At 35.2% G+C, this 116406-nt stretch overlaps 3 protein-coding genes across 3 annotated transcripts; 2 read left to right on the top strand and 1 right to left on the bottom strand.

Moving 5' to 3' along the window:
* The first annotated feature begins 4659 nt into the window (after positions 1-4659).
* LOC123553156 (uncharacterized) lies at positions 4660-7515 on the top strand. The gene has a single exon (XM_045342901.2). The coding sequence runs from the start codon at positions 5342-5344 to the stop codon at positions 6644-6646; it is 1305 nt and encodes a 434-aa protein (XP_045198836.2). The 5' UTR covers positions 4660-5341; the 3' UTR covers positions 6647-7515.
* A 3884-nt stretch (positions 7516-11399) lies between these two features.
* LOC123552616 (zinc finger protein aebp2-like) lies at positions 11400-65735 on the bottom strand. Its single transcript, XM_053540191.1, has 6 exons — positions 65376-65735; positions 49997-50110; positions 48587-49176; positions 26614-26738; positions 23754-23821; positions 11400-23155 (listed from the first exon to the last, which is right to left on the bottom strand). The coding sequence occupies exons 1-6, from the start codon at positions 65699-65701 to the stop codon at positions 23008-23010; spliced, it is 1371 nt and encodes a 456-aa protein (XP_053396166.1). The 5' UTR covers positions 65702-65735; the 3' UTR covers positions 11400-23007.
* On the top strand, positions 65708-96784 carry LOC123543432 (uncharacterized). Its single transcript, XM_045329500.2, has 20 exons — positions 65708-65843; positions 68503-68795; positions 69143-69211; positions 69849-69923; positions 72873-72990; positions 73529-73644; positions 74241-74451; positions 75344-75422; positions 76870-77045; positions 80237-80313; positions 82241-82383; positions 82821-82917; positions 84150-84357; positions 87162-87276; positions 88324-88477; positions 88642-88786; positions 91570-91721; positions 93142-93298; positions 95375-95515; positions 96003-96784. The coding sequence occupies exons 2-20, from the start codon at positions 68542-68544 to the stop codon at positions 96423-96425; spliced, it is 2910 nt and encodes a 969-aa protein (XP_045185435.2). The 5' UTR covers positions 65708-65843; positions 68503-68541; the 3' UTR covers positions 96426-96784.
* Positions 96785-116406: the final 19622 nt, after the last annotated feature.

The following is a 116406-nucleotide window of genomic DNA, read 5'->3' as shown; positions in this document are numbered from 1 at the left end:
CCGTGTCAGAAGCATCAAACTCAAAGACTATAATCTTATTTTGCCCAAATCGTAACTTTTATAAATTACCATCAAGGCACCCGTAGACTAAAAGTAAAATAATATCCTTTGTGTTTGATGCTTCTGTCATGGTATAAAGGTAAAACCGCACCGGAAAAGTACGACCTTAGATAAAATACGATCTCGACTCCGAACTCCTATGTTCATGTAGTCAGTACTTGCGGACTACAGGTTTCTTGCTAAAGCCAGGATTACTGGTTGGGTTACTACTGGCTGGGTTAACTTACTGCCGTAACGTAACTTATGTTGTACAACAAACAAAAGTTTTCGTATCTTCAGAATCAAAAGTAAGATCTAAATATGGTTTGCCACAGAGCAATGACGAGTTTCGTTGCTTATTTCTTTTTTTTAATATAAAATCATTACTTTCTAAACTATTTCTTTTCGGTCAGTTTACTAGTACTTTTTCACAAAGTCAACTGTATATTCTTTCTTTCCCAATTCCTAGTTTAAAGCACATGAATATGAATGTCTGATAGGCAGTCATCTTTTTTTGTTTGTTTCCTTCAGATTTTAGGCCTAAAATAAGTCAGGAAACACACTGAATAAATAATTCTTTTTACATCATTTGTTATAAATGTATCTGTTTGCAAGTAAATTACTATTATATGACTACAAGCACAGTATCTGTAACCTATTTACATGGAAGAGCTTTTACAGCATACAGAGAAGTCTCAAATTTACAGGGAAAGGAGCAAAATTGTCAAAAATCAAGAAATTTATTTGTAAACATTTCACTCGAGCCCAAAACCTTCTATAAAACATTTTTATATTTATAGTAGCCCGGCTATAAAGACAATGTTGGTAAAAAATAGTGTTTGCGGCATAGCACTGGCACATGTATTTCCCGAAGTGTAAATCAAAAATCCATTTACCGATGAAGAGTAACATTTCTGCTAATGATGGAGGGACTGCTTTTGGTTCTAAGAATAATACTGGTATTCATATTTCTACTAAAAAAATATTGTGAAGAAGAAAATGGGACATCTTTAATTACCTGCTGAGGTTTTAAAAAGTGTTGCTGTATTATGCTGTCCATACATGTTACATTAACTATGCTGTATTGTTGTACAAGAGGAAATTGGGATATTACTTACAGTTGTTCTCATACTGAGGTATTGTAAGCTGCAACACTTTCTCATCCATAAGGGAATCGCCTTATTTGATGGATATACTAAATATATAATAACGGTCTACTTATTTAAATACAGCAGCCATTTTGAAATTCAAGATGACCGCCATACTGATGGCCTAAAAATAGAAATTTTAAAAGGTAACACACACGTTTTCATAAAAACAAATTTTCAAAATATAGGAAAAATTCGACAATTCTACAATTCGCCACGGACTAAAATATGAAATAAGTTAAATGCATGCTAATTCCTCCTTTAATTAAATCATTTTGATGGATGCCCGGGCAAACCGAAGGCCTTACATGTACAGACTTACGTATTTACTGGTTACCAAGTCGCAAGTCAGTGTGTGCTGCATTGATACAAGGTTCAAATGTGGTATAGTTTGCTGCAAATATGATATGACAGTGTAAACATAGACAATTTATGTTAGTCTAAGATAGCATGTTTACCCTTTTACTGCTCAGGATGTAATTATTGGTTCATATATTTTGTCCGTCATTCAGCCAACTTCATACCAGCAGTCCAAGAAATGGAGGTTATTTGACGGGAACACTCATTCCATGAACCATTAGCAACTTCGCAACGCAATGCTTTTGGTAACTGTTTACGTTGCTGAGACTGATAATTGTGATGTTGTATGTTAGTGGCCGCTTATTATCAAATGATTACAAATTGTATATATGTTTTACATCAAATGTTGTCAATTTCTGTATACAGAATACTGAATTGAATGTTGAAATTGTAATTATTACCTTGAAACTATTCATTTGAAAACGAAACACACTTATTTGTAAACCCTCCGGAATATTAAAATGTATGAGCAAAAAATGGCTAGTTTTAATTAGAAAATGGAATACATTGATTACTGTTTCATCAAATAATGTATAAACTTTGTTCTGAATTGAAAAAAGTTCGGTGTAATAAAAATGAAAAACTAAACGGTTGTGTAAAATACTGTTCTTTATCAAGATATCTGGCAATCTATAAGCAAAAGGGCGACGCCATACCAATGACCTAAAATGGAGTCAATACTTCCTATATTTAGTATTGAAATGTCTTTTCATAAAAATGTTTTTTGGAAGAGTACAGCAAAAATTTCAGCAGACTGCCCATTCAGAACATACTTTTTATCCCATACTATTAGTCCCGAGACCATGGTAGACAGCCCATCTATGAGAACAGTAGTAGACCTATTGCGTCTTAAACTTATTATTATTTACACTACATATGTTGATTCTAGAGCAAAAGAGAAGAACCAACACCTACCAATGTTAGTGACACTAGAAAAAGGAAGAAAATGTCAACATTCGGTGCATTTCTTGGTCTACGTAAAAAAAGTACTTATTGCGAATCACCAGAATTTCAAATGTTAGCCTAAACGATTTGACAGATTAATCCACAATAATACTGTATGTTATGTCAGAAATAATGGCTTATTACAAACTGGTTTTCTGTTCAGACATTGTTTGTGTCAAATGTTTTAAACTCTTACAAGTATTATATATATATAATCACTCTGAAAGAAACTTGATGCACCAGTTCAAAGAATTGACATGAAATCAGAATGAGGCTGTTAACCGAAGCATGCACGAAGCATGCAATGTAATCCCCTTGACTTTATATGTAAAAATGAACGGTTAAAAGATGTATTGTATTACAAAACAATGTAATCATGCGCTAACAGCAAATAGAGACCTAGGACGTTTTGTTGCTAAATCCAAAGCTTTTTGGAGATTTACAAAAGCCGGTCATATAATAGTGGACCAGCATCAAATAGCGAGGTTTTATTAGTTTGTTTAGGTCTCTGCATCGATATATTGCAAGACTGAAAATTCAATTCATGTGTATCTGTATTTTTGGCCAGATTTATAAAAACATTTGCCACATAGTACAAATAAGATTATCAAGCTCGGCAGAAACAGACAGAAAGCGAAAATATCTATCGAAGCTAGCAGCTAGTTTCATGCCTTCAGGGGTTTATTCTTCTTACTTCTGACTGCAAACTTAATGATTTCCTTGTATATTGTAACCTTATGAGTTATTATTTCCTTGATAATACGAAGGGATTCTGTATAATAAATTTTTTTTATAAGACTAATGAAAATTTTCCATTGTATCCAGTAGCCTATTCATGCTATTACATACGTTTTAAGACCTATTACATAACACTTAATAAGACAAAATGTCACTTAAAGGTCTCCGTCTAATAAATGTTCAACTACAGGGGAAAATGCTAAACAGAACGTGACCTTGCTTATTCTTTTATTTTATTACGTAATCAATTCATATATTTGCCTAAGCGAATACTATTAAAGTTCGATTTGTGTAATGTAAGGAAATAAAATCAGCTGAACTATTTGTTCAGTTTGTTTCATGGCTGTTAGCTTAACGTGTATAAAGTATCATTAATTTTGTTGATACCGGGAGCTGGCTACCGCTACTCAATACTAGAAGATATGAATGATCTTGTTCAAACATTTACCTTATTCAGATGAAAGTTTCATATCGCCTCTATGACTGATGATAAAATAGTAGGTTTGTACGGATATGGCTGAGGATATGCTTCGGGTTTTGATTATTATTATCTTTTAGGAGTTCGCAATCTGTTTAGTTTCATTGTGGGGCATTATTACATTCGTAAAAGGGGGTTTTGAAATTGATTAATCGGTAAAATGTGAAGTTCGTTACTTCCATCTATATTTAAATGTCTGATCATTTTATAAGACTTTGATTCGGTTTGATTTCCTTTAATTTAATAGGTTTAATCTCTAATAATAACAACGGAGAAAAACTTTGAATAAATGCATGTTATTACTACGCCACTGCCATTTTTACCTGTGTAAGTTAGTAGTTCTGTCAAGTTGTCAATCAGTATCAGGACATATATCAATAAGAAAGTGTTTTCTTTGAAAGTACAAAATGTAGTTGGCAATTTCCCCCGAATGTACCACAACAGATGCACGGCTAACTTCTGAACAATTTTGACAGCTTGTGACGATAAGTGCGTCGCCCAACACCAGTGCCAAATATGACCCAGACCGTTAACCTCATCAAAGGCCCTGATGATGGGTCGGGTGGGTGGGGGAGATATAAACTTGCAAATCCTAATGAAAATCACTGTGGGGACAGAAACAACTAAGAAAATGTCTGCGAGGTAAAGTCTGTCACAACACCTCCTTTTGACTCCTGGTTGAAGGTTGTATATATGTTTGTGTGTATTTATTTCAGTATTGTCGCGGCGGTATGCTAAGCATCGATTCTTGAATTCGGTCCAGTACTATCTAATTCTTGGAGTAGTTGCCAGCTCCCACACACAACTAGATACGGAGGACGGAAGACCTCGGATACCTCTGTCTTCTGTGAACTTGTGATCCCCCGTGCCTCGCCGACGATTGAACCGACGACCCCGTTTGATAGCTTGATCCTCTGCCCACCGAGCTAACCGGTCCTGGTTAAGATATGTGTTTTAGTAAATGAAGATTTACACGCACTTGGATATTTGACAACAAATTACAGTATGGTTTTGAACGTTTCATAATCATTGCTGCTCTTAAATCAATCGTGTTTTGGCGACTATAGTAAGCAACAAAAATAATTTTAAAAACTCGTCGGGGCCTCTTGGCTTTTGTTTTGTATGTTTTATGTCGAGGAATTTATTTATCATCGTTCAAATATCGGCAACATTGTCCTGAGTATCTGCGACTGGACCCACACCGTAGCTAGTTCACGCGATTAATAAACTTCTCTTTGTCTTAGAAGCCAACTGCAGGGATAAGACTTTTATAAACATTCTTTGCCGAGAGATATAAAATAATTTAGAAAGTGTTCAGATAAAATATCAGTGAAGACCGTTCGGATAAAAGGTTGAAACAGAAGTGTTCGGAGTAAACAAGGTGGATCTTTAAATACAAAATTTTTACCCGTTCTGAAATTAAACGTGAAGGAAAGAATTATTCGCTCTAGTATAAAACATGTTTAATACAGAAGAAATGAATGGACGGCTTAAGTTTTAACTTCAGCAACTGAAATGTTTTTGTTACAGTAGGAAGTCTATGTTCTCCCAAACGAAGGCTTTAAAAGAGTTCGTGTTGATGGTACTTATTTAAACCTCATATTATCCATACTTAATCAACTAATAGATACAAATGTCAAGGTTACACAAGAAAGGACCGCCAAAACACTTAGAGAGGACACTATTTATTAACCATAAGGAAGATATGATGTTAGATGACAAACTTCATGATCTTAATTTAAAGTCCAGACTGAGAATCATGGAAATGGACCGGGAACGTATTAAAGTCAGAAATGAGTGGAGAAACAGTCGGAAGAAACAGATAACAATAAATGAAGCAATGTCCGGTGGTCTGTTACCTCCCGCGGATTTTTCTGTGCCTGGCAGGTCGCCAAACCCTGCGAGGAATATGTCAATGTTTCCACCTGCGCAAATTGGTCCTAAAAGACAAACACTGTCTGTAAATATGGCGTCAAACAATAGACTCACAACGTCAGCACCGCCTCAAAGAATATTTGGTGCGACAAATACGGAATCTCCGCCGTTATCACGGAGTTCGTCAGTTATTCAGCCAAAAGTGCACACAAGAGTATCTTCGACGAATCAGTTTGCTAAACAACCAGTTATACCGGAAGGAGATGAAAATGGAAGGGACTCAATGAGTCGACGTGGTTCAGAAGGGTCAGTAGGGATGTATGTTCTTGACGAATTTCAAAAAATGTCGGACGTGGTACCCGGAATTTTGCGCACGCTCGCCAAGAAGAAAGAACAACAACATGAAGCAGACGAACGTGCGAGATTGCGCGACATGAGACATGATATAAATGTTGATCAAGCTATGGAAAATTTACTTGATTATGAACCAGATATGAATAAAGTTAGAAAAACAGTGAGTTCAGTGAAAAAACTGAGACACAGAATGGCTATCAGCAAAAAACTGGAAACTTCCAAACCGCAGAAATCGCTGGATCAAATGATTCGGGATAAAACGGACAACACTGGTGAATATAACGAATACACTGACGGAACATGCGCCTTGATGAAGAGACGCTTGGAAAAGAAAAGGCGGGAATCAGCACCGTTTGCAATGGACCCTTCATTCATGCAACGACGACAGTCAATAACGAATGGTAATTTCGACGGATCTCCGGCGTCAAGGCGTGGCTCATTGGCTCAAGAACCGTTTATGAGGCGTGGGTCAACGTTTCCTGGAACAATGACACGTAGTTCTACAACACTTAGTTTACGGTCAATAAATGATTCAGACGAAGAATCTGCTTTTATTGATGAAGATGTGTTAGTGAAACGGCAAAGGGTCATGGGTGAGCTTGAAAAATATCGGTCTTTGAAAAATCGTGTCGATCAGTTTTTAATTGCCAAAGCGGAGACTTATGGGCCTAGGGATACTGTCATAGAGGAAATCATACCAATTCAGTGACCTTTACCGTATATATCTTGCAATATCTAATTTTAACTAACAATGCCAGATGGAAACGTGTCTGTAACAGAATAATTTAAAGATACCTATATTGTAATTGAACACACATTATGTTATTGTTACATGCAGATAGAAAATACATTGCTGAAAGTCTTGCCAAAATATTCACAACTCTAATTCAGGTGTATGACTTTGTATGCTGTCGTAAATAACGTATGCCTTTTGTACTATTTGACAATTTCAGTTTTGTTTTAAATTCTATCTGGGATATACTTATCCATCTCCCACATTTTATTAAAATGTCGAATTAACTTAAAATGTCGTCTTACACTCAAGTAAGCCTATACTGAGCTTTTCATTCATCGCACAGAGATATCTATTTGTTTCTTTCTATGGTAACTATGTTAATGACCAAAAGGCCCCATTTCACACAATACATTTTTAACTATCATGCATCATTTTGGCATTTACAAAACATGAGGGCACGAATGTCCTTTATCACTCGTCGGAGTGGGCAAGATGAAACAGGTTCGAACTTGATATAAATATCATGAAGTCTAACATTCTCACTAGGTTTCATGTTTCTGGTCCTGGTTTTTTCTTAGGCTTGACCTAGTGACCTATTTTTACTTCCAACTAGACCTTGATTGCATCAAGACATACATTTTGACAAAGTTTCTTTATGGTAGGTAGAAAATGTGTTTTCATTTAATCAAGTGATCCTATTTTTTGGATGCAATATACTAGTAACCTAATTTAAAACTGACCTAGATTTCATTGACATACATTCTGACCAAGTTTCATGTACATGAGTTAGAAACTGTGACCACTATGTTAACGTTTTCTTATGATTTTACCTACTAATCAACTTTGAGGTCTCGGGTGATAAAATTTCGTATGTGTCAAGACATAGAAAACATTAGGCCTCTACATTGTTAATAAAGTTTTGTCTGTAATTTAACCAAGTGACTTAATTTGTACGCCTAGGTGACACAGTTTCAAACTTTTCTTAGATCGTATTAAAACAAAAAATCTTGAAATGTTTCAAGAAACTCATGAACAGAGTGTTAACAATGATTTTCTAGAATTTGACCAGGTGACCTAGCTGTTGAACAAAACTAAACCGTTGTTTGATCTTGACCGATGTTTCATTAGGACAATCTTGCTAGTTTTTTTTAAAGATAAACTTGAAAACGTTGCTCTTAATTTATTTACCAGGTTTCTGCTCAGATTAGCTCAAAGGCAAGCCTCCTTGTCAGAAATCTCGAGGCACAGGCAGTTGTTGGATCTATATTCTTCTTTCTAGTTCATCTGAACTTTGTTGAACTACTAGTATTAGTATAGGCGAATGGTCCCTCGTCCGTCGTCAACTTTTTAATTATAACATCTTTATCTCTGAAACTACCGGTCATAATTACACCAAACTTGGTCTGTAGTATGCTAGCAAGGGCCTCTCTCAAGCTTGTTCGAAAGAGGGCACTTGGTCCCTTTAATAGGCCGCTAGAGATATAAAGAGAAATACCTTTAAACGACTTCTTCTTATGAACCGTTTGATGGATCTCCATCAAACTTGGTCTGTAGAATCATTATAAGGTCCTGTCCAAAATTTGTAAATATAGGGGCACTTGGCCTCTTTTTTATAACTTTTCATGAGGTGTTAGTGGGATCTTCATCAAACTTGGCCTGTAGTATTCTTATAGTCCTCATATAAATTTCTTCAAATAAGGGCACTTTAGCTGAAACAAAAATACCTTTAAATAACTTCTCATGAGTCGCATGATTTATCTTTCTTCAATCTGGTCAGTAGCATCATTTATAAGGTCCTTTACAAGTTTGTTCAAATGCACAGTCGACCCTTTTTAGGGACGATTAAACCTAAAAACAGAAAGAAAAAACTTAAAACAAGTTCTTCTTCTCAGGAATTGCAAGACGGTTCTTAATCAAACTTGGTATGCAGCATCATTATAGTGTCCTCTCCCGTTTTTTTATTTTCAAATAGGGGCACTTCACCCCTCTTAGATGCCGCTAGAGCTAAATACAGAAGTACATTTAAAGAACTTTTAAGAGTTAGGTCCACGTTTTGGAGAAAAAAGTTTGAACATCACCAATCTCACCATTTTTAAAAAGCTGTTACATGTCTTCGTTTTGATGCATTTGCAACAATGTACCATTGTTTAAACTTAACATAACTAGGTAAAACATTGTTTACATTTCTTTACAAATGGCATTCATTTTTAAAGGGGGACAACTCCTTTAGAATATTTAAATATCCAGTCCTATGGAACAGAACAGTTAAACATGTATTGGACAGATAAGTTGTTTGTCAAGATGTTGTTCGTTTACTAATAAGTTCTGTTGTTTTGTGATAAACTGCTAAACCTTAATGAAGCGCTTGATGGATCTTGGTTTATAGCATCATTATACGGTCCATCTCATTTTTTTTTCAAACCCGGACTACTAGAGCTAAAATTAGAATTAAACAACTTCTTATCATGAACCATTTGTTTTATCATCATCGAATAGAGCTTAGAACAAAGGCTGTGTGTAAATCACATGTGCCCCCCTCCCCACCCCGATGGCCAGTCGGAGGCAAGTGGATATATTGTATTCTGTGACCTTTACTTTTAACCGCACAACCTCATCGGGGGTCATCTACTGACAGGCAAACATCGCAAGACGGTTGATTGCATTTTTTTAATAATTCAGTTAAAATTGTTTTCAGTCTGGGTCATTGTGATCTTGACCTTTGACATACTTAACCTCAAAACTATAGGAATCATCTACTGACCACAGGCAATCATCTTATGAAGTTTGAAGGCAGTAGGCTCAATGGTTCTTAACTTATTTAACAGAAACAATTTTCGGACTTGAGGTCATGATCTTGGCCTTTGCTCTACAGACCACCAAAGCAATCAGTGCCATCTAATGACCACAGGCAACCATCCTATGAAGTTTGACAACTGTAAGCCAAAGCCTTCTTTATTTATTGAGCCGAGACCGTTTTCAGTCTCATGGTCATTGTTACCGTCAACAAAAATAATAGAGGTCATCAGTTGACCACATGCTATCATCCTATGAAGTTTATTGAGCAGATTTTTTTTCCCAGTCTCAATGTCACTGTGACCTTGACCTTATACCAACTGGCCCTTAAAACAGTAGTGTCATCTGCTGACCACAGACAAACATCCTATGAAGTGTGACCATTGTGAGACAAAGCCATGCTCTAGTCATGAGCAAATATATATGTATACCATCTTCTTCGAAGAGGGGAATAAATATCTTTAAATGACTTTTTTTCAGATAAACCATTTGTCTGATCTTCATTACACTTGGCTATAGCATCCTTGTGAGGTTCTCTCTCAAATTTGTTCAAATGAGGGTATTTGACGTGTTTTGTTTTTTTCATATGGAAGACAATTGGTACCATTCATGATCAGCATGTCATACATATACTAGCATTCAAGGTCCAATAGTAAGGGTCAGGTGAGAGACTCGAGGCCATTATGACCTTCTAGGTTTTGTTATAAGCAAGAAATATCACCAGAATTTTTATTCATGTTGTTGCTTAATCATTGATCACTACTTGGGAAACGTGCATAGTTGATGTCAGGAAGACAAGCATGTGAATGTCAGTGAGAGAGATTTTAAAATAGATTTCATAGACGTGCTGTAATAGCTACTTGTGAGTCCATTGGGATAAGTTGAACTTGCCTTAGCAGTCACCTGTATCAAATAGCAACTTGCCTTAAGCAACCAGTAAGAACACTTCGCAAATGTACGATTTGTTCCAATTTAAACTTGTCTTTAGCAGTCACCTGCTGCAAGCAGCAGGATTGTGTAGCTTCCTTTGCATGCTGATTAATACAGGTTTGACTGTATGTTAAGTCTGAGAATCACACTTTAGTTACCTAAACATCTGAAGTAACCACTCGAACATACCCACCCAGAAATGAATGTCTGGTTGGTTGGGGCTTAGCTGAGGGTACCTGTAGGTTCCATCAACCTGCAGCAAGTCAGCTGAATGGCTTCCTGACAATTCAACCTAAGCGGTGCTCAAACCCACAGAGGTAAAGGGCAAGTGATTTGAAGTCAGTGAGCTTAACCATTCTAGCACAGATCCACCTTAAAGGCACTGACCTCCAGATTTGGCTAAAAACAATCTTTCTTTCAAATTGAAGTTTGGTCATATTATGAACATTAGAATATGAGTTTTTGTTTCTAAAATGTTTTACAATTTCAATTCAACAAAAAAAGATGACCCCATCGGGAATTGAACCCTGGACCATCACGGCAAAAAATACAACAGCGCTATAGCAGCATTAGTGAATTATGACATCAAAATATAGATATTAAGAATAGAGACAGTTTACCTGGAGTAAAGTGTTACAAACGCTTTTCGATTTTCATTGTAAGAAGTAGTAAAAACAGCAAATTCTCATGTGTTTCAGTAACATATAGTTTGTCAGTAGTTAAGTTTTAAAGCATTGTTAAGAAATATAGCATTTATTCCCAGATATCTAAAAAAAAATAAAAAAAATTTTGTTGTTGAACGATTTGGAAGCCTGTCCCTTTAAACATACAATGACATCACAGCAATATTGCTGAACAGGTAAATCAGTGAAAGGACCTGCATAAGCTGTGACTGCCAAATTAATTTCTTTCAGCTTTCACAGGGCTTATTGTATCCAACATATATCATACAGTTGTACTACCTGTGATACAAAAACTTCAAAAACAAAACAAGCAGAAAACATTTGGTCCAAGTTGCATTTATTTTTTGTAAGTTTGTACAAAACTATCTAAAGAATTGTTCTAACTAACACAGAAATACTTTCAACCACTTATTCAGTAAACATACATAGATCCCTATCATAATTCAAACAGTGTGGAGAACACTATATCCACTGAATGATGTCTTAATTACCTATAGAAGATATTTAAGTCATTTAGCCATTGTGTTCAAATTTTAAGTTTTAGAAATTGGTTAGCTACTGTAAATTGGGCAATTTTTGCACTACTATAAATTGGGCACCTTTTGCACTACAATGCAATTTTATTTAGTGATTTCTTGGTTAGGAACCTTTTTCATAGTGTTAAGAATTCCTGAAGTGTTTGTGTTATTTTACATATTCTAATATGCTCGTTTCTGTTAGAACACGCTTACATTAAAATGACATCACGTTAACAGGTGATGATGTCAATGTTTTTGTTGCGACCAAGTAAAGCACTAAAATATTTTATCTTCTGTTTTAGATAAAGGCATTACTGGAGTTGAAATAATGTAAAGCCAAACTGTGTTTTACTTAAATTAATACTCAAAAAATCAGTTGTATGCTACCAGAATAATTCACTCTGACTACACCCCCATGAAATTATTCTGTGGATGTATAACCTCTTTTTCATGTATTAATAATGTTAAAACATGATTTTTCTACACATTATTTCTTAAATGAAGATTAATTTCACAAATGTTCTGAATTACTAAGTGCCATTATTTGAAAAAATCTGCAAAAATGTATCTATCACGTATTTGACCCTATCTAAATTATATTAGCTAGACAAATGAAAAATAAATATGGTTTCGTCAAAATATTATATATAATGTGCCAACAATTAAATATAAAGTTCAACAAGGGAAAGACTTACAGCATAAATGAATCATTTATACTGCAATAATATAACTCATAATACTTTTAAACAGATCTGAAACAAAACTATATGACTTAAGAAATGTTCTGCTAAGAATGCAAAATAATTTATAAATATTTAAAAAGCACGTGGCATCAAAAACTTCAAGACCAGAGTACAATGGTAAATATATCTATTTGAAAAGTTTCCTAATATTGAAATTACAAAAGATCAAATTTAGCACTATATAGGAGAAAACAAGGTCCAACTGAAACATGGAAGAGTGGGCATTCTTGTAAACTGAGTATTTTCCATTCCTGACTTAGTTGCATTACCCACCGTGTACTCCACACTCTGTACCCCTTCTACATCAGAGAATTAAAGGACCAGAAATGATAAAGGATATGCATTAAACACTACTTAAGTGATCAGGCACTTCTGAATACTAGCAGATGTCAAAGAGAGACTGTGATTTCAATATGTCTAAGGTGGAATTTCAGTATGTCAAAATTGTGATTTATTGCAATTTAAATAAGTCTAAATTGATATTTGAATATGTCTAAGTGGCAATTTCAATAAGTGCATGGATTAGATCTATTGTAGTAAATCTCTCTACATATTTAAAAGGGTCTACTGACCTTGCTCCATAGATGTAAACAAGTAGTTAGCTTCATGTAAATCTATAAGTTCAAAGTTTTTGAAAGTTCATATTGAACCTGCATTGCAAAAATGTGTGAAAATTGTAATTTTCTGATGTTCAAAATTCTAACACCTCCTAAGCATATTGAAATGAACTATGAAAAGCAACAAGTATGTGTACCATATAAATATGAAACCACAATGCCTCTCAATGTTCTGTAGCCATACAAATATTTCCACTGTCATTATTTTTATCAACTAACTACATTTCAGACCATTTTTCACTTGACATTCATTCACAACATATTAAAAAAAGAATTATTTGAAAGGTGCATGCCCTTAATGTCCATTACAATCCTGTACAGATGAACACCTGTATTAAGCAGCAACTTGCTTGCAGCCAGATTTGTATTTGTGCTTGACATCTGCTAACAAATTGATTTTCTCAGTTTTGAAAAGCTTGCTGCTAATCTAGAGGCATGTTCCTTTTAAAAACACTTCATCATGTTCATGTATACAATTTATCTTTGGCAGCTTACAATGTCATGGCAACTGCAAATATTGTAAAATGTATGAAATACTACAAAGTTTCCTTCATATGTGAGCAAGTTAGCATTATACAATACATGTATAGTGTATCTGAGGTAATTTCATGATAACAATCTTCTATCGCTAAACCTGTGAGATAACAAACACAGTTGCTCATTTTTCCAACGCATCTGTTACGAAAGAACTTTTTATTCATGCTTGATAACTAAAATGACTTCCCAAATGTACAACATGTACTCTCAGCAAAAGAATTTTAACCATTAATAGTTCTAACAGAATGGCAAGGATTAAATATTTTGAACAATTTCATTCATACTCGTAAATATAAACCTGCCGTTATTTTTCAGGGTTTGAAATAATCTGAAAATTTAATTCATAAATTCAAGAAGCTGAAAATTCAGTTCTCTCATTGTTTAATGAAACTTACTTTTGTAAAAGTTTGCTCAAAGAATGGATGTCCTGTTAAAGCACTAATTTGATCAAAAGGTTCTCTTGTTCCTAAATTGTGTTCCTATTTGGCTATCGATATATGTGCATACATGCATCATCTCACACACAGCGTGTTTCACTTTTCTTTCAACTGTAAATTTCATATATACACACAAAATAAAATACACAAAAAAAATGGATTAAATTATCACACCTAATGTACAATGTATATGTAAAATATTTATAACATTTACAATAATAATAAGGAGCCATGCTATGAGAAAACCAACATAGTGGGTTTGCGACCAGCATGGATCCAGACCAGCCTGCGCATCTGCGCAGTCTGGTCAGGATCCATGTTGTTCGCTAACAGTTTCATTAATTCCAATAGACTTTAAAAGCGAACAGCATGGATCCTGACCAGACTGCATGGATGCGCAGGCTGGTCTGGATCCATGTTGGTCGCAAAGCCACTATGTTTGTTTTCTCATGGCGCGGCTCATATGTATAACTGAATTACAACAGTTTGTCAATCACTATTCATTGCCTCAGCACAAAACTATTAAATCTGCCTTTTTTTACATAGTTACATTAGTTTTGCAGTGAGACAATGAATTTTAACGAAGAGAATATAAATACTGTTCAAAATTCACACATACTTAACAAAATTTAACACATTAATAAACAGGCATCTATTAACAGCTATCAATAAAATAGTTAGTTTTTACAACTAGACTTGTTTCTATTATAAATATGTATATGTAAACAAGCACAAACTCAAACTTTTTACGCCAAGTAACATTTTTAATTTCAAAATACAATATGAATCCTGGAAACTCCAAGTTTATAACTATGTCTGTAAAAATAAACCATCTGTCAACGATGCTTTAAACAGAAACTACATGTATATAATTGCTCAGGTTTCACTTGAAAACTTGGCACTTAAATTACTAATAACCTTTACACCTCAAAAGTTCTATACTAACAAACTCTTTAACCCTTACCCTGCTAAATTTGTATAATGAACTTGTCCGTCTTTCAATTTGGACAGTACCATTAACTGTTCAAAGGGGAGCTTGCCAAAAAAGATACTGACTGAATGGCAAACAGTGCAGACCATGATCAGCCTGCACAGATGTGCAGGCTGATCTTGGTCTGCACTGGTCGCAAAGGCAGAATCACTTGCCACCAGCAGGCTAAGGGTTAAAGGTCAGACCTATTACTCAAGTTTCAAAGCTATTTAATGATTAGTGACCCTGTAAACTTGACCTACTTCGAACACATAAAAACTGTAGTGCAACAGTCAACCAATCAGCTTGTGGTAAAGGAGGGGAAGATAACTCTTCAATCAAGAAATCAGCAAAAAATCCACTGGAAGTCAGATTCATACAGCAGTTTAAATGTTACTCAGATGCGCTGCAATAATACAGTAATAGTCAGAAATACCCTGTATGCTTTTTAAAATGCCAGTGTTCAATATACCTTATGTAATATACACAAACATGTCCGTAAAAAGATAGGACCCAACATGCAGCTGAGATCACAGATTTAACTGAATTTGACCTCCTGGCCAAAAATGGTACCATTCAGGACGACCAACATACCAGACCAGATAATCAATGCTCATCTTTCATTTTATTGTTTTATCTTCAGATATTCATTTCAAAACATAAAAATCCTCATCAAAAGTGTTTACCTCCACTAAATACATAAATAAATAATTACTGTGTATGTAGCGCTACATTTACAATCAAATGTTGTGCAGTAGAAGTCGTTTGTGAAAAAAACTTTTAGTCTTTAGTGGTAGCACACATTTATGCTATGTTTAACTATACATGTTTTAAGTGTGCACTATTTTAAAACTAATGCATAGTACTGTTAATACAAATAAACAGATATTTTTAATGTTTACATTAAACTAAACATAGCAATTGTCCTTCACTTCAAATATGAAATTTGGACCAAGTATACCTTTAAAATAACAGGAAAAATAAACTTATTTTCTTGGAACTATGTAAAAGCCAAAGTTACTAAACTCTGCTCTGACTTTGTATATTCCAGCAAGTATGCACAATTGCATTTTTTTTTTTGCTTTTTACATTTTTTTTTCATCAAATGATGGAGTCTGGTTTTTCTCTTCGACGAGAAATATGCTGATTTGTTATTTTTCAAAGATACACAAAAGTAACTCCTGTGATTAACCTACCACACCCACTCACAAATTACCCAAACATTTTCTTTGACCAAGTGCATCAGTTTGCTACATCTGAAAGCGCTATCTCAAGAAAATTCAATCATTTAAACAGCATCTATAAACTTGGGGAAAAATTACAAAGTTTTTCTCAAACTTGAAAGTAAACGACCTAGTGTTGTTAAAATTTAAGTAATCTTGTGACCAAGTTTGAGCAAAAGTAAAATGTGATAATTGAGAATACATCTACTTAATCAGTTCCTAATGTATCAAAGCATGTATTACCATCATCTGAAAATCATCTGACCAAGTTTGGATAAAATCTGGTGAAGGGAATATTGGCAATAACTTATGGACGGACAGAAAGCAAATCCTGTATCAAACCATTTCAGTTTCTGCACCTTAATGATACAGTGTCAACCACTGAATATTTTCAATTACACAAATTTTGTACTTTACTCAATATCTGTGTTTACATGACTAACGGTATACAACTGTATGTTAAAATTACTTTACAGTGACATAGCCTTAATTACTACTTTTTATCACATTTACAAAACTAGTTTTTATAAACTTAACTAGAGCATTTCATGTAATTTCAAAGTCTTGTGCTAAAAAAAAATCCAGGTAAATATTCATGAGTAAACAAAATAGTATCAGGCAACTAGGCAAGAACACTTTTGACATACTATCACATTTTAAACCTTTGGGATGTTTAAACGGGTAAAAGTAGTACTCTGCTATTTAAAGGTTTCATGTCATAAATTATATAAACTTTTACTCTAGAGTAATTTCTTAAAAGTTACATCTATCATCCCTATTATGCCATCACTTATATATAACCCATATGCAACAAATAATTGATCTGGCCAAGATAGTTTATAGAATTACAGCTACAATTTAATAGCTCAGTGCAAAAAGGTACTACCTGCCATCTTTGTATATCAGGAGATAGCTCTTTTTGGCTTTACTTCTTAAAGCTATTGCACCATGCTCATTGCAGTCACAAAGTTCTCATTCATTTTGCAGTAATCCATATTGGCTTTCTTGTAAAGAAACCTTTCAAGTTTTTCAAGCTGCAAGTCCAGTGATATCAAAGTACTAGTGAGTTATACAGGCAAAATTGCGACTCCAACTGGGTTTGAACTCGAGACCTCGGATGCAAGGGATATCATGTAAATACAGTTCTGAACACTGGCATTGTTTGTCTCTTATTTGTTCAGACTGTAATAATGGTACAAAACAACTTCCCATCTTTTATGATTTTAAATATCATATATGATAAATAAAGCAGCATTTAGCAGTTATTAAAGAGGCCGTGTTAAAGACTTGTTAATTTAAGCTGATCATTGCATGATAATTTTGATCATGTGGATAAATATATAAATATGATGCTGCCCTGAGTTTCTGATGGCACTTTGATACGAAGATTAAAAGCCATACTGATCTATGTACTTGCACTGGAGCAGATAGACTAGTTTGGCTCTTAACCCTCAATATTGTTTTCATGAAGACAACCTTTTCCTGATTGGATAAATAAATATAATCTCTGAAGGAACAAATGATGGACAAAAAAGAGCTTGTATTCTAAGAAACATAGTTACAGTTAAATCAATAGCAATAATACACAATACAAAATCTTACATACTGGCAGGTATCGTCACACAGAGACAACCTGTTGCACACATAATTATACACACAGAGAGTAATAATATATTCATTACAAAACTTTGCATTAAGCATATGTTCTTCTGAGGTAATAGATTAGCAAAATAAATAACAGGTAATTTACAATGGGACTTTGAGAAAGTGGGAACAAATGCTGCAAGCTTTAATTAAAAGTGGTTTTTGTTAAGCATGTTCGAGATGGCGGAGAATTAAACAAATACAAGCAAGCAAGATATGCTGTAAATTTCTGCCAGATTTTATCAAATTCTAAAGTGAGCTGTAGCTTCAAAGGTTAGAAAATACAAAGTCATTTTCACACTGACAAGGAAGGGGGTAAAATGCACATATCTTAAGACCTAAATATGTGGATCTGTGGCAAAAATCAGCAGCACTTTTAACACTCTTCTACACCTTGCAAAAACACAACATGAATGAAATGATGTAATTAACTTATTCTTAGAATACAAACTCTTATTAAATTTATGGCCTGAGTGCTTTCTAGTAGATCTGAAGGGAATATGTAACTTGATTAAAAAGTGTAAATTACGTTTCATAGTCCAACTGAATGAATTTCTGAAGAAAACTGACAGTTAAGTTAATAAAATAAATAGCAATATTTATAAGCGGAGGTAGTATTAAACGGACAAAGTTGAGGTTTAACCCTTACCCTGCTAAATTTCTAAAATGAACTTTCAATTTGGACAGTACCATTAATTGTTAAAAGGAGTGCTTACCAAAAAGATACTGACTGAATGGTGAACAGTGCAGATCTTGATCAGACTACACGGATATGCAGGCTGATCAGGATCTACACTGGTCGCAAAGGCATAATCAGTCGTGTCCAGCATGATAAGGGTTAGAGCCAATCGGCTGTACATTTCAATTAAAATTTTGGTTGACAATGACAAAACAAGATGCACAAATGACTAGTAGCTTGGCTATGAAACATAAATCGAAGACTGACTGTGTTTTTTTTTGTACAGTTCATTTCTACAAGAAGGCACCCAGTAATGACTGGAGAAATTTCACACTGGCCCCTGATAAATGTAAAATCTATTCGATTTCCTAACATTTTATTTCTGCCATTATACAACCAATGTCATAAATATCCATTATATTCTCTAACTTCCCTGTAAAGACAAAGAAATTTATTTCTGTCAAATCCAAAAATAACATTCAAGGAAACCTGTCTGCCCTATATGATACATTGAGCAGTTTGGTGTGGCCCTAAAAATATTGACAATATTGTTTTGTTCAACAAGCATGGCTTCTTACCTTGCCTGCCATCAGATATACAACAGACTATTAGAAATCAATATTTTCTTAATTAATCTCTTATACATTATTAAAACTGTAGTCCTATATTACATCACATTTTACTGTGTGAGTAACACACTAGACAGCTTTCTTACCTACAATACAAGTGTTTTATACATACTTTTTATCTATAATCATTATCAAATGAAGGAGCTTTCAAAAAACTTAAAACACATAAATCTGGATGCATGTTCTTTCTGAGTGTTTTTATTACCTATTATTTACATTTTGATTAAAAAACTCTTGTTTTCCGCATCTATTATCTGTTAACTTGGTATATATGTACTCTTGATTGTGCAGTATTTCTGCTTAATTTTATTGTCAAGGAAGGAAAAATTGAATTTAACTTAAAACTTCAAAATACTATGCACTGTATCTATGTAAATCAGCATTATACATCACTATCAGAGAGAAAAAATATACAAATGTTTTGCTACATTTTTAGAAGTTTTAATACATTTCTGTACTTTTGTATTTTATAAAATGGACTTAGTTTGCAAATGACAAAGGTCACCTTTTCAAATCACTAAGGTAACCTCTGCCCAATAAGTTACCAACAAATAGAATAATACATACCTAAAAATTTCAGAAATTCTCAGCATAATGACAGCATTCATGTATATACATGATCTTCTAAGATTTTGAAATAGCTGCACAGGTATTAAAACTTTGGCACTATTGTTTTAAAATGCACTACCATGATACAAGGTAGCCACGCTCAATTTTTGTTAAAAAGTGGTTAACAAACATATTTTTTAGATAACATTTCTCGTTTGTTGTTTTCTTTTGCATGTTTACAGTAGTGATGGGCAAATCGGTTAGATTTGCCAACCGATTAATCGGCATAATCGGACAAGCCAACCAATTCGATTAATCGGATAATCGGTTATTTTAATTGCATATCTATAAGTTCACATTATAGTGTATGTTTTATATCATTACTTAAGAAATGAACCACACAGAGATTAAATATCCTATTTCTATAGTATCTCTTCATTAACACGAGTAAGTCAACAGCGTAAAAGTAAAATATTTATGAAGATTTATGAAATAGTAAACTTCGAATCAGGTACTCGCCTTAATTATTCCATTTCACCAGGGTGCAGACAGAAAGTATTAATCCAATGATATTGTGTTATTAAATTAAAAATTATTGGAGTTCAGCAAAAAAAAAAAAAAAAAAAAAAAAAGATTGCATAATTATGTGGACTGTATGTATATAGACTGTATGTATACAGTATAGTAACAAAAAACAAAGTCCCATAACTATGCAGAAGATTTATCTAAAAGAACGTAACATGTACCATGCACAACTAGGGTTGGTACTGATCATTTGTGTGAAGTTTCACTTAATTGTGTGCAAGGGTTCGGAAGATTAGGCGCGCACAAGATTGCATATCGTGGCCTCAACGCGAAACTAGTCTATCTGCTTCTATTTCTATATACACATAGACTAGTTTTGCGTTGAGGCGACGATATGTAGACTGTATGTACATAGTATGTTAACAAGAAACAAAGTCCCATAACTGTGCAATTTTTGTTGTTGAAAGAACCTAACATGCCCCATGCACAACTACTGTTGTTACTGATCACTTGTGTGAAGTTTCATTAAATTGTGTCAAGGGGATGAGGAGAGATGGTGCACACAAGATTGTGTCTATAGTAACAAAAAACAAAGTCCCGTAATTCTGCAAATTTTTTTTTCTAAAAGAACCTGATATGCCCCATGCACAACTACTGTTGTTACTGATCACTTGTGTGAAGTTTCATTAAATTGTGTCAAGGGGATGATGAGAGATGGTGCGCACAAGATTGTGTATATGTATATAGTATAGTAACAAAAAACAAAGTCCCGTAACTCTGCAATTTTTTTTTCTGAAAGAACCTAACATGCCCCATGCACAACTACTGTTGTTACTGATCACTTGTGTGAAGTTTCATTAAATTGTGTCAAGGGGATGAGGAGAGATGGTGCGCACAAGATTGTGTCTACGGACAGACAACCTAAAACCAGTATACCCCACTCACAACTTTGTTGTCGGGGGGTACAAAAAGATCAGAAACAACTAAATTATCCATTTAGGGTGCCATGTAATTAATCTGTCAGGGAAAAGTGAAGTCGGCGATCGCGATCATGAATGCCACGCCGACGATTATCCGATTGTCGGCCCATCACTAGATTACAGAGATTTGTTTTCTTCAGATCTTCCATTGAGGAAACATTAATGCAATATTTCCATGAGTGGCTTCAATCTATTTTTTAAAGCAACACATTTTCTTCTTGTCTTACATTGTTTTAGTAAAAAAAAATATTCACCCATTTTTTCGTTTAGTACCAGTAAAATATATATTGGTATTTTTTACTGAGAAATACTAGATGTATTTCACACTAATGTTTCAATAATAAACTCAAAAACGTATTCTAAACAAAAATTAGGCCAAAAAAGAATAATTTTGCTCCTGTAAGGTCAAGTTTTCTATATCACATAAACAGTCTACTTTAGATGATATAATTGAATAACAATTTAACAAAGTAAAGGGAGATAACTCTTATTAAACAAAATAGTGTCTAGTCTAACATTCAGGAAATCATTGGGTATACAGCTCCAAATTGATAAAACTATGCTTGTAAAACTAACAATTTTTCACCAGAAGATGGCTTCATTAAACATTAACATTAAGCTAATTTGACCCTGATGATAACAGAAAAGTGCTGTACCATTTTGTAATAAAAATATATAAAAGGCAAGTCCTCTGAAATACTAAACTTAACTGAACTTTCTTATACATCCTCATTTTCTAACCAAAAAACCTCCAACAGAAATACAGAAGTTTATTCAGTTATAAGTCTAAAGAAACATTGACATATCCAATATACGTACTGCACATCTAAATAAAGCCATTATCAAACTTTAAAAGAAACAAGGGAGATGTAATTATTTCTAAATTATATTTATCAGTCGGTCAATGGTATGAAACTTTCCTGGCAATAATTTTGCAGGAACAAATGCTAACTAGCAGGAATAAATAGGAGATAAAATTTCTGCTGTGGGATTCAACCTCACAGTACCTCAGACAACAGGTTCAAAAACTTACGACGTAACCTTTCATACTATCACAAGTCACAAATTACGAGATAAAGACGTAGAAACTGGTCATGTGACTTTTTCAGCTGTATGGATGATATGACTGCCGTGTGATAAATGATCATAAATATTTTATGTGGTGTTTTGGCAGTTGTTTGATTGAACATATACACTGTTTTTAGGAAAGACTTAACAATCACATACACATTTTGATGTGTACAATGAAATAAACTTGATGTGTCACATGAAATGAATTTTCTATAAAACACATATTTCCTATTTAGTACAATCAAACAGCGTGGGCAAGTTTTTCCCCAATGCCACATTGTTGCTATATATAGATCTTGTCATGTGACCTTACAACTGTGCCACTGTGACTAATTCATTTCCACGGTTAATTTGTTGTTATAAATAAATCTGGTTATGTGATATCCAGCAGTTGAACGACAAAGTTTTATTCCATGGTCATGCTGTTTCTATAAATACATTGCTCATACGATCTCATACCGATTGTGGGATGACGAACCATTTTCCATGGTTACACTGTTACTATATATAGACCAGATCATTGTCATCTTCAGCTGCATTTGAATGACAAACCACTTCCTATAGCCATATATTCACTATAAACAGAAATACTCAAATGATCTCCAGGTGCACTGAAATGACAACCATTTTCCACCGTCACATTGTTACTATAAATAGACCTAGTCATGTGATTTTCAGATGCACTGAAATGACAAACCATTTACCATAGTCACATTTATACTATAAATAGACGGAGTCATGTGACCTTCACTGCATTTTAATTGATGATCAATGATTGAAGGTTGAAGATTGTTATCAGCTATTAATCATTTCCTTCGATGTTTTCTGTAGCGATGTTCGTGATACAATGACGGGTGAAGATTAACGAGACTGTCTCGAGGTAGGCAGTTCATGGGAATGCTGCGGGTTTGTAAGAATTGGACCTGAGACTCGGACACCCACTCATCTGGTATACTGAAATTGAACATATTGTTTAGTTTGATACATTTTAATTTCTTGCTGAACTGTGAAGCAAACTAGCGAACTAACTTCAAGCATAGAGGTGTATTACTATAACAGTACTCTTATAAAGTTAGTGCATATTACAATAGAAATAAATATCCTTTACAACAGTTAACAGTTTTCCTTGGTACTAAACTTGGGAGAAAGTCAATTTGTATAAATGCAAAAGTCTGGTAAAATTTCTACCTCTTTCCCCCAATCCCACTCATACATAAAATGTCACACTTTAAAATATCAACTCTCAACACCAAGTCTAGTCAACAACCTATGAATTTATATATAATATGACTTAGAAAATTACTTCAGAGTTTCACACTTTGTATGCGGGCTACTTAAATTTAGACCGACAACCTCTGAATCTTTGTGGTCTTGGGGACCTACCAGTTCTAAGGATTTATTGGTCCCACTGACAATCTAAAGTCCATAGGTCAGTGGACCACTGTTACTGTCAATACCTGCACAGTGTAAATAGTATCTGAAAAAGCTATATTGTGTTCCTTTTTGCAAGTAGGTTGTCAGATATCTGTCAGACTGTACAAGAGATACTCACATATTTTGTGGTGTCCAGTGAAGGAGGAATTGAGCTTTCCCTGAATCATCCTTCCTTCTTGCAATCACCTGTAACAATAAGAAATTTCTGTCATTTAACAATTCAAGGGAACCAGCTCTTGTAGTCTTAAGCAAATCACCTTAAATTTTAGCTTGCCTCCCTTGGTATGTGTTCAGTCGGTACAAAGGAATTCTTTGAATACTGATAACTACATAATAAAGCATTTTATTGTAAACTGTTAAATAGTACAATCTCGTAACTTGATAAATTATATATAATTTTCCAAACCGCATCTTAACAAACTCCTTTTAAACTTTTATGGTTTTCCTATAATTAATATAGATCCAAGTTGTTGATAATGTTTTAATGACTGAGCACTACATCTGCACTTACTTCTCAACAAATATGGTTTCCTTTGTGAAGAGAAATTTACAACATTTATGCCATAAAATAGCAGTTCTAAGTAAGTTACTGCAGGTATCTGGTATTTCGCAAACAGAATGTCAAACATAACTTATAGGACGAATAGAACTGTAGATTGTTACAGATTTCTGTAATGTGACATAAATGTCACCTACAGAACTGTAACTGTTAACTTAAGAATGTCTTCTGAAGAACTGGAATGATACAAAAATATATTTTACAGAACTATGGAATGTGACCGAAATATAGCTTACAGAACTATGGAATGTGACAGACATATAACATATAGAACTATGAAATGTGACAATGATATTACTTAAAGAACTATTGAATGTGACAGAACTATGGAATGTGACAGACATGTAACTTACAGAACTATGTACAGTGACAGAGATGTAACTTACAGAACTATGGAATGTGACAGACATATAACATATAGAACTATGAAATGTGACAATGATATTACTTAAAGAATTATTGAATGTGACAGAACTATGGAATGTGACAGACTATAACTTACAGAACTATGTACTGTGACAGAGATGTAACTTACAGAACTATTGAATGTGACAGAGATGTAACTAACAGAAATATGGAATATGACAGAGTTGTAACTTACAGAACTATAAAATGTGACAGAGATGTAACTTACAGAACTATGGAAAGTGACAGAGATGTAAGTTACTGAACTATAAAAAGTAACTTACAGAGCCATGGAATGTGGCAGAGATGAAACTTACAAAAACTATAGAATGTGACAAAGATGTAACTCACAGAACTGTGGAATGTGACAGGGATGTAACTTACAGAGCTATGGAAAGTGACAGAGATGTAACTTGACAGAGATGTAACTTACAGAACTATGGATTGTGACACAGGGGTCACGCTGTCGATCGCCACTTGAGCCATTTACGACAAAAAATTAAATGTGGCTCCGAAATTTTCTAATTGGCAAAAATGGCCCAAAGCTATGTCTGTCTGCAAAACTAAGAATATGGCCAGTTTTACAAACCAAAAGGTGTGAAAAATCGATAATCTGTGTAGACACAACATCCGTTATTGAAAGGGAGGGAGCCAATTTGCAAAATCTTATTTGATCAGGCAGTTAATTGGCGATAATTAGATTATTGAATAGCAAACTGGATAATTATAATCATCATTTTGTGCACTTGATACGATTTTATGAGCAGTCGGCCGTTAGACAAATTTTCTATGATTGCCGAGGGTTAGTTTGGGCAAAAACAAATAAAAATCCTTTAGACAAGCAGAAATTGTAAGTATTGAATAGCTATGATATAGAAAAGCAATAAAACGTATGTATTTTATCAAATATTTAATTCTTACTTACGTTTTCCGAATTTGTCACCAGTTTTCGCGACCGTGATTTTCGGATATTTCTGTCATTTCTGATGAGATTTTTTAGGGGAATCTTAATAAAAAGCCAATAAAAAGTCTACATTTAAGAAAACTATGACAACTGTTGCAAAAGGAGTTCTTATTTTGAAGTATTTTTTCGAGAATAAAACATGCGAAGGCATCGAACCCCACCCACTTATAGGCAATACATGTCAAAATGAAAACACTTTTTTTTTTTTTTAAACATTTTTTTTTATTTTTTGAATTTTTATTAATAAATGATTATTAAAATTATTTTAAATGCAATTTTAAAATAAAAAATGATTTTAAATGCTTTTTAAAGTTAACAAAATCATTACTAATATTTTTGGTATAACTAGGAATATAAGTAGTACAAGACTAATTATCTTCGCTTGTGCTCATAACTTTTACTAGAAAAAGCAGTGGTCAGAAAAAAAAATCCATGTGTCCCTTTTGGCCTCATAACTTACTCGAAAAGGGCAGTGGTCAGAGATGAAACAAATCCCAGTGGAATGTGACAGTGATGTAACTTACAGAACTATGGAATGTGACAGAGCTGTAACTTACAGAATTATGGAATGTGACAGAGATTAACTCACAGAACTATGGAATGTGACAGGGATGTAACTTACAGAGCTATGGAATGTGACAGGGATGTAACTTACAGAACTATGGAATGTGACAGAGATTTAACTTACTGAGCTATGGAAAGTGACAGAGATGTAACTTACAGAGCTATGGAATGTGACAGAGATGTAACTTACAGAGCTATGGAATGTGACAGAGATTAACTCATAGAACTATGGAATGTGACAGAGATGTAACTTACATAGCTATGGAATGTGACAGAGATGTAACTTACAGAGCTATGGAATGTGACAGAGATGTAACTTACAGAACCACAGAATGTGACAGAGCTGTAACTTACAGAACTATGGAATGTGACAGAGATGTAACTTACAGAAGTATGGAATGTGACAGAGATGTAACTTACAGAACTATGGAATGTGACAGAGATGTAACTTACAGAACTATGGAATGTGACAGAGATGTAACTTACAGAACTATGGAATGTGACAGAGTTGTTACTGCCATTGAGATCAAGCTGAGTCCTTTCTGTTATGACGTTGAGCTGTTGCTGTAGCCTGTCCATTATCCCTGTGTCAAAATAGTCTTCTGTCTTCACTGAAAATACAAAACTCCATACTCAGGGCTATGATAAATATATGTTTGCTATTGTAATTAGAATAAATTATACTCTAGTGCTGATAAAATACCCATTTGAAGATGTTAATAATTATGCAATTTACATAAATACACCAGCTGCTACAAGTATCAAATTGGAAGTTTTACCATCCCTACAATAGTATGGTTTAATCAGACTGTGCATTGTGTGATATACATCTGTTGTATATATACATTATTACAAATTAACATCTTATACAAAAACTAAAGGAATAGGCAAATATATATATATATTATTTCAAAAAGATATTTCAAGATTTCACTTTTTTTAAAATGAAAAAGCAGAGTGTTTTTCTTTTTGTTGGAACTTTCTACAAAATAGTACTTTTTTCAGCTTAAATGATTGAGGTATGGTTAATGACTTGTGGCCTCTAACCTTTACCCTGCTAAATTTCTAAAATGGACTGGTCTATCATTCAGTTTGGGAAGTACCATTTAATATTTGAAGCGATGTTCACTGAAAATTTACAGACTGAGTAGCGAACAGTGCAGACCATGATCAGACTGCAGGCTGATCTTGGTCTGCACTGGTCGCAAAGGCAATATCACTTGCCGCCAGCAGGCTAAATACCATTCAATGACAGCAAACCAGACATCCTTGCTAAAGTATACATGATGTGTATTTAAGAAAAGTGAACAGAATCAAAGATAACAAAGAAATGCCTATTTTCTAAGTTAAAAAGGGCCATACTTTAAACAAAATGCAAGTCAGAGTTCTGATTCACAAGCTTCTTCCTTACCTAATAATAATGAACAAGTGTACAAACTTTCACAGCTATAGCTCTTGTAGTATGCAAGTTAACAAGAAATTTCAATTTTCTGACTATATCAAGGGCTATAATTCTGACAAAAAGCAAATCAGAGTTTGTACAAATAGGACCTCAATTCTAAAAACAGATGGAGGCTGGAGTTATGGTTCTTAGCCAACATACTCAATTTATGATGATAAAAAGTGCTCAAAGTTTTAAAGCTGTTATTCTTATTATACGTATTCAAGCAAAGTGGACATAAACCAAAATGCTAACCAAGCAAGTACCAAAAGGGCCACAACACTGACAAAATGCAAGAGTAATGGTTCTTGATTAAAATACTGACCTCATGATAAACAACTCTGCAAAGTTTCAAAGCTATCTGCTCTTACAAGTATTCAAGAAAACTGGACCTAAACAAAACTTTTTACTAAGAAACTCAAATAAAGGTCCATTATAATTTTGATAAATGCATGAGATATGAGTCTTGGTCTACTTACTAAATTAGGGATAACATGGTGTAATAGCCATATTTCTTATCTTGTAACTGGATGGTAATATTCAAATGAAATTTGGTCACTTTAAAGACATTTAAAATTTAAAACATTTCACTGAGAGATTTTTCGAATTTTATTATTTTTTTGGGGAGATAATCAGTATTGAAGTTAACATTGATGCCTATGGGAAATATATAATTTCTTTGATTATGAGAATCTGAGCTTGAATTTCGAGAAAATTTTGCGGTAGAAAGTTGCATTATATGATTCTGATACAAATATCAAAAGGAAATCTAAAATTCCCCATAGGGAAAAGGAGAACATTATTTTTTTTTTCTTTCTAGTTTTCAGGGGAGATAACTCATGAAAAACCAAAATTATCAGGGGAGGTAATCTAAAGGAAATTTTGAGAACTTCAGTCACTATATAACTTGTCAATATGCACCTCATTTTTATCGTTTGACATTTTCAAGGCTTACATTATCAAGTTGTATGTACGCTTTTGGTAAAATTGAGGCCTATTACGGGTAGTTATCCTTAATTATTAAGAGTGAAAAGTTCCGACGTTTATATATACCGGTAGCTCTTATAGTTTTTGACTCAAAATCTTAACAACTACGTGCTAACGATCAAGTGACAACAACAGCTTGTAGATTTATTTTTTTCAAAAATCAGATAAGCCAATGCTCATAGATTTTTTTTCAAAATATCTGATGAGCTAAAAATCCACTGCATCATCAAGTAAAAAAGCAAAGCAATATTCCACACATATTCTGATTTGAATTCCAGGATCCCCAGGCTAGGGAGATTTTTCAGAGATAATGGGAGCCATGATGTGAGCAAAATGAGTTAAACCACTTGAGGCCTAGTCTGCTGTTCCAGTATACATGAAGCCCACTGAAAGGAAGCTAATTTCATAACGGTAATTCTTTATATTCCAGATGTTGTACAAGCTGCAGAAACAGTCCCTAGGGCAGGAAATGAACATTTTGTTTCTCAGAGATATATTTCACAGTTTTCAGATTTTTCTTCTTAGCAAGGCAAGCTGGAACCTCCTTAAAGGTATACAGAAGATCCTTTCTTGTGATATGATTGTTTTAAATGAGCCGTGCCATGAGAAAACCAACATAGTGGGTTTGCGACCAGCATGGATCCAGACCAGCCTGCGCATCCGCGCAGTCTGGTCAGGCTCCATGCTGTTCGCTTTTAAAGCCTATTGGAATTGGAGAAACTGCTAGCGAACAGCATGGATCCTGACCAGACTGCGCGGATGCGCAGGCTGGTCTGGATCCTTGCTGGTCGCAAACCCACTATGTTGGTTTTCTCATGGCACGGCTCAAATACATCTTAAAAATCCACATAAAATGTTTACATAGTCAACGATACTATAGGTTTTTGACTTTGAAGTGTAACTTTTACCTTAGATGTCTAATGACTTTCTTTGACCTTTTGCAAAATAGCATCATCTGAAATTGCTTGAAAGATGTTTTTAACTCTTAGAATACTCGCAGCAATTGTATCTGCCTTTGCAACCAGTGCAGATCAAGATCAGCCTGCACATCTGCATGATCTGCACTGTTTGCTGTTCAGTCTGTCAGTAAATCTTCAGTGAATACCCGTATGAACTATAAATGTCCAAATTGAAAGATGGACAAGTTCATTATAGAAATTTAGCAGGGTCAAGGGTTAAATACCTCTTTGGTCAGTTCTTTCTTAGCAATAGTTGCAGATTTGCAATGATTATGTCAATTAGACACTTTCAACACATAGAGTTAAAGATATCCAATGTCCGTCTTACACTATAATAATTTATCTTTAGATATTAACTCCATTATGTAGAAAATTCTCATCAAATGTATTTATCTTTATTTAATAATATAAGTTAAATGAATAGGTAATGAAATGATAGTCTATCGTTAAAAAGACTTCCAGTTAATCTAATGGCTGTACACATATATACTGTGTTTAGCCAACATATAATAAGTGTGTTACTTTTTAAACCTAATGCATAATATTGTTAATCGCATAAAGCTATTAAATTTTATGTTTACATTAAATGTTTATAGTACGTGTTCATATGTTCATAAATGAAATTTGGGTGTATAGTACTGTAGTACACCTTTAATTACATAGATATTATTATTATTTATATCTGACAAACCAACATGGCATATGACACGAGGAATGGATCAGGCAAGCATGTTAAGTGAATGAGCCTGACAGAAATTGGTGGTGTTTGGCCTGTATGCTGCCACAAATAACTCAAGCCAAACTTAGGAGTGCCAGTGATTAAATGACTTCAGTGCTAAAAGTGGATAACTGAATAAACATAAAGAATTAGTTATCTACCTTTTGCACCGAGAGTATTGACTTATATGATAAAAGTGTTCACTCTCTGCAACCTTTCCAAACTTTGTCAAGGTACCTTGACCAGAATTCTAAAACAAATCTAACAAATGTTTGGCCTGACATGTCAGATAAAGATCTGACATATATACAACAGAAAATGATAATGGAGGGAGAGAGGTATGTGTTATAACAGTATAATATTATCACAATCTCTGCAACTTTTCAAAAGTTGCTGATGCATTTTTTTCCTGATAAAATGTCTGCAACTTTTCAAATTTTGCCAAAAACTTATGCAGACTGTTTTTCTTTGAAACTTAAAGACAGAGTGGTAAAACATTAACTGAAAGATGTGACTAAATCCCTCTACATGCCGCAGAGTGCTCAGGTATGGGGTGTGGGTTGCTGGTATTTTATATTACATGCATGGACAGGCAGGTCATCACTTTAGACATTCCAGAAATAGTGGGGTATTTGATGGGGGAAATTCTTAGATACTCCTGCGGGCTTTTTTTTTCATACAGGCACAACCTGTGGGATATTCTCACTCACTGAAAGAGTTGAAAATGGTTAGGCTTGAAATTACAGTGATATAAACATCAAATAAGATCAAACACTGACAATTTAAATACAGAACAGTAATAAAAGACAATGTCATTCTTGCCAAAGTAAGCATAAAATAAAAATCTGAAACATTTTTTCATAATTTTAAATTAATGTTTTTTTTGTTTTTTTTTTTTATCATTTCCACAAAGTCATGATGACAAAATAGTTATTTCTTTGAAACAATAGATAATCGTGTTGGCTATACAAAAGGAAGATATCTGACAAGCTATCAATACATTGACCTTTCATTTCATAGATGGGGGGCATCTCAACATTATTATTTTACGCATGTATACCTATAAGGTGTATAGTAATCCAGTTCAAAGCTAGTTTATGAATAAAAATTTTCTATGGTGTCTGTTACAGTGAACTTGCCTATTCCGAACCAGTCTGAAAATTGACTCATTTCCAAGTTTTTAAGCAGACGTCGCGCATACGTCAAGAAAAACCGTAAGCTATGTTTTGGTTTATATCTAATACTTAAATACAATTAATTGCTGTAAATGTTCAAGTTATTCTTACATACTGTAATACATATTACAACATTGTCCAAATGCTATATTTTTTCTTATGTGAGAATTTGACGAATGTAAAAAAATGTCAGATTCAAAGAGCGCTTGCGTTCTAGTTTTTTAATGAAATGAACGGAAGGGAGATTAAAAAGAAGAAATTTTATGCTCTTCAGTCATATATCCCACATTAAAAACAATCTGTCCATTGAGATGGCCTAAAGAGGAAATATAGATGGCATACATTGTCCTATTCCGAATCACACATTTTCAGTTCAGTTCTGCTGCAAGTTGTTTAAAGATTGCGAAAAAATATCGATTCAATGTGTCCAAAATAATTTATGTTATTGTTTTTTACCATGGCCAGATGTTAAAGAAAAATGCGGAGGTATTATTATACAATGGTGACTATTTATTCACATAAAGGACAAGACGCCAATGTCTGTTTTAAACAGAAATTTTAATAATGCCAAAGAAGGATGTCATGCCTATCGTTTTAGTTATTTAATTGGCCTTAAATGCGATTATTCCTATTCCTGACAATAAAATAATTTCAGTTTTCGATTCAAATGGTAGTTTTATGTTGTTGTGGATAGTATAGAAAACCACATTTCAGGTCATTGTTGGTGATTCGGAATAGCAAGTATGACCCGTGTTTACGCACAGTACCAGTCTGATCAATTACAGAAATCCGTTACAATGTTTTGTTTTCGAATTTCTTTTCACATTATTTTAATTGTGACATATTTGTCCAGCATTTAAAATGAAATTTATATTTAAAATATAAACTTGACGAAGTAAATGATAAAAAATTAAAAACTGGCTCGGAATGGGCAAGTTCGCTGTATTAACATACACAGTCACGAAAGTAACATGAAATGAATACATTTTAACAAGAAGAAAACACTAGTGTAACAAAACAAGAGCTGTCCATAAGACAGCGTGCTCCACTATTCGGCGATTTGACAGTAAAATGAATATATGTCTCAATAAGAGACCTCTACGTTAAAAGGAAGATACACCAAGGGGCATAATTCTGTCAAGAACACAAATCAGAGTTATTGGCAATATTACCACACATGCAGATGATGATGGTAAGGATATATTTTGAGTTTCAGGTCATTATCTTACATAGTACCAAAGTTATGTCCAGAAAACGAAGCTTGTTAAAAAATTTAAGTATGAAAGGGGCATAATTTGGTCAAAAATACAAATCAGAGTTATGGGGATTGTTACCTAACACGCATATGATGATGATAAAGACACATTTTAAGTTTCAAGTCTTTATCTTATATTGCATTAAAGTTATATCCAGAAAGTGAAGATTGCAAAAAAAGTACAAAAGGGGCATAATTCTGTCAAAAATACAATAAGAGTTATGGGGTTTGTACCCACACATGCAGATGATGATTATAAAGAAATATTTTTAATTTCAAGTCATTATCTTTTAAAGTATCAAAGATAATTATGTCTAAAAGCTTCTGAAAAAATTTAACATGAAAATAATTCCAAGCATAACAACTTTGTGACCTTGACCTTGGGTATAATGGGCCCAGCCCCTGCACACACTTTGTTTGTATGCTGGACAATGTTTATGTGAACTTACAGTAAGATATAAGCAATAGTAACAAAGATCTGACAGAAAAACAAAGGTTGCCAAAAAACTTTAACCTTAAAAATAACCTAAGTATAACACCTTGGTGACCCTGACCTTGGGTATAATGGGCTCAGCCCCTACATATACTTTGTTTGTATACTGGACAATGTTTATGTGAAGTTACAGTAAGATATAAGCAATAGTAAACAAGACCTGTCACTGATAGTGACAAATGCCCCCGCAGCGCCTTGACCTTTGACCTGGTGACCTTTGACCTGGTGACCCCGAAGTCAGTAGGGGTTGTGTACTCAATAAGTACTATCAGCATGTGAAGTTTGAAGGTCCTGGGTGCAGTGGTTCACGAGTAAAGTGCCTTTATGCAAAAAGTTAATGTGACAAACGAACGGACGGACAGTTGTAAACTAATATGCCTCCCTTCGGGGGCATAAAAAGATGTGACAGAAAAACAAAGGTTGCCGTAAAACTTAAACCAAGAATGGTCACACCTACGCCAGGGCGAGTAGAATAGCCCCCCTATACTCAGAATAGTGGAGCTAAAAACAGCAATTTAACAGATTTTTTTCATTTGTTATGTGATCATCGCAAATGCATGTAAAAAATAACTGTAATTTTAAGGCTAGAAAAACTTTAAATGTTCTATATTATGTACAAAAACAAAGCTCTTTGTTTAAGTCTTCTAATTAATGAATTCAGCATGGATAATTGTGGCTTTTGTGGTTATTCTTGTTGTTTTTTAGTTTTTTATTCGAGTCACGCCATGAGAAAACCATCATAGTGCGTTTGCGACACAGTTTCTCTAATTGCAATTGGCTTTGAAAGCGAACAGCATGGATCCTGACCAGACTGTGCGGATGCGCAGGCTGGTCTGATCCATGCTGGTCGCAAACGCACTATGTTGGTTTTCTCATGCAGGGCCTCCGCTGCCGATAGCCAATGTCGCCATTTGCGATAATTTTAAGAATTTGGCGCTAAATTTTGCGAACTGGCGAAAATAAGTGAGCATAGTTTTTTTCTCGCATTTGTTTTTCCGTTAGTGATATAAGCGGCCCAGAATTGGTTCCCGAAAACGTGTTTACCTAGACGCTGGTAGTGAATAAAATCGATAACCAGTGTAGGCTGTGTATTGACAATCGACTATTGAAGTTGGTTGACACTTTGAGAAGATAATTCGAAATAAGTGTGATTGAAGATAATCAGTAATCAAAACATCTGCCAGTTTGTATGTTTGACCTCTGCCGAGAATCACCAAAATTAACGCCGATTACGGTAAGATTTTAACGATGGATCCGAAAATATAAACACATTGGCCTCAAATTTGATCCCGGACCTGGTTAATTTCTTTGAAATTGAAATGTTCAGAAACTGGAAGATATCACTTGCTACCGTGGCTTCTTAAAAATCATTAGAAGAGTGTTCAACTCGACCTTTAGAATAGAAAAAAATCCGAATTTTCCTTTCCGAAATAAATGAGTCCTGAAATATGGTATTCTGACATGATAGATATGAATTTCTTAAATTAGAGAATGATTTGTGTCATTTTTTATCCAACTACAATTGAATTACTTCTACAATAACTAATACCCTTCAAAAGTTGTTATTATTCCTATGAAATTATTTACAATATTTATTTCTCTATGCACACTATGACAGCCAACTAAAAGAAATAAAAGTGGCTCAAACTTTGGCTCAAAAATGGCTCAAAAGTGCTCCAACTTTTCAAATTGGCGAAAGTTGGCGACAAGTATGAAAAACCCAGAGAGGCCCTGCAATGGCTCAGCTCATTCTTTTTTTTGGTGCAACCACATGATATACTTATCATTAAAAGTTAAATACTTGTTGCAAGTTTTATAGAATTGCACTAAGTCTTGTTTGTTGATCATATATATAGAACAATAAATTATGTGAGTGTTTGTACTCAAGTTTAGTCAGGCACACAGCATTCAATAATGTACTTAATACACCGCTTTTATTCGAAAATTTCTGTATCCACTTCTGATGAAATATTGTTAATTGTTGTGATTGACTGATTACGTCTGATCAATCACCTTGCTGTCCCTCCAATTGCAATCAATTAAATCAACCAGTCAGGCACTAAGAAAGATACAAAGTTAATTATAATATTGTACTGCATGATTTATATCACTTTTCTTTTGAGTCCAAAAAATACAAAGCCAGTTTGGAGACAAACCTCAAAACACCAGTTTCAAACTGGCTGATCCTATCCTCAATACTGGAGTCATGATTGACCAATGAAATGGCTCCATTCTTAATACTCTGGCATTAACTTTTATTCAGAACGCTTGCAACTTTTTACTTGCTTAAATATTAAACACAATTAGAAAACTTGGTCTTATTTAACAATCACTGCATGGCAGTGTCGCCGTGACGACGCTGGTCTGTTCCAGGTCTCAGCCCAGTCTATAATGCCAATATTTTTTTATAGGTACTAAATTCAAGTTCTAAACAATACTCGAGCTCCTTTTTACAGTTTGAGCTTTTAAGGAAGTTTTTGTCAAAAGTGAATTATTAGTTTGGTTTCTCATAGGCCCATTTTCGGGATAAAACCACAGTCCCAATCAATACCCACTGCATACTGTGCTGAATAACCTATATTTTGCAGACATCACTTTGTCTTTGTTACATTTGTTAATGGTTATAGCATCTTAAATTAGACCGCATTGATTTCCCATAAAGCTTTGTGTGGAGGACATTACTACAGAAAATGTACTAAGAAAAAGGATGTAAAACTTAATCAAATATACTGTACTCGAGATTCGCTACAGTACCGACACAGAACTTAATGATATTTTGCCTAACAAATGCACAATGATATTTTCCTGACAAAGACACTAGTATTAAGTACAATCCCGTAAATAGATCAATACAATGAACATTCTATAATCTATTAACTTTCTCAGAAGTGTAATATATATCTAGGGTCTCCTATGGGTTCTGAAGCCTTTGATAGTTGTATCTCAGCCACATATGAAATTCAAGCCAATCGCAATCGGTGTAAAATTTGTCACCAGTTTTTCCTGGTTCATAATTATCGATGCCAGGTTAACTTGAGAATATCATAATTTCCACAACTAAAGTATATTTTGTCATTTAAGCCATCTTTCTTACAAGCATGATATAAGAAGATAAGTGAAACTTGTGATATAATACAGAACTTTTTTTTATACTACTGGGAAATCATCAATATTCAAGGTGGACTGATTTTCCATGGATTTTGTGGTCGAGTCCATCTAAGAAATTTTACTCCAACACAAAAAATAAATTCCCAGATATTTTATGTTCAAAGTTGAAGTCCATGAATTCATATTCCAAAAACCAAGAAATTCTGTGTCCATGTAATCAAATAATTTTACAGTATAATTTATTCTTTTAACTGTGTATTTCACAAAAAAAAAAATATATCACAAAATCACCGCTTGTTTTTACATACATAAAACTTTAAAAATTAAAATTTCGAAAAATTTAGCGTTATAAATCTGGACTTCTTTTAGAATCTGTCTCTGTCTGATCCTTTTGTGGCCGGAGTAAAAAATTACTTTTGTTAAATAATGGTACTGTAACTCATCAGGTATAGTTCAGTTTTGAGGCCAGCAATGTTTTTCTACTTTTAATAATGGAACGGTCTGTTACAGCGGTAATGTTATTTGGTACGATAGTGGTTCTTACCTAAATAAAGCTTAATTGGTAAATCATGCCATTTTTCGTAATCGGCAGACGAGTCTATAAATTGAAGTGAATTCTCAAACGTCAAAACCAAACTATAATAGTATTATACTGTGTGTTTTGTTTTTCATTCTAAAGATCATTGCGATGTGAATAATCTATAGGAGCACTTCCATGTATCTATAGACCCTATAACACAAAATTATTATGGATTTTCCCAGCAATTAGTGTCAATGCAACATTGATCAGTTCCTGTCATTTGAATAATACATTCTGCAATTCTGTCATTGGAAAGTAGACAAGAGTGATAATTTTAGTCACATCTTTTCTCAGAGCAACAGATAAACTATGTGTTTGCATAAACACAACTAAATTTGCAAAATACCCAAATCAAATAATAATAATGCATATCAAAATTGCACAGGGAAAATCCATAAAATGCAATTTTTCATTTGATGTGTGCACATCGACAATTACTGTATACACTAAGTGTCTATATCAAAGATTTGAGAAAAGCGCATGTCTCCCATAACTGCCTAATCATCTGAATACTGGTAGTGAGTCAACCATGCACCAATACATTGTATCATTGGCATCTGTGTACAGTGTGATTTTCGGTAATTCAAGGGCCATAATTCTGAAGTGCCTGGGGCAATTTGGCTCTTAATAGAACATGGCCAAGGACTTATTGGTAAACACATTTTGTTAAAGTATGGTGAAGATTGGATGAGAACTGTTCGACTTAGAGCGCGGACAAGAGTAAAAAGGCCAATTTTTGGTAATTCAAGGGCCATAATTCTGAAGTGCCTGAGGCGATCTGGCTCGTTATCAAACTTGGCCGAAGACTTATTGGTAAACACATTTTGTTAAAGTTTGGTGAAGATTGATGAGAACTGTTTGACTTAGTGCAGACAAGATTTGTGACAGACACACACACAGACAGCAGTAAATCAATATATGAGAAATCAGAAAACCAATTTAGTGCATTTGTGACCAGCATGGATCCAGACCAGCCTGCGCATCCATGCAGTCTGGTCAGGATCCATGCTGTTCTCTTTTTTAAAGCTTATTGCAATTAAAGAAAGCGTTAGCGAACAGCACGGATCCTGAGCAGACTGCGCAGATGTGCAGACTGGTCTGGATCCATGCTGGTCGCAAATGCACTACGTTGGTTTTCTCATGGTACGGCTCATATCTCCCACACCACTATGTGGTGGGAGACATAATTATTTTGTGCTTAGATCTAAGGTTTGACACAGGAAGTTGATCGATTTATAAAAATCCTAAAATCATCAGAATTCTTTGTGATTAAGATAATTCATGTTTTCTTAAAAGCAAATGAAAAAGTATAACTCCGTGAAACAATTTCTAAATCTAAAATTATAATTACGCTTTAAATCATGGAGGAATACTGAATTTTTATTGAAATGAAGATGACATATTGAAGACTCCTATCAATACACAGCCTTAAATTTGGGATGGGGGCGGGGATTTATATACTTTTACACCTCATATCAACTAATTTTTGTTGAAAAATGCAATGACTAATATAGACTGGGCAGAAAGAATAACATTAACATTCTTTGGCAGACTACTTTGTACAAGTTAATACTTTTCTACAACTGAACAGTCAACACAATTTTCACCATGTCCTTGAATTTTAACAATTTGAACTAAAATGCAAGTATATGCAAATGTAAATAGCAAAAAGCAAATTTAGGTAAATATCACATAGTTACGTGGTTTGAAATACCCAGTCCATTTTACCCAACTTACGCAAATTTAAACCAGATTGGGTATTAGGTAATGCATACTAATCTATTGTTTTGTTGCCTTATTAAAACTTGAACGACATAATAATCTTAACCCTTACCCTGCTAAATTTCTATAATGAACTTGTCTATCATTCAATTTGGACAGTACCATTAACTGTTAAAAAGGCTTGGACAGTACCATTAACTGTTAAAAGGGGTGCATACCAGAAAGATACTGACTGAATGGCGAACAGTGCAGATCTTTATCAGGCTGCACAGATGTGCATGCTGATCATGATCTACACTGTTCGCAAAGGCAGAATCAAATGTGTCCATTATGAGACGGGTTAATCTGCTTTTTGCTTAAGTCAAATTCCGTCTTTTACAATACAGGCACTAAAATTTAGCTGATTCCTGCAACATTTATAGCAGAACTTAACCTAAATCATGCTGATCTTCTGATATATTGGCTCATCCATTTAATCTTTACTAAATTTTAAAAGTACTTTAGGCTATACAAACTTAATGGGTAGCAAGTCAGAAACTTTATACCCAGATAACAATGTCTCAAAAATAAGTCGAACATAACCAGATTTATCCTATTAAACAAGAAGCCTAAATACCGTATGTAATAATTATATATGGTTGCATGTACACTGTTTGTATGTCACATTACAGCAGCACAGAACAGAATAGGCAAATGGACGTCTTCAAGGATGCACAGTACTTTTGAAATACATCATTCTCAAAGTGTGATTTTATTCTTTTAATCATTTGTTTGTTATTCAGTATCACTCTGACAGCACTCTCGTGATATAATTTGTTTGCATCTGAATGACAAACAATGACCTTGCGTACAGGTTAAAGCTGAACATTTCAAGACAGTCTATCAGCAGATTGATTAAAACAAAAAACAAGACAACTAAGTGATTATAAAATGCTTCAATGCAAACATTATCATTACTGGAGAGTCTACGGCTTTGTGTTAATCTAGACGGAAATAAACTGGAAGGTATTCAAAGTGAGGATTCAAATCAAGGGCTAAATTTCACCATAGGGCTTCTAATGTCAAACTTCAGGAGCTAGAGGCCACAAAAGATCATGACACATTTATTTTTTTCTGCAAGAAACATTTCAGAATAAATATCAAACTAATACCTGCTAAAAAAAACAACAATGGAAACCCAGTTTTCAATGCCATCTGTTTGTTTGCCATTTTTCAGCAGTGTTTCAGCCAGGTAACTGTGCACGGGTAACCTAACCAGAGTTCCTGGATTCTGTACCAGTACCAACCTATTCTCTGCAAGTAACGTTGGAATCAGAGTTCACACAGGACAAAATGACTTTGGAAAAAGTACAGTCTAACCTGTACTAACGGTCACCTCTGATCAGCAGTCACATCTGTTCAGCAGTCATTTTGAGACTCCCCCGACGTCACTTTATTCAGCGGCCACCTCCAATCAGTGGCCACCAGAATTGCCTTCTGACCGCCATATTTGACCCCTTTCAACTGCCATGCTTCTTCCCAAAATTAATTTTTAGGCGAGAATCACGTGATTACTTAGCTTCACCCGACTTCACTACCAAAACAATAAAATGACATGTGCTTCTCAATTCAAACTGATAACCAAAGGTGTGATCCTATTTTTGTTGCGATCAAATGGCCAATAATCATCAGCAATTAGCGTGTCACTTCGTGTCAATTTTGTTGTTCACAGTTTGATCTCGGTTAAAGATAATACTCAATCTTTTATTTAATAGTATCATAATATTTGTGATTTTTTTTTATATTTCTTTCATCAAAATACTATTAAATTCATATGAAATTAATTTTTATTAAAAGAAATATAAACCACTCGATTATTTACGGAACGTATCGGCAGTCTTCGATTTTAGCTTAGATTATAGGTGTGGAGCGTAGCTTCCCTTTACCAAAATGGCGAAAAACGTAAACAAACTTGTTTTGGTTTGAAGTTGGAAAATCGTTTTGTAAAAAACATGCACCGAGAGTGATTCTGAGACCATCTATTCACAAGTGCCATTTTTGGAAAATTAGGTTACGAAAAAGAAATTTAAGAGTCATACTGAACACTGTCAAGTCTAAAATAAATATATCTGCGCCCACTGATCAGGGTCCACTGGTTAACGACCAATTGCTGTTCCCCTGCTGAGATGCTTAAAAGGTTCACTGTACTATATCTTAAGGTCATAAATTTTTTGTTCAACATAAATATAAGACAAATTTGAAGGTGTAGACTAACAACATTTGTTTGAAACTATTGTTCTGATCTAGTAACACATGGATGCGCAATCATCTTATGACACATCTAGTGCAATGATTGTACAGTTATGATCAGACAGCCAGTGTACCTTACCTGTACAACTACATGAGAAAACCTAGTCAATTCTAAAGGTCATAATTGTGAGCTATGGTCAATAATCAATAAGCTATTATGTCTAAATTCTAACCAAGATGTAATGCTACAGAATTAACATATTTCACGTGAAATCAATGACTTAAGGGTCCATTTAAAGTATACAGCAATATGTACAAAAACATGTTCATGTCGTCGATTTTTAACTTTACTTGCTGCAGTTGATAATTGAAACTAGCTAACAAACTAGTCTCAAAATTTCTAAATAAAATTCCCAAGACATAACAAATGTGAAAATGTTGTCATTAATTTGAAGTTTAATTAAAATGTAAATAGCTTCTATCTAAAGACATTGGTCCCAAAATTTTGTTATGACATAAAATACATTATTTCTATTTGAAAACTGTTCTTATTTAAATAAAAAAATTTCTTGTGATTAAACTGTTCATCAGTAATTTGCAAATAAAAACAAAATTCTTGATAACGTGCCATAATTTGAAATTAAAATACATAAATCTGTGAAACGTAGTCATCTAATATCTTCAAAGGTTGTCAAATTTACATTGTAGAAAATACTGAATACGTTTATGTACCCACTTTGATACCTGTGCAGTTCAGACAATATGTGAAAGTAGACTTTCACTAGTCAGTACATTACATTTTCTTCAGGATAACTATGCTTTTTCTATTTTTCAAAGTTCAAAGAATTATGGCATGTGTCATGACAGCATGAAACTATCAGAACATGTGTAATCAGTTGTCAACTAATTATGGTTTTTTTCTCTAAAGACCTCCAAAAGGACCTTTTCCACTCGAAAAATGCAAGTTTATTTCCACATCAAAAATCATAATGCCAATAATGCATTTGATGATTGAGAAGAACTAGTTAATAGACATTAGCCATGATTACCATTTAAACAGTTTGTTTTCATTTACATAATTAGAAGTTCTAATATGATATTAACTTTTCCCAATGAGTAAAACCCCGCTAGTTTTTCCATATTTATCCTACGATCCCATTCAGAACAAAAAATCATGTAATGAAACATTCTTAGATGATCTACATGAAAGTTCAAGCTTCTAATTAGTAGACAGATGTTGTTCATGACACCGATTTTTCAAAGTTTTCATGATAATCATGTAAAACACACTATGACCATTAATAGGCATGATTTATGAACAGTTTATGAATGATCATGAACTATTTAAGACTAGATTTGTTCTAACACATGAATTTCATCTTTACTGGGAAATTTACATGGCTGTCCAATTGCTAAACCCTACAGTCTTCATATATTGATGCAGTTTTATGATAAGTTCCTTTTTCAAGAGTAACTTTGCCTGATCTAAGCCAGGTGTATGAAAAATCTGACAAATGTAACATTAAATTATTTCCATGTGAAGTGTGAAAGCCATTTGTTATACAGCCATGACATTAAAGCCAAGATGTGGTTTTGTGGTTTTACCTTTACTTTCTTGCCCTAGTGATAAATTAAACTTAATGAAGGAGTGCCCCATCAAATTTTCTATCTGTTAAGAAGCTGCAATGTAGAACAGTGTCATAAAAAATTCTGAATGTCCCAAGTATAAAATGTCAAATATTTAGGCTACTGACTCAAAAGACATTTTAATTTCTTTATATTACAAGTAACAATATTTTCATATAGATTCTTTGTAAAGAAATCTTGCCTATCTTGTATTATCCTAAAGTCTGTTTCACGAAAGTGCACTAGTGCAATAATGGAAGGCACTGTCGTGACCCTAGCCTAATTAAAAATCTCAATAGCCTGATTGACACCTTATACCCTAGGCCATCTAAATAGGCCATTTAAAGGTATGTAAAATTGAAAATAAGATTACTTCATAAAATCTATGAAAACATTAAATGAGCCGTGCCATGAGAAAACCAACATAGTGGGTTTGTGACCAGCATGGATCCAGACCAGCCTGCGCATCCGCGCAGTCTGGTCAGGATCCATGCTGTTCGCTATTAGCTTTTCGCAATTGGATAGACTATGAGCGAACAGCATGGATCCTGACCAGACTGCGCGATGCGCAGGCTGGTCTGGATCCATGCTGGTCGCACACCCACTATGTTGGTTTTCCCATGGCGCAGCACAAATGAACATGTTTGTGCGTATAAACACTAAGGTATGTTAGCAAAAATAGTACATGTCTAATAAGTTGTAACTTAGCACTATATAAATGTGTACCATCTTTTTAAAACTGTTTAAGTTTTTTTTAACAATTGACTGTTTTACATGACATGTAATTGTGAATGAAGCTCTACAAACTGCCAGTTAGTTTATTTATTTTAGTTTAATTCAATTAACTGAGATTTCAGAACCTAAAAATAAACTATTTCAGTGTAAAATACAACATGTCTTACTCTGATAACATAATGCAAAGATTGTCAGACTTTTATCTGCTATGGCCTGCTGTGTTCCATCTGATACATAAAAAGTTTAAATGCTTGATAATAATTGGAGAAAAAAAACAGCATACATTAGGAAAGTTCTTTTGAAAGGTTAATCCTTTGAAAGGCAAATCAACCAACTGTGACCCTTGACACCTGACATAGCATGCCCATCCTTAACCTTATGTCAACCTGTAACCACATCTCAAATATTGGGAAAGAAATTTATGTCATTATACAACATTGAAATGAAAAATTCTGTGCTTTTTTTATAACCTATCTGATAATTAATCAATGCAAACAGGTTTGCCAAAACTGTGCAAGTTTTAGTGTTTATAATCACTGTTTTATGTTTCAGTCCAGTCTGGTCACACAAGCAGCTATATTTCCAGATTTAAGTAGTGAAGGATCACCACCTGAACCCCCAGTTACTCCACCAAGGACAGTCATCTATTGGACAGATGAATTATGTGGTCAACCTTAATTTGGTCAAGTAATGGCTTTGTTGGAAACCATAAGGGGGCCTGATCATTTACATTTATTCATGTTCACTAAGTCAGCTTAATGCATCTGAAGGCATGTTAAATTTTTTTATTTTTGTATCCTGACTGCCTTACCAAGAATCTTAAGTAATATACTGTATATATAAGAAGAACTGCATAAGATTTCATCATCTCAGCACAAAAACTGTCACAATATGTGCCAGTCGCAGGAAATTACTTTTTATATCGAGTAGATTAGTTGTCAATTTCTTATTTTTGATTAAGGGCTTGCACACTGGGGGCATAAAAAACTTAGATCAGACTGACCAACTTTCAATTCAGTTCGAAGTGGAATATATTTCATTTGCCTAGCTCAAATTTAGGTATTTTAATGATGCATTTTGTTAGATGCCTTTAAAGTCACAACGAAACAATTTCTGATGGCGGAGGGAACCACTGGTGTCTCTCTGACATGGCATTACGTCAAGCACTGTGGGCACCCTAGCAGAACCTTCAACCTTCTGTAAACCATCTGGATGACATCATTTCCAGAACAGCATAATGACCCGAGCAGGGCTTGAACCAAAGGCGTTGAGGGGCAAGTCATTTAAAGTATGCAACTTTAATAGCTTGACCAAGGAGGTCCACTTTATAGCATTTAAACCACTTCAGAACAACACTAAACATGCTCCTGTTTGAAATGCTGCATTATGTATGCTAAAAAGAATTTCTTAAGTTTTCCCTCTATTTTTACCTGACTCATGTTTATAATATGCAATTTAATCAAAACCAGAGCATAAAAAAGATCATGCAGTTATAACTGGAGCAAAGAAAAAAAACCTGCTACTGTCTCAGTTCAATGAATTTTATATGAAAGCGGAGTAATTAAATGTAAATGTCGACCTGGTTTGTCTAGACATTTAAATAAATTTCTCTTTTCCAAACCTGGAAACATGTTGTTTAGGATGTCTTAAATCATTTAAAGTAAACTTTAACTCATATACAACATGGAAATTAATGACAAAGCATTTAAACATATATTATGCAATTTCTAAATTAATTTTTTTTTAACTAATTTATTTTGTAGATTTGTTAGCCTTCTTCAATAAATGATCTGTACAGATACATAGAAGTAACTGTTCTACACTTTATTCAATCAATCTTTGATGCACAATTTACCAAGATAAATAAAAGGAAGATAATAAACAAATTAAAATTCTTGCAAATCTTTTGCTTGATTTTAGTCAGTATAAAGGGTTATGCAGACTTTTCTTTGATTTCTTTTTTCAAAGTATGTTTAATATTGAAAATCTATCAAATAGTCGAGCTGTTGGTATCTAATGTTGCTCAAATGCTTTATACAGAATTCAATCAAGGCCATTAATACCCCAAGATGTTAATTCGATAAGGGGAAGGTGAAATGTTGTGATCATGACATTTGACCTTCAAATGCGATCTTGATCTTGACCTTGACCCTTGTGAGTGAAATGGGAGATGCAATCTGCATTACCTCTTGGTGAGGTTAACAACTGACACTAGATTTATGAAAATGCTTCTCACTGGTTAAACAGAATATAGAAACCAAACAAATTTGCGCTATTTGATTTTTAACCTTTTATTTTGACCTTGACCTTGGACCTAGTGACCTGAGTTGTGCACTCTGCATGTTGTCTCGATGTGATAAATATTTGATTCTACGTTTATATAAATTTTCCTAATGGTTTAGAAGATAAACAGTGGAAACGAAGTGAAGCTATCTGACCTTTGAACTCCAAGTGTGACCTTGAGCTTGGACATAGAGATCTGGGCATTGCGTTCTGCACATCATATTGATGATGCCAGTTTAATGAATATCTTCCTGATGGTTAAGAAAATATCGGCACAACGGGATGACAGAATGACCAATAGACGGGCATGTGTGACTCCAACATAGCCTACATATACTTTACATTTGGATGTATTAGCTTCCAAAAGCTTCAAACAAATCCATGAAAACCATCAGACAGTAAAATTTATCTGTGAAATCTGACTGACCACCTTTAAAGAAAACGTAATGTTATATCTATATTTGTCTTTGGGATTTATTTCTAGCTCTTAACACTTAAGTAGAGATCCTGAATACATGACATTAATTATCTTTAAACATAATTTCTCATTTAAACTTTGATCTGCAAAATGATCTTTTCGATGAGATAATGTATTAAATATCTTCAATCATGACTTTTTTCAAAGGGGGTACTCAATTGGGGTATTATTATTACTATAAACACAGAGCAGTCATCATTTCATTTACTATAATTATTTCAAAATATTTAGGGACTGACAACAGGTTTTAGACAAACTCATAGGCTGGGATATTTATCCATTAGCCATTTATTGATAGTTCGCTTTAAAGAATATTTTCTAAAGCCTCAACTCTTGTTAATTTTCTAGACAACATTGATTTGCTAATTCCTAACTCTAAGTCAGTCGTGACAGACTGCAAAGATTTTGTTTTCCATTTTCTTCAGTTTTTTAAATACATATGCACTTGGCTGACACTGAAGTTAACAAGTTTTATCACTAAAAAAGGAAAGAAAAACAAGTGTACTGTACCCACCATTAACCCAGTCAGGCTAATGACTACATAATCAGTAAACAGGAGTGCCAGACTGTCACAAAATACGCCCGTCATCGAACTTGACCTAATTCAAGGGCCATAATCCAAGAATGCCTCGGACGGTTTGGGTGGTCATCAAACTTGGCCGAGATATTATGCAAGTTTGGTGAAGATTGGATAAAAACTGTTCGATAGAGAGCGGACAAGGCTAAATTCAGTTTTCCCAGTAATTCAAGGGCCATAAAACAAGAGTGACTGGGGCGATTTGGCTGGTTATCAAACTTTGCCGAGATATTATGCCCATAAACATTGTCAGCAAGTTTGATGAAGATCCATGAAAACTGTTCTACTTAGAGAGCGGATAAGGCTAAATTTGCAGTTCTTTTTTGTAATTCAAGGGCCATAATCCAGGACTGCCTATGGCGATTTTGATGCTTATTGAACTTGGCCGAGATAATATGCCCATTAACACTGTCTGCAAGTTTGGTGAAGATCAGATGAAAACTGTTCGACTTAAGAGATAGCTTTGATAGCTGGATGCCTGCCGCCATGGGTGTTCGCATAATATGCCCCGCTCTTTCAAAGACGGGCGTATAAAAATATCTTTATATTTACTTTTTAACATTTAACATCTTGATAAAATTCCATCTCAGCTTTGATCTAATATTTACATTTAGGAAAAGAAAAAGGGATATAATTATTTTGGTTGTTTTCTGTAGTTTTTGGTACAGTCTGAATACAGACTAAAACAGTGACCCTTTGTTTTTCTGCTGACCACAGCTGGAACCTGCAGAAGCTAGGAAGGATATTAATTTTTCTTTAATCTTTTTCCAAGCCTGTAGCAACAGATATAAACTTTTGATGACCACTGCCTGTATCTAAATGCAGCCATAAAACAGTTTATATTGAGCAGGAAATGTTTGAAGTAATGTAAACATATGTTTGGGCATGTCTGGTAACATATCTAAGGTGAAACTGCCAAGTGTTCTGGGGGGAAAAAAATGTTTCTGACAGATCTGTAATATTCTTATATACCGGTATGATATATTGTATTATTTGTACAGTTTTAATCTGTAAATTCATAACAGTCTCATCCCATGAAATGGTGGTTTTAATTTTTTTTTTAATAACTTAACATATTTTTTTCTGGTTTGTGTTACATGAAGTTATAAAGCATCAAGGTCAACCATAACTAGTATCACTTGAACAGCTTTTATAACAAGCCGTAACGTATATAATTGAGAATGGAAAAAAATGAAGAAAATAATAAGACTGCAGCCTGTATTGCAATTGACATTCTGAAGTAATAGGTATCACTTGCAGCTATAAAATCAGATATGTTTGTGATGTAATTTACACTATTCTGTAATCTGACCTAAGATCTTAAACAGTAGCAGTAATGAAGTATTTAATGTCAGGTTTTGTTCTTCTAGTTTGGTATCAACTTTCTAACATTGTCTGGCATCTTTCCAGCTTTAATAGTGCATAAAAGGTAGAGTTGGGAGTCAAAGAAATTCATCTTTCGTAATAATTACAAGGGCTGGATTAGTCTGTGTTCAGATCCTATGTTTTGTTCACAGGAGATAACTCCTGAGGCTATTCAAATTTTGTATAATTATGTACCTTTTCTTCTCAAAACATAGATAATCAAAGCCAAGACTGATGAAGTCAGAATATATACAAGAATTATTTTTTCTAAAAAAAAAAGATTATCTAGTCAGTAGCCAGACTAGGGCTGGATAGACTGAAGGACTCACTTTCTTTAAGGCAAACAGCTTTGTTTAGCTAACCTTACAACTGTTCCTGGATTCTGTACCAGTAGTAACCTGTTCTCCATAATTAACTACAATTTCACCAAAAGTAACTACCAAGTTTCTCCATATAAATCAGAGGTGAAGGACAAAAAATTCTGACACAATGTCTTTAATCAGATTGCCACGGACAACATAGCCTCGCAAGGAGATCAAACTCATGACCCCATGGTCTGTAAATCTGTTGTACTCTCCCAATTGAGCTCAGTGGGCAAGCTTCCTTGAATGAAAAAGTTCCACCCACGTAAGGCTTGAACAAACTTCAACCAACAGCCGTGCAGGGTGTGTAGCAAATTTTGAACAACCTGCTGATCTTTATTAAGAGTCATCTATACAAAAGCTTACCTCTGATTGCAGGTCGTTTCTGCTTCAATCGTTTACGCTTGAATAATTTAGTGGGTGTGTCTTCCCTGCCGTGTTTTGAGTGTTTCTGATTGGGCGACTGCTCTTGAGCATTGAAATGACTATTGACGTGTCTTTCAAGGCCTCCCTGAGTCGTGAATCGCGCCCCACATCCGGCAACGATGCAACGAAATGGTTTATCACCACTATGAAAGAGTATATGGCGTTCCAGCCAGGATTTCGAACTAGACGGCGTATCATAAACTTTACAACCTGTCCACAAACATACAACTTTTTCTTTCTCCTTTTGAGATTGCACATGACATGCACGTATATGCTCCATAATTTCACCATTGTTCACAACAAAATTACAACCTTTCCACTGACATTCAATTGGACCAGAAGTTTCTTTGGATGGAGTTGTGTCCCCTTTTCCAGCGGGGCTGCCTATGGGACTACAGCCAGGACTAGGAGCCAAAGCGCCCATTGATACTGGAGTACATGATCTTGAACTGTCAGGCGTGACTGGTACAAGACCGTTTGTGCCGGTGACTAGGGGAAATAAATCTGTGATTTCTTTTGCGTGAGGTACACTGCAATAAAAACAGAAGTTTAAATGAAACCACAACATTGTCATTTTAAAGACCTATTTCACTCACAATTTTTAAGCCACTCTTTTCTCTATATTGAGAAGAAAGTAAACTTAATAAATCAATGTATAAATTTACTTGATTTGTAAGTGTATATGTATTTTTCACAACAGCTGTCAGAAGAGACAGGGTGCTCAACTATTTTGATGCTATCAAATATATCTGAGTGATCAATACGGATTACCCCTTTCGTGCAGCAAAATTTTAACTTGAAATTCTATACAAAAAGGGGGGACATAATTCATGAAAAACCTGTGCCAAAGTTACAGACTTTGATATGATGTGGGTGAGGATGTGGAATAAGACAGTATCTTAAGTCTTAGAAATAACATTAATAGAATGAAAGAGCAAGGCAACTTTAAACTGAAATTCAAAATCAAAGTAAAAAGGAAAAATGATTCATCAAATATTGCAAGGCTTGTGTCATATGTGGATGAGGATGAGAAATAATTGTTTCTTAATACCATGATGCAGACATGGACTCCGGGATGAGGTACTGCTCTCCATGGAGCCTTACTCGAGTCTATACGAGGGTATACGTGCTGTATTTACACCCTGAGCAAAATCTACACCAATGCAAATGCATGATTTTGTTAAGGCAAACATTCTGACCAGGTTTGTGGGTTGGCAATTTCTAAAAAGTCGAAGACAAACTGGTATTTCATACATTTGACCTGAAGTGTAAATTAATGTTCCTGCTAAGACATGAAATACTTTATGTGTATATCACATTACATACATGAGACATCAGTTTATGGTTTACCTGTTGGTTGATTTGTGCTTCACTTTGCAGCAGTTCTGGTTGATTTTGGCTACTTCTAGTGAATCTGGAGTGTCCGGCGTCCCCGGAGTTAAGGGACCACTGTCTGGCGGCTCTCTGAAATAAAGTTGAAGAAAAATTAGACACACATTCATATCTGAAAATAATTATGAACAATTACTTTATAGTAGCTACATAAAGTTAACATAAGTGTGTGCATAAACAGTACTGTGAGTCAGGTTTAAAACAGCACACACCTAATACTTCTACCACAAACAAACAAAACTGGAAGTTTTTTTAAACAAATGAGTGTTCAGCATGACATATATTAACTGTGAGTATAGCTACAAACACTGTTTATACATTTTAGTTAATATTTGAAGTAACTATTAGAACAAACTTTTTTAGTGAAAGATGCACAAAAGATATCTTTAACAAGATGTGTTTGTAAAACACTCATGCCCACCATGATAGCCTCCTGTGATCACTATGACCTTTGTCCTTTGACCAATTGACCCCCAAAACTATAGAAGCTATTTACTGACCACAGGCAACCATTCTATGAAGTTTTTACACCTGAGGCCAAAGCATTCTTCAGTTATTGGTTGGAAACGGTTTTCAATCTTAAGGTCACTGTGATCTTGAACTATGACCTACTGACCCCTAAAACAATATGGGTCATCTAATGACTACAGGCATTAATCCTGTGAAGTTTGACGCCTGTAGACCAAAGTGTTCTTCAGTTATCCAACTGGATCCGTTTTCAGGCTCAAGGTCACTGTGACCTTGACCTTTGGCCTACTAACATCAAGAGGGGTCATGTACTGACCACAGGCTTTTATCCTATAAAGTTTGACGCTTGTAAGTCTAAGCATTCTTTATATAGTTATCAATTCGGAACCGTTTTCAAACTCAAGGTCACTGCAACCTAAAATCTGTACAAAATTTAATGACCTTTGATAAAAAAATTACTGAGTAACAATCTGGACTTTTTGCACATTCTCCCAGTAAAGTTTCGAAAGAAATATTAACCATCTACAACATTTTAGAATGCACATTCAACAGACTATCTGTTTACTTCTTGTTATAAACATTCATAGCTTTTTATGCTGGTAAATATTATAAATATGTGAATGTATAATATTATAATGGAGCACAGCTGGTAATCTTCAAACTAATCAAAATTAAATTGTCATCATCCTCATTATCATCACCACCACAACCATCACCAGTCATCATCAAATTTCCATTAATATCTTCCAGGGTATGCGAATTAATCACCATTTATGCATAATTAAAAGTCTAACAGAGAAATGTCAAAAAGATGAGGCTGTCAACCAAAAGAGCATTTTAATATTAAACTACTTATGTCATAATTCATGCAAAAGAAATGCATTAAATGCATGACATTTACTGTGCTCTACAACATAAAAGATTATTTACATGCAATGATTTACATATTATAAATAACCTGACCTATAAACCTACATCAAGGATTTGTTTACATTTTAAGATAAGAGAGAGAAAAAAAAAAGACCATGAAAACAGATGCAATCCAATAACCCACTGACTGAATATAGCAACAGAAAATGAAAACTGTCAAGGGCAAGAAAGAAACACAAAGAAAAAAGGGAGTTGATGAACTCTGTCAAAAGAGAGACTTGTGATGAATACCTCGGGGAAACAAAGACTGTATGTTCAGGGTGAATCAATATCTCAGTGCTTGTGTGCATTTGTAATAATATCAAGTTACTGCGGAATTATTAAATTCTCAGGTTTTCTAATACTTCAAGTGATGAACTCGGCATTCATTTCATTTTCAACTTTCCATTGTGAGATATCAACAACATTTTTGCTTAGATTTTAAGTTCAAAAGAAAACCAATAAAATGTATTAATAACCCCATTTTAACATTCATATAAAAGTCTTCTCTTGTAGATTTCTGATATTAACCCTTATCATGCTGGACATGACTGTTTCTGCCTTTGCAACCAGTGTAGATCATGATCAGCCTGCACATCCATGCAGTCTGATCATGATCTGCATTGTTCGCCATTCATTCAGTCTCTTTGTGCTAAGCACCCCTTTTAACATTTAATGCTGCTGTCCAAACTGAAAGATAGACAAGTTCATTATAGAAATTTAACAGGGTATGGATCAACCATAAAAACTGGAGGCTGACTGGATTCAAATCCTGCTGGAAACTCAAACTGACCACCTCGAGCTTAGACAAGCAAGTTGTCTGTTATTGGATATCTCAAGGTAAAACACTCAATCCCTTGGAATTGGAGATAAAAGATTAAACTGAGCCGTGCCATGGGAAAACCAACATAGTGGCTTTGCAACCTGCATGGATCCAGACCAGCCTGCGCATCCGCGCAGTCTGGTCAGGATCCATGCTGTTCGCTTTTATAGCCTACTGCAATTAGAGAAACCTTTAGTGACCAGCATGGATCCTGACCAGACTGCGCGGATGCGCAGGCTGGTCTGGATCCATGCTGGTCACAAAGCCACTATGTTGGTTTTCTCATGGCACGGCTCAACTGTGTTGTCTTTTCCAAGCAAACAGACACTAAAGGTGCTTCAAATCTTTTCAATTAAGATATTATAAAATAAATGTTACACAATAACACAAAGCCTGATAAATATCTGCCCCTACTCCAAGCCCCACCCCTGCATCCAGACAGAGTACTTATAATCATTAAACACCAGAGTGCATAATATGAACTTTAACAAGACACAATAAACTTTATATCTAGTGTTATTTTTTTTAAACAATAAATCTATTTAAATTCAACAGGTAACATTTCAGAAAACAAGAGTGGCAGACTGTCACAAAATACGCCCGTCACTGACGAAAAAATAGCAGATTTCAAGTAATTCAAGGGATATAACCCAAGAGTGCCTGGGGCGATTTGGGTGGTTATCAAACTTGGCCGAGATATTATGCCCACAAACATTGTCACCAAGTTTGGTGAAGATCAGACGAAAACTGTTCGACTTAAGACAGCGGACATGCTTTTGGACGCCGCCCGCCTGCTGCGGGTGTTCACATAATACGCCCCCCTCTTTCAGAGACGGGTGTATAAAAATTAGAAGCCTGAGATCACTCACAACTTGCTCTAATAATAGCTACTGCTCAGTCAGGGTGAGCTAAAAAACACAAATCTCTGATCACAGATAAATATATCTGTTAATTTTAAGCTTTAAAGGAAAAGTGGGATCTCTAGTATTTGCAGACTACTCTAATTCTTTGTTCTTTACAAAATACAACATTCATACTTACATACAATAATGAGTAAAGATTAATTGATTTTGTTGTGAAAATGACTAATTAACTATTTAACCTTTAGCATGCTAGATAAATTGTCGTCTGCTGGAAATTTCGTCTGCTAAAATTGTAAAGTTCATTCAATTTGCTCCAAAATTGGAAGAAATATTGTCAGAGTAGCAAACAGCTTGGAACATGATCAGACGCCGATTTAATCGGCGTCTGATCTGGTTCCAAGCTGTTTGCAAAGGCTGTTAAATTCGCCTGCAGCAGGCTAAGGGTTAAATAAGCAATGAACAAAACAAGAGTATACTTGTACAGTGTGATGTGGTGTAAAAGAGACAAACCCTCTAGAGCTTGAGACAGAAGTCTCCCAGATTTGCCTAGACCCGATCAATAGCCTCTCAGCAAAAACAGTCTCTCTTATAGTTGCAGTGCCCCTTTAACATGTCTGGCACATTTTATAGTACTTTTGCACAATAATTGTCATGCAAAATATTTTATGCTAAATAAGTAGAATTCATTCAATGACCTACAGTAATATAAACCCCCATTTAAAGAAATATTTTTTCTACGTCTTACAAAGAAAGATTTTTTAATGAGTCAATATTGTCCGTATCTACTACTGTACTGCTGGAAAACGTCTTTTAAACAACACCATTTTAATGATTTATAAATTACAACATTGTTGCGGTAATATATGAAATTTGGCACATATTAAATCATTTTTAATGAACGTAAAAAATGAAATCTGAAAAAAAAATGTAAGTAACTTGAGCATGATTATTATTCATAACAAGATGACTTTACTTCCATGAAACCCTATAAAGTACATATAATGGACAGACTATCCCTGTTATGTGTAAGGAGGTCATAAACCTTTGTATATTGTCACTGGTGTCACAGACCTTAATATACCAACTTTGTCCACCTACATTATTACATTAACATAAATTATAAAGTATGACTTTAATAAAAGCAGATTATTTTATTTCCTCAAATTATGAAGACATAACATTATGCATGTAATAATCAGCTATATGATACTCCTGCATAAATCAATGTTTAATAAGGTGCATTCTACTGAATTTTAGCATGAATTTTTTTAATTAGTTGATGTCCAAAGTGCCATTTTTCACTGACACAATGGTCTCGTCTTGCAATTAAAACAAAAGCATGTCAAAAGAGTGGCTGTTCAGAAAGATGAGACATAAACTTTGACCCCCAAAAGTGTGACCTTGACCTTTCAGATAGGTGTCTTGAGTTATGCAGGTCACATATGCTGCCTCACTGAGGAGAAATTTTTGACTAAGTCTTATAATGAATAAATGTATTGCTGTTACAGTCATTACAAAATCTGGCAATGATCATTGACCCTGAAGTGTGACATGGACAAGGCCTGATATGATAATCACCAAGTGGAATCTTAACTTTTAAATAGGGTCACAGTGATGCAAAATTTTCTTTCAAATTAAAAGTACTACTCCATGCAAATTACCAAGTGTGATCTTAACCTATGAGATTAGGTCACAATGATGTGACAACCAGGACAAGATGTTAATGACATTTCACCCAACTGTGTGACCTTGACCTCTGAGATAGGGACCTGAGTCTACTATAGTACACTCCATCACATTCAGGTGAATATTTTCGCCAAATAGAAAAAGACACCTTTGAGAGACATGTAGGCCAGGGTATACTGCACTAAGTCTCAAAATGCATGTCAAGGTTATACTGTAAAATCATTTAATTTCGTGGACATGAAATTTCGTGGTTTTGTTCAAAACGGCAATTTCGTGGGAATATGAATTTGTGGATTTCAACTTTTGAACATAAAATGAATGGGAATTTTACTTGTTTGTTGGGATTAGATATCCTGGATGGACTCAACCACGAAAATTTGTCCCCCACGAATATTAATGATTTCACAGTAGTCTAAACAAAATCAAGACAGCCCACAACTTGTGCACTTAGCTATTTTGACAAATATGTTGAGCTCATGGTAAGCAAGCTCATAATAATTAGTCAAGACAAACATTCTAATTGTTAATAAACAAAATGCTGAGAACCGTTAGCTTTTCCACAATCAACCAGTGAATCTCTTCTATGAAATTTAAATGGAAAAATAGGAAAACAATCATGGTGATTTACCGATAGAGCTTATAAGTGACAATAAACATTAGTAAAACTACATTCAGAGAAGTTAAATGGAATGGAAACAGTTAAGGTTTCCATTGTTTTTCAACCAACCAAAAGATCGCACTCTTAAATCAATAGCAGTCATCAGGCACACTTTACCTATCAGTTTTCAAAATGCTGTATAGACAATAACAGTCTCACTGATTCCAGTGACCTACTGGCCTATATTTGGGTCAGTGACAATGCAGAAATGTAATGAAGCAAAGAAAACCAATATATGCCTGCCAAGCTTGTCTCAAATACAGTGCTCCTGCATATTTAAAGTAGCAGCAACTAAAACCTTGAATATTGAGAGACATACACATTTTATAAATTGCCACAAGAGTACTTATGCCCCCCTTCGAAGAAGGTGGGGTATATTTTTTTGCAGATGTCAGTCAGTATGTCGGTCGGTCCGTAGACCATTCAGTTTCCGTATGATAACTCAGAGTGCTTGGGCCTAGGATCATGAAAGTTGATAATAAGGTTGGTCATAACCAGCAGATGACCCCTATTGATTTTGAGGTCAGTAGGTCAAAGGTCAAGGTCACAGTGACATGAAACAATTAAACCGTTTCCGGATGATAACTTGAGAACCACGGGGCCTAGGATCACGAAAGTTGATAGGAAGGTTGGTCATGACTAGCAGATGATCCCTATTGATTTTGAGGTCAGCAGGTCAAAGGTCACAGTGACCGGGAACAGTTAAATCGTTTCTGGACGATAACTTGAGAACCCTTGGGCCTAGGATCATAAAACTTCATAGGGAGGTTGATCATGACCTGCAGTTGACCCATATCGATTTTGAGGCCATTAGGTCAGAGGTCAAGGTCACAGTGACCCGGAACAGTTAAACGGTTTCCAGACAATAACTTGAGAATACTTGGGCCTAGGATCACGAAACTTGACAGGGTGGTTGATGATGACTAGCAGATGAAGCGTATTGGTTTTGAGGTCAGTAGGTCAAAGTCACAGTGTCTGAAACAGTTAAACTGTTTCTGGAAGATAACTTGAGAACGCTTGGGCATAGGATCATGTAGGTTAATAATAAGGGAGGTTTATCATGACCAGCAGATGACCCATATTGATTTTGAGGTAAGTAGGTCAAAGGTCAAGGTCACAGTGACCTGGACAATTAAACCATTTATGGACAATACGGCCTAGGATCAAGAAACTTAACAGGGAGGTTGATCATGACCAGCAGATGACCTTTATTGATTTTGAGGTCAGTAGGTCAAAGGCCAAGGTCACATTGACCCAGAAAAGTAGAACTTGTTTTGCCAAATAACTAGAGAATGCTTTGGTCTAAGATCACATTTGATACGGAGTTTACTTATGACTGGTAAATGACCCACAATTATTGATTTGAGTACAGTACGTGAGTAGCCAGTGCACAGGGACCAAATAATGTCTGTTCCTTGTGCAATTACTGAATGCATCAAGGGGGGCATTTCGTGTTTGACGAGCTCTTGTTTACTATACAGTCACTGACAGAATGTCAAAAAGGAACACTTCAGTGACATATAAAAAGGTCCTGACTGGACCAAACTTTTTTACACTTCTTGCTCAACTAATATAACAAAATTCAACAAATATCTATCAAATTTCACACAGTTTCACAAACTACTACTGAAAATAAATAATTATACAGAGACATAGCTGCTGGGAACTAGTGGTTACCTGGCACAGTCAGAAGAGGTTTTAAATACCAGTCAGTGGGGTGTTACCTGGCATAGTCAGTGGTATGTTATCTGACACAGTCAATGGTATCTTACCTGGCACAGTCAGTGGTGTGTTACCTCGCACAGTCAGTGATACGTTACCTGGCACAGTTGGTGGTGTGTTACCTGACAGTCAATGGTATGTTACCATGGAACAGTCAATGGTATGTTACCTGGCGCAGTCAGTGGTGTGTTACCTGGCACAGTCAGTGGTGTGTTACCTTCCACAGTCAGTGGTGTGTTACCTGGCACAGTCAGTGGTGTGTTACCTGGCATAGTCAGTGGTGTGTTATCTTGCATAGTCAGTGGTAAGTTAACTGGCACAGTCAGTGGTATGTTACCTGGCATAGTCAGTGGTATGTTAACTTACCTGGCACAGTCAGTATTATGTTACCTGGCAAAGTCAGTGGTGTGTTACCTGGCACAGTCAGCGGAATGTTACCTGGCACAGTCAGCGGTATGTTACCTGGCATAGTCAGCGGTATGTTACCTGGCACAGTCAACGGTATGTTGCCTGGCACAGTCAGTGGTATGTTGCCTGGCACAGTCAGCGGTATATTACCTGGCATAGTCAGCGGTATGTTACCTGGCATGTTACCTGGCACAGTCAGTGGTATATTACCTGGCATAGTCAGTGGTATGTTACCTGGCACAGTCAGCGGTATGTTGCCTAGCACAGTCAGCGGTATATTACCTGGCATAGTCAGCGGTATGTTACCTGGCATAGTCAGCGGTATGTTGCCTGGCACAGTCAGCGGTATGTTGCCTAGCACAGTCAGCAGTATATTACCTGGCATAGTCAGCGGTATGTTACCTGGCACAGTCAGTGGTATGTTACCTGGCATAGTCAGCGGAATGTTTTCTGGCACAGTCAGCGGTATGATACCTGGCACAGTCAGCGGTGTAACTTAGCAGTCTGTGGTGTGATACCCAGCAGTACATAGCTACTGGTCACAACTTTCTGTTATATTAGCTTCTTTTACATTTAACCTCATTTCCAGAATAATTTAAGAAATACAATTTGAAGCTTTTGAGTTGACTCAGATATTTCAGTATAAACTATTTACTTTGAAGTAATGTATATCCAGGTTATTCTTTACTAAAGGACAAATGTATACATTCTTAATAATGAGCCAATAAACATTGTCAAAAATGCACGTTCATGCTCTTTATAAGGTGGAGGAACACAACAAACAAATGATATACAAGACAGTTTCAAAAGGTAAAATGATACACTCCTAATAAAGGGCCTTTGTTAAAAGTCATAACAGGTCATCATTATCATCTCAAATGAACTCCCCCCCAAGGAATGGATGGTATAGACTACTCTGTTGTAACAGTCTTGAATTTAAATAAAGGGTTGGAGCTTAAAGGCCCCGACCTCCAGATTTGGCTAAAAATAATATTTCTCATAAATTGAAGTTTGGGCATATTATGAACATTAGAATATGAGTTTTTGTTTCTAAAATATTTTAAAAATTCCAGATCAAGAAAAAAAGATGACCGCGTAGGGAATCGAACCTCGGACCACTGTGGAAATAAAGCAATTTTCCTGTTGTCGTAACCAATAGCACTATAGCGGAATTAGTGAATTATTACTTCAAAATATAGATATTTATAACGCTATTCAATTTTCATCATAAAAAGTAGTAAAAACAGCAAATTCTCATGTGTTTCCGTTACATATAGTTTGTCAGTAATTAAGTTTTAAAGCCTTCTTTAGAATGTAGCATTTATTTCCAGATATCTAAAAAATAATTTTTTGTTGTTGTCGAATGATCTGGATGCCAGTCCCTTTAAAGTGGGAAAGGGGGGGGAGGGGAAAGAAGGATCACCATGCACAATTCTGAACTTGTCCTTTGTTGAAGTTTTATGGTATGGGAATGTTTAAAAATATTTATCAGTCTTTTAAATTCATATTGGTCTTCTCCTACAGGGAGATTATGCCTTTTAATATAGGCAAACAGAGAGCCAGTTTATACCATTAAATATGTTATCATGTCTGTCTAGACTAAGAATTGAAGAATGTGCATTCAATTACTTTTATCCAATTGTAAATATAGTAAAAAGTAAGTAACATGTGGCAGTTGCAAGAATATTACTTCCCCCTCACAATGCCTGTTTAGGCAGGTACATGAAACTTGGCACTTGCAGGTTAAAGGGACTAGAGACTCTAAATCTCAAATTTTTGTAAAAGTCACTTACGAAGTTACTTTTCGCGACATAACAATTTTTCTAATGTTTACAAAAAAGTCACTTAAAAGAAAATAAGCACAGAAGAGAAAAATGTACAAAACACCTGTGTCAAAATCAATGAAGTTTCCTAAAGGTTTTACAGAAATTTACTTCAATCTTATTATTTCTGAAAGTGGGAATATATATGCATTTAATACCACATTCTGTTGTAAAAAAGAAATGTGTTGTTTTTTTTTCCACCAAAACTAAGAGCAAGTACCTTCTCACAGATTTTATCAAGAGTAACAATGTAACAAATCGAAACCATACATTCATCACATGTGTTTAAGAGTGTATTGATCAATGTCAGCCTTTTTTCTCAATTCTGAGCTTATAGGAGGTGAAATCTTGATATAACATACAATGTGCACTCTCTTTATTCAAGCGAAAAAAACTATTCTCACACTGGTCTACAGAATGTAAATTGTTACACACTGTTTCTTAATTCTTATCCTTTCCTTATTTAATATTTCAAAGAAACAGAAAAATAATCAATGGTATTAAGTATGTTACCAGCCAGCAAATGCTACAATATATGATTATAAAGCAAAGTCGTGCCTCTAACAGTCCTTAAATTGTTTTGTTTCAAAGTCTAATATTTCTACACAATTGCTGCATTGTCAGAAAAAAATAGACAGTAAACCCTTTTCTCTTCCCACCAATATTTTGTCAAATCTGGGAGGAAAAAACATGACTCTAAGTCCCAATGGCATATAATGTGTCTTCTTCCCAGTATTATACTAAAATTCTCTGTTTTACCTTTTCAGCCAATACTCTGTGATTTTTTTACCTGTGCGTCCTAGATGCATAATCATTTCCAGGGAGGCACGTTTTTAAATAATGTGCATAGGACGCATTTAATTCATAACAAAAAAGCCTGATGATGTTTGTTTTCTCTGTTTCCTACCAAGAATCTGTATACTTGCTTCAGACATTTTTACCCTTGCACCAGATAGTAATTTTATAACGTCGCTTCTGATTGCAGTGTTTTTTAAGGCCGTTTTTGGGGCCGAAATTCGGCAGCTCTAATTGATTACTGCGGTAAATCACTATATTGTGTACAGATTAACAAACACCACAGTTACAAAATGCCTAAAAAGAAAAAACAAGAGATGAGCTATTGGGACTTGTTGTCTGTCGTCATCGTTGAGTCTGGACTCATTGATTTGTAGCCCTGAGTGAGTCCTGGGACTCACACATGGAAATTTGTAAAAAAAATCATTGATTTTTTGTATATATATAAAATATTAATAAAAATATCACCTTTTTCACAATTCCAAATTTAGAAATTTTATAATTTCCATACATTAGAAAGGCCCCCTATCCCATTCCAAAACCAGTGGATAAATACTGCCCAAGTATGTATGCTACTGTATAACAGATTTTATGTTCTGTTGATTTAAGTTTGAATCACAAAAGCAGCTGTGATCATAGCACAGTGATTTTACAGCTTTATAGCAAATAATATTGGCTGCTTATTCATCACAGTTTTCCTGGGCTGGAAATAGTACTCAAGTGGGTGATATATTATTGGGAAATGTGCGACTTTTTTGTATGTAAAAACATAGTGACATTTCATTGCAGTTTATAGCTCATTTTAACCACTTGGTTACATGTAATTACTTAAATTGCATTTTGGGTAATTCACCTTATAGTATGAACATGGTTTATAGAACTCCCATCCTAGTGACTAGTAACAAAATAATGAAGTTTCTGATTTTATCTAAAACATAATTATGAACCTGATCTGAATTATTTTTTTTCAAATAAATATCTAATAAAATTAGTATAACTGCACAATTATTACAATAGGACAGTTACTGTATTTCTGGCAATGGTATCTAATTCCTCTTTCAATCTAAGCCCTTGGTAACAGAATACCACCATAACAATTTTTTATTCTTAGCCAGTTTCTTTTGAACTCCTTCAGAAAACAATAATATGTCATTATTAGATTGAGGCGGTCACACATTAAACCGGAATTCACCTAAAAACCGGAATACACCGGAATACACTTTCCATAACCGGAATACACCTGTATTTTTTAAGTTAAAGGTATTTTTGAAGGGTTTTTGATATAATTCAATCATATATATCATAAATAATTAACATACGAAAGGAAAATAAAATACGTTTACGCAAAATGATTTTATACGAGAATGAAGTTCGGCGACCGCGCGGGAAATTTCCATAACCGAAATACACCCGTATTTTATTAATAAATGGTATTTTTGTAGGGTTTATTGCAGAAATCATTCGTGTATAATATAAATAATAAGTTTACAAAAGGAAAATAAAATACTTTAACGCAAAACGATTTTATACGAGATTTGGATTTGGCGAGCGCACGGGAAGTTTCCATAACATAAATGCCCTCGTCCTTTTTTAAAAATTAAATAGTATTCTCTTAAATAAACACTTTTTATCATTTTTTGTAAGTTATAGAACCATGTTCAATCAGATTAAATATGAATGAATATTTGAGAGAAGTTTATTAAAAGTTAATTCTGTATACGAGATTATAACTTTACGATCTTACGGAAATGTTTTAAGCTTACGTCGCTATGACTAGATACCGGAATGTTGATTATTAAAATTTATTTAATTGTTTCTTCAAATAATAAGAAAATAATTTAAGACAAAAAAAATATCAATATTCGATTTTAAATGAATCATAAACAAAATACGGGTCCCGACATAAACCGCGCGGATCGGAAAGGGCTTAACATGATAGGAAAGGGCATGTCACATGTTTATTATTGAAACTTATTTGTTTCTTCATATTTCATTTAACAAATAAAAAAGAAAATAAACTATGAATGATAAAATAGCAACATTTGATTTTTAAATGAATTATAGACAAAATACGAGTGGCATAAACCGCGCTGATCGGAAAGGACATAACAATGTTTTAATATTTTATTTTTAACATGATCGGAAAGGGCATGTCACATGTTTATAATTGGAAATTATTTAATTATTTCTTCATATTTCGCATTTCGTTTAACAAATAAAAAAGAAAATTAATTAAGAAAAAATATCAATATTCAATTTTTAATTGAATTATACACAAAACACATGCCACTGATCGGAAAGAACCGGCCGTATGTTTATTATTGGAACTAACTGAATTATTTCTTCATGTTTAATTTGATAATTTAAGAAGAAAATAAATTACGAAAAATCAGTTTTCAAAAAAATTATATTATGTTTAATATATAAATATAAAAACGTTTACTGCGCTTATTTCCAAAGCAAAATTAAGATCCTTTGAATACATGCAGCGTAACAAACACGTGCCTCTGATTAGTCCTGATAGAGTTTGATTGGATTATCACACCTATTGATTATATCAATTAATCAGTATATTTGTAAGCACACATATGTGACATGTGACAAATAATGTCTGACAAGATAAGTGCAGTTAAATATGATAAGCTTTTGTTTAATTTCATACTTGTTATAATTGCAAATTGAAAAATTGAAGAAAAACAGGTACACTCAGTATAATTTTTTATTTTTCATGTACTTTAACGTATCAATACTAATCCAATGTTTTGCTAAAACACCGATGTATTGTAGATTTAAACATTTTCATTCCTCCTTCCAGGATGCACTAAGTCTCGATCATAATATCTCGGGTATCGTAGTCGTTTTCCTGTATCAACATAGTCTTCCTTTAAATACTTTGACAGTGTTTCATTTACAGAATTCCTTATTTTGTTAAAATCAGTTTTATTAATTCCAGTCCACTCCGGAAATTTTGGAAAAGTGTTTTTACGTCGTAACTTTACCAAAATTCAGAAATTACATCGTGAAAAACGTCAACAAACTTATTATTTGGACTGACTGGAATTTACCCGGGAATCGTAAAGATACAAAACATCAAGCCGGTAATTTTCCATTCCACGAGCACATGCGACCTATCGTAATATCTAATTTACATCGCTCTACGTTACTTTTGTTAATCAATACGTACAAAAAAAAACGCGCGTAGTGTATTCATTTTTTAATATTATCGCTTCAAGTTTTCAACACCGCTTAAGAAGTAATACAGTTTGAATTCTATAACGATTTTAATAAGATATCGACAGTAATGTAGGGAAAATTCTATAAAAACGGTCGAATTTTCACATAATTATTTGTAAAACTTCAAACAGCGCGATCTTAATTACTTATTTCTTTCTAAAAGTAAATAATTTTAAATGATACATACTATGGCCATAAAATTCAGACTTTTGACCAGAAAGTACAAAGAACAGAATAAAATAATCTCAAATAATGAAAAAGCGGCAGCAATTTAAATAAGTGGAGTAAAACGATTTTTGGCAAACAGATTTCTGTTAGTGTACGTGACCTCGTGAACGTAAATAGAAATGTGGTTTTAAATAAAGCAATACGATGTCGTTGCGTATTTAAATGCATCTTTGTACATGTATATTTTTGTAAATTAATTATTTATTTTAGATATGATTGATTTCTATCATAAACCCTAAAAATACATTTATTAAAGAAATACGGGTGTACATTAGAGAATTTTAGGGCATGGAAATTCATTTACGAATACGCAAATTTCCAGTGCCTTCGCCGATTTTCAATCATGTACAAAACGTAATGCGCAAAAGTATTTTAATTTCATTTTGAAAATTAATTATTTATGATATATATTTTTGAATTCAGTCATAAACCACTTCAAAAATAGCATTTGTTGAAGAAATATGGGTGTATTTCGGTTATGGTAATTTCCCGCGCGGTCGCCGAATTTCAATCTCTTATAAAATCGTTTTGCATGAACGTATTGTATTTTCCTTTGGTATGTTGATTATTTATGATATATATGATTGAATTATATCAAAAAACCTTCAAAAATATCTTTAATTAAAAAAATACAGGTGTATTCCGGTTATAGAAAGTGTATTCCGGTGTATTCCGGTTTTTAGGTGGATTCCGGTTTAATGTGTGACCCGATTGAGGGGTATGCAATTAAAATATAGAAGTCACTACAATTACAGAAGATTCCCATAATTATTCTTTTGCATGCCAGGTGTAAAGCTTATACACATGATTATTGTCCTAATAAGAGAATTTTCAGTTGGCAGATTAGGAGCTTGAACTAACAACCTGTTCTGTAGTAACTAGTATGAAAGTGTTACCACTAAACCTCTGCTCTTATTTAAATCAAAGTTTGAAAAAAAATCCTCAAAAGTATTGATAAAAAGTAAGGTTTTATATTGTATTAGAATAACCTTGCTTATCGTGTTAATAATCCAGTGCTATTTTCACAGATAGATACTTAATGTTAGCATCATAAGGTAGGTGTAAAATCTGCTAACACAAAGGTCAAATAAATATACTAAGTTATATTTGTTCAAGTATGGAAAATTCTAATTTTAATGCCCAGTACTGCCCACTGGGCTGGACAATATAATAAAAACCAGGCTTTATATCTAACTCCAATTTATCCCTGCAATTACTATTTCCTGCACAAACCAGTGCCTGAATATTATTATATGTATTTATATTTTATATACATACCTTCTGCAAGCTATCTTGATCATTACAGAAAATAAACTCCCTTCAAAGGATCAAACCTATAGTGGTTCCAAGTGTAAAACTCGCCCTAACATATCGAAAGTTCCAATGAATTAAAGTAGATTCTATGAATTTTCGTAACTACTCATTTCACTTATAAAATCAATTGATCAATACTCATGAAAAGACTGTGCACTCTATGACACTAACATCAATGTGTTATATCAAAACACATCAGATTCTTTATTACACATTACACCTAATTTACCTCACTAAACTATCATTAGATTCTTTAGATTTTTCCTCAAGCATGATATGTGATAAATGTGTACAAAATCTAACTTGAGACGCCCCCTTGTTTCTAAACAATAGATTTTTGGCTTTGTGAAACATGTGCAGATTTTGCAAAATTGCAAAGAAAGGCAAAAAAATGCAGATGACTTACCCAGACTTGCTGTCCCCTGAATCATGCCTTGATGACCGACGACGTCTCTTGATAGTTTCTGGTCCGGAGGAATGCCGTTCCCGGCGAGATCTTAGAGTAGGGACCGACGGACGGGGAAAACAGTTGTTATTGTTCGCCTTTACGGTCCCATTTATCCGTAACAGTTTGTCAAATAATTGAGACCTGCAAGTATTTCTAGTTTCCATCTTTTCTTCACAGTAACAGCCATGATTTAATCCATTCCTTTTGCACGATAACGCTAATTTTGTGACATTTTTCTCACCCATATCTTTCCTTTCCATCAGAGCGCACCCAACAGCCGCCATGTTACACCATCCCGTGACGTCATCAACTTTGCGGGAGATTCCTGTGATGACGTTTACTCAGAGAAATGGGAATTCCCACCACAAGCGAAATACTGTAATTTATTGAATATGCATTATCAGTTCTTTTATTTGGTGCATCAAGGTAATGCTTGTTTATGCGATGGTTTTAATTAAATTGTTTTGTTCTCGTGGAGAAACATTTACCTTTAACAAGAAACATGCGCGAGAAAACGCACGTAGGCTAGACATTCCTGGTTTAGCTTACCCCACCCACAGACACACTAACTTACTCACTCTACTCTAGTTTAGTATAATTTTGAATGATACCTTGTATACCAATTACCGCTTTGACACTTACCATGTAGTGCTTTACAAATTAAATCACACTACCTATGACCAATTTGCTAAGTTTTTCAGACAACTGTTTAAATTATTAAAGTCAGCGGCTCAGGGGTGGCAAATTCAATTGTCCTTATTGCCCAGGTTGTCCCAAAGCTTGTACGGACAAGTGAAATTTGACCAGAATTTACTATATAACTATCAAACTATCAATTGGACAAGTACAAAATAGCAATTGACAAAAACGGACAAGCAAATCTAAATCAGATTTCGCCACCCCTGCGGCTAAAGGTTTAGGTAGCCAGCTCTGTATAATACATATTGTATATGAACATGAAAGTCAAGGTAGCGGCACAAGGTAGCCAGCTCTTTAATAAACTGTATTATAAAGGATCATTATATTAGTTACTTGTGATTAAATATTTACTCTGATCATTTGTTGATAACATAACAAAATGTTGGCCGATATGATATGAGTGCGTAAATACGGCGAAATAAACAGGTAAATCACAAATAGTAAATATTCTAACATGACTCAATTTGATTCCCAGTTAAACAAAGAAGTAAATAAAGCTCTGTATATTCTGCGATAAATAACGGTTGACGCGTGGACCGGTAAGAGAGCATTATGACGTCAAATTGCCACATGACATCCAATACATTACTCCTTGCGTAAATGAAGTCCAGCATTATTAATATCTATTAAAATATGTCAGTGAGCATGTCAGAATTAAAACAATCTAGGCCTTATTGTGATTTATCGTCTTATTTACAACGGTTCACCATTCAGATGCTTCTCGGGGCTAACGCCCTCGTGGTTCAATTCCTACATACCTGAACTCTGAACCGTGGTAAATTAGATGATAAACCACTCGAATGCCTTGATTATTTGTTAAATAAATCACAAGAAATGTAAATTATTTCACTAATATAATGATCCTTTATAATAAAGTTTATTTAAGAGCCGGCTACCTTGACTTACATGTTCATATACTGTGTATATATATATAGAGCTGGCCACTGGCACCAGAACAGAAAGAAAATGCCTCTGTACATGTTACACCTTACCCCCAGGTATTCTATAAGAACCATGGTCATGAACGGGAAAATATACTTACCCAGTTCGGTAAATGTGTACTATTGACATTGAACAAGAGGTAATTTATCATTCATTGTGTACCAGTCACATTTTTTCAATATTTCTTACTTGAGAGAAACAACACATAGTTTATAGTTTTTCAACATTTCACAAAAAACTTTGTTGAACTTCTCTAGTGAAGTTCCTGTCTAGATTACAAAACCATTCTGATTGGCTGATGTGCAAATGTATACTTTGTATGTCAGTCGTTGTCTAACTAACGTGTACACCAATATGTGTATATGCAGCATAAATGTGCAATATGAATTAAGTAAACAGTACAGATGTATACAAATCATTAATGTATGACTTCAAATTCAAAATCATATATAAGATTAATTTCATTCATCATTTCGAGTTTTATTGCAAAACTGTGAATATTTTGCATTCTGTTTTTGTTTGTTTACTTTTCTCCTAACATGTGCACACTGCTGTGACCTTTAGACCGGATGTTAATTAGGGAAGTTCATGCAAGTTTTTTCTGTAACGTGTACGAAAGCATAGAATATGTGGAGTATCTCTGCAATATGAAATATTGAGACAAAGTGACTGGTACACGATGTAAGATAAATTACCACTTGTTCAATATGCTGGGTACCCATTCACCGAACTGCGCGTTTTAGGTGAGAAATGTACGATTGAAATGGGTTAGTGCACTTTCCGGTTCATGACCATGGGTCTTATAGAATACCTAGGGGTAGGGTATAATGTGTACAGAGGTATTTTCTTTCTGGTCTGGTGCCAGTGGAGCTGGCTACCTAGACTGGCTGGAACCGGCTACCTAGCCACTGCTAAATTGGTACTGTTTTTGGTACTATTTTACCAGGAGTATAAATTTTTATTGCCCAAAAATACCTTCACTGACATGATCAATAATACATTTTGTTTGACTTGTGAAGAGTCATATGATGTTTTACTGATTAGTATGTATATTTACCCTTACCCTGCTAAATTTTTGTTATGAACTTATCCATCTTCCAATCTGGACAGTACAATTAGCTGTTTAAAGGGGTGCTTACCAAAAAGATACTGGCTGAATAGCAAACAGTGCAGACCATGATCAGACTGCACAGATGTGCAGGCTGATCATGATCTACACAGTTCGCAAAGGCAAAACCAATCATATCCAGCATGGTAAAGGTTAGAAAAGGCAAGCACATGTGACTTTAAATTGTAATATAATGTGTACCTGCAATGAATTTCTCAATTTAGTCTTTTGAAACGGTGACTTAAAGATGTTTGTCTGATAATACCTAGGTCAACTTCTAAATTATATAATGTATGGTTTTCTAATGTAAGGATACTTCTGCATGATCATTTTCAGCATGACTTGACCACATGATATAATCAGAACCTGCAAAACATGGCAGAAAGTGGCACGGAGCTTGTACAGCGTACTGGGTACCATTATGATTACGGTGTTGATGACCTTGATGACATAAGTTACAGCAGTGGAAGTGACACTGATAGTGATTATGGAGCTGATAGGGAGGACAATGACGAGTTCCCAGATGATCGTGTCCCTATCACTGATCCTGGACCCTTCAAATACAACAAGAAAATGATCATTGTGTCATTACCATGTGCGGTGATGGTTATGACTTTAGTTGGTGAAATGTAAGATCCAGTTTTTATTGTTACTAGTGGTGATGTAAATTAGTCAACATTTCTGTGTCAGTTAATTAGCGAAACAGAGAGATGCCATGTTTTTGGACAAATTTCTCACTAAAGAATGCACATAGTAACATTTCTTCTTCAATTCTAAGTTGAAACTTGTAAATAGGGCCAAACAACAAGTACCTGTATTAAGGGAAACCTTAGAAAAATCAAGATGATTAAGTGGTTAATTTATCATATCTAGCAACAGACTGTTGTCCAAGTTAGTTCAGACATGAAGCTATTCTTGTTCTGAAGTCTGGTACATATTAAATGGATGTTGTATTTTGTGTGTTTTCTCTCCATAGATTCCTGATGGCAGCTAGCTTTGGGGCAGGGGTAATTGTAATCTTGGATCCTAAAGGTGAAAAGAAAAGGTAAAATTTAGAAATACCGGGTAGTCACACTTGATGAAAGAAACATGGAAAATATAATGCATCCGTAATGATAAGATATCCTTATTTGTTGGAAGAAGTTTCGTTTATCATTTTAAAGTTGAGTGGGACATGGGCAACAAGAACAGGATAACATGACATGAGTGGAATTTGACTATAATTAACCTTGCTAAATTTCTGAAATGGACTGGTCTGTCATTCAGTTTGGGCAGTACTATTCATTATTCAGTGGGGTTTTCACTGAAAATTTACTGACTGATTAGCGAACAGTGCAGACCATGATCAGCTTGTATGGATGTGCAGGTTGATCTTGGTCTGCACTGGTTGCAAAGGCAGAATCAGTTGCCGCCAGCAGGCTAAAGATTAATTGAGTACCACTGAAAAACCAATGTTAGAGTCTCACAACCAGCAAGGACCAAGTTCAGTGCACATCCATACTGATTCTTTATCAATTTTGACACTTGTAATCTTTTATGCAACTGATAAGCAAACAGTGAAGAACTAGATCAGACTACAGGCTGATCTGGATCCATACTAGTTGCAAACCCTGATGTCTTTTTTGCACTGAGGCGCTCGTTTCTGCTTGCTGTATTTCATATGAATCTCTCTTTTCTTCCAGGTGTCTGATACTGTTCACTCTGCTGTTTGTGTTTTGTCATGCCTTTACAATCTACTCAATTATTCCATTACTATGGTAAGTTAAATTATAATGTTCTAGCAGTCAGAGAGAATTAAAATCTGCAATTTTCATAGTTTTGCTATATCTAAGATTTTTGGTTTAATTTATAAAATGCAAGTTTGTATTGGTAACACTGTGTGTTTTTTAGCTTGACTATTCAAAGAATAGTCTAGCTATTCTGCTCACCCTGGCATCACACCTTGGTTAAAGTTTTGCATGCAAGTAAATATGGATGACATTTAAAGGCATTTTAATAGCTTTGAAACTTATTTTTTCTTTTTTTAGGTCAATTACCAACCTCACTGGGTCAAGTCCCATAAATCTGACATGTAGTTTGGCCAAATTATGCCCCCTTTTGGACTTAGGAAATCCTGATTAAAGTTTTACATGCAAGTTACTATCTCCAAAACTAATGCAGATATTGAATTAAAACTTCACGTGTCTTGGGGGTCATAAAACTAGGTGATAGCATCAAGAGCCATAACTCTGCATTTTAGCCAAATTATGCCCCCTTTTGGACTTAGAAAATTCTGGTTAAAGTTCTGCGTGCAAGTACATATGGCTATTACTTAAAGGCATATAGCTCTGAAACTTATTTTTTCTTTTTCTAGGTCAATTATCAACCTCACTGGGTCAAGTCCCATAACTCTGACATGTATTTTGGGCAAATTATGTCCCCTTTTGGACTTAGAAAATCCTGGTTAAAGTTTTACATGCAAGTTACTATTTCAAAATCAAATGCAAATATTGAGTTGAAACTTCACATGTGTCTTCGGGGTTATAAAACTAAGTTATAGCATCAAGTCCCATAACTCTGACCTTCATTTTGGCCAAATTATGCCCCCTTTTGAACTTGAAAAATCCTGGTTAAAGTTTTACATGCATGTTACTATTTCAAAATCAAATGCAAATATTGAATTGAAACTTTACGTGTATCTTGGGTGTTATAAAATTAAGTTATAGCATCAAGTCCCATAACTCTGACATGCATTTTGGCCAAATTATGTCCCCTGTGAACATAAAACTTCTGGTTAAAGTTTTGCATGCAAGTTTCTATCTCCAAAACTAATGCAGATACTGGATTGAAACTCTCTATATATTCTAACATTTTAATAGAGTAATATTCCTGCTTCTGGGACAACCATTTGAATAGCTGAGCATTTACTGTCATACGGACAGATCTTGTTATCCAGAGTCTTGAATGTTAGATTATTTCATACATGTTAAAGTTTTGTTTAAATGATGATAGTATGAATTTGTCTGTCTGTGTAGATAAATTTTACGTGATGTTATTGTAAATTCTAACACGATCTGCAGCAATTGGTATATAAACATATAGCAAAATCGCCTGTACATGAATCTACGATAAAATATGGTTGGCTGTTACATTTCACCCCCTATGATTGTGAAATAAGAGATTCTTCTTCAGTTCCATTACATACAAATTATTTCAAGGCCAAACGGTTGAAAACAACATCTCAAAAACGTAAATATGATCAAATGTCATATTGACTTATTTGTAGGACCGTAAAACACGTTTTGATCTCTACAAGCGTATTCAATTAGCTTAATTAAGATTCAGCGGTGACGTCATAAATGTATGACATAAAGTATGACGTCATAATGATGTGACTTCATATAAAGTTAAGCTAGTAACTTGTAACACAGGGTCAACTCGCCTTATTTGACGATTCTCCTCATAATTAGTTTGCAAGCTGTTAGATTACTAAATTATAAATACTTCTCAAAATTCTGATAAAAAGAAACAAATATCATACGTTACATTGGCTATGCAACTTTTTCTAACCAAGGGGGGTAAATTGTAACAGCATATGACCCGAATGACGTATTACGCTGAAAATGTAGTACTGTAAAATGCGAATTATTTGCGTTGTTAGAATCGAAATAATAAATATGTTCCAATAATTTTATCAATTAATAAAACATGGGCAGTCGTTTGGATGCGGATAATTAAATCACTCGTGCTACGCACTCGTGATTTAATTATTACGCATCCAAACTCCTGCCCATATTTTATTAACTGATAAAATATAGGAACAGATTTATTATTTCTTAAATAAATGATCGGGAATTATTAATCTTCAGTATTACAGACCTGTGTTCATTTAAAGTGTATGTACTTAAACTGCAGCAAATACTTGTATTTCATACAATATCCAGCCAAGTATAAATTCATTTATTCAAAGAACTTCAAATTAAATATTATATACATGTACAATTGTCTGTACTGCAAAAAGATTGATTTTTTTAATGAGATTAATCAAGAGCATCCCATAGTGGCAAAATTTATATTGTGACAGGTTGGTTACCATACCTATGGGAATATTTAGCAATACTTCTGGTTCCAAGGTAATAAAAGTTGAGTTTGGAGACCTGTCTCAGAATGAAGTGCTTCCATTGGTAAATTTCGAATGTGAACTCCCGGACAACCAATCAGCTGCTGGAGTTTGAAACTGGTCTCCAAACTCCACTTTTAACCTTGAACCCTTGTCTATAGATATTATAGAGCTTAACTTGACTTTGCACCTGAATAGATCTGTTTATTCAACAAATAAATCATGGTCTTCAAGTGGTTAGTTGTCTAATTTATCATGGTTCAGATGCGCAAGATATACTAACTATATGAACAATGAACCGTGGTAAGTTTTACATAAAACAACAAGAAGGCCTCAATTGTTTTCATTCTTATATGCTCATTTAAATATTTTGGTAAAAATTATGCTGGGCTTCATTAATTTGAGTAGTAATGAACTGGACGTCATGAGGCAATTTGACATCACAATTGTCGTCATAATGATCTCTCACCTGTCTGCCTGTTAACCATTGTTTATTGCAGAATATACAGAGCTTGAACTTCTTCTTTGTTTAACTTGCAGTCAAATTGAGCCATGTTAGAATATTTATTTTATCTCATGTATATTTCACTGTTGGTTGTGTTTTCAGGTTGTCTTTGTTCAATATATTTCTGATTGGTGTGATCAACATGTATGTGATTCTGACAGGCGGGTTGATAGCTCTACAGTTCACTTACTTCAGAAAATATGAACAAAAACTTGCCTTGGTATGTACGTTGTGAATGCCTCTATTCTAGTTTTATGATATCATTAACCCTTACCCTGTTAAATTTCTATAATTAACTTGTCCATCTTTCAATTTGGACAGTACCATTAACTGTTAAAAGGGGTGCTTACCAAAAAGATACTGACTGAATAGCGGACAGTGCAGATCTTGATCAGACTGCATGGATGTGCAGGCTGATTATGATCTACACTGGTCGCAAAGGCAGAATCAATCTAGCATGATAAGGGTTAAGTGACCTTTTTACAGAGAGTTTTAACTTCAGCTGTGTTTTAATGAACTGGCACTATCACATTTTCGAAAAAAAAAGTACAATTTTTCATAAGTCCTAAAAGTTGAGAAAAAAAAGAAAATCCAAATATTTAAACTTTTGATAAAGAGAACATGAAAATTGGTTAAAAAGTTTATATGTTTCAAGTGCTTCTGTAATAGATTTGATAGGACAGTGAAAACTATCCTTCCATGTTAAAAAGAATGTTGCATATAAAATGTTTCTTTTGTCAGTGTTGTTACATTTTCAGACAGTTGAACGGATGTTATTCTCACTGTATCCATGGTGTTGTCTTACATTGCTGACATGGACAGCATCCTCTCTCATAAAGTGGCAGCTAATTCCCTACGTCTTCCTTGCTTTGGGGTAAGATATAAAAAAGAAGTTGTATTGCTGACATGTACACTATCCATCCTCATTAAGTTGCAGCTAGTTCCTTTTCTTATATACCTATATAAATTCTGTCAAAAATATGGCTTGTATTTCACAAGTCGGTATGAACAGGCAGGAAAAAATTCCATATTATACTTTTTGTATTGTCTGTTGCTGGACTACTTTCACATAAAAAACTTCACTCAGTTCTGTTTTAATATCGGTAAACATTAAAGGTTTCGTTTGATAACAAATCAACTAACAAAAAGGTGGATGTATATAATAAAAGGGTCATTATAACAGTAGCTAGATCTGGGATTTTGTATTCGGCTCTCGTAGATTTTGCAAGGTAGAATCAGACTTTACACTTTCACGACTTGTGAGAACCGATCTGGCAAAATCCACTCGAGCCGAATACAGCATCCAAGATCGAGCTTCTATCATAATAACCCTTATAATTTTCTTGTAACAAAGTTACATTGCTGGCTTGTACAGTTTCCTCTCACATTAAGTTTCAGCAAGTTCAGTTTGTCAGTTTTGAGTTCATTTTTAGCTTTATCTGTCTTGACATTGTGCATATTTTATTCCAGATTTGTATACCTGCAGATGTTCCTTACACCTCACACGTCATCATTCAAATCTTTGAAAGAAGAGAAATCGGAAGAATTAGATCTTAGTGTTCTACCAGAAGTTCTCTCCCTTTTAATGGCCATTATTTATAGCATCTCGCCGTCCATGTTACATATGATACTTCATTTCATCAATGGTTCTTTCAGCAACCTTTTCTCCTTGACAGTGCTGGTATGTATTCATATCTATTTCTTAACACGGTGTAATTGGTTTCCAGTCTATTATAATATTTAGCATCTGAGTGTAAAGGAGTTGTTGTGTATGTTTTTATCTGTGGTTACTAGGAAGCCAAGCTTTTCTTTGAAATCAAGTATTTTCCAAAGAAAGAAATTACACATTTGAGTTTTTTTTCCAAATGATATAAAATTCACTTATTCAATATACATGTAGAATAAAAACAAAAGAATCATTTTAATCAAGTTTGTCTTTTTGAGAAAATTACATAAAAGTTTGCATACTTACAATTTTTCACATATTGTTACCTTAGCGCAAAAAGTGGTTATCTACTTCTTATGTCAATGTAGTTAACAACTTTTTGTGCCGAAGCGATGAATTTTCAAGGTAAGGTTGGAAATGAAAGAAAAACAACAAATTTTGTGAACAAGTTTTTATCATTATCACTAAGTCTTGCTAGGTTATCTGGTGTAAATTATTTGTTGTCTAATCTTTAATAGAAGCCCTTTTGGAATATTGACAGTTTCTTATTTCTTTGATATAAAATTGTAAATACTAGTCTAGTGAAAGTTAATTTCAGAGAAATATTTCTTATTTTAATATCACCTTAAATGAAAACAATTATATGAATGCAAAACAATGAATTTATTGTAGGTATTATTACATATTTTTAGATGCACATTTTGCTCATAATTTCACTAAGTATACAGTATCCCTCACATTGTTGACGAGATTCATGATTATATATATATATTTCAGAAGCACCCTGTGTTCATATTTTTGACTGGTATTACCCTTCCATCATTGATTAGATGCATCATTATATATATTCCATTCATTTTTTTACTGAATATCACCTCAATGATTAGATTAATTATATATATTTCAGATGCACCTTGTGTTCATATTTTCTTTGAGTATATTCCTCACCACATTGATGAGCCTCCGAGGGATCTTTGACTACACAGGTTGGTTTATATTTTTGCTATTTTATATAATAATTATAAAAATTAGCCTGGTTGTAGGTAAAGCACAATTGAGTGGTCAAAGTTCAATCCTAGAGCGAGGCAATTGGTTTCCACTATGATTTGACAGAGGACTATTTCAAAGTCATTTATCTGGTACTTTGATTTATGTATTGAATTTGTCACTTCCTTATGGAGAAGAGGTCGGCACTGGTATAGAATGGTTAAGTTTACCAGCACGCTGTGACATAACTTTAGACATTAATCATTAATCCTTCATAGCTTTATACAGGGACCTCTGTAGCTGAGTCTTTGAATCACTAGCTCCTCTCTGATGTGGGTTTGAGCCTCACTCATGGTGTTCAATTCTTCATGTGAGGAAGTCATCCAGCTGGCTTACGGAAGGTCATAGGTTCTATCCAGGTGCCATCAGTGATGAAATAATGCATGGAGGGGCACCTGGGGTCTTCCTCCACTATCAAAGCTGGGAAGGGTCGCCATATGACATAAAATTGTGTCGGTGTGATGTTAAACTCAACAAAAACAAAAAAATTCAAAGCTATTTAAGTATCTGATCACCTTTGTTAAGGGATGCAGTTTATGATAATATGATGTGACAACTTCTCCTTATGAATATCATGTTACTGTTTTATTGATATACTCGTTTCATGCATTCTAGGTTTAAAGGAGATTTTGTAGTGTATATTTTTTTCTTGTATACTGGACAGGTTTAGTTGTTTTTTTCAGGTGGTAGAAAACTTTATCTTACACCCCAGGGTCTAAGAAGGTTCTCTTAAATTATGTGCAACACGCTTTATTTATGATGCAGATTTGTGTACTAGTTTATACTTTATTTAAACCAGGATAAAATCATTTTCTTCCTTCTGGCAAAATTCTCAATTAAAAAAAGTTATTATAGGAGAAGTACATTGAGTTACACTCTGTAAAACACTAAACAAGAACCCTAATATTGTTTATGTTTGAGACATTTTGTTTAGGGACATACGTATACTGCACTTTGTTCAATTATGCATCTGTGAGAAAACAGTGTTGTAAAAATTGTCTTATGTTTTTGACTATTACTTTTATAATACATGTATGTTATGCAAAAAAGAATCTGTCACTGTGTGTAGGTGCAGATGCAAATATCAGGCTGTCTGGTAACTCTTTTTGCGGTAACTTGGCATAGCCTCGTTACATCCTAAACAGTTACCTTCTTGCCAGATATTCCCATCTGAACCTACAAACAGTGGAAGATTTTATAACGATAACCAGAGCCATATAGCTGTCGTATATGTATTGATACCGTTTTGTTAATCTCTGGTTCCTGGCATTATAGGTTGGATGTACGAGTCCATAGTTAATGCTAGAATCATCAGTAGAGCAATATGTACAGCTATGATATTCCCTATTTTGATACATTATCAGTGTTCTGGTCCCTGCATTACAGGTTGGAAGTATGAGTATGTTGTATATGGTAGGATGATCAGTGGAACCATATGTACCGCTCTGATATACCCTGTATTGATACACTATCAACTGTCGTCACACTTCTTACCATGGCTACCTGCAGGTGTAATTGTTTATGCAATGTATGGATTCTTGCTGAGTGATAAAAAATTCAAGGTAAGTTGCTAATTCTTAAGGATAGGTTAAAAAAGCATTTTTAGCTTGATTGAGGGCTATTGCAGTCACCCCAGCGTTAGCATCGGAGTTAGTAAACGTTTTTTTATGAAGTGCAATATTTTCTTTATGACTTAAGATATTTAACTGAAACTTGCTGTACTTGCTTGTAGTGACAGTGTTCATTAGTGTGACAAGATGCATTACTCTACCTGCAATTCAATGTAGATAGTTACCTTTCTGAGGCTTGATTTGATTTCTAGTGGAAACTTTGGCTCCATCTCAATCTTCCTCAGGACTATGATGTCACATGATGATGGTGGTTTTTAAGTGTAAAGTAATGTGTTTTTAACCATTGCAAGTACTAAGTTAAAATTTCAGGAAATATCACAAGGTTACAGCATCATGTCCCATAACTTTTGCATGAATTTAACTAAATTTTTTGAAAATCTAAGCTTTGCATACAAATTCTCTCTTCAAAGTCATTGCAGATATTGAACTGAAACTTTATACAAGTTATATAGGGGGATAAGACATGGTGACTGATGCATGTCCCATGACTCTAGATTTTACATGTATATTGGGAAAGTTATGCCTCTTTTTGGACTTGCAAATTGCAGGTTTAGGTTTGCATGGAAATTACAGTCTCCAAAACTAATGCATATACTTGGTCAAAACTTCACACAGATGTTGGGTGCAGTCGATCACAGCATCTGGTCCCATAACTCATAGATGTATCGGGACAATATACCTATTGATTGAGTATTCTTATACAGAAGATCCATTTTTAGCCCACCATCATCAGATGGTGGGCTATTAAAATCACTCTGCGTCCGTGGTCCGTCCGTCCGTCATTCCGTCCGTCCGTCCGTCCGTCCGTCCGTCCGTCCGTCCGTTAACAATTTCTCGTTATCGCATCTCCTCAGGAACTACTTGGGGGATTTTGACCAAACTTTGTCAGAATGATGAATTGGTACCCTTGTTGTGTCCCCCTGAAAATCAGACTGGTTCAACAATTTATGAGTGAGTTATGGCCCTTTGTTTATTTCTATATTTTACATAGATTTATATAGGGAAAAACTTTCAAAACCTTCTTATCCAAAACCACAGAGCCTAGGGCTTTGATATTTGGTTTGAAGCATCATCTAGTGGTCCTCTACCAAGATGATTCAAATTATTTCTCTTGGGTCAAATATGGCCCGGCCCTGGGGGTCACATAGTTTATAATGACTTATATAGGGAAAAACTTTGAATAACCCCTTGTCCAAAACCACAGGGCCTAGGGCTTTGATATTTTGTATGTGACATCATCTAGTGGTCTTCAACTAAGATTGTTCATATTATACCCCTAGGGTCAAATATGGCCCCGCCCTGGGGGTCATATGGTTTACATAGACTTACATAAGGAAAAACTTTGAAAATCTTCTTGTCCAAACCACAAAGCCTAAGGCTTTGATACTTGTAATGTAGCATCATCTAGTGGTTCTCTACCAAGTTTGTTCAAATTATCGCCCTAGGGTCAAAAATGGCCCCGCCCCGGGGGTCACATGGTTCATATAGACTGATATAGGGAAAAGCTTTTAAAATGTTCTTGTCAATAACTACAACATTCAAATTTGGACCACATGTATATTTTTGAGTGGCAAGATGAATCTTGACATGAGTTGACCTTGATTTTGACCTTGTGACCTACTTTCACATTTCTGTAGCTACAGCCTTCAAATTTGGACCACATGTATATTTTTGAGTGGCAAGATGAACCTTGACATCAGTTGACCTTGATTTTGACCTAGTGACCTACTTTCACATTTCTGTAGCTACAGCTTTCAAATTTGGACCACTTGCATAGTTTTGTGCACTGGAAAAAACTTTGAACTTGATTTTGACCTACTGACCTACATTCACATTTTTGAAGGTACAGGCGTCAAATTTGGATCATATGCATAGTTCCATGTTTCAAAATGAAATTTGACATTGATTTTGACCTAGTGACCTACTTTCACATTTCTCAAGCTACAGCCTTCAAATTTGGACCACATGCATAGTTTTGTGTACCGAAAAAAACTTTGACCTTCACATTGACCTAGTGACCTACTTTCACATTTTTAAGGTACAGGCTTCAAATTTGGACCACATGCATAGTTTTGTATTCCGAAATTAAATTTGACCATGATTTTGACCTAGTGACCTAATTTTACATTTCTCAAGCTACAGCCTTCAAATTTGGACCACTTGCATAGTTTTGTGTACCGAAATGAACTTTGACCTTTACATTGACCTAGTGACCTACTTTCACATTTTTAAGGTACAGGCTTCAAATTTGGACCACATGCATAGTTTTGTATTCCGAAATAAAATTTGACCTTGATTTTGACCTAGTGACCTACTTTTACATTTCTCAAGCTACAGCCTTCAAATTTGGACCACATGCATAGTTTTGTGTATGAAAATGAACTTTGACCTTTACATTGACCTAGTGACCTACTTTGACATTTTTGAAGGTACAGGCTTCAAATTTGGACCACATGCATAGTTTTGTATTCCGAAATAGAATTTGACCTTGATTTTGACCTAGTGACCTACTTTTATTTCTCAAGCTACAGCCTTCAAATTTGGACCACTTGCATAGTTTTGTGTACCGAAATGAACTTTGACCTTAAGATTGACCTAGTGACCTACTTTCACATTTCTGTAGCTACAGGCTTCAAATTTAGACAACATGCATAGGATTGTGTACCGAAACAAACTTTGACCTTGACGTTGACCTAGTGACCTACTTTCACATTTCTCAAGCTACAGCTTTGGGTATTTGGACCACATGCACAGTGATGTGTACGGAAATGAAATTTGATCTTGAGGTAGTCAGTAAGTCTTGAAATTTGGAACACTCAAAAATGGCACATTGGTGGGCGCCAAGATCACTCTGTGATCTCTTGTATTGAAATGCCTTCGAATAGTTGAACATACTGTCATGAAAAAGCTCTTGTATAAATTTGTTGTCATGTAGTGTTATAAAATTCATGTATATATTACCATTGTTATATTACATGTTTTGTCAATGTGAAAATTTGTTGAGATACAAAATTTAAAGTGTCTTCTAATTTTATTTTTTTAGCATACTCTGTTGTGTTTTGAATAAGTTATGCCTCATGTATATTGATATACTAAGAGATTTATGTAATGTATTCTTACAGAGTTTGTCAGCAATACTTCTGCCAATTCCCTGTTTATTGTTTGGTTACTGGTTGACATGGTTACCGTGGAAAATTGTGTATCCTTCACATATCTTAGATTGTTCAGCATAAATGTTTCATTAAACTTTGATAAAAGTGAATTATTAAGGAAATATTTAGCTCGATTATACGAAGTATATGGAGAGCTATCTTACTCCATCCGGCATCAGCTTCCATGCCTGCGTTCACATCGGCATATGTTCCGCGTTCACTTCTTGGTTAAAGTTTTGAAGCTTTTTCTCTTTATCCCTGTAATTACTTGATTGATTTGCTTCAAACTTGAAATAATCATGTTATTCCTCATCATCACCCACATGATATGGCACAAGGATCATAACTCTGGCACCAATATTTCATGAATTATGCCCCTGTTTAACTTAGAACTTTAGGTTAAAGTTTTGATGCACTTTCACGCTGTCTCTGTTATTACTGAATGGATTTGATTCAAAATTAAATAGTTGTTCTGAAGAACATGACCCTCATCACATATGACACGGTCTGTGTCGTGTAGATGTGTATGACATTTTTTTCAGAGATGAAAAGAGATTGGGAGCATTCTACCCACAGCCCCCAACCCCACTACACACACATGCCTTACTGTTTTGTTTCCTCTTACAAAATGGTACTGAGGATCTATTAATCACTCCAGTGATAGCTGTAGGTTTCTAAGATTTGTCTTAATTCACTGTTTTTAATCCCCCGCCACGAGCGTTGGGGGACGTAGGAATGGTCTCCGCCTGTCTGTCGGTAACAATTGTGGCCACTCCATATAACTTAAACCCCATGAAGGATTTTTATGAAACTTGGGTCAAATGATTACGTCATCAAGACAATATGCAGAACTCATGAGTCAGCCATGTTGGCTCAAGGTCAAGGTCACAACTCAAGGTCAAAGGTTTGAGCCTTCCATTTTGTGTCCGCTTTGTATCTCCTAAACCCCATGAAGGATTTTGATATGACTTGGCTGTAATATTCCCCTTATCAAGAGGATGTGCAAGACTCAAAATTCACCCATGCCAGCTCAAGGTCAAGGTCACAACTCAAATGTTTGCCATACATGGACTATAAAATATACTTAACAACGTCAGTGCTTCCACCGAATACCATCAACCCATTCAGTATCCATAACAGTGGCTGGGGATATAGCTTTCTTGCCTACCTAGCGAGGATAGCAGGCCTTTTTTTCATCAATTTGGGAATGCCACCGATACCGGTGGAATTGGGAAAATGCTCTCGGAAATTGTCTTAATTGGGACAATTTGCAAATTACCAAATTCTACATAAATGTGTTTTTGTGTGAAATATTAATGAATTGCATTTTAGTAATTGTTCAACAGTATTATAATTTACCTAAAAATACATACAAATTAGCAAAACTAGGGAAAAACCTTGTTTAAAATAGCGTGCACTAAGGTGATGTCACATAAATCTGGTACCATTGTGACGTCATAAAATTTATAAATAATGTCATGAAATACATAAACCTATTTGTCTCCACGTTCTGTTTTGAACATGATAGGCAAGAAAAATGATCTAACATGTCTGCCTGTGTAAGACTACCCTCGGGACTACCCTCCATTCCACTGTCCCTCGGGAAGGGAAAACCCCGTCTTAGACAGGCAGGCATGTAAGATCCTTATAGTCTATCAGACTGTCTTGTTTAGCATAAAAATAGAGATGTGTCTTATTGGACAGCTTTTGAAATGTTGAGTTATAAAAGTAATCTACTAGCTCTGGTACCACTTAGTACATATTTGGAGACACTTTCATGTCTTCAGTATTGATATATCTGAAAGACAAGTTTGATAGCTTTAGAATACTGAAGTTTTATCCCGTTTTACAGTAAAATGCTTAGAAAATTTTCTAACCTAACATAGCGTGAAAACAATTTTTCTGTACCGGAGCAACTGGAGGTAAAACATATATGATAACATTTTGCGTTCTTATTTCCTTAACATGTGTCAGATTTACTCTTCTGTTTGGTATAGAGATAAAATCCCTGTATATGCTGCTTCTGACAAACTGCATATTGTGTTTTCTGTGTGTATATTCTGCAGCATATTTCAACCAGAATGTGTTTGAAAGTCTTGTCATTATAGAGAGTGCTGGTGAGTAACGAATTTACATCACACTTGGTAGTCACATGATCAACTACGTTTGCTCAAATAAAGTCTGTAGGTCAGAGTAATGAGCAATTGTTATACTGCACATAACTTTTCTCTTTTTATATATCTTAATTAATGGTTGACAAGTGAGCTAGAAAGCTTATTAATTAATATGGAATCTAAAGGTCAAATGTGGCCTTTATAAAAAACTTCAAGTCCATTCTGTTTTCATTATGATTAGACTTACAACATGCATTTAGTTATATGTAAGTGTTTTCCTGTTGTAAAACATACACAACAATTTTTCTGACCCAGCTTCATCAATACATAGAAGTTATTTAAATCACCTTCACATAGATATATAGTGTACATTTGTAAAGTTGATTACGTTATATTAAATATGTATTTTGTATTGATGAAATGTTTTTGTTTATTTACAGTGTTCACTTTATGTGAAGTTTTACTCTGTAGTAGAGGACTATATCCCAAGTCTTTCCTTATAATCACCTCGGCCATCATCCTGTACACATTTCACAGGTAGGTTCACATGGCAGTCTTTATGTACACAGACACATTCACGGCCTTAGTCTAGTTTTGTACTCATTTCACAAGTAGGCTGACATTACCACTCATTTCACAGGTAGGTTCACATGACTTTAGACATAATTCTGTACACATACCACAGGTAGGCTCGCATTGCCTTGTCAATAAATTTGTATTCATTTCACAGGTAGGTTCTCATGGACTAAGTCATAATTCTGTTCACAATTCACAGTTAGGTTCACATAACCTTGGCAACCGCCTCGGTAGCCTAGTGGTAGAGCGTCCACTTCGAGTGCGGGAGGTTGTGGGTTTGATCCCCGGCCGCGTCATTCCAAAGACTTAAAAAATGGTACTAGCAGCTTCCTCGCTTGGCGCTTTGCATTAAGGGGATAGTGCTAGGACTGGTCAGCCATTATAATGTGACTGGGTGGGGTATCATGCCACGTGTCTATGGCGTGATATTCCAGTGAGGCAGCACTATAAAGTTGGGCATTGTGCTCACTGCTACAAGTAGACACCGTCATTTATATGACTGAAAAATTGTTGAAAAAGACGTTAAACCCGAACACACACACACACACACACATAACCTCGGCCATATTAAAGTTCACACCAGCTTAGCTATAATTCTGTACACATTACATAGGCAGGTCTTACACCTTAGCCATATTTAGTCTCATCATCAGAGAATTCTGGACATATTTTACACGGAGTTTCATATCACAGTAGCTATAATTCTGTTCACATGTTACATGTAGACGTGTAACCTCAGTCATGATTCTGTTCACATTTCACAGCTAAGTTCAAATCACCTTATCCATAATTCTAATCTCACGTAGATGTATCAACTCAATCATAAATTTGTACTCATTTCACATTTGGATTCATATATGTTATTCTGTTAGCTTTTCAAAAATAATTTTACAGCACTATAGCTAATATTTTAAATATCTTGGTCACTATACTGTACTTATTTCAACGGAAGGTTGAGTGTTACCTCAAACATTATCCTGTACACATTTTAGTTGAAGATTGGTTGCTACCATTGATCCCTACTCATTTACATGTTAGTTGAGTGTTATTTATCTGTGCAGATTTCACAGGCACATTTAGTAGCTGAGGTTTGTTAATTTTAAGCATTTGCATCTGGGCTGTGAGTGCTTTATGATTATTTGCCAGAGTTCAGATCGTCTTCACACTTTTAAAGCTTTTATTTTTCCTTGAAGGTTATTCACATCAAAAAAGTTATCTGCCCTGGCTACAACAGCAAGTTCCTCGATACATGTCACAAAGGCGTTGGCTGTGATCATCTACTATATGATTGGTACAGAGGACCAGCTGTCTTTATACAGATGTGTAACTCTGTATATCTTATCTGTAGTCATTGTCAGGATTACTTCCCTGGATGGACAGACTGACCACCAAGTAAAAGATGTAAGTTTGTTAACTAATACCATGAGACTAATAGACTGGTTACATTCATGCAGCTCAAATTGGAACATGTACTATGTTCATTTTGGTAGTGCAATGACTAAAGAGAGCAAACAACTTGTATTAATGAACTCTGTATTCACTGTTTGGAGAGTTTGGCCATGTCAGGCCTAAAATTTGTCCACTGGCTAAATGTAAAAATTATTTCTACATATTGTACATCACTGAAACTGTGCAAGATATCACTACAGCCATTTAAAAGCACAGAGAATCTAGTGCTTTTGAGCATTTACATGTACAGTCGAGTCCACTTAATACGAACTCGCTTGATACGAATTTTTATACGCCCGTTTGAAAAACGGGACGTATTATGGGAACGCCCCTGGCGGGCGGGCGGGCGGGCGGGCGGCGTCCACAGACCTTGTCCGGAGCATATCTTCTACATGCATGAAGGGATTTTGATGAAACTTGGCACAGTTGTTCACCATCATGAGACGGAGTGTCATGCGCAAGAACCAGGTCCCTAGGTCTAAGGTCAAGGTCACACTTAGAGGTCAAAGGTCAAATTCAAGAATGACTTTGTCCGGAGCATATCTTCTTCATGCATAGAGGGATTTTGATGAAAGTTGGCACAATTGTTCATCATCATGAGAAGGAGTGTCATGCGCAAGAACCAGGTCCCTAGGTCTAAGGTGAAGGTCACACTTAGAGGTCAAAGGATACAAGAATGAAAACTTTGTCTGGAGCATTTCTTCTTCATGCATAGAGGGATTTTGATATAACTTGGCAGAAATGTTCACCACCATGAGGCGGAGTGTCATGCGCAAGAACCAGGTCTCTAGGTCTAAGGTCAAGGTCACACTTAGAGGTCAAAGGATACAAGAATGAAAACCTTGTCCGGAGCATTTCTTCTTCATGCATAGAGGGATTTTGATATAACATGGCACAAATGTTCACCACCACGAGACGTAGTGTCATGCGCAAGAACCAGGTCCCTAGGTCTAAGGTCAAGGTCACACTTAGAGGCCAAAGGTCAGATACAAGAATGACTTTGTCCGAAGCATTTCTTCTTCATGCATGGAGGGATTTTGATGTAACTTGACACAATTATACATCATCATGAGACGAAGTGTCATGTGCAGTTCCCTTCTTTAGAATTACTTCCCTTTGTTGTTACTATAAATAGCTTATATTGTAAGTTTTTTATTACTAGTCGTAGGGAAAAAATCGAGACCACTTTTCTGTAGTACAACATGCATGCTACATCCAATTTTGAGGTGTATTTTGACCAGTCTCTACCTGGTAAAGATTTTTGTGAGGACTTACATTTTTTTTTTTTTTGATTTTTTTTTTTTTTTTTTTTTTTTTTTTTTTTTTTTTTAAAGATTAACTTCCCTTAGTTGTTACTATAAATAACTTATATTGTAACTTTTTTATAATTGAGCATAGGGAAAAACCAAGACCACTTTTCTGTGGTACAACATAGATGTTACTTTCCAATTTTAGGTGTATTTTAAGGTATCTCTACCTGGTAAGGAGTTTTTTTGTGGACTAAGAAAAACAAAACACTTAGTTATTACAAAAATTACCACAAAATTAAAATTCCATTTGCAAATACAGGTGCTAGAGTAAAGAAATTTGCTGTGACGGGCGTATATTGTGACATTCTTGCACTCTTGTTGGCTATAACGAACAAAATCCGGATTCCCTGGCTGAGTCCTTATATTTCTTTGTAAAATTATTTCGGTAATAGCGAACTCGCTTCATACGAATTTTCAGGAGAAACGAACACATTTTGAGATCCAATGAGTTAAAATGTTATAAAATTCCATTTTTTGATACGAACTAATTTTAGAAGTCGGCGGCCATTTTTTTTTGCTACACTTGATTTTTTAACAGTTTGAATCTGTACAATGCTGATATTTAATCAAAGTGATTATCACCTGTAATCGATAAATACATAGTAAAGAGTTTAACACTATGAATGCAGTTATTTTATTCATTACAATCGAGTCCAATTAATAATGTCTTTAGCAGTTGAGCGATAATCACTTTCATTTATACACCTGTCCATGAAAATATAATTTCATTGTATGTTTTAGGACCATGTTGTGTACTTTTAGTATCAAAAATGGCTACGTCTAAGTCTAGCATAAAAAGAAAAGCAATTTCTTTCAAATATTGTTAAGAACTAGAGGAATTTGGGAATCAGAAACTAAATAATAGTAAAATTCAACCAAAAAATACCTGTCTTTTCAAGTAAAAAATTGAAATACCATGTGTAAAGTACCTGTTGCAAAAATGCATTAACGTATACACGTTACTGTATTTCTATGTATCTATATGGGCTAAATCTATATGTGCTATAAACACTTGATAATTCAATATATTTGTACATTAAATTTTATTTTCATACATTTTTACGTGTTTAAGTATGAATTTTGTTGAGTTATTTTATTGTAACCTGAATACACTCACTTAGTCAGTTTAAAACTACCAATGAAAATTTACTCACTGCTGTATTTTAATTTATCGTAAGCTATTCATCGGCGATACCGGTGATACTGCCCAACCTGCTTGGGCAAATTATCCGGCATCATGCATTCGTTAATACGAACACATTTCCCAGGTCCCGAAGAGTTCGTATAAAGCGAGTTTGACTGTATATGAGACACAGTTGCCATTAAAAACCTTTATCATTGATTTAGCATGGATATATTAAGAGAAAAAATTACTTTGTCTGATATTTACTTTGCCTGTTAACATCATTATACTTTTTAATGCTGAATAACTGATTGCCATTCCAGGTCTTGTACAACATTATAGCTTTATGTGTTGCCATAGTGATCAACAGCAATCCCATACTGCATCTGTTGTGTGTATATGTATTATGGGAGGAGCCAACTACCACTGATATATTAGGTATAGTATATACTGAACTTTGTATATGTGTAATGTTGATTGATTTTTAATTGCACATTACAGTTCACCTTTTTAGCAATCATTATTAAACTCACACAGAGTGTACAGAGTTCAGATGTCCAAAAGTTAAATTTAAACATTTCTAAATAACACCAAGTTATTGATCTTCTCAGAGCAATATTTGTGAAAACCTCTACCAAATACCTTCAAGCCAGGTTGATTTGTTTGAAAACGCGGCCGCCTATGGCTATATTGAAACCTTTAAATATTTTCTTACTGGAAACCACTGGCTCTATCAAAAATAATCTCATACAAATATTCCTTGGGTTACCTCTTTCCAAGTTCCTTGGGTCATTTCTCTTTGTTGAAAAAGATAGCCACAAGGGAGTGGGGCATATTTTAATTATATGGGGCTGAAACAGAAACTGCTGGCTGCATTTCAAAATCGTTTCACATACCAGTAAATGTTCTTAGTTGGCCTAGCAAAATTGCTTAAGCCAGCTGTGAAACTCAGGTGAACCACCTAGGACCATCACTGCCTTCTTGTTGCAAAATAATATTTCTCCATAGTAAATTTTAAGGTCTTTTCTAATAGTCAATAATAAATGACATTCAACATAAGAAGTTAGACTGCTGTAACTTTGTTGTTATTAAAGCTGTGATAATGAAACTTGCAGTGCCCTATATAAACAATTCAATATGCTAGTTGAATGTTGTTGGATCTAAGAGATGCTTGCCTTGTTTTATTTTATACATACAGGTACATAGAAACACAGGTTAGGAAATTGTGCAGTGTCTAGGTGAGCAATTGAATGCCACCATGGACCCATTACAGTCAAACATGTCTATAAAGACCTTGGGAGAGCCAAAATGTGGTTTTTAGTGGGAAGTTGTCTTTATTCACAGGTTAAAATACACTGTAAATGTTAAAATGGGAAACAAAACATGTGGTCTTTAGAGCCAGGTGGTCTCTATTCAAAGGTGGTCTTTAACACAGGTTTGACTGTATATTTCAGGTTTAATTTTGTTGTGTCTTTGCCATTGTAGGTTTAAGTGTGATGGTTAGTGGTGCTTCTGTAGTGGTTGTTGGGTCCCTACAGCTACCAGATGGTTCGGTACTAGCAGCACGGCAGGTTGGAGCTGTCTGTGCAAGCATGGGAGTCCTTATCCTGGTTCTACAACCACAGATAACTCTAGCTTGGTAAGTAGGATATGGATATCAGCAATAGTTACCTCCCCTGAGAAGTTATGATTACACATGAAGAAAAGAATACTTTGATATGTTTAGTATGTGATAGAATTTGATGACAAGTGAGATTTATATCAATAATGATCCAGAAAACTAATGAGATTTTGTTTTTCCAGGTTGAGTTTATTACAGTGGGGTGATCTTGCCAGTGTGGTCCTTATAGCCTGGGTATTGCTGTCCAGCAGACAATTCTCTGTGAATGAGTTATACACACAGGCAGCTATAACGGGCATATGTCCAGGCATTAGAATGTCTATGTTGGTAAGTTACTTGAGGATCATATCATACTGATATACATTGGGGAGATCAAATAGTACAGCTTTAATCTGTTGTAACCCTTACATTGGCATCGGTGTTTGTATTTGCCTTTATGTCTGCCTCGAAAGTATGTTTAGTATGTATGCAGGTTTCTGAAAAACTTTTCTGATTTCAAAGAAGACTTTGGCATCATGGCGTTTCCTTGCACTGGGCAAGTTGTGTAACTCAAGTTGACATTTTGTCAAAATTATGACCCTTTAACATTAAATCAGTTTTAATGAAAGTTAACATGTTAGCAGTTGTCTTGAAATTTTGATGGAAGTCTTGCATGTTAGCAGGTTCTAAAAAACTACTACACCAAATGCTTTCAAACACCACAAAAGTCTCCAACATCATGAGATGATCCCACAGACCAGGTCTCATAAGTCTGGGTTACATTTTGTCAAAATTAGACTCCTTTTTAACAGTGGAAGTTTTAGTTGTAAACAGAGTATTAGGTGATAATGTTTGTATGAAAGAGCACTAAAGGGATTATTTTCTCGTAGTAGAATGTCTATGCATTGTTTGGGCAGATTTATAGGGATATGACCTCACAGATTTCAACTTTGCAAGATAAAATGAATGGGAATTCTGTTGGGATTAAAATCATGTATTGACACCACAAAATCTGGATAAATTAGTGCCCCACAGATATTGATTTCAAAGTGTAGAAATGATTTTAAAAAAGAAATTGTTGCTGATATAGTTTTTTTTACTACAACAGGGAAGCTTTCAGAGTGAACTGGGTATTGCCCCATCATTTTGGTTTGAATCAGGTATTGGCTTAACTGCATAGGGTATTCAAAAACCAGTTACCCCATGTTTTTTCCATTAACTAGATATCCATGCATTTCAGTGGGAGCTTATTAATCCCCCGCCGTGGCGGAGGGATTATAGGAATGGTCTGCGTCCGTCCGTCCGTCCTTCCGTCCGTAACAAATTCGTGTCCGGTCCATATCTCCTAAACCTCTTGAAGGATTTTCATGAAACTTGGGTCAAATGATCACCTCATCAAGACGATGTGCAGAACCCATGAGTCAGCCTTGTCGGTTCAAGGTCAAGGTCACAACTCAAGGTCAAAGGTTTGAGCCTGCCATTTTGTGTCCGCTCTATATCTCCTAAACCCCTTGAAGGAATTTTATAAAACTTGGGTCAAATGATCACCTCATCAAGTTGATGTGCAGAACCCATGAGTCAGCCATGCCGGCTCAAGGTCAAGGTCACAACTCGAGGTCAAAGGTTTGAGCCTTCCATTTTGTGTCCGCTCTATATCTCTTAAACCCCTTGAAGGAATTTTATAAAACTTGGGTCAAATGATCACCTCATCAAGACAATGTGCAGAACCCATGAGTCAGTCATGCCGGCTCAAGGTTAAGGTCACAACTTAGGGTCAAAGGTTTGAACCTTCCATTTTGTGTCCGCTCTATATCTCTTAACCCCTTGAAGGATTTTCATCAAACTTGGGTCAAACGATCACCTCATCAAGGCGATGTGCAGAACTTATGAGTCAGCCATGTCAGCTCAAGGTCAAGGTCACAACTAAGGGTCGAAGGTTTGAGCCTTCCATTTCGTGTCCACTCTGTATCTCCTTAACCCCTTGAAGGATTTTCATCAAACTTTGGTCAAATGATCACCTCATCAAGAACTCATGAGTCAGCCATATCAACTCAAGGTCAAGGTCACAACTGAAGGTCAAAGGTTTCAGCTCTGTATCTCCTAAACCCCTTGAAGGATTTTCATGAAACTTTGGTCAAATGATCACCTCATCAAGACGATGTGCAGAATTCATGAGTCAGCCGTGTCAGTTCAAGGTCAAGACCACTGTGGGAGACATATTGATTTACTCCAGTCTGTGTGTCTGTCTGTGTGTGTGTGTCTGTCTGTCACAAAGCTTGTCCGCACTCTAAGTCAAACATTTCTCATCCGATCTTCACCAGACTTCAACAAAATGTGCCAAATCGGCCTAGGCACTTCGGAATTATGGCCCTTGAATTACCAAAAAACACTCAGATTTCTTGCGCATTTTTGACCCCAAGCCGGCGCCTATACTACTTTTAAAAGTAGTAGTATAGGCGTCCTTTTGGTGTCAAGAAAGCGCATGCACATGTGGATTAAGTAAACAGTATATAAAGACTGACTTACTATTTAGATGATTAGGCAGTTGTGAGAGACATGCGCTTTTCTCAAAAGCATCTCTAGTTTTTCATGGTTTCAACACAAATGAAACTGTAGCACATAGAAATAAATAAAATAAAAGATACTTGATCACTATGTATATTCAGTTGAACTATCCGCAGTTTAATACTTGTCCATTCGCTTAAAAGTTTTTTTATTGACACGGTCACCAGACTGCACAAATTTTGTCAACATTCTTACTGCAAATAATACATTGCACAAGCCAATATAATGTCATTCAAAATACTGTTTCATTCCAGTTTCGATGCCATAGTGCATGTAGACCCTTTATGTTCATTGCATTCTTGATACATATCAATAAATTTAGATATTTTCAAACTCCACTGCCGTAAAATTCTGTGGGCCATTTACGATGATACGCATACAGATGAGAATGGGTTTTTTTGGTTATACATATAAATTTTGATACACATTAAAAATTCTATCAATTAATTGAGTATTTACACAAATACACAGCTTATCTGTTGCTCTGAACAAGTTAAAAAATGACTTGTATCTATATCTTAATAATGATAATTATTCCTAAGTTCTATATTTCTGTTTTATTTCAGCTGTATACATACACAGATGAGAGTCCTACCTGGGCTGTGATTGGTCGAAGTTGTCTCTATATCCCAGCATGCATCTGTATTGTGTCTCTGCTGTTTATATTCCTAAAAATTGATACAGCACAAAAACAACTGGAGAAAAATTTACTTACATTGTAAGTGGAACATTATATTGAACTTTATAAATTCATTAAAGTGTCTTGTTTGATTATGCCTGTGATATTTTGACAATCAGTGTAGTGATCTAGAATTTGTTCCTTTGAAGTGTTGTCTAAAGTAGTTTTGGCTTAAAGCTGGATCAAGGGGCTGTATACTTAAAAGTGTATTCAGATCGGTAAAATTTCTTCTTGATTTGTTAATTGAAGGTAGGACAGATTTAGATATAACTTTGTATTTTAATACTATGTAATAGTAAAAGCGCTTTTATCAGCTTTGATACATGATAAATGAAATTTTCATAAAATTGAATAGTTTGCTGTCTTTGACTTACCTAGGTAAGAATTTCAAATATTAAATCAATGATTACTGACCTAGATAGTTAGAAATAAAGACGCACAGTTACTGGGAAATCATCAGGCTGCTTGGCCCAGTGCTTGATGTCATGGACTTTGAATTTCCTCCCGTCACCACTGTGGGTTCAAAACTTTACTTTAGATGTAGAATTCTTTTATATAAGGCAGGCATTCAGGAAAGTCATTGCTTTTACCAAGGCACTTGGCAATGACTGAAATAAAGCCAGAAGGGTCCTTCAACCATCAAAAGCTATAAAGCCTCACTATGATCTCCTTGTGTCGGATTGCCTTAAAAATGAAAAAAAAACTGCGAAATCATTTATGATCATTTGAGCCGCGCCATGAGAAAACCAACATAGTGGGTGTGCGACCAGCATGGATCCAGACCACCCTGCGCATCCGTGCAGTCTGGTCAGGATCCATGCTGTTCGCTTTTAAAGCCTACTGCAATTAGAGAAACCATTAGCGAACAGCATGGATCCTGACCAGACTGCGCGGATGCGCAGGCTGGTCTGGATCCATGCTGGTCGCAAATCCACTATGTTGGTTTTCTCATGGCACGGCTCATTTGTTACATTTTTTGGTTTCAGATTTTTCATTTGGACATGTATTCATTGATTTCCAAAAAGCAAGAAATAGGAATTTTACTTTTCTTAAATTGACAAATCCAGGAAGTTCACAAAAGTTAGTTCCCCTCAAATATTGATTTCACTGTATATCTACTGTTTATACATGACTCAAAGTCTTTGCTCACAAAATGTATGTACTGTTGTTGCAACTGAGTTAGTATAATAAACTGAAAAGATATTGTCAGTTATAACACAGCCCTAAGTATTGAGAGCTGTTCTTGTTTTGGTCATATTTCTTGAAAAAAAAATGCAGTAATGTCTTCAGCATTTGTAAATTAGGCACTGATAAAAATGGGATGTATTGGGGTAATCAATAATTCCATTTAATAATGTGAAAAAAAGATTTTAAATGCTTATAGTTTAGATAGAGTGTTTGCCATTCAGAAAGTGTTTGTCAGACTGATATTTTATCATGCTTTATCTTTTGCTTACAGATGCTGCTGTCTTGGGGTACTTTCCACCCTGTTGCTATTTTTAGACATGGGAATCCGTGACAAGAATGAGGCTTTTATGTCACTTCCTGCTTGGAAACTGTCCTTGGTGACAACAGGGCTAGTCAGCTTTTCCCTGAAAATACTCTCAACTACACAGGTATTCAGTGTTACGATAAACTCATTGTATCACTGTGTAATAAGTGCTGTTAATAAATATTTCCTGTTTTGATTATTAGCTCACCTGAGCCAAAGGCTCATGGTGAGCTTTTGTGACCGCTCAATGTCTGTCCTCCGTCGTGCGTCCGTCAACATTTTCAAAAAAAATCTTCTTCTTGAAAACCACTGGGTAGAATTACACCAATCTTCACAGGAATGATCCCCTTTCAAAATTGTTCAAAGGATTTAATTCCATGCAGAACTCTGGTTGTCATGGCAACCAAAAGGAAAAACTTTAAAAATCTTCTTGTCCAAAACCGCAAGGCATAAGTCCTTGATATTTGGCTTGTGACATCATCTTATGGTCCTCTATCAAGATTGTTCAAATTGTGCCCCTGGGGTGAAAAGAGGCCCCGCCCCGGGGGTCGTAACTTTTACATAGACTTATATAGGAAAAAATCTTTAAAAATAGTCTTGTCTAAAACCACAAGACCTAGGGCTTTGATATTTTGTATGTAGCATTGCCTTATGGTTCTCTACCAAAGTTGTTCAAATTATACCCCTGGGATGAAAAAAAGCCCTGCCCCGGGGGGTCTCAAGTTTTACATAGACTGATATAGGAATTTTTTAAAAAAAATCTTCTTGCCTGAAACTGCAAAGCCTAGGCTTTTGATATTTGGTATGTTGCCTTTCCTAGTGTTTCTCTACCAAAATTGTTCAAATTTTGTCCCTGGGGTGAAAAGAGGCCCTGCCCTGGGGTTACCAAGTTTAACATAGACTTATTTAGGAAAAAAAATTAAAGATCTTCTTGTCTGAAAGTTCAAGGCCTAGGCCTTTGATATTTGGTATGTAGCATTGCCTGGTGGATCTCTAACAAGTTTGTTCAAATTATGCCCCTGGGATGAAAAGAGGCCCCACCCTGGGGGTCATTTGTTATAATTATGAGTTATACAGGAAAAATTACTTTACAAATTTTCAGATCATATTTCCTAGACTGTTTAATTATAATTACCTGATGACCCTAAGGGATTAGGGATCACTTGACTGTAACCTTGACCTACTGACCTACTTTCTTGTTTTTTTTAAGATACAGCCTTGAAATTTGGATGACATGTACAGTTAAACACATAGATCTTAAAACTGACTCAGTTACCATGAATGTGATCTACTGACCTACCTTCTTAATATTTTAGCAGCAGTTTGCCATTTGAAACATGTGGCTCATATTACTCAGGTGAGGGATCCAGGGTCATCATGACCCTCTTGTTGTACTGAGTTGAACTTTATCATTACACAGTACCAAACACGCTAAGATATTATGTAGGGATTTTTGACAACTAATCTAGTACAGGTAGTAGTGTGATGATTACATAGGTAGGTGCAGATCTGTCTGATGATTTGATTAAACAACATAAATACGAGGGAGTTTTCACTGTTTTGAGAAAAATTTATTTGTTCATTAGAGCACAGGAGTGTGAAATTCTATCAGTAAGACTCCAGAAGTCTTATTTAAAAAAAAAAAGTACCCCCTATATATAAAATAAATGTTATGGGGTACTTTTAAAACAAAAATAGACTTCTGGAGTCTTATTGATAGAATTTCAGGCTCCTGTGGTTAGCGTGTATGTAGTTTGTTATGTTGTAAGCTGTCCCCTTTATGTAATTGTTTGTTTGTTTGTTTTGGGTTTAACGCCGTTTTTCAACAGTATTTCAGTCATGTAACGGCGGGCAGTTAACCTAACCAGTATTCCTGAATTCTGTACCAGTACAAACCTGTTCTCCGCAAGTAACTGCCAACTTCCCCACATGAATCAGTGGTGGAGGACTAATGATTTTAGACACAGTGTCGTTTATCAAATAGTCACGGAGAACATACGCCCCGCCCGAGGATCGAACTCGTGACCCCGAGATCCTTTGACCAACGCTCTTACCTACTGAGCTAAGCGGGCGGGCAGTTTATGTAATTGAATCAGTGCTGAAAATGGTGATAATTCATTTCCTTTTGAACTTAATTCCAGCCATTCAGAAATGTAAAAGAATTTCAAAACACCCTTTATAAAATATTTTCTGGTTTCAGGATCTGTTGATACCTCTAGTGGAAGAGAAGAAGGAAAAAGAAGTTCCACGTCTCCCTTTGATAGGAAATATATCTAGTATTCTCACATTCCTTCTTGCCTGTATACAGGCACCTGTTCATGGCATATTGTATGACATTTGGGTAAGTAAATCTCAGTTTGATTTGTTTGCAAAACTCTAAATAGAAATGATCATGGTAACTAAGTTTGTACCAGTTCTTGAAAGGTAAGTTTTTCCATGTATGAATCTTTGAGAAAAATGTTTCTCTGACTTTGTAATACCATCAGAGAGCAATGTAAATTATTTTAACAATCATTGATTTTTTTTGTTGAATATGGCATGCAAGATAACTGTTTTTATGTGCAGACTGGAATAATCTTCTCTCTGGTAATTGTTTAATTAGTAACTCAACAGAGCCTTGTTACCACCTAACCAGTTACCCTTGAGCTGGATATTCCCATCTGTACCTTGAACCAGTGAAAGATTATTTTAATCTGACTTGAGACTCGTATTACTCAGGTGAGCGTGATTTGGAGATAACTTCTCAGCCCTTTAGATACAGTTATAGATTCTTGTAATCCATGATAGTGCAGTTTGGTAAAATGTCAAAACAAACCTTTCTTTTTCAGTGTTGTGGAGCAACATTTATCCTGTTGTGTTTACAGAAAGATAGAAGACTTTTTTACAACATTAAACAAGAGAACCAAATAGTGCCGACTATATTTATGTGTATCGCAATATTATACTGCTCCAGTATAGTGCATAGTGATTTATGGAGCTCTGGCGGTTTGTCGTTCCTACGTTCAATAGTAGAAATACTGTCAATACTGTCTGTTTTGCCCATGTTTTATGTACTGTGGGGAATATTATGGCATTCTGCACTTGTTTTATCAGAACAAGTGGTTGTGTTTTTGTTACCATTGAATGCAGTGTATTTATTGTATGGCAGTTCATATACGAGTCAGGCGTTAGCTGTGGTTGGACTGTACTCCGGTATTTGGATGATGATTATGAAACTGCCGCTTAATCCATATAAGGCAATTGACAGATGACGATGCAAATAAAAGTAGTTCTTGTTAGACTACTGTAAAAACGAGAAGTGCTACCTGATATTAAATAATTGTGTCGTAGCTGGTTGAGAAATAGTGCTCAAGGATGGCAGTATAGCTAAAAGCAGACAGCTGAACCAAGGATTTTATAAAGTATTGTAATATTCTCTGTGACTTAAATGACTTTTAATGAAAGTCATTTGAAATGGCTTAAAGGAGTCAACAGAATAACAAATAATGTGAAGTTTAGGAGAATAGTTACATACTCAAAGACTCAAAGGTTGAAATTGACAGATGGTTCAAGAATTGTTCTAATTGTATTTTACAAAACTTCAAGATATACTATAAAAATGTGACCAGTAGGATGGTGTGATTGTTTTTTTTTTTGCTAGACTGATCTAAAATTTTTAGATCTTGAGCAAGATTTTATAATGGGACTTTATGGGAAATTATAGCCTTCATGACATTTTTACATGCAAAGAAAATTCTAAAAAGTGTATTTTAATGGAACATCTCACTATTTTAATTATTCATAATTTCTATTATAATTTAAATGAAATGTGTAAGTCCATGTGCTTATTTGTGAGATAGTAACCATTGATCAACCTTTACCATTTATTACTCGAAGGGGTGTTCATTACTGACTGAATAGCGAACAGTGCAGACCATGATCAGCCTGTACGTAAGTGCAGGCTGATCTTGGGTCTGCATTGGTCGCAAAGGCAGAATCGCTTGCCGCCAGCAGGCTGATCTTGGGTCTGCATTGGTCACAAAGGCAGAATCGCTTGCCGCCAGCAGGCTGATCTGGGTCTGCATTGGTCACAAAGGCAGAATCGCTTGCCGCCAGCAGGCTGATCTTGGGTCTGCATTGGTCACAAAGGCAGAATCGCTTGCCGCCAGCAGACTGATCTTGGGTCTGCATTGGTCACAAAGGCAGAATCGCTTGCCGCCAGCAGACTGATCTTGGGTCTGCATTGGTCACAAAGGCAGAATCGCTTGCCGCCAGCAGGCTGATCTTGGTCTGCATTGGTCACAAAGGCAGAATCGCTTGCCGCCAGCAGACTGATCTTGGGTCTGCATTGGTCACAAAGGCAGAATCGCTTGCCGCCAGCAGGCTGATCTTGGTCTGCATTGGTCACAAAGGCAGAATCGCTTGCCGCCAGCAGGCTGATCTTGGTCTGCACTGGTCACAAAGGCAGAATCATTTGCCGCCAGCAGGCTGATCTTGGTCTGCATTGGTCACAAAGGCAGAATCGCTTGCCGCCAGCAGACTGAAGGTTAAAGACTTCTGCTTACAAGCTGATTTTATGGCATTATTCAAAATCTTTCCATGTGTCAACATTTTTGTGATGCTACATAATTTTCAGAAAGATTGTAATGTTGCAAGATTTATCAGTAAGTACACATGTTGCTGATTATTTATGTTGTTTCTGTAAGCCAGATAAAGGCTTTATTTTATGTAATCAGGAAAAATGACAGATAACTTCCTTAAATATAATTATGTAAAGTAAAAATATGTACATAATCCATCATTCATCAATCAGTGCAGCTACAGCAAGTTAAAATCATGGATATATATCACTGGTGCACTTTTTAGGCAGCTTAGTATTTTTCTTCGTCAGTGAATTAGATTGATATACAAATGCAACTTGATATTAAAATGAAATATATATATATATATATATATATATATATATATATATATAATAATGTAATATCACCATCTTTCACAGTTCTGGTATTTGCCCTGAAAATTACAGTTTTGTAAAATTATTACAAAATGAAGTGTTCATTTATATGTCTATAATGTTTCTGTTAAAAGCTGGTCTTATGTGAAAGCGTGTGTAAAACATGACATGTAGCTGTGGCTGATATAAGGGACCAACTCAGACAGGAGTTTCCATTTTCTACTGATAGGTAACTTTACATTGAGGCTATATGTTAGTGATAAACTATAATTAAGTTAGGCATGTGGCAGTCTTTCAAGAATCATAAAACACCATATAAAGCCCTACTTACATGTTTTGTAAAAAACAGTAATTGTACCCCCCGACAACAAAGTTGTAAGGGGGGGTATACTGGTTTCAGGTTGTCTGTCTGTCCGTCTGTCCATAGACGCAATCTTGTGCGCACCATCTCTCCTTATCCCCTTGACAGAATTTAATGAAACTTCACACAAGTGATCAGTACCAACAGTAGTTGTGCATGGGGCATGTTAGGTTCTTTTAGAAAAAAAATTTGCAGAGTTATGGGACTTTGTTTTTTTGTTACTATACTATATACATAGACACAATCTTGTGCGCACCATCTCTCCTCATCCCCTTGACACAGTTTAATGAAACTTCACACAAGTGATCAGTACCAACAGTAGTTGTGCATGGGGCATGTTAGGTTCTTTTAGAAAAAAAATTTGCAGAGTTATGGGACTTTGTTTTTTTTTTTTTTACTATACTATATACATAGACACAATCTTGTGTGCACCATCTCTCCTCATCCCCTTGACACAATTTAATGAAACTTCACACAAGTGATCAGTACCAACAGTAGTTGTGCATGGGGCATGTTAGGTTCTTTTAGAAAAAAAATTTGCAGAGTTATGGGTCTTTGTTTTTTTTGTTACTATACTATATACATAGACACAATCTTGTGCGCACCATCTCTCCTCATCCCCTTGACACAATTTAATGAAACTTCACACAAGTGATCAGTACCAACAGTAGTTGTGCATGGGACATGTTAGGTTCTTTTAGAAAAAAAATTGGCAGAGTTATGGGACTTTGTTTTTTGTTACTATACTATATACATAGACACAATCTTGTGCGCACCATCTCTCCTCATCCCCTTGACACAATTTAATGAAACTTCACACAAGTGATCAGTACCAACAGTAGTTGTGCATGGGGCATGTTAGGTTATTTTAGAAAAAAAATTTGCAGAGTTATGGGACTTTGTTTTTTTGTTACTATTCTATATACATAGACACAAACTTGTGTGCACCATCTTCCTCATCCCTTTGACACAATTTAATGAAACTTCACAAAGTGATCAGTACCAACAGTAGTTGTGCATGGGGCATGTTAGGTTCTTTTAGAAAAACTTTTTGCATAGTTATGGGACTTTGTTTTTTGTTACTATACTATATACATAGACACAATCTTGTGTGCACCATCTTTCCTCATCTCCTTGACACAGTTTAATGAAACTTCACACAAGTGATCAGTAACAACAGTAGTTGTGCACGGGACATGTTAGGTTCTTTCAGTGACAAAAATTGCAGAGTTATGGGACTTTGTTTCTTGTTAACATACTATGTACATACGGTCTGCATATGCAGTCTTGTGCGTGCCTAATCTACCAAACCCTTGCACACAATTTAATGAAACTTCACACAAGTGATCAGTACCAACCCTAGTTGTGCATGGTGCATGTTACATTCTTTTAGATAAATATTCTGCATAGTTATGGGACTTTGTTTAGTTGTTACTATACTGTATACATACAGTCTATATATATACAGTCCACATAATTATGCAATCTTGTGTGTGTCAAATTGCAATGTACTGTGTCAGTGCATGCGGGGGGTACATTCATCACCTTTAGTGATAGCTCTAGTTATATATTGAAGGCGAAGGAATACCTAAAGATAAAGTTGATTTTTTAAAGCCATCATCCAGCCATCCATAACATTAAATATTTTTTCAATACTGACCACTATTGAGAAATATAAGAAGTTTAGGAAATGGTTAACCACGGAGGCAACCATTTAAGTGTTTTTGACATCATTTACAAACTGCTTAATTGTTTATTTACTAAATACCCCTTTAAATAGTTTCTTCAGTTTTTATGTGAAGCTTGACAATGTCTAAAGTTCTAGCTGGAAAAAGTTGAGAAAATAAAGGCTCCTGGAGTGGAAGATTTTTTCTATTTTTAAGATAACCTTGAATCAGTTTAGTTTGATGAGGAAAAGCTTTTTTTTTATGAGAGTCCTTGTGTAAAATACTGACCCGCAAAAAAAAAAAATCTTTAAAAAGAAATTGAATTTATGACAATGTTGCTTTTATCTTAAGTTAACATGAACTGTGCTAAATAATCCAACATAAAGTCGACAAGGTGTCCTAAATTGCTGAAATTTATAACTGAATTTCGTGAAAATCTAAACAATTCTGTTAATTTTGAAAAACTGAAATGTTACATATTTTTAGTAGGGACCTTTTTCTTATACATTAACATGTAAATCTAGAAATCATGCACAGATTTTGTTTTTGTGTGACTTATATAAAAGTTGAAATTCTTGGTGCATTTTTATTTGTTTATACAAAATTGTGTAACTATTGCATGTAAAGATATGAAATAAAAGAAGGAATACTTTAATGTCTTGGCATACTTAAAAGGTTTCAAACCAGCCTAAAAGATCAAACAGCTGATTGGCTGTTTTTGAATATAATTATGAAATTGACAAATGACAATTTTTAATCCCCCCGCCACGAGTGGTGGGAGGTTATAGGAATGGTCACCGTCTGTCCGTAACAGTTGTGTCCACTCCATATAACTTAAACCCCTTGAATGATTTTCATGAAACTTGGGTCAAATGATCACCTCATCAAAACGATGTGCAGAACTCTTGAGTCAGCCATGTCGGCTCAAGGTCAAGGTCATAACTCTAGGTCAAAGGTTTGAGCCTTCCATTTTGTGTCCTCTCTGTGTCTCATTAACTCCTTGAAGGATTTTCATGAAACTAGGGTCAAATGATCACCTCATTAAGACGATGTGCAGAACTCACCAGACAGCCATGTTGGTTCAAGGTCAAAGGATTGAGCCTTCCATTTTGTGTCCGCTCTGTATCTCTTAAACCCCTTGAAGGATTTTAATATGACTTTACTGTAATATTCCCCTTATCAAATTTGTGATATTCAATACCGGTTTCATTGATGAATTGTATACTCGTGATCCTTTTTATATTAAACTTATTCCTACGATCTCACAGCATATCACCTACATAATCATCACCATCCGACAACGAGTAACAACCTTCCAACAGCAATGCACACAGTAAAATTCTAATAATATTACACTTTAATGCTTTACCCAGCGGAAGTCGCTCGAGGATTCGGGATAAGTCGGCATAGCTGAGCTTGATCGAAGAATAAGATGAGAGTTCTGTACAAGTGTGTCAACTCGTATGGTTGGACAAGTACATGTAAATGTCATGCGTTGCAATTATACCAATGGCAGCTGTCAGTCTTTCTGCAAATACACAGTTACCAAATGATTCGTTCCACGAAAAAGGATCATTTCCGAGAAAAGGACCATAAAGCCCCCACGTGACTCGTAAAGGTAGCGCCCAGTTTCGTATAATTTACTTCTTCATAAAATATACTTCTAGTCAATTTGTTCGAGCCATAGAGAACCTTTCTTTTGGATTTATAAAACAAGGACAAGTACAAGGAAACATAAACAAGGAAACATAAACATTGCCTTTGCAGAAGCTAGAGCAACAAGAGACACACACCATTAAGTGCCCGATGGAACAAGTCCAAAGACTAAGATAAAAAGCTCTGGGCGTTTAGGGCAGTCTATCATGGAATCTTCAACCTGAACATCTCTATGACCAAGAATCTTACAAAGTTTATAAAGAAAATCCCATAAAAGGCAGATTTTAATAGAACTTCTCATCACTGCAAAGGATTAAATGAATTACTGACCTTTACTTCATCGTTTTGAAGGTAATCACACGAGGCTAACTGATACATAACAGTCGTATTTCAAGATAGAACATTTAATTAACACCAATGATAACTTTTTGATTCTTTATTTTTCTATACAGTCCTCACATAAATTTCACTGCCTATGATTATATTTAAAAGATAGAGCCCATTGGTACTTCATCGTTGCGGTGATACACTTTACCTCTGTGGCATTTCAGGTTTTCTGTGAGCTTATGATCTGTTCTACACCTGGAGTAATTATGCCTCAGAAACGTATCTCTGTCTAATATATAACCCCTACAACAACCATAACTCTCATTCAGTAAATGTCCCCAGGTATAGCAACCCTCGAGCGCATGCGTTATGACTTCATTCGGAACATTGTCTCCGTTGGTCAAAAGACTTATCAAATGTCTCTCTTGCCATGTTGTACATGTTCTGTGTTCCAGAAGCGGGCTTATCAAGTCCTTGTATTTTATCCTCTCCCAGACGCGATCCACTTTTTGCATGTTTAGAGAACGTACATTTTCTGCTAAAGAATGTTGAGATGTAAGATACTTTCTGTACCTCAATTCGTTCACTGGCATACTTCTTATTCCTGTATTTTGATAAAACTTCCCGTTCATAATGTACTTCAGAACCCCGCGGTCACACTGTAGAGTTTCATTAATGTCATGCACAAATGTACATGCGCCAAAGTCATGGGTGTCATCCTTCTTAAGAATAAAACCATAGCAACAGAGATAATCAAAATCTATGCTATGGTTGCTACGGAAACAGCCGTCTACAACATGCTGTATGATTTCACTGGTAATACCTTCTCCAGCCTTTATAAGCCTTATTAAATATTTCAGCGTGTATTTATGCAGCTCGTCATCATACCAATGTTTCGGCCATTTCTCTTCGACTTTGTCTTTTACCACCTTTAAACTATTCTCCGCTGTATCTATCTCTGGTTGCCAAGAACCGAACGGATTTGTCAACATGTCCATTGGACAATACAACGCCCCATGGTAGCATTGCAAATAATCACCGAGTTGATGCTGTAAATTGTTCTGTAAACAACGAATGTAGTCATGGCAACGGAACTCCTCATTTGTCTGTAAAAATCCAAACCAACAACTGTACTGCCCATCCGGTAAAGGGTGGGGTACAGCGAAACATCGATTCACAACATGGCGTATTGTTTTATCCGGTACATCGTATCCGGCTTCGATCAGTTTTATCATGTATTTCTCCTTCGTAGTTGTATATATTGTATTTCCGGGTCTGATGTCCCATGGTCTCTCTTCTCTAATTGTGTCGTACACCTTCTGCAGACGATTATCTTTCGCTTCCCGGTCCTCAGCTAGATTAACTATATATCTAAATCCCATATCCAACTACCGTATAAGTCAGTCTGACATGAATAGATCTAAAATTATCCATTTACTGTTATCGTAAACAACTTATCGCTCTATTAAACAAACATATCACATCAGAGGCGTAGCTAGCAGTAAGCTTTAAAGACACGACCACACCTTTCGCACCAAATATTACAAGTGGAGAATTAATTTTAATAATTGTACTTTTATGTCATAATCATACGATCGTGTATGTAGATTTTTCAAGTACAATGTATGTATTTTGAACATGAACCAAGAACTAAAGGACGCGAGGGAGCATACCAAATGACTCCGCTAGCCCATGTGCCTAATCGATGCCTTCCGCTACTGCTAAACAAAAGAAATTATCATTTATTTAAGCAGTTTTATTTGTTTCTTTATCCTCAAAATTTAGAAGTCAGTTTCCTAATCTCTAACTGGAAGAAGAATTTGATAAAATGGTATTCTCGGAAGTCAATGAAATTGTAAAAAAATATATTATTAAACCGCACTGATGTACAATATAAAACATACAAAAATACAGCATGTTTACTTTATTTGAGACCTTGATCTTGTTGAAACCTGTGTCGATGAGATAGACACTTCACTGGAGGGGGGAAGGCGGGGGCGGAGGAACGGGGGCCTCCTTGGCCGAGTGGTTAAGATCGCTGACTTCAGATAACTTGCCCCTCATCGATGTGGTTCGAGCCTCACTCGGGGCGTTGAATTTTTCATGTAAGGAAGCAATCCATCTGGCTTACGGGAGGTCGGTGGTTCTACTCAGGTGCCTGCTCGCGATGAATTAATGCACGGAGGGGTACCTGGGGTCTTCCTCCACCATCAAAGCTGAAAGTCGCCATATGACCTATAATGTACGTGTCGATGCAACGTTAAACCCAACAAAATACGAAAAGTAGGCTATCACAAAACTTTTTTTTTTCTAAGTGCCACATAGCCTAAGTCTGCTGAGGAACCTACCCGAAGCTGAGCTGTAATTTTGATTTGACACATATACTAAATCATGTGAATCGAGGGGTTTAGGAGATATGGATCATGATAAACCAAGAACGACAAGCAGACGGACGGGCGAACAAGCATGAGGGAAAACCCGTGTCACAACAATACTGTTGTCAGTACCTTGCAAACGTAATTAAATGATTGACATATAAGATATAACCTGTAAAATTCTATTTCATGATTTTGAAAACAAAGGCACTGAAAGAATTTGAGGTTATCAGACCTCTCTCTAGGCATCTAGAACACTGCGATAATTCGGTTAAAAACTGAAATTTTGACATGTACTACATGTGATACGGAGGTTAAAAGGACATAAGTATTGTCAACATCCTAATAGCTGACACTCGCTTTACAATAAATATGCATAATTACAAGTCAAATACTTTTTGAAAACACATAGACAATTTGAGCCGAGTCGTGAGAAAATCAACATAGTGGCTTTGCGACCAGCATGGATCCAGACCAACTATCGCATCCGCGCAGTCCGGTCAGGATCCATGCTGTTCACTAATGGTTTCTCTCATTGTAATATTCTTTGAAAGCGAACAGCATGGATCCTGACTAGACTGTGCGGATGCGCAGCCTGGTCTGGATCCATGCTGATCGCAAACGCACTATGTTGGTTTTCCCATGGCGCGGCTCATTTGTTTAACTCTGACTCGCTTGTACTATAGTTTCATCACATTCGGCGAATCATGTCCCAGTAGGATGCAAAAGGTCTGTGGTTGATTTAAATCTAAAGTATATTCTACAAGTGACCGGAAGTGGACAAAATGTATATAAGATGGATGAGAGTATAAAATCCTCAGAAAAGTATACATGTGGGATTGCCTTTTTGTGAGTTTGCACAAGAACGACAGGCTCTTGCGGTTTTATGGGTTTCTAAACAAAAACAATACTAAAATGTTTTATATATGTATTTTTAATGAATTTGTTTACATATTAATCGTTTAGTAATACAGAAGAATGATTGAAACTAGCAAGATGTTTTATAACAGTATTGTGATGCCACCCAGCCACGCTGCAAAATACAAATAATTTATTATTATTTATCTCTTATTTATATCGTCATCATCATCATCATCATCATCATTATCATTATCATTATTATTATTATTATTAATGTTGTTGTTGTTGTTGTTACTAACTATTACTCCTGTTACTATTATTTAACCTTTAGCCTGCTCAATTTCTAAAATAGACTAGTCCATCATTTAATTGGAAAATACCTTTCATTATTCGAAAGAGTGTTCACTGAAAAGTTACCAACTAAATAGCGAACAGTGCAGACTGTGCGGACTGATTTTGGTCTGCACTGGTCGCAAAGGCAGAACATCTGTTAAAAAGTATTTACAAAAATGCATATCCATTTATTATTTTCTTCTTTTCCCCCTTCTTAATCTGGTATAATGATATAAATCTGGTATAATAATAATTCTTCGTTTTTTACCTAGAGTACATCTATAGATTAGTTAGTCGTATTAACTTTTTCAGCGGTAGAATAACGCCTAGTTGGGGCAACATTTTTTTAAGGATTTGTCGGATATACATGTAAGTGAACTTTTTATTTGAAGAAGTCAATGCCCCATTAAGTCATATTCAATTACTTTAAGTTTGCATCGTTCTTTACCTTAGAAACATTACATAAAGTGCAACACTTTGCACACACCAGGCAGTTTAATGCTGCAAATTTGAACTAGATGATTCATTACATCGTGAAAAGATATGTTATATGAAATCACTTACCACTGTCCCGTAATAAATCTCCTCCCAGTAATAGCCATCCCTTGTTGCATGTCGTCCAGTTAACTGAAAGCATTGGTCTTTCCATAGTTCGCCATTTTGTGGAGCGTTTAATGCACCGTAAGTATGTATATTCACGCCTTCCCAGTAGTTACCGCATATCTTGGTGCACGCGTTACTCATTCCATAGTAAGAGCAGATCAACACTGCAACAACAACAGCCGAGGCAACCTGTAATATTTGGTGAATAAATCATCTATAAAAAGTAAATAAAAATTCTGTCATATTAGCACTCAGGCGATTTTTGCGTTTACCCTTATTACACTTGACACGATTGGAGTCTGCCAACCAGCATATCACATAAAGGTCTGCACATCTGTGCAGTCTGATCAAGATATACACTGTTAGTCATTCAGTCATTATTTGGTAAAGTTCCCTTCTACTGGTTAATGGTCCTGCCCAAAGTGAAAGATGGACAAGTTCATTATAGAAATTTAGCAGGGTAAGGGTTAATAAGTTTAAGTTGCAAAACTCTTTGCCACTGTTCGCATTGTTCAATAAAGAAGAACCTGTATGAAATGATGTAAGTTATATCATTTGAAGGAAAATTATATTTGATTTTCGTACGGCAAAGCAGAAGTGTAAAGAGCATTGTTACGTATTAATCGAAATTTAGATTATAAAAATCGAATCTCGACTTAGCATCCCACGTTACTTAAATCAAAATTTCGAGTTACGTAAGTCTAAATATAGATAACCATTAACCACCAGTATATGATAAATCCTGCCTGAGATTATATAAGTTGTGCAGCCCTCTGGTAGTCATAATATGATTATCGATTAGTTTTCGTTCATAAGATTATATCACTTATATCACTACTTTAACCGTGTTTAAGTCTTGAAGTTTTCTGTCCTATCTTTGACGAGCTCATGTGACAGAGCTTAATTTGTTTAGTCTAAATTACGAGTTAATAACTCAAAATTTTCAGTCAGGTAAGTCTAGTAAACATTTTGGGGTTAGCACTTCGAAATTTCAAGTTAATGTATCATGAAATGCACCTAGTACTTATGCTCTGTGCATTCCCGCATTTTGCGGTGTTGTTTCTTTATGCCTTTCTCAAGTTTTGTTTAAATCAATCGATTTTTGTAATTTAACAGATTAAGATATAAATAGCTACCACAACATATACAATTATTAAATACAACTGAAGCAAGTCTTTTCAAAATTAAACTCTTTTTTTACAAAGGAAAAATTCTGAAAAGTTATAGACACGAAATATTAAAAAGTGTTATAATTTATCACCTTACTTTCGTTTGAAAAAGGAAAGCTGGATACTTTAAAATGATGCATTTTCTTTTATTCCAAGAGTAATATTTCCATTGTCAAATAATTTTTTCATCAATTCATTCCAACACGTTTTTTTCTAAAACACATATGCCCAAATGATGGCCTGTTGGAGGAACTGGGACTGTTATTTTGTATGACATGATCTTTTCCTTTGACCTACTGAGCCCTGAAAAAAACATAGGTCGTCTATTGACCACATGCAATTATTATAACTGTAGGCCAAAAAGTTCTCCAATTCATTGATAAGAAACCATTCTCAGTCTCCAGTTCACTGTATCCTTGGAATATAACCTATTTGTCCCATAGCAATGGACATCTATTGAGGCACATGCAAGAATCTCATTAAGTTTGTCAGTCAAATGCCAAAACATTTTGCAGTCATTGAACGGAAACAATATTCAGTCTGATATTTGACTTTGAACTGTTGCCTGCCAAAACATCAGAGATCATCTGATGACTACAGACAATGATCTCACCAACATTTGACAGTTTTAGACCAAAGAAGTGTGCAGTTATTGATTGGAATTCATCGTCATCCAAAACGCCACCATGGCTTTGACCTTTGAGCTATTAGCCCCCTAACAAAAGGAGTCATCTACGAAGTTTCACTTCTGTAGGCCAAAACCTTCTATAGTAATTGAGTGTAAGATACTTAACCCCAAACCAGCTGCGGTCATCCATTAATTAACCAAAGACAATTACGGTACCAAATGAAGTATGACGACTGTAGACCGAACCGTTGTTTGTCACTGAGCTAAATTGTTTGAAGGCCAGTGTGACTTTGACCTTTGAACTACCAAAACAATTGAGGTCATCTTCTGAGCACATACAGTCACTATATTAAGATCGATTATTGTAGGTCTAAGCATTAGGAAACCAAAAGGTTTCAAAAAGAAAAAATATCAAATGGCGACTTGACAATGAGCAAAAAAAAAACACATCCTTTTCAAAGGTTGTGCAAAGATAGAAATGGCTTAACAGACTAAAAATATATAATTGTAATTACTCTTTGTTAAGTATATATAAATAGAAATATCTAACTTACATTCATGATTATAGCTTTTCTGTATTCAGAAGTGCCGCAATATACCTGTTCCCGGTGTGTGGGCGCATTTTATACAAGAAACCTAACTTGTTTGAGCCAATGATCATCTTCTCGTCCCAGACACAAGGAAATGCTTGCAATAATTAGAAGGAAACGATGTGAATAATTCGTACTGATAAGCATTAATTAGTCCACAGCCGCCATAAAAAGGAGAACTTTAGAAAGAAATGTTATCAAGTCTTGAACTTTAAACATGCAAGGAAAATGCTTCCTTTTCGCACAAAACTTGTTGCAAACTCGAGCAAGGCATTCATTCCTGTGATGATTTGACAGAAAGTCAGAAGGCTCTCTATCAGTCAGGAAAGTACTAATTCAGAAATTAGGTCAACTGACTTCCGTAAAACATAACGAAACATACAGTGAAAACAATAATAAAACTTGTAGCATGGCTTACTGGAGAGTGGAAGGAGGAGTTAAGAAAAATTATGGAGAAAAATTAGAAACTGAAAAATAAAAAACTTGAAAAAAATAACAAAATAATAAACTTGGGTCGATGGTACCTAGCTGTGAGAAGGGAACCGATGGAGAAGGACCTATGAAATGAAATGAAGTAATCGAAAGAGAATGGAGAATGAAAGAAGCAATGGTGTAATCAATTAGGAATAGGACAGGAGAGAAAAAAAAAAGAAGTATCACAAAAAAGTGATGATCGGGAAAAGTTATAGATATCAACCGTTTCAGGAGCCGGATGACTGAACTTGAACTTTGGGGCTTTTAAACAAACAGCCGTCTTCCCACTAGTTCCTATGTTAAGTTTAACTGACATATATGTAGCAGTAACAGTAAAAAACGAGAATCGTGTAATAAAGTTTTTAACCAACACTACTAGAATAACTTATTAAGTGACCTTGACCGTTCGAATATCTGGCACTTAACCATGTGAGATTAATAAGTTAAGAAGAAAAAGCGAAACTCTGTAAAAACTCTGAAAGCGCTATGTAAAACTATTGACTATTTGAGTCACCTGTCTCTTTACTAGAAAATGTCTGCCCATTACCAAGACCAATCCTTGTGTGAGAATTGAAGATAACTCGCATTCATTAAAATAAATATTGAAATTGAGAATTTTTCATAAAACTTTAACTTAAAAGCAACGGTAACGCTAGCGCCGATTTCGACGTCTGAGCGAGTACCCACCTCATCATCCCAATAGTCGAGCCAAACGCGTTAAACTAAAATCCAATAAAACAAGTTTAAAGTTTTTCTTATTTGTCAATCTTTGTTGTTCTTTCTTTCGTTACATTTTGCATCGAAGTACCGTGAAATAAAATTGTTAAATCATTATCGACTAGCACTGTACTATAACGTAAAGGGCGCTTAGTCGGGTTTCAAGAGCCGACCAACCCACAATCCTGAAACGCAGGCGGAAACATCAAAATATTTGACATGTACATTTTGCTTCTTAATCGACGTCTCGTTAAATGTTAATTGAATATTCTGAAGATTGTTGACAACAAACACTGCTTCCATCTTGGGGAAATTATTGTTTCCTGTAATATCGTTATGAAAAAAACATTTACTACTATCTGTAGAAGCAAACTTGAGGGAGCTATCATTTCCTGTAATATTGTTACAGAAATACATTTGCTTCCATCCGTAGAATAAAAGTTGAGGGAGATATCGTTTCCTGTAATATTTTTATAGAGATAAATTTGCTTCCATCCGTAGAATAAAAGGTGGTTAACTACTATTCATATAACAAATCAATATCCCAATAACACAATACATCAATAGAACGCCTTCAAAATATATATAGACAGAAATACCATAATTCATTCCAAATATGCATGTACTTTAGCAATCAATATGCCGAAAGAAACATAAAATATACCGGACTATTTATGAACATATGCAATAAGACAGAATACAGTTCATATGTAATATGACAAAAACTTGTCGTGTTATCTTAATATTTACACATTATTATTTTTTTTTGCTAATTTCATCTAAAAACTACCCAGAAAGACAGGTTAATCGTATGCTGCGAGCCGGCTGCCCCAACCCTAACTCTTTTCTATTTTTTTTATAATATTTTTATATAAGAGGGGGGAGATAGGGAGAATCCGAGGCTCTGACCAGCGAAAAGGCTCTCTCCACCCCCTGCTTTCCGAGTATTTACTAACGTCAATGTTTCTAGTAGATAAAATAAATGTGCCAAACAGAACAAAAAACACACACACACACACACACACACACACACACACGAAAAAACTGGGTAATGTTCATGAGCTGTCATCGAATTATAAACCGATGAATTTCTTACAGAAATATTTCAGTTATGTTTTTTACAGAATAAATGACATTAAGACCATCTCCTCATATTTCTGCAAATACTATGCCAGGATTTGGCGAACCTGCATGTTATCGCTTTGTGTAGTAAACCCGCACTAATTCATGATATCTTCGTGCTTAGATTTAAAATAGAAAAAGTGGAAACTTCACAGGTCGCTCAACACGACAAATACGAAAATATTGCAGGCTCGGTTTGATTGAGCCTGTTCATGGACGGTAGTGGAAATGCATGCTACCGTCCACGCCCTCTAGCCCCGGGTTGAGCAGAACTCAACATTTACACATGCTAAAAGTACAAAAAGCAATTTAGAGACATCCGCAGATGTATTCAAACGGCGGTGCACATGGAACCTTCAATGATACACGGGTTGTGGTGTGTAATTCCATGAAAAGCGGCGTTTGGTCCCCAGATAAAGTAATGGGTTTGCCCTAAACGAAAAAACAATGGGCAGAACTAAACAAAATGGAATTTAGAAAGGGGATCTGAGGTTATGGGGCCTGCATATCACAGGAACTGTCAAAAGACAAAATTAAAAAGCAGGCACCATATCCAAGAGGTGACTATACAATACCCAAGGCTATGAAAGCGGGAGTATTGGAACCACCCAGGCCGAAATGGTCATGCCTAGAAACTAAACAGTACCATTAACACGACATAAAAGTCGTGCTGAACGATCTGAGAAGATCGAAATATAACAGCCCTGATTGAATGTACGGGGAGACTTTTTACGGCCGCCACACGGCACAAACAACGCTGCTGTGATAATAAAATAGAAAAAGTGGAAACTTCACAGGTCGTTCAACACGACAAATACGAAAATGTTGCAGGGTCGGTTTGATTGAGCCTGTTCATGGACGGTAGTGGAAATGCATGCTACCGTCCACGCCCTCTAGCCCCGGGTTGAGCAGAACTCAACATTTACACATGCTAAAAGTACAAAAAGCAATTTAGAGACATCCGCAGATGTATTCAAATGTGTGTTAAACCATATTTAACAAAAAACAAGAAAGAACCATAAAGTACCAAAAAAGAAAAAGATAGTAACATTCGGAATGTTAATAAATGAATACATGCAGTTTAAAATCAAGTCGGTTCCATTCAACCGTATTGTTCCATGATGATTAAATGTACCAACAGAAGCATACTAGCAAAATTGAGTTTATACGCACACACACAAACACACGCACACACACACACACACACACACACTGTAAAGAGTTTGTTCTCCAATATACCACAGATTACCGAAGCGGCGTGACATGTTTGGTGCAGTAGTACATTTTGTGGCAGGGTTCAGCAGAATGGTTCACCATTTTGACCCTGAAATAATTAAACTTGACGGCAGAAATATGTTAAAAACAACAAAGTTACTGTAATGGGAAGGCTGGGAGGGAATTTTTGTAAACGATCTGTCCTCTACGGATTACCGATAAAGAATGTACTTGTCATTGCACTAAATTTGCCCATGAAAAACCCGTGGGATTAAAATTGTTCAGACTAGTATTTGAACTGATACGACTATAAATACAAATACAGGTGCGGATTAGCAGTGAGGCGTTATGTTAGGCAAGACGATACCCACCAAATTAAAATAATTTATTTCTTAAGAGAACATAAATTTACTTAATCAAAAGTAGTTTAACTAGAATCACCAAACTTTGATCATACCAATAACCAGAAGCTGTCAACCGCTGCCCATATCAGTCCTCTCAGTGCTTTGATTATTTCAATGAAGTAACGCTGCAATATTTACACCTTAAAATTGTTAGTAAAATCAAAATAAACTGTAATTGGCACAGTTCAGTAATTTGCTTCTAAGATATTTCATTTAACTGTTCGCTCTTGCAAAATGTTTGTGAATAACTTGTTTCGAAGTATTTGTATGTACGTCTTTCTTGAACGTATATGTTGAATACATTATTTTTATACTTTTCTAAAAACATGGCAGAAGTGTTTATACTTCATAGTATCGGATATCTTTGAGTGTGTGTGTCTAAATATGTGTCGTCGTTGCTACCTGAAATCTATATTTTATCGAACTGTCACCCATTTTTGAAATCTCTAGAAATAAAAGTTTTTTAAGTGTTACTTTTCATCAAATAGTGTTGTATATATTATCATGCGGTTTTATGTTGTGTATATTCTCATGGATTTCCTAGGCTTGAGGAATGCTTGCAAAAACAACTTATTAAATTGTTCCTATTAAATTGCCTTTCCAGATTTGCGCAACAATTCCAGACCCCTGTTGGTCTTTGGGGGATAAAAAATGACCGTTTGTTCTCTGACTATTACCACAGTCAAAGGTATGGCTGCACTAGATCAGATAACCCGGTTTGGGTTTGGAATCCTAGCACACGATTATAGTGAACGATCTTGTCACGGCTTTTTTTCTGTTTGCATATAAATATATCTCGGTGTATGAATAATTTCAAAAGTCTGATTTGTCGACAATGTAAAAATATCTCACGGCGACATGAATATAAAATTGGTTAGTTTTAAACCACAGAAGTCGAAATACAGTCAGACATCATGACGAATGAAAATAAGTAAATTAAGTTGGTACAGTCAGAATGAAATGCTTCTGTAAACAGTAACTTTAATATCAAACTTGCTACTACATATGAAAGCAGATGTATTTCAGTTACAATGCTGTTGGAAACAAGACTTTTTCTTCAAGTTTACTTCTATAGATGGAAGCAAATATATTTCTATAACATTATTACAGGAAACGAAAACTTCCTCACGTTTACTTCTACAGATGGAATCAAATGTATCTCTTTAAAACTACAACTGAAACTTAGTATTTCGAATTCTAAGAGATATTGCGTTTTACTCCGAGATAACCGAATTTCGGCTTAAAAGATATTTTGCGAACGTGTTTTCGAGACGGGACTTGACAATGTATTCGAAATAGCCGGAGTTTTGAGAAAGCGAGTTCGAGATAACGGGTTTTAACTGTATTACCTGAAACGATAACTTCCTCAAGTTTTATTCTACAGATGAAAGCAAATGTATTTCTTTAACAATATTACAGGAAATGATAACTTCCTCAAGTTTGTTTCTACGAATGGAATCAAATTTATCTCTATAAAAATATTACAGGAAACGATATCTCCCTCAACTTTTATTCTACGGATGGAAGCAAATTTATCTCTATAAAAATATTACAGGAAACGAACGAAGTGAGGGAGAAAATAAGGCGTGTATGTGTATATAAACTTGATTTTATTAGTAAACATACATTACTTGCATTGATCTGATTTCATCAATTTAAAATTATTTTATTGTCGTGACTTAAATGGCGCTTACAAATTGTAACCTTTATTCGGGGTACAGTAAAGAAAGTCTTCTTTATCAAAATGGTTGGCTCAAGTCAATTCTAATTTCATTTTAATTTTTGTCCGTGTTGTGAGCAATATTTCATGATCCACAAAATATTTTATTCTTGTATACTACGGCAGTATGAAAAATAAAAGCTCACTTGTCTAGGTTGACCTTCTCGTATCTGCGCTCGGTATGTCATCTCTTATTATTGGTGTTACTGGGCGGGCGCCCTTTAACCGTTAGAGGGGGTCTTGACCATGTGGTCGGCTATTCACCAAGTCCATGGATTGACTGTGTCTTATATAAACAGGGTTATTCAACTTATCGGCCATACGATTATTAGTGATCAGTCGAAAGTTGCATTTATTATATGTACGTGTAGGTCCGTACATATTATATAATTTGTGGATCACTTTGCTACAAACCTCTAACACATGGGTTATGTTGAAAAAGGCATGTAAATCCCCCATGTTCTCTTACGTTTCCAGTCTGCCGGTTAGCTCAGTCAATCGCTTGGATGGATTATATTATTATTGTAGCATAGTTTGCTATAACCATTCCCTCGCACCAGGTCCGTTTGTTCATATATTATATTAAAACAAGTTTTTCAATATTTTATAAATTTTGTGCGTTTGTTTGCTGAAGACTTTCTTAACTTACTTCGGATTTTATTTTGATCTTAGTGTTATGTTTCATTTCGTATTTACTTAACCTAGGAAGAATATTTTTGTTGATATCTCATCTCATGTCATAGAGATCTCTGAGAGCATCTTTGCCTTGTTTCTCATTAGTGCGATTTACTAGAACCTACAATTTCCTATTAGGTCTGGTATGTTCTGCGCTTATTTTCATAGTTTTCTGCACCTTCGCGCTGCTATATGTTGCTTCCATGCATTTTAGCTTTTGGAGCTTTGTCTTTCATATTTTCTCATCATGTTCCTATATACCATGCTATATATTAACAATATGCCATAATTTTCATTTAAAAATTTATAATAAAGTCACGGCCTTATCCCACATAATCTTGTTTTGCTTTTGCTATATTACTTGGATGAACTCCCTTATGCAATCAGACCCGTACTGTAGACAACCTCCAAATACATATAACCTGATTACTATGGTCACACGTCACCTGTCTTGAAAAAAAAATTGTTTTCACAAATACCAGCATTTTCAGTCCCCAAGGGAGGTTCTGCAGCCGGGTTTGACTGTATATATATATATATATATATATATATATATATATATATATATATATATATATATATACCCTAGCACCCATCAATAAATTAATAAGCATTTTCAAACTCTTTTTACCAAATCAAGGGGTAAAACTCTGCTTTTACTCTGTCAAATGGATAAAATATATTTGAGCAAAGCTCATGTGCTTATTGAAAATTTTGTGAGGTTGGTTTTTATTTTGCACAACATCCTTTTTGAATTATAAGCATTTTTAACAAATCAATGGGAAAACACTCTGCTTTTACTGGAACAAGGGAAATAACAGTAGATGTGCGCAAAGGTTAAGGACTAATTGATAATAATTGAGCCGTGCCATGAGAAAACCAACATAGTGGCTTTGTGGATCCAGACTAGCATGCGCATCCGCGCATCCGCGCAGTCTGGTCAGGATCCATGCTGTTCGCTAACGGTTTCTCCAATTCCAATAGGCTTTAAAAGCGAACAACATGGAGCCTGACCAGACTGCGCGGATGCGCAGGCTGGTCTGGAGCCATGCTGGTCGCAAAGCCACTATGTTGGTTTTCCCATGGCACGGCTCAATTGATGTTTGGAGATTCTAATTATAACAAGAGCTTGAAGAACACTTGCATGGAGTAACTGATAAGGAACAGAAATTATTTGGTCACTATCCACTGGACATTTAACGTATTGACCTTAAATCAATAATTATGGGTCATTTACCAGTCTTAAATGACCTCCGTATCAAAGGTGATCTTAGACCAAAGCATAATCTAGTTTTCTGGCAAAAAGTTCTATTGTCAATGTGATATTGACCTTTGACCTACTGAACTCAAAATCAATAGGGGTCCTTTCCTGGTCATGATAAATCTCCCGATCTCATGA

Source organism: Mercenaria mercenaria, chromosome 4 (genome assembly GCF_021730395.1).
Source record: "Mercenaria mercenaria strain notata chromosome 4, MADL_Memer_1, whole genome shotgun sequence".
Lineage (NCBI taxonomy): Eukaryota > Metazoa > Mollusca > Bivalvia > Venerida > Veneridae > Mercenaria > Mercenaria mercenaria.
The sequence above is the reverse complement of the archived record's forward strand: the minus strand, read 5'-3'. Positions and strand labels throughout refer to the sequence as shown.

Bases quoted from the DNA above. Each gene is read 5' to 3' on its own strand.
- LOC123553156 (XM_045342901.2), top strand. From the start codon at position 5,342: ATGTCAAGGTTACACAAGAAAGGACCGCCAAAACACTTAGAGAGGACA.
- LOC123552616 (XM_053540191.1), bottom strand. From the start codon at position 65,701: ATGGCGGCTGTTGGGTGCGCTCTGATGGAAAGGAAAGATATGGGTGAG. The intron at 49,177-49,996 runs GTAAACCATAAA...TTTTTATTGCAG, and splicing joins AAGCACAAATCAACCAACAG to TGTACCTCACGCAAAAGAAA. The intron at 23,156-23,753 runs GTGAGTATCTCT...GTTCAATTTCAG, and splicing joins CACTGGACACCACAAAATAT to TATACCAGATGAGTGGGTGT.
- LOC123543432 (XM_045329500.2), top strand. From the start codon at position 68,542: ATGGCAGAAAGTGGCACGGAGCTTGTACAGCGTACTGGGTACCATTAT. The intron at 69,212-69,848 runs GTAAAATTTAGA...CTTTTCTTCCAG, and splicing joins CCTAAAGGTGAAAAGAAAAG to GTGTCTGATACTGTTCACTC. The intron at 74,452-75,343 runs GTATGTATTCAT...TATATATTTCAG, and splicing joins TTTTCTCCTTGACAGTGCTG to ATGCACCTTGTGTTCATATT.